General features: G+C 37.7%; 1 protein-coding gene, 1 non-coding gene and 1 pseudogene across 6 annotated transcripts; 1 reads left to right on the top strand and 2 right to left on the bottom strand.

Moving 5' to 3' along the window:
• Positions 1-545: 545 nt before the first annotated feature.
• Positions 546-115,193, bottom strand: TLK2 (tousled like kinase 2). 5 transcript variants are annotated; one of them, XM_072939364.1, is made up of 23 exons: positions 115,104-115,193; positions 103,109-103,341; positions 98,444-98,526; positions 65,541-65,612; positions 64,617-64,686; positions 63,573-63,616; positions 62,753-62,848; positions 53,426-53,593; positions 41,759-41,854; positions 40,236-40,328; positions 36,019-36,129; positions 34,751-34,887; positions 28,421-28,573; positions 24,459-24,525; positions 23,312-23,409; positions 21,614-21,695; positions 17,843-17,934; positions 12,850-12,939; positions 10,222-10,391; positions 8,893-9,031; positions 5,278-5,389; positions 3,704-3,811; positions 546-1,643 (listed from the first exon to the last, which is right to left on the bottom strand). In XM_072939364.1, the coding sequence occupies exons 3-23, from the start codon at positions 98,522-98,524 to the stop codon at positions 1,470-1,472; spliced, it is 2,253 nt and encodes a 750-aa protein (XP_072795465.1). In that variant the 5' UTR covers positions 98,525-98,526; positions 103,109-103,341; positions 115,104-115,193; the 3' UTR covers positions 546-1,469. The 5 variants fall into 5 exon arrangements, with proteins under 5 accessions (XP_072795465.1, XP_072795466.1, XP_031541430.1 ...); XM_072939365.1 differs by lacking the exon at positions 115,104-115,193 and adding an exon at positions 108,199-108,216; XM_031685570.2 differs by lacking the exons at positions 103,109-103,341; positions 115,104-115,193 and adding an exon at positions 100,348-100,696.
• Positions 41,228-41,382, bottom strand: LOC116283780 (U1 spliceosomal RNA; annotated as a pseudogene).
• Positions 83,531-83,637, top strand: LOC116283752 (U6 spliceosomal RNA). The gene has a single exon (XR_004193463.1). It is a non-coding gene; the product is annotated as a U6 spliceosomal RNA (small nuclear RNA).
• Positions 115,194-121,896: the final 6,703 nt, after the last annotated feature.

The following is a 121,896-nucleotide window of genomic DNA, read 5'->3' as shown; positions in this document are numbered from 1 at the left end:
CACATATGTCAGTAACATTCCAAGCTGGCTACCACATGTTCAGGCTCTGGCCTCCGTCCCCCTCGACTGTCGAGCGCTCTGTTGTTTCAAGGGCACGATGGGGCCACCCAGCTCCCACTTCAGCTCCGTCTTCAGTTGATCGTACATCTCAGAAACTACATTTTAAAAAAAATTAGATCCAAGAGCATGTTCGTATTTGAAATACCTATTTCCTTTGACATTATTTTTTAACTTCATTAATGAATCTATTAAAGTGAGTTAGACAAAGTGCGTGTGTGCATAAGTGCACACACAAACACAGCAGCACACACCCACAAAATTTAGGGGCTTGGAGGTTGTTTCCTGCCAAAAGATCTAACAGAGGAAAGCTTATGTGCTGATCAAGTTTTAATATCATGTTAACAAGAAATGTACACCATTTAGCAAGCACACAGAGACTGTGGGTAGGAATTCCTGATCCCTGGAGCATTTGGCTCCCCAGCCCATTTTCTGCCTACCTTTGGAACAGTTTCAATAGTTACTACATTCAGAGAATCCAAGAGGACTGCATGGACAGATGAACCTTTATTTAAAAAAATAGCACTTCAAATAAATTAAAAGGGACAACCGTCAAGTGTTCAAATTGTGAAGAAATAGTCGAAAACCTAGAGAGACTCCAAGCTGCAGTTCTAACCTCATTCTTTGTCCAACGGCAAAAACCCACACATCTCAGTACTCCCACTCAATTTTTTTCCCTACTGAGATGAGGGAAGCAATTGCAAACAGGAGACCAGACGGAGGAGAAAGCTGCATCTGATTGGAATGAACATTGCCACGTACTTGCTAATACGGGTTTCACTTTATGACCAAATGTATCCTTTCAAAAATAAAAAAGGGGGGAGGGAAGCTGCATGTTTTTAAAAATTGAAATTATTTAGGGATAAAACACTAACTCTAGTGCCTTTAACGGGCAATAGCAACTTTTTTCCTCCAAAGTCAAACACCATCCCCAGCTGAGCCTTTGTGCTACGAGCTTTTCAGGAGATGTTACCTAAACTTTATTAAAAGAAAAGAACAAGTTTAAATATAGACACTGGACTAGCCCAGTCTGTATTTTCAAGTCCACATTCTTCATCTGAAGCACTGCATCAGGGACCCCCCTGAGTCTGCATGTTTTCAAGTTCACAGTACATGGAACCAGTTTTTCTTTTTATTTTTTTCCTCACTCAGAGCAGCCACACGCAGTGGCCGTTGATGCCGGAACCTTGGGCGGGGCCTTTTCCTACGAGGCCTGGCCAGAGTTGCCCGAGGTTTCTCCTCAATGAGAATCGATGCTGTCATGCTCTATGGATGGGAAAAAAGCAAGAAAATAAAAGCACCTGGTACAGGTTTCATGAGATCCATTCGGATTCGCTATGTTCCAAACCCGCTGCTAAATGCCATGTGTCCACTCTGTGCGTGTTGAACAGTCCGTGGCCTAGAAGTGGGTCTCAATTCGAAGAGCTGTTATTGGACGCCCCAGAGGTTGATGCAATAGCAGCTCCAGCAGGGCTACTCGTGGAGACCGACTTCCGGATGTGAGGAAGCAAGTAGGGGTCACAGGCCAGCTGCTGGACATCGATGCGGTCCTCCTTTCGGTAGGCTAAGCATCGCCGAATAAACGCCTGAAAGGAAAGTTTCTTGAAGAAGCGTGGAGCAGATAATCCTGGCACCCCAAGAGGGAACCCAGAAGTTCTGGAGTGGCTGCCAGGGCCCAGAGCAATGTCTCCTAAAGAGAAGGGGCTCAGGCCTTTCCCAGAAATCTCCAGGCAGACCAGAGACGAGTAAGGGAGGAGATGTGCTGTCAACGGCCCTTCTCTGTGGCCACTGACTCCTTCCCCAGCGAAAGTGGCTGAGCCATCCCCAAGGAGAACAGGGCATGACCTCTAATATCTCTGCCCCCAAAGTACAAAGACCAGCACAAAAATCTCTCTGCCTGGTTGGTGTGCATGGGCACAGTCTAACTTCACAGTCCTGCATCTACAAGGTCTCGTGTGACCTTCCTGAGGAAGTGGGAATTACAGTGACAGACTGTCAGCACGTGCAGGGGAAGGTGACCAACACTGACCAACACTACAGTGTGTCACAGATTGGCAAGTGCTTTCTCTGTGTATCTCATGCTTCCCTGAAAGATCATGAAGCAAATGATCAGGCACACACCTAAGTAATAAAGGAAAACACGAACAGAACTTGTCTCCCCAAGAGCACTGCAGACGTAAAAACAGACTGTGAGTGGAGTTTGATTCAGAATCCTAAATTACTACCAACACAGAGGTTTCCTCTGTGCTAGGTATGAAGAGTTATGTAGCCTCAGTTTCTACAATTCTTGTCACAAAGGCCCTTACATAGATCTGTCTTTTTCTATTTTTTATCCAGACAGTTCTATTAAGTCAAAGTCTTACAACATAATTACCTTAAATAATTGAATTGGTTTTAAAAACTCTACAAAATAATTATCATCCAAAGTCCATACTTGACATTAAGGTGATGATGATGCCTCGATGTAGGTCCGTCAACATACCACTCTGGTGTGGGATGTTGGTAGTGGGGGAGGGGTGTGTGTGTGTGTGAGAGAGAGTCGGGAGGGGCAGAGAGGGCAGGGAGTATATGGAAATGCTTACTTTCCACTCAGTTTTGCTATGAATCTGAAACTGCTCTGAAAGTCCAGAGTGTGGGTTTTTTGAGCATGAGCCACCAGTCCTCCTTGTTTGGCCAAGAAATAAACCTTTCTGTGTTAAAAAAATAAAAATAAAGGTACACTAAAAAAAAAAAAAAACTAAAACATAAAATGAACTACTGATCTTCTATTTTTAACATGTTTAATTAATAAAACACAAAAGTATAACACCAATTCTGGTTTCTCAAAAGCAAAGACATCTATAGGTAGCTGCTTCATTAAAGCATTTGGAAGATAAAAACAAATTCACAGAAATGAATACAATGATCCTTGGCCTTTAAAAATGAAGCTATCTTAGTGAGACACCTGCAGCTGGTGGGAAATAGGTGTTCTTGGGTAGGATACCAATCAAACTCCTTTTGCCTTAAGTTTTCTCTCTACAGAGCTGCCAGAGTAGGCTTTTAAAACAGCAATCAAATCACACAGTTGCCCTGAGTAAAACCTTCAAGTGCTTTCCATCACGGTTCAGTCTGTCCTGCTGCCTCACCTACCACCCTCCCCCTGCTCTGCCTGCTCTGTGGACCTGCTAAGCTCACACCCACACCTGAGCTTTATTCGCTTCTCTCTAATCAGAATGTTGTTCTTCTGAATCTATACATGGCTCCCCCCTTCTCATCAGTCAAGAGTGTTCAAAAAGTCACTTCATCATTGAGGCCAAAGCTGACCATGCCATCAAAATAGGAGTTCCCATCTGTCCACTCCTCAGTCTGATTTATTTCCTTCAAAACATTTATCACCATCTGAAATGTATTCCTTTTCCGCTATCGTTTATCTCACCTAATAGAATGTAATCTTAAGGGCAGGGACCCTGTCTGTGTAGGTCCCTGCTACATGTTCACAGCTCCTTCTCCACTCCCAGAACAGTGTCTAGTACTTAAGAGGCACTCAATAAATACTTGTTTTGTGTCAGGAGAGAGGAGGAGAAGGTCAGGGGTTGGAGAAATTACTCAGAGAAATAATAGAAAAAGCAAAGCGGTCATTTCTGCTGGGCAATGGGTTAAAACTTACCTTTGCTTCAGGTGTTACTACTGGCTTTGGCGGGAACTGCACTTCAGTAGCTTTGAGAATAGTATTTTCTTGTAGAATGTCTTGCTGGGACTGGTTATGGCCAAAAGGCTATCACATAAAAACAAAAAACAAAGGTAGGTCTCTACTTAAAATTACAGAAAACACAATTGAAAACCCACAGGAAGAGGAAGAAAACATCTCAACAAGAACTGCCAGCAGGAACTTCGGAGACGATCTGCTCTAACTCTCTTATTTCACAAAGGACAGAAAGGCTCAGACTTTAAGTAACTTGCTCACAGTCCTACATCAGGTTAAGGCAGAGCTGGGACCAGAAGCAGCATCTGTTATATCCTGGTTCCTCTGCTAAGCTTTGCTTACAGCAAAGTTAAAGATTCAGAGAAGGAACCGGCAATCTCCTTTGCTCTGAGTGATACCTGTGAGCCTAAGCAATACATATGTGTGCTGCTGGCAGACCCAAGACGCAGATAGAGAGATGGAAAGGAAGTACAAGAAGAAAAAGGATAAGGACAAAGTGGGAAAAAAACAGTCAGGGCTACTCGGTGGCTTCATCTGTGCCACAAACTGCCATTTTCTATAAACTGTTAAAAAAAGTAAGTTCATGCTCATCTCTACAGTGTTTCCACTGAGATCACAATTCTTTCTAGCTAACCTCTACCGCCATTACCAGCAACACTTCCACAATATGAGAGTATAAATAACAATTAACCCCAACTAGTTCTGAACAGTTTCCCCATGCTAGGTAGGTAAGATAAACAAACACCAAGGGAAAGTTAAAGAGGAAGCTGAAATCTGAATTAACATTTTGGTCTGGAGATTGTAATAAAAATATTAGAGAAGTCTAAAGGGGAACACTAAAACATACAAACACACTGACAGCAGGAACAGGAATATAAATATCCAACTGGATCCTAATATATACATTTATAAGATATTATGTTCACAAGGAAAATGCAAATATGAAAATTCACTAGGTGTAGTTTACAACCTAGGGTTTTACTTGTTCAAGTAATATACTGCCTTTATCAGAACTAACAACGAATATTTTGACATCACCTCCCAGTACAGAAATATAAAGCATGCTTTTATTAATAAAAGCTCTAACTAATACAGTGGTTGGGAATAAAGAGCTGCAAATACTTCAAGTTTCAGTTCTTGAGACCCTTAGGAATGGCTCCTGGAAGACTGTATACTTCAATAAACTATTTCATATAATTCCCTATACATATTATCAGAATCAAAACATAGATTGGATCTAGTTGACAAAGGTAAAAAATGAATATTTTCAACAGCCCAGCAGAATTCATTAGGTTCCCTTAAGACTGAGAATTTCTGTTTATGCATACAGCCTTTATAATTAACTCTACTTTCTTCCAACCACAACTTTCAGAATTTCCCCCCTTTTTTAAAAAAACATTTTTACTGAAGTATATAGTCAGTTCAGGATTCCCTTTTGTATAACCTAATAATTAACTCCAAAAGAATAATCCACACACCACCACCGTGTACATGCACCACCCACGACGGAAGCCACCATATCCAACCTTCTTCATTACCTTCCTTCCATAAAGACACTGGTAGAAGATCACACCCACTGACCAGACGTCAACTTTATTTGAGATCTTTGGTGGTTCTTTCCCAACCACAAAACACTCTGGTGGTAAATACCTGGGACAAAGGGAAATAAAAATTCTTAGAGTAATGCCCTATTATTAAGCCTTAAAATATACTTTTCAATTTACTGAAAGAGGTAAATATTCTCCCTATCTCCTACTTCACCCACCTCCGCCTTTTTTCCCAGGGCTGTGCCTAATACAAGTGTCATTCAACAAGTTTTAACAAGGAGGGAGGAGCACAAAAGAAGTGTATTCTTTTATGGCAGCTGCAGCAACAAACATTAAAATATAACTAGAAGTGATGGTTGAAGATGTCGCTAAAATAAACAACTATTTTTTAATACACTTTATTCTTTTAGAGCAGTTTCAGGTTCACAGAAGAATTGAGCAGAAAATACAGCGTTCACACATGGCCCTCCCCACCCACATATATATAATAAACAACTATTTGAAAAGTCTAAATGAACTCAAGACCCAGTACAAATCTCTGAGGGAAGTGGCTGTTCTGCCCTTTTAAGGTAGCCTCTTTTGGAAATCCAGAGTGGAAATAACCACAATATATAATCAATGGTGACATTAAAGTTCAAATTATCGAAGGATATCTCACATTTCCTACTTTAAGGGTGATCAGGGGCTTACTGGAAGAATAACAAATAGTGCATAAAAAGTCAAACAAACTACTAGTTGTTAGCCCAACTCATTCCTCATCTGAATTCCTCCCCTCCCTACCCACCCCCGGCCTCTAAAGAGACTAGCTGGACAGCCAACCACACCAAATTGTATGGTGTGGAAGGTAAGTGCCTCTTGGCATTTAGAAAATCAAAGAAATATGCTTCTATGCATTGCCTGGAGTCTTAGCCATGGCATAGCTGGAAGGCAGAATTCTGAAGATAACAGATCAATTTCTGCAGACTTCATGCTGGCAAAATGAATTCTGCAAAAACTCTTTATTTTAAACCCTGCTGTGCTTCTGATTTAAAAATCTAAATGTATAGCTGGAACGGGATCACAAGAGTTAAGAGGCAAATGTTCAGGTTCAGATGATTTTTTTTTAAATAGAAGTTTAGTTTCACATTCTTGTTTCTTATTTATTATTTTTAACAGTCATTCTTAGAAGATTAAGACCACAGACCTAGATTATTATTTCACAATGAAAGCTTCCAGCCAAAACACACATCAAAGAATGAAAATATAGAGAACTCATGAAGGGAGGGAGGGCAGTGGCAGTAAAAATATAGGAAAAGAATTTATAAAAATACAGCTCTTCCAAATGCCACTAAAACCTCCCTGAACCCTAAGTTTTCATGGTTCTTGATTCTTCAGTATAAATAATTTAAATATGATCTTGGATAAATAACAAATAGAACCTTGATGCTAAAATGGTAATTTTACTGTATTTATGACTTTTGTGGAGGTGGTAGGGAAGAAGTTCTTGTTTGTGGTGAGGCAGAACAGAAATTGTTGAACTTGTCCAAATGCAGAGCAATAATCTAGATAAATATTTAGAATTCAAAAGACATCGTCCCTTAACAGTACCAGCCTGGCATATTACTTTCTAGGTCTCAGACTCCCCATCTGTAAATGACGAAACACACTAAGTCTTCACCCATATAATACTGAAAATAATAAACATTCTAATTCCCTATCAAGGACTTTGGGAGGGAGAGTAGAAGACAGTTCTAAGATACTATATAGTAAATTGTGTTTAAAAACCAAAACATACTTTGTATATTCCATCATGATAAAGTCCTCATGGAGAAAAATTACTCTCAAGGCCTAGTCTATGGGTTACTTACTGAAAAGTAGTATTCAAAGTAGAAGAAGTCTGGAACAACCAAATATAGCAAACAGTCAACTAAGATCTGTTATGTCCTTCCATCCTATTTGTACCTCTCTCAGACATAAGATGGTGATGACATACTGAGGGTGTTGATTATAAACACCAATCTGGAAACTTTTTAAACACAGAAATCCATACAATTTAATTTTCTCAGCAGCTCCCTCTCTACCTTACCCTTCTATTATGAAAAAAATCTTCAAATATAAAGTAGAAAGAGTAGTAAAATGAATCTGCAAATAAACATTACCTATCATCAGTAATAACCAATACATGGCTAATTTTTGCATTCCCCAGATTACTCTGAAGCAACACCCAAACATTATAATTTTTATTTAAATTATAACCACTGAATTTCTACAGCTTAGCAAATATAGCAATAGGCAGCAATGAGAACTAATTAAAACATGAAAAATCTTTACCTTTAAAAAAGAACAAGCTATCAAATGAAAAGCTCAAATCCAAGTTCCAGTGAATTTATACAGCAGAGGTATAGACCTGTTTCCAGAATTTCCAACAGCAGATATTTTTGTATCATTTAGTGACAGGAACACTAAACCCACAATAACCACCCCAGTGAATAAACACTGTAAATGTAGCTTCTATTTTAAGCTGAGAATCTCAAAGTTTTAATTTAGCGACTGATTTTCACTATAGGTACCATCTCCACAAATAATAAGAAGCAACAGAAAGTAGACATTTTGTGTATGTGGTGTTTTTAGCAGGGCCGGATAGATTCTTCAATATACATAACGTAAACATGAGCGGGCTGATGAGAGCAGGGCTGCTCCCGCGTGTTGTGACATCCCCCTCTTCTCTGACTCCTTCACGTCAACAACCTCATTCCCAGGCAGTCACTATTCTGCTAAGAGCCTGGCAGGGCAGGGCCTTCCACTCTCAAATATAAATGATCTGACCAACTGACCCTGAGGTTTAAAGCACGTGTCCCCCTCCCTTAGTGCTACTAGAGGCTTCTCCATGTTCAGAATCATACATTCCAACGTGTGGCTCTGTGTTACCACCCCCGTATAATCACAAAGTCAAATGCCTGAGCTGCAGGTATCCTTTATGGTTCTCACTATCAGAAGTAGTACTAGGTAGAAACAGGACAGGCATAGCACAGGCAGGTAGAGCTAGGTGGGCAGGGCGGCTGGGGGTAGATGAGTGACAACAGATGGGAGGAAATGTGGCTCAAAACCTTTTAGAACATGGCTGCCAGAAATGGGTAAACTTCTTGGCAAATGGCGCTCACTTTTTCCTGTTTAGATTTCAAGGGATGCTGTGGTTATTTTACAACCTGAGCTTCACAACCTAGTTCGTGAGAGTCCATCATCCTCAGGCAATCCCAGACCCCATTAACTCATAAAGAGAGACCTGCATTTGTACTGAGAAGAATTTAGGGCCATTCTTTACATACACATAAACAACTTCATTCTCTACCTAATTGGTAGGGCCAGGTTTATGGAGGAAACCCACAACTCAAACACCTGACCACACATAATCTCTTACAATAGAAAGAAAAACTGAGACAAATTAATGTAAATCCAAAGAGTCAAACTGCTGAAAAGGCAGTAACTATTTGGAGAGGAAAGTCTACTACAGGTTACAGCATTTTTGCCTAAGCAGACAGGATGTAATTTAATTAATAATTACCAGCACGTCAGTATAGCAGAGCCACATCTCCACCAGCCAACCTGACAGATCTCCCAGATACCTACCAATAAGTACCAGCACCTTGTGATGTTAGTTCCATGCCATCCACTGAATTGTAGCTATCATCATCCATGATCTTGGAAAGACCAAAATCTGTGATTTTTATCTCTCCACACGCTGTACCATTTACTAAAAGAATATTACCTAGAAAGATAAAAATCTTCATGAATAAAAAGAGACTTATAAATTAAGAGAAAAATCCAAGGTAATGACAGACAAGAAGGGGAGAACTGAACTCAAACTCTTGCTCGCAGTAGCAAACACCTCAATCTCTGGAATAAAATGATCTGGACTCTGGATGCGAGGGGAGAGTCCTAAGTGTCTGGCTGAAAACTTCCATTTTCCAAGAATCACCTGCTTAATGTGCCAAAACCACCACTATGAGCAGTGGAAAAAAATAATTAACTCGCCAAAGTAAAATATCACTTGTATGGTTGGTCAGAAATAGTTGGAAAGTTTCATCTGAACTTTCAGTAAGAATCTCTAAACCACCCTGTTTAGAACAGTAGTTTCAGGGGGAAAAAAGTCAAAGAAAACATACAAAGGATTCTAAGCTAGTACCACAGTGCCACCTACAGCTCCTGCAGCAGGAAAGGAAAATGTATTGGATTCAGTGGCAGAAAACCCATAATCACACAATGGCCATCTCTTTAATGAATTTTTTAGTCATTTGAATTATACTAGAACATTAAAGAATAGTGAAAAGTGAGATTTAATATGTAGCTATCAGAAGAGGAAAGCAAAGTTAACAAACGTGCCCACCAGGAGGTAAATGGGCATTTTCCTTTAACAAGCTCAGTTGGTTAAAGCTGTCTACATGCAGACTTCTAAAAAACAGCCGAGGAAGAATCACAAATGGAAGTAAGAAGTCTAACTGCTCTCTACTTTGCTGATCACTATCAAAGTGATCGAAAAGATGGAAAACTCTGCTTGGAATTAAATGAAATGGGAGACATATGTGCAAAGTAAGCTGTTAACTTTGGGTCACTTATCAAAGAGACTTGGAGTAGAGGAACTGCTATGTAGTGTGAGTAATGGGAAAGAACAAAACCGAGCTTGCCAGAGCAGTTCTTTCTTAATTGGACTTACATCATGAATTGCCCTGGCTCTAAAGACAAGAGCATTGTTTCTCCAGAGCATTTAATATGACCCACCCTCTTAAACCCAGTGCTGTGTGGCCAGAACTCTCGTATTCCCACACCTACCCAGGGAATTTAGTCAGATGTTATTAGGCCTTCTTCGCTCCCACCAAATCCCCTAACTTTATAAAATTAAAAGTCACTTATAAGACCAAAGAAAAGCTACCAATACTGTCTCCTAGAAGTCAGACATACCTGGTTTGAGGTCATAGTGTATGATGGGAGGTTTTATTTCATTTAAGTACTTTAAAGCATTCACAATCTGCATGATAATGGATCGGGCCTCTTTCTCCGACATTAATTTGTGCTGTTTCAGGTAGAAGTCCAGATCATTTCCCTCACAGTATTCTAATACTGTACAAAACCTAAAGACAAATAAACCAACATTGACCAATAAGAGCAAGTAGATTAAGTCTAACTAAATCAGCCCAGTGAAAACGTCAGGTTAATTAGCTTCTCACTTCTTTCTTTTGCTCCTTAAACTACTCTTCTATTCTTCATTATCAGTTACCTGAGTGGTTTCCAGGAAGAAAACTGCTTACTCTCTTGGTGAAAAGTCTCCACACCTTTCATGTTGGAACCTGCTGTGCTCAAGTTCACCCAGGGCACACCCCTTCTTGAATCCAGACTAAGAATACCGACAAGAACTGTCACATATTTAAGCGAGGTATCTTTTCAGAGGGGTCTCCTTTACTATCCACATGATGCTTCATTTCTAAACAACTACATTATGACCAAGTCACGATTCTCACTGCAAACATTTTATATGATCCTGAGTGTGGCCAGTGAGGAAGAAAATCTAGGGTCTGCTCAGGTCCCAAGGGCTGGCTGCAACTACCTCTCCTGGCAGTTTAGCACGTACTATTCTATAATTTCTCTTTGCTAAACATAAGAGGCATTAAAGAGCTTTTTAAAGTACAGTTTTTGTGATTCTAATAAATGTATTACATAGAATTAGTTGTTTCTTTCACTTATATCAATAAATCATACAGACCCAAATTAAGAACTACATACCATTTGTGGCATTAAGGGTCATGTGTCTATCTTCTAAGGCAGTTATAAGCTGAAGTAAGGCTTCCTGAGAGATGGATACCTTTTAAACTAGTCTAAGTTGTGACAAAGTGGGTAAATCACTCAGGGTCAAGCTGGGAAATAAAAACCACTTGAGAATTTAAAACAGAGAGGCTTTAATTCAGAGAACTGATCACACAGATGATGGAGGAGCTGAGAAGACAAAGCAGCCAGTGAGCACCCCAGAAATCATCTAGAGCAGGAAGTCATTAGCACCCTAGGGGCCAGAGGGAGGAGATGGGACAAACAGAACCAGGGTCACCAGAGGAAACTGGAACCACAGTTGGGGGGAGGGGACCCCACCCACCACCACCACCTGTCTCCCCACTGGCTGAACCCCGATGAACAAGAACTGACACAGTTAAGCACAAGGGCCAACACACTTAAAATGTAGCACAGGGGAAGGGTGAAAAGCAGACCTGAGAGCAAACAGACTCAGGACCAGCACTACAGGGCTCTGGGAAATTTGAGGCCTACAAAAAGTACAGCAATGAAATGTGGACACAGTCCTGTGGGATCCCCAAACTGAATAATAGCTTATGCTTCTTATGAAACACAGCATGTCCTAACACGCTAGCACCCTATTTGAGAAAACAGTCTAAAATTTATAGCTTCTCTGATCTGAGATACTGAAATCTGAGACTCTCAAGCTTAGTGAATTAATTTTTGACCCAAATGCAAGTTGAAAATAAAATCTCACTTTTAATACCTGAACAACTCTCAGAAGACTTTCTGAAACATGGTCTGACTTATTTCTGGTGAAAATTCACCACATATACAATAGGAAGAACAAAGTAAACAACTCAAGAAGAGCACAGAATCAACTCAATTTCTCATATTAATTAAAAGTGTGTATAAAATTCAAAACAGGAGATAATCTTGAGTCATTATCTTTGAAATGACTTGTATTTACACTGGGGGTAGGGGGTATTCTTCCTAGTATTCAAGGAACTTTCTCAAAGCAAAGCAATAAAGCCACCCTGTGGAAACCTGCTCTCTAACTAGGTAATTTTCTGAACCCGACTCCATGCTACACACGACTAGGCTGGATACAAAGGCCGGGTGCCTCCGACTTGAAAGGGGAAATCCCTAAGTGGATGTTTCCAAAGGGAATTATGGTCTCCTTTTGGGGCCATTTCTAAATGTGGGCCGGTTCTCTGAACAGCAATCTCTGAGACACGTGCTGTATGGAACAGGCCAAATCACCCTGGGAGGCAGAAACACCTGTGGGCCAGATCTAGGTATGTTCTCCCATCTTAGCTCAGGCTCCTATAGAGAAAATGTTTCCAAATGCTGAAATATTTCTCAACTCCCTAGATAAACCCAGAGGTGCTAGAGCTTATGTAAACCAAGTAATAAAACAAAACAATGTCTAAGATTATTAAAGATCTCAGATAAGTCACTGGGCTTCTCTAGTCCTCAAATCTCCACCTACAACACAAGAAGGCTAAACTGAGATCCCCCTAAGCCTACGAACCTACATTTTAAGATGCAGCACTGGGCTATGCCATAGTCATTCTCATTGTACGATAAAGTCACATTGCTGGTACTTCTTTAAAAGGCCAGTCAGCGCTCATCAGAGTCTCCAGGGTGAGGTAAGACTCTCTTGATTGGTGCTTGTCAGTGATATGCTGGCACCAATTTGTGCCAGCTTCCGAGAGCTGATAGTTAAAACTCTATTCCTTGAGTCGTCAATATACTGCAAGAAAATAACATTAACTGCTAAGCTAAAATGGTAAAGAAAGCACTTACGAGTCAGTGTCCAGTGAAAAGTAATCATACAGCTTAACTATTCTGGGATGATCCAGTTCTTTGTGAATCCGGTATTCCCTACATGCATGCCTGTAAATAAAACAGAAAATCAACATGGTGTATTTTGGCCGGTCTCTTAGTACTCTTCCAGGATACCCTAAATATTCTCTGACTTCTCCACTATTCTTGCATGTTCATTCCATTCAGGTCCACCTCGTCCTTTCTTCACCCCGTCTTCTCTACCAGTATCTACCAAGCTGTTCAGAAAACAGTAGGTGCTCACCTTTTACCCTTTCAAGTTCGTTCTATGACAATCTCACCTCTTTTATATTTATATCTAAATATCAGAGCTTTAAAATATATACAGACAGCAGTTTTTCTCTCCTCTAAAGCTGATACTTCCTATGTATAAAAGTTTATATTCTGGGGTTACATCAAGGGGATCGATTTTAGCATGTAAACTCATTGGGTAAAAGGACTACCAGTTAGATAAGGCAATTAATGATACTTTATATTTGTTTTTAAACCTTACTCCTTACAAAAATTAATTTAAAGAATTATCAGATTTACTTCCTTCTAAGAAAATGCAAATCTGATTACAAATTTGAAATTATGGAAACCCTAGTTTTCTTAGAACAAGAATTTATAAATATGTATTAACATCTTATTTTGGTACTTTTCCAATGTAAAATTATTTAGGAAGATTAGGAACAAGAAAGCATTATATAATCTGACATATTCATATACTGAATTTTAAAAGAATAGTAGAATGTGTTAATATAATTAAATTACCAATTTTAAAAGTATTTAGTTCTTATTTACAAAGAAAGCAATAGGATATTATATATTATACATATTGTAAATATCATATATATTATTACATATTACTATAAGTAATATAGCACCATTTAGTTTGGGGCATTTAGCTATAAGGAAAGACTCAGAAAAGAGAAACTTTCCACAGTATGGTAAAATAAAACCACACACACACACACACACACACACACACACACGTGACATTTTCTGAAACTGGTGTATTCCAGCATGTCAAAAATACACAGAAAGTACTCAACCAATGAAAAGCTGATGAACAATTAGAGGAAAGAAAAGGAATCTAAAAGTAATTGTTTTTCCCCAATGGAAACTTTGTTTGATTAGGTTTATTTTTCAAGTTGAGATTTTTTGGCCGTTTTTGCTTCTTCTGATGCTTTATTTAATCAGCATCCATACTTCCTTCTGAAAAGAAAAGACTAGCCAGCAGTGAGGCAGAGTACTGTTGGAACACACGTCACACTGGGACCAAGAAACCTTGGCTTCAAGTTTGAGCTCTGTGACAGCACCTCTCTGGCCTGCCCCATCTCTGCAGCGGACTGGAAGTTTTAAAAGTAGCTCCTTGGATACAAATGCATCTGGAGAGAAGCTAAGCAAATGTAACTTCTACCAAACCCCTCATTTCACGAAAGCAACTCCACACCGTCCTTTTTCATATAACAAGATTCCTTATAGCACTTCATTTGCAGCAGCGGACTGGAAGTTTTAAAAGTAGCTCCTTGGATACAAATGCATCTGGAGAGAAGCTAAGCAAATGTAACTTCTACCAAACCCCTCATTTCACGAAAGCAACTCCACACCGTCCTTTTTCATATAACAAGACTCCTTGTAGCACTTCATTTGCTAAAATAAAGGTGATGCTGTTTCTAAAAACACAAGTTTAAAAACCTATGGACTAAATAGATCACTGTTAAGTCATTTCTTACTCAAACACACTATAAATCTATAGCTCCCCACCTTTTAAATTTTTTGATTTTGTGCATTTCAGAGTAGAGAACAATTTCTCCATCAAGGTACAAAAAATAGAGGAAAATAAAGGAGGCAAGAATTATGAATCAAAGGAAGTGTCATTCAAAGTCCTCACCAACTAAGAAAACTTTCTGTGTCAAAGCACTTCCTCAACGTCACATCAGGCTCTAAGGCCATTTATTTCACTTTATTAGTTAAAGCAGAGGCTCTGCCATGTCCTTCATATGTTCAACTTTCAACTTAGCATTCAAAGGATTAATGCACTATACAGAACTTTAATAGAAACAGGAAAAACTTCTTCACTAAAAGTGTTAGTCTTTTGCTCTCTTATACGTGGATATATATTTAGACTTTCAATGATTTTATCCTAGAAAATTAGAAGAGTATTATACAAGTGTACACTAACTACTTCAGACACAGTTACGTCCTTGGATAGCTTTATATGAAATTTTCTCTACTATAAAGTTCTTAATATGTTATTTTGGGGAGTAATCGAGTAATACCTATTAATGCGTTAATAATGCCAAAGTAGAACAATCAGTGTTACTTGTTTGTGAGGGAAGGAGAGGACAGGGGGTAAAGAACAGAACTCAAAAATAAACACTACAACAACTTTTTATTTTCTTTGAATTCTTCCTTTTTTTTTTTTTTTTTTTACCCAAATAAATGTCTTGATTCCAGATGGGGCTGGGAAATCATCCCCACAAAAGGAAAAGCAATCAAAAGACCTTACTATGTAGGGTAATAGTAGAATTTTCATATTTTATGTTACCACAACAGTGAAGCATACTACTTTTCAGTTTAATACTGGATTTTTGAAGCATTGCCTGAAATCTGTTAGGTTCTTAATATAAGCCTCCTTAATTTAAGTAAGTTTAAAGGAATTAATAACATTTTGCTAATTCACTACTATCTGTAGCCTGAAATTCATCAGTATGGTTTCATATCACTTAGCAAGCAAAACCTTTCAAAGAAAGGTGGAAGCGTTTTAAGAATTTTCCCCCAAGGATGAATGGAGGTCACAAAAACTTTGCATACTCCCTCCCCAAGTGTGTCTATCAGCTCAGAGATGGTCCCTGCCCAGAAAACTCCACAGAAGGTGCTCCAGTGTCATAATTCCCACCTCTGGTGAGGATACAAAGACTAGGAAGCACCACTGCAAACCTAAGCTGAACTGGTAAACAGATCAGAAAAATGAGACAATTCCCTTCACTTGCTCTATGACTCCATCTGGTAGACAAATGTGGAACGACACCCAATCCACACCCACCAGGACACAAACAGCTTGCCAAGTGTGTCAAGGAGGCACATGGTCCTGGCTTCAATCCCTCACTGCTTCAAAAGGCTAGGGTGCGGGGGGGCAGGTATAGCTCAAGTAGTAGAGTGCATGCATGCTTAGCATGCATGAAGTCCTGGGTTTAATCCCTAGTTCCTCCTCTATAAATACATAAATAAACCTAATTACCTCCCCCCAAAACAAACAAACAAAAAGGCTAGGGTGAGCAGAACCCTCAAGAGTTCACTTTAAGATCAGCCTAAAAGCTGTATACTGAGACTAGCAAAATACACATAAATATGCAAGGTACATATAAATTTGCAAAAACTCTGCACAGGAATTAGTTTCTCAAGTTTGACCACCGTTGACCTCTGGTAGTCAACTGGTTTAGTGGTCAGCACACAGGGAAGATGCAGAACAGGCTCCAAGGATTGCTGGAGGGCATTTTCAGAGAGATGCATGTACTGTTCCTACACCCTCAGGTACTCTGAGACTCTCAATATAATGGGGACATTTCTCACCATATTTCTAACTAGTCAGAACAACATGTGGTTTCCTTCTCTGACGGGCTCCCTGGCATTCACTGCGGCGTGCCATTCGTCCCTGCATGTCAAGTGCCTGGAATACACTTACAATAATGTAACTGCTCCTCAGAAGCATCTGGACTACAGCTGCCTGTCACATAAGGGACACATGTGAGATGTCATGCATAGAGCACACACCATCCCTTTTCCTACCTCTGCTAAGCCCTATGTCTCTTAACGCCACAGGTATCTTCTCTCGCCCAGTGCTGAGTACCACTGCCAGTCTGCATGGAAGAGGAAGAGTTCTTGGGTCCCCAGTGAACAGGAGGTATAAAGCAAGCGTTGCCTTGCTTCACTCCCCAAGAACAGGTTGATGATGTAGAAATGTTTTATCTTCCCCAGATTTAGACGCTTACTAAAACGCTACTTCAAAGTCCACTGCTTCTTTCCCCTCAAAGTACTGTTTATAAGAAAAAAACAAAACTGCTTTTATAGAAAGGACGCAGACTGCTTTATATCAAAAGGGGCTATCTCCTCCTTTCAGGGGTAGTACATGACTACAGTAGTACGTGTACTTACAACAAAGAAACAATATTAAGCCCAGTGGGGATCCTAATAGCAAATTAAGTCTGCGTGGCCTCCCAAGCAAATGAACCATGAACACCAATGTTCTGATGCTGGTAGGGAGGAGGTGGGGGTAGGTAGTGTCAGGACAGGCAAAGCCTGACATCAGTGGAGCAAAGAAATTCACACCTGCACATGTAATAACTATTCATTCTAAAGAAGTCACCCTCCCACCTGCAACCCCAAGTACAGATGAGGGCTGCCACGAGCACATTCTAAACAGAGGAAAGCACAGTAACTGGGACACTGAAGCCCAAAACTTTGAGACGGGGTCAGTGAGCACAGCACTGAGGAACTGAACAAGTCAAACAGGCACCACTGGGGCACAGCAGGTGCCCCCCAACTATCTCCTCCAAAGTGGAGTGACTGAAGCAGCAAAAAAAAAAAACCCACCCGAAGCTTCCCAAGCTTCCCAGACCACTAAAGAACACTCTCATCTGGTTTCTACAAACAGGCAACAATAATTCCTAAGGCTTTACTTGTTTATTAGAGCTAATTTTAGACACAATGGAAGGGGAGGGTTAAAAGCATCGGCTTTGGGTCAAGAGAAGTCTAGATTTAAATACCAGCTTAGCCATTTCTTAACTGTTACTCAAATTCTGTTAAGTATCAGTTTCCTCATCAGTAAAACAGAAAATGTATTCACTCCTAGGACAGTTATGAGGACTAAATGAAACAACAATAAAGCATGTAAAGCTCTTAACACAATGCTCAAACTACATCTATTATTACTAAATTTCAAAAAATGAGACACTCTAGTATCACTTACTTGTGGTAATTCTCCTTTTTCTCATCTCTCCAGTTTTTATTTAACTGGTGAATTTTCACAGCTACATATCTTTGTTCTGTTAGATCAAATGCCTGTAAAGAAAAGGAATAAATTACATTCTGGATAAATGCTAAACAAGAATTACAGGCAACTGACTTGAAACTTCTATTTGAAAGACTAACATATTCAAAGTCCAAAGTGCATTATTAAGTAACAATAGTGGTGGACAACACAGCACACACTTGTCTCAGAGCTGCAATCATCTTCTTGAAACTTGTGATCAGATAATTCAGAAGTCTCCAGACGCACTGGCACCAAGGGGTTTAGAAAATAAAACCAAGCATACACCACAAACAGAAAGACAGCCCATGCCTTAACAGTCACTCCCAAACAATTCTCTTCCCGGACATCCTATACCCTAGCTGGGACTTTTCTCCCCTAGGTTGATTCTCGCCCCTCAGCTGACACTAGGACTTGACAGGCTTCAGCAGTAAGTCCTGCCACTTTTGAAATGCTAGGGACACAGACTGTCTGCCTCCTTGAGAAACAATCCCCCAAGATACACCTCTCTTTGCTATGTTTGTCTAGAAAATAATCTTTTAATTTGTTATACTATTTATTGAAATAAAAACAGAAACAAAAACAACAATAAAAATACAGCTCTACCTTTAGTCCCACCCCTAAATGCTAGTAAATAAAAAGCAGTTTTTGATCCCAACAATGTCTGAAGTTAGTCACACCAAGTCACTTCTCCAGTACTGTCCAAAGAAAGGGACATGCTTCCAAGGGCCACCACTGCTGGCTACACAGTGCTATCTTACGCAATGAAAAAAGGTAACAGGTTTTTGAGGATGCCTGGTGTAAATCACAATTTGACAAAGTAAGTAGCACTTTAATACAACAGATTTCCCCTGTTCAAAAGAATTCATTAGGGAACTCCTTCAGAATGAATAGATTTTCTTGGGCTTTAAAAGTTCAGATTAAAAACTTACTACTGCAGTTCCAACATTATTATCAACTATCTGCCAGCTTCCACAGATGTACAAACAGATGAAGGCAACAGGCACAGGATAAACAGTCCGTGAACAGTGGTAATTACAGTTCCACAGATCTTTTAAAATGTAAGCTACCTCTAGGAAAGCACAGGATACAAAAGAAGGTTGCTTAAAAAGAAACTTCTAATTTATATTAAATTTAAACCAGTGTTTTTTAAAATAAAAAAACCAAACAATTCAAACAGAACAAACATCTTATTTCATGGAAATGGAAACTTCTGAACTCTATTTTTCTTACAAATTCTGAAGTCCACCTGCATGCATGCGTCATGGCTTTATAGTAGAGAACCATTTCAAACTATTAAAAACCGGATTAAATATCACCTAATTTGTAAGAGCGCTAATGAACTGTAAGTGTCATTTATTCCAATTACCACACCATATTTTTGAATCCAAGACACTATGATCCATCACTCAATTAAGAAGGGCTTCTTGGGAGTGGAGAACAGCAAAACAATAACTACATTAAATGTACACATCACTCTAAGAAGCATCTAGATTTCAGAAATGTTAAAATGTTTGAAGAATATACTAGGAAAAAAGCAGGATGAAGAAATCGCTAACAAGTAACTGGAAAGCACCAAGAACCAATTTTAATGATTTTTAAAAAGGAACAGTCCCACCTCTGGGTATAAAGCCAAAAGAACTGAAAGCAGAGTCTCAGAGATATTTGCAAATGCATGTTCAAAGCAGCATTGTTTACAACAGACAAGAGGAGGAAGCAACCCAAATGTCCACTGGCAGATGAACAGATACAGAAAATGAAGTATATACATACAATGGAAGGTTATTCAGCCTTAAAAAGAAGGAAACTGTCACATGCTTCAACGTGGATGCTTTGAGAATATTAATCTGAGTGAAACAAATTAATCACAAAAGGACAAACAAACACTGTGTGATTCCACTCATATGAGGTATCTAAAAGTAATCAAATTCATAAAAACAGAAACTAGAACAGTGGCTACCAGTGGCTGGGGAGAGAGGAAAAAGGAGTTACTGATTAGTGGGTAGAGCTAGTGGGTTTTGCAAGATGAGAAAGTTGTAGAGAGCTGTTTCAAAACATGAATATACCTAACACTATTGAACTATACACATAAAAGGAGTGAATAATAAATTTTATGTTACGTGTTTTTTAACCACAATTTTTAAAAATTACCAAAAATAAAAAATAAATTAAGCATATGGTTCAAAAATGAAAACAAGGAAGAAAGCAGAAGGAAAGACTGAAAGCAAAAGTTAACAAAGTAGAAAACGTAAAACAGTAGATTTTATCAACAAAAATAAACATTTCAAAAGGAAAGAGAAATAACTAAGGTATGGATATTTTTAAATCAAGATGAAACAGAATGATTTTCCAGAAAAATTGAATTACCAAAACCAAATTAAGAAGGGAAAGAAAATCTGAATAGATCAGTATTTATAGAAGGAACCGAAAAGGTTGTCAAATAGCTTTCCTCTAAAATGACATCTACCCAGGTGATTTTATGATTCAGTTCTAACAAACTTTTAGGAAGCCAACAATTCCTATGTAATGCAGAGCATTCCAGAACACAGGAGAAGAGAATTTCACAACTCATTCTAGGATAACTAAGACACAAAAGCTAGACAATGCTGCTTGCACACAGAAGACAACTATGAGTCAGTCCTGTGTACATAGTCCTTTAGTCTATGTACACAGACTAAAAATATGAGCAAAATACTAGAAAATCAAACCCAGCAGTACACTAAAACTGATTGTTACAGTTCTGGAAATGGATAGTGATGATAGTTTCACAACACTGTGAATGTACTTAATGCCACTGAATTGTACACTTAAAAAATGGTTAATTAAAATGGCCAATGTTTTATATATATTTGTATATATATATATAACCACAATGAAAAATATTGTAAAAAGGGAAAATAGTACAACTAGTTTTTACTGTTATCTGAAATGAAAAACTATTTTACTCAAAAGATCAAAAGATCTCCCACATAAAAATTCATCTGGGCATAACATAAATCGTAACAGCAAAGGCTACACCTTAGGAAAAAGGGAATTACCAGGGCCATGCAGTAAAGAACACTTAACAAACCAATTCACCATTTAAAAGCTAGGTGCTAGAAACATCGACAGAAGTTTAAGGAGGCCATGACTGGTTAACATGTGATGTATCTGCAGTTACATTTAAAACAGGCTGAATTCCTCATTTAGGAAAAATCAACTGGAGGCATAGCAGCCTGTACTTTGCTGGCCCAACTGAAGTACTCTAAGCCAGGACACTCCTTCAGAATGCCAGCACTACTAAATGCTGACTTAGAAAATGAGAACATTTTAAAAATAAAAACCACGTTTTCAAAGAATTAATTTTAACAAATCTATTTTGTTTAAAAGTAACATTCATTTCTAACAAATGAAGATGGGCAGAAAGTACAAAACTAGAATAAAAATCGCCGTAATTCCATTACCCAGACATGAATGTTATTTTCTCTTCCTGTTTTTTTTTTTAATCTATAATTATTTACTTTTCAAACTTGAAAACAGGGTGAAGTATTGTATTTTGCTTAGTTACTTAAGTTTATTGGAAGAAGTTCTCCCAAAGATACAGGTTCTTAAAGTTTTTGAATTTCAACCAATAGCTATCAACCCACAGTTATCACTATTCTTAATGTTCTCCAAGTTGATAATAATCAATAATTTAACCCTCAGTCTCTGTACCCAGTTCCTCATACTTACCTTGTAAACTTCACTGAAACCTCCTCTACCCAAAAGATGTAACAACAAATATCTGTCATTTAGCGTTGGATGATCTTTAAATCTGTGGAAACAGGAATATATAACAGTAACACCCAGAGGTCAAGGACTACACAATTTTCTGTTTGCAAAATCCCAGAAAATCTAACATGTTATACACATGATTACAGCTACTGCCAATAGCTTGGCAATGATCACCAATACAGCAAATTCTGATCATTTTATGTTCTATAGTTTAAGTTCTATAGCTCTGAGACAGCATAAGTACAATGAACAGCATTAGCTGTAGAGTCATGCACCATAGGTGCCAGCCTCAGCATAGCCACAATTAGACTACTGACCTTTGTTGACCTCCCTCCCTTTCTGCCCTGCTATAAACTGTGGGGGGCAAACTATACACTAGAACAGGGATTTTCAAACTGCGCTACTTGGTTCCTCCGAACCATTCAAGAACCACATGCTTCCGCCATTACAGAACTACATAAACTAAAATTCTAAGATTTTTGGCCCTTAAACCGATTTCATTATGAGTCACATGTTCTACGTGTTTTCTCTTTAAGATGTTAAGTCTTTGTGATATACATGTTTTCCCCATATAGGATTCCACCCTGTATCATTTTCTAACAATAAGACAAAGAAATTAGAGATTCTGGCAAAAATAACTTGAAAAATATGTCTGCCTAGTTCCTGATCTTAAACAGCCCCACTAATAATCCTGAAATTACTTTATTTTGATTTTGAGAGAATGGCATGCCTGTGGAGAGAGGTGACATTTCTGCATTGTGGTTAGCTTGGGAGTCAGATCCACGTTTCAACTCTTTGTTTGGTCACACTAGTCCCTGGTCCCTGGTCAAGTTAACTTAATTTGTCTAAGCCAGTTTCCAGATCTATTTATTGAAGATGACCTATCTCATTTGATTATTGTGATGATTAAGTGACAGAACATAAGGACATTTAGCACCCTGCCTGACACATAGTGCTCAGTAATGGGAACTGTTGTTGCCTGCCACTTTACAGAAAGGAAAGTCCATGGCTCATATTAGCCAAAAATACACAAGCTGTAGCTATGTCAAAAAACAAAATCATGTTTCAGAGTCAGAAAAATGTGGGAAAGAACAGATTATGGATAGAAGCCATTTCCCACTTGCAATCTACTTTTCATAGTTTCAACCCCTTAAATGAGTTATAAACAAAGGTGAACATTTATCATTATTTACTGTGCTGAACTTAAAGAGTTTTTCTTGAACATCTCAACATTTGAATGGCCCGTAAAGGTCACTGAGAAACTGTCATCTCAACCCAATGATCTTTCCACAACACCATACTGTCACCCTTCGCTTCACCCTAATAAGGCTCTGTAGGTAAATCTGAACATACACTACAACCAAACCATTTGTGACTACAAAGCATATTGCTTTAGTAACCTCTATTTGTGTAAAACTGCTATACTGTATGCATAGATATATATTTAATATATAAACCTGATATATTTACATATATTTAAACTAACACAAATCATAATTCTGTTCCTAAAACTGTATTACATACTATAGTAGTGCTAAGCATACTATGGAATCATATACCAAATTTACATTAAGCAAAAATATCATTCTAGACCATTCGACTCATGCTAGAAAGTGCTCAGCAATCTCCAACCCAAAATACCCCCAACTTGCTTACTGTGAATTATCTTCATTATGTATCCTTTTTAGTTCCCTGATATGTAGATTTCTAACCCTTTCTAGCCTTTCCAGCTCTGCCTGGATCTCTGCTTCTTCCTAAAATGAAAAGGGAAAAAACCAACTCAGAACACAGGAAATTTTACCTTTTCAGAATCTCATTGCAAAAACAAAAGCAGACACTTCTCTTATGAAAAGCTAAAGGAAGATGTTTTGCACTGAAAAAGATTTTTTTTTAAGAACAGAATTCTAATCATAAAAAAAACCCCACAGCAAAATAATAAATAAAATTCAAACCACACAGAGAAGTATAGCAGCAAAAATGAAAGTCCTCTGCACCCCCCTTTCTCTTCTCCATGCCCATTCCCCAGATATATACACTTAAGTTTCTTGCGTTAGTTTCCAGAAATGTTTGTTTTGTGTTTATACATATAGGCATGCACTTTTTTCTTTTTCAAACAAAAACCAGGTTCTCTATTAGGTTCTTTCTGTTCTGTAAGTGTGGATTACACTTGCTGCCTTAAGTTCTACTGACTTAACAAGATCTGAGAACCTACAGGGGGAGGCGGGAGGGAGACACACACACACACACACCAATAGCAGTTTATTAAATGCTTACTGACCATCTTCAAGATAAGCAGTAAACACCAAAAATGTATAGGCTGCTGAATTAAAGACATGAGCCATCTATATCTAAGATACCCTTGTGAACACTATCAATAACAAATTCTGTAGGTGCCTTTGTGTTACAATATGGCTCTTCTTAGTTCGGGCAAGAGGTAAGAGCTGCTATGTGATTTAAAATATCATAATAAGTTAAATATCAATTTCAGCACCATCTGCTCTTATTTTTACATTTAATTTTTACCAAAAAGATAATCACTTGTGAAGCCTTATGAGGTATACAGAATTATCTACTGGTTACATCATTAGTGGGAAAAGCACTCTCACTGGGTGGCTGCAGTTGACTTGAAAATTGAAAGATCAGAACTCCACTATTAGAAAACTAGGTGTAATAGTGAAAGTACCTATTGAAGATTCTTGCAGATATATGAAGCTATTAATTTGTCCAAGTGACCAAATAGCTTCAACAACAAATGTAGACTAAAAATTGTATTTCTCCAGACAGATTTTCTCATCATACTTACCTTTTTAAGATGACCTAATCTGAGTTTGAAGATTTCTTCTTGTTCATGGTATTCTGCTAAAGTTAACCTGGAAAATAATGACAGAAATTTCAGTAAATTATTTGAAATCATAGTGTGCTTAATGCCAAAGCATGTTATACAGTACACTGAATCTCTTAGTTAAAATGACCAAAAGACAGATTATCCTGCAGTCTTTTGATGAGAGAAAAACTTCTGTGATTTATCAGATGTGATGTGAAGGAAGGAATTCAAAGCCAGAAGTCGAATTTGTAAAAAATGAGAAAAATAAATGAGCTATATTTTTACACTCCTTATGAAACGAGTTTTATCTCATACCTTACTCAGATGAAAATCCATTAGAAGAGACAACCAAAAATTATATGTCTTAAAGTTTTTTTAAAGGGGAAAATAATAAGCCAATGTATTTTATTATTTTTGATAACTCTTAGATCTTGATATTAAGAGAAGAACAACATAGCAGGAAGAGTCCAGCTTCATAGCAGCACTGTTTACAATAGCCAAGACATGGAAACAACCTAAATGTCCATTGACAGATGAATGGATAAAGAAGATGTGATGTATATATACAATGGACTATTACTCAGCCATAAAAAAGAATGAAATAATGCCATTTGCAACAACATGGGTGGACCTAGAGATTATCACATTAAATGAAGTATGCCAGACAAAGACAAATATCATGTATCATTTATATGTGGAATCTAAAAATGTGTGTCTGTGTGTATATATATTATATATGTCTGAATTTTATTTACAAACCAGAAATAGACTCACAGATATAGAAAACAAACTATGGTTACCAAAGGGGAAAGGGGGGACGGAAATAAATTAGGAATTTGGGATTAACAGATACACATTGCTATATATAAAACAGATAAACAAGGATCTACTGTACAGTACAGGGAACTATATTCAATTTCTTGTAATAAGCTATAATGGAAAAGAATCTGAAAAAAATATATATGTATCTAAGTATGTACACATATAACTGAATTGCTTTGCTGTATATCTGAAGCTAACATTGTAAATCACTTCAATAAAAAATAAAATTAAAAAAAAGAAAGAGTCCAGGATTTGGAGTCTGAGGACCAGGGTTCAAAGTACAACTCAGGCCACATGACCTTGGGCAAGCAACTTTAATCTCAGTTTCCTAAAAATGCAGCAAGTAATGATACTTATCTTAAAAAGCTGTTATGACTATTAAAACTAGAATGTGAAGAGAAATAATCTGTAAAATTCTATATAACACAGTTCTCAGTTCTCACAGGACTGACTTGATGGGTCATCACTCACTTCATGTTCCACCTAACCTCAACTGCATCCTCTTATCTCAAAAACGAACATGTAAGAAGTGATATCTTACTCCTCCATCTTAACCCTCTTCACATTCTAGAAGCACACACATGTATTTCAAAGTTTGTTCTAAATAGCAAGAGAAAGAAGGAACAGCTATCCTATCAACCAGGAAGGGCCACAAAATAGAGCCTTTTGAGGTCTGACTAAAAGAAAATTAAAATAACAAGAAAAACACACCCACTAGGGCTGTTTTACCTATCTTTTCATAGTTGCAGAAATATTTACATCCATTACTCCACATCACACAAGTTAAAAAGAAAGAAATGAAAAATCACAGCTAAGAATTCTCTCTGCCTGAAATAGGTTCAATACCAGGAAAGGATAATGTAACTCACTCCAAGACTCCAGAGGACTGCTTCTGGCTTCTAGCCAAAGGAATGAGCCAAGTCACATACTCTAATTAAAGACTGGACTCACAGCCTTCCAGCTTGGATTTTACACAGGACTCCAGATGGCAACTGCTTACTGACACACTACTGGCCTAGACTGAATTCTAATTATTATTCTACAGCAAAAAAACAACTTGTGCCTGCTTTATCACTCCTAAGCCAACAGTCTTATGCAGTAGCATTAAATAATTGTCAAGTAATACTGGAAGGAGAGTGCCTTCACAAAATAAATACAGGAGCCAGGAAAGAGAAAATAATCAAATTAATGTGTACAGCATTTGCCTAAAGAATTCTTCAAATATGGGCTCCTACTTGGACTTTTTGAAAGGAAATATTTTTTCTTAGACTCTAGTTTTAAAATACTCAGAGTGAAGATGTTTTCCAAACTTACTCACTGTGCATACTTTTATCACTATACTTAAAGTAATTATTAGTTTATTCATCTGCTCATTTTCCCTAAAGAAACTGTGAGCTCCTAAGGCTGGGTTGTATCCTTCAGCTCTGTATCCCTAGTGTCCAGAACAGGGCCAAATACATAATAAGCATTTAACAGAGACTTACTAAATGAATGTCAAGGAAAAGGCTCCCCAACACATCAGGTATGTATGGGGTGAGGACTGGTGTTAAGCCATCTCTCTCACTGGAATGAAGAAAGATACATTTCTGGGATGTCATGAACTTTTAATAATGGTGTAATGTAAGTATTATTATACTTGAGGTGGATTAAGGGTTAATTTGCTTTTGTGAACTAATATGAAAACATTAAAGGCAAAAGACATATTAGTCAATAAATTACACAGTATCATTATCCCTTATTTGTGGCTCTCTTTAAATCCCACAATCACATAGGGGTGACCAGTTAGCTCAGATGGTTAGAGCGTGGTACTAATAAATCCCACAATCACAGCTTTACAATATTTCTTTTTCCCTTGAAAAAAAACCAGTGTAGCCACTATAAATATACTGATTACAATACCAATGACTATTTCTATGAAAAAAATATTTTAGATTTCAAACATCCAATTCGGAACCTGACTTCGCGGCTACCATCAATTCTTTAGAGATTTTTTACACTATTATCTGCAGGTCTTTTTTCCCTTTTTAATTTGAAAGCCTCTTGAAGATAGAGGTGATGGCTTAAATATCTTCAGGGTATGCATAAGAGATATTTTTAAATAGGTGAGTAACATACAGGTTTCATGCCAATCCTAACTGTTCAGCAGTCGTGCCTCGTCGGCAAACTATAACCTGTGGGCCATTTAGCTCACAGTCTGTTTCCGTAAATAAAGTTTTACTGGAACACAGCTACACTCATTCACTGATGTACTGTCTATGGCTGCTTTCAAGCTACAACAGTAGAGCTGAGTAGTTGCAACAGAGACCCTCAAGAGTGCAAAGCCTAAAGTATTTACTATTTGGCCCATTAGAAAAAAAGCTTACCAACTCCTGTCCCAGTGGAAGATTCTCTTAGTGGTCAAGGATTCAAAAATCAATTAGAGAAATCTGACACGGGGTTGGGGTGAAAAAGGAAGGCACCTGTGCTCTAAGCATTCTATTCCTCCTATGCATGGTAGCTATGGGGTAACTGCTGACTGGCAGTGAAAAAGATGGCTACACTGCAATTTAAGATACTGGTGTTTTCCTTAGGTCCCCAGACCAGGAAAAAAATACTGGGAATGTTAAGAACTGGCTTACTGGGAAAACATCCTTTTCCTAAAATAGTATCTAACTTACCTTAGGTTACGCCTAAACTTGTGGCTGTTAACTAAGTGCTCTTTAGACCACTAAAGAGCACTTTTCAGTTGTGCATTCTTGAGTCTGAAATGGTAGCCAGGTAATCCCCATAAGATGATACCAATGTATCATAACCTAAAACTGCACATCAGCAATTATATTATTTGAATACCTAATGACATTACTTTTGTTTTAAGAGTGACCAAAGACCATGATATCAACTTAAATGTCATTATTTCTCCCTCTTATCTGAAACTCCCTCAAGAAGATCAGGACTAAGAAAATGAGTTAATTTTATAGGGTTTTTATATGAGTTAAGCAAATCCATTTATGTAACTAAAAAGAAAGCTTAAGCTCCACAAATCTCCATAATTTATCGTTTTTTTCCAGTGCACTCAAAAAGACATTTGTATTTCAGAGGAGAATGTAGAATCTCACAGTTCACATCAGTACAGAACATACGTTTCATTCTCAGCTCCGTTGGTCTTGCTTTTCCTCTGTTTCTGCTCATTGGTTGCTGGAGGGGCCTGTCCCATGGCAGGAGGTTTCCGTTTTGCTAACATTTTTCGTTGTCTTTCTATCTCTTCTCTCTGTGAATTTATCCTTTCCTGTTGCCTAGAGATACAAAAGATGTCGCATAGAGGAAGAAGGTCAAAAGTTCTTTAAGATGGGTATAGAATAAACACAAATATCTTTATATTTGATAGACTGTATATCTGATAGACTTCAGAAAAAATAAGCCCCTTTAAGTAAGGAGAGATTTGATTTTAACTTCAGGTTGGAAGGGCCAAATATATGGTGAAAGAACAATTTTTTGGAATGAGTTCGTGTTTAAGACACCAGTTATGATTATTCTCAGAATAGGAATGTGGGCAGGAAGGAAAAATCTCAAATTTCTACTGTGACCTTATTTTCTAACTCAAAAGGAAAAAAATTGCTGATTCCTTTTTAACAGTTAGAAAACAACTCTCTGGTAATGAACCCATTAAAGTAAAGAACTGTATTTACATAAGAAAAAAGGTATAAGAGACCCCAAGTGTCTTTTTATTTGGAGTAACATTTTCTCAAATTCTACCTAGAAAGATATCAAAATTTGAATAATGCTAAACAAAGTGAAAGAAGGTCTTCATTTATTCTAGTCTAAGTGAACTGCTACCAACCAGTCACTGATACGGTGAAACCTACACTAAGTTTTTTAAGAACAATTATGTACATTTAGAGAAAGTAAAATGAAGCCCTTCAACTAGTAAAAAAACTCCTTAGGAAACAGTACTTAAAATGAATTAATAAAAAACATATATAAAGACTTGCAATATCTAATACCATTGTCATTGGGAATGTATTTCTGAATAAGATACAGAGTATTTTCAAATATGATGCTGCATTTTTCTAGATTAAACTAGTTTATAAACTAGGAGTCAATAAAAATACCCATATAAGTAATCCACTTTCTCTCATGTATACTGTTACCTGACAGACACTAAGGTTTATAGACTTGGTACATAAAAATATACCAAGATTGGAGATTAACCACTTAATAGACTACAATCTTTAAAGCATGTATCACAGTTGACTTGACAGTCAAATGCTAGCTCCCTTCTCCTTCTCTGTCTACCATGCCTTTTCCCCCATCTCCTTTTCTTGATCCAACTTGTACTTTTTTAGAATGATAGAATCTAATTTTTCAAATCTATATTCTCAAATGAAATCTATTCCACCCTCTTCCCTGAACACTATAGTCGACAGTCTCTAGACTTTTTCCAGATTCAGTATATCTTTCTCAGAAGAATGGCAACCAGAAAAAATAAGATGCCCATCATACAATTTATGCTGCCATTATCTATAAGGGCAATTAAGTGTTAGCAAGGTTAACCTAATCAAAACACTGCAAATAAATATCTATTCATCTAATACAATTCTCTTGGCTTTAAGAGGAGCTGACTCACTGATTAGATGTCAGATTAAGAGCAAAGTGGAAATTTTAATTCGAGAGTTGTCTGCTTGTCTGAAAAAAATCTTTTAACTATCATTAGAGACATGCCTTTCCCTCCAAAATATATGTATATAAATAATTCATAGCTTGAAAGAATTCTGGATTGAGGTACAGAATTCTTAGGTAAAATCATAATCTTCCTTCTCACTCAATGAGTGTTCTCAAGGAAAACATTTATCTTCTCTAAATATGAGTTTCCCAATCAAAAAATTGATAAAATATCTTTAGTTTATTTCTACTCTTTCAGGGCCATGATGTCAACGCACTCTGAATTCTATGAAGATAACCATACAATATACAGTTTAACTATAAACTACAGTATGCTAGTGGTGTGCCACAACATTTTGTCTTTGAAGACTAACTGCTTTGGAAGATTGAAATTTTAGCAACTATCCTTATTAAATATAAAATAAAACTGATTTCTTATAGTTTTCAGGGAGAATCCATTCATTTAATTTCCAAATTCACAAAGAAAGGCGCCCCACAACCATCATATATAAACCATAAACACAGGGTGCTCTTGTGCCAAAATGCCTCTGGAGACATCTTTAAACTGTATATTCTGAAAATGAGAGAGCTTGCTTGGACCTGAAAACTGATGCACCAGAGATCAACGTTACATATGATAAGGATTCCTACATTAATCCTGGATGTTCTTGAAACTATTTAGCTATTTATACTTCTAAATAAAAGTCATCTAAAAATAGTCTATCAGTGATACTTCGTTTAGGTTTATTTTGGGAAAACACAGTTATTGACTTAATCATACTTTAACTTCTCTTGGAACAAGAACAATGTCTTATCAACTCTCATATCTCCAACACATATAACAGTGCCTTTTAAACAGCTGACTCTTAAATATTTCTTGCACTGCATCAATTTTAAAGAATGCTCACCCTTCATCACCCATGGAAAGACTTTTTCTACCATCTTTTACAATAGTATTAATGATCTGATACATTTACTTCACTCAAATCTAAGTAACTCTATTTAAAAAGCCATTACCTGTAAAAGCAAACAAGACAATCAGCTGTAGGTACCATTATCAGTTGAACTGCGTCACCCAAAAAGATACATTAAAAGTCCTAACCCCCAGTATCTCAGATTATGACCTTTGCAAATGGGGTCAATGAAGACATAATTTGTTAAAATAAGATCATACTGGAGTAGGGTGGGTGTCCTCATAAGAAAGTGTCCTCATAAGTATGACTGGTGTCCTCATAAGAAAAGAAGACACAGAGACATATGGGGGAACACACTGTGAAGATGCTGCCACAAGCCAGAGAACACCAAAGAAGGGTCCTCCCTAGAGGCTTCAGAGGAAGACAGGTCCTGCCAACACCTTGATTTCAGACTTCTAACTTCCTGAACTGTGAGAGAATAAATTTATGTTGTTTTAAACCACTCAGTTTACAGTATTTAATGACAGTAGCCCTAGGAGATGATTATAGGCACTTTCACTAGCAAAACTGTATTTAAGATTCCAACCATACTACACATAACTAGTAGGAGAGGTATTGAAATATACATATTTTCAGACATTATTTTAGCCAAAAAAATTTTAGTGGTGATCTGCAGATAGTGTCCGAATATCTCAGATAAGAATTTTTAAAGATTCATATGTTCTGTGTCTACTGGGAACTGTGAAATGGTATGTACTACTCAAGGGAGATCTGACATTTATTGAATCAACAAAAAGAGTTGTCACTCATTTTATGGATCATGTGACAAAAAATCAGATGGTTCACAAGAAATCACGTTAAAATGGGATTCTGTAATTCCTTACACATCAGACTAAATACATGGACTAGCATTACAATGCTATAAAGTTTAATTTATTCCCTCTAATCATCCACATCTTAAACGACCACAGTTTTGTATACAGGTCAAATCCCATTACTTTAATGTTGCCTATTTTAATAGAAAGAAAATCTTCATAAAGAATTTTTTTATTGCCTTATCATTGACTATTTGAGGCTTTGAGACTTATTTAAATAAAAAACTGTATACTGAATAACAAGAGACTTTAACGTCACTACTTTCTCAGAACTGTAAAATAAGCTACTTATTCAACAGGTTCAAAATCACCAGGAAAAATGACTAACCTGGCTCAAAAAAATATTACAAATCTAATATGATCTCCCTATTAGATACAAATCTTCTGTTTTAGAGGCTTAAAAAGATCACTCAAAAAAAAGCAAGGAACAAAGCGAGAATAAAAGAACTGTGTTGAAGCTCCTGCTGAGACTACATTTTTGATCATCTGACTAATTTTTTTAATGTCTTGAGGTTTGTCTCTTCCCATAAAACCTAGAACGGCTTCAGCTACCTTACCCACCAAATTATGTCATGGAGTTTCTTATACACAGGTTACTATTATCTGTGAGGATATCAGATACAGTCTTTTACAAGTAAAGAACTTCAATTTCTGCATTAAAATTAAGAAAGGGAATTAATTTGTTAAAGTAAAACTCCATAAAATATTATACCTATAATTAATAGATATCAGCCAGAAACAGCTTCTCAAGAGACGGGATGGATATTCTTCAATTTACATGGCTTAAAACCATGAAAACATGCTGTCCACTAAGAAGAAACAATCCTGGTTATGGGTCTCATTTAGATAGTCCCATTTCTCTGGTCTGATGGCTCTACAGCAAAGTCATCATTTTGTACTTTTACTATATAAGACTTCTAGAACCTTCTGGGCATCAGGCTACTTACAGAAAAAAAGAAAAAAACACTGCTACTATCAGCAAAAACTGTAATCACTTCTTAAAAGTAATTACATTTTACATCTCTATACAAATCCACTAACCTTTTATGCCTAATTAAGTCTGTAGACATTTTAAAAACTGCCATCTGAGGAGTAACCGTTGTCAAGGGCTGGTTGACACAATCACATGTGGGACCCAGTCTGAGCTTAGGTAGCTCTGACCAGCAACCAGGGATACAAGTTTCACTTTCTGTCCCATTCCAGCAAAACTGGGTGGTGTGTCACTTCCAGGGCAATTTGTACATCTTGGTCAGGGTGTTATGCAATAGGCATCATGCTCCCCGTGCAGCAGCCATTTACACTGCCCTGGTGCAATTCTGCTAAGTACCCAGCCACCTATGCTTAGAGCTCAGAATGGACGCAGCTCTGAGCTTCTGGTATGTGACCTAATTCAAAAGACTTTTTTCTTCCAGGGTACCGTATCTCTAACTGATAGCCTCTTATCACACCAAAATATGCATACGTGAGGTATATTTATGAGGCAAAAATACACCTAAACCAAGTTGGAGGTTAAAGGATCACATATAAAGCACTGACCAGAGTTTAGTTTCAACAAAGCATTATTAATAACATCAGTATATGTACTTTTCTTTCAGGCATAAATCTGTTATTATTTATGTTTCACTACTATTCAAAAGTAGTTCCACCCTTTCAAATCAATGCTCAGTAAGTTATTTCAGCAAGGAAAAAAAGGTAGGAAAGGCAGTCTACGGAACCCTTCAAGTCACAATGATCTACAGATCAGTTTGAGAGCCCATGATTAAAAATACAATATGTCACCCCCCAACCCAGTCTCAGATGGAAATGATCTAACAATCAAAATAAATATAGCACATTGTAAATCAACTATACTTCAGTAAAAATTTAAGAATAATAAATAAATAAATAAATAAATAAATAAATAAATAAATAAGAAAAGAAAGAAAGAAAGAAAGAAAGAAAGAAAGAAAGAAAGAAAGAAAGAAAGAAAAAGAAAGAGAAAGAAAGAAAGAAAGAAAGAAAGAAAGAAAGAAAGAAAGAAAGAAAGAAAGAAAGAAAAGGAAAGGAAGAAAGGATGGAAGAAAGGAAGAAAGAAAGAAAGGAAGAAAGGAAGAAAGGAAGAAAGGAAGAAAGGAAGAAAGAAAGAAAGAAAGAAAGAAAGAAAGAAAGAAAGAAAAAAAGAAAGAAAGAAAGAAAGAAAAGAAAGAAAGAAAGAAAGAAAGAAAGAAAGAAAGAAAGAAAGAAAGAAAGAAAGAAAGAAAGAAAGAAAGAAAGAAAGAAAGAAAAGGAAAGGAAGAAAGGATGGAAGAAAGGAAGAAAGGAAGAAAGAAAGACCATAGGGTACTAGAACCTGAAGATACTTCAACTCCTAAGCTAATATTAGCTATTTACATAGTTGAAATTTTAGGATTTTAAATGTCAATTCCCTCCTTGGAGTAAATATTTGAATGTTTCAAACCAAAGTTATAATAAAGTGAAAGAGTGCTCAAGATTCCAAGTTGCTGACAGGCACAGACAGTGGAGCTAGTCTACAGCCTGACCGCTGGCTCAGTCCTTGCCTTCAAAGAGGTGACCATCTCTGATGACTGGATACTGTCCCCTTCAAGAGCATCAGGGACATGCCCTATAAGGTTCTTCCAGTGCTTTATTTTGTTTTATACCTAACTCAGGAAATTCTTCCTTGGGTCTTTGCTTGTTTCATTTTCCTTTGGGCCCAGAATAAATGCTCAGCTGACTCTTCATGAAAATCCATTACATAATGAAAAGGATACTGAGTCAAGCCCCAGATTTTTCTTCCTTAGTTTTGCCGATTTTGAACCTTTTAAGCTTCAAGGTGCAACTTGTTTTCTATCCTCTGTTACTTGTGTCATTTTTTCCTAGGACTTCAACTCATTCCCTATATTTCTTTACACATGTGGTGACAAAAACTGAATGAAAAGATGACTACCAGTACTAAGATTATTAATGATTACAATTACAAAAACTTCTGTAAAAATCCAAACCAACTTTTCAATTCTCAATTTAATCATTACATTTCACTTACTTTATAAGGTTCTGGAAAGCATAACCGTCTGTCCACTGTTCAGTGAACGAGGCCCCATGTCGGACAGTGGTAAAGTGGCCCAGTCTCAAGCGATCTTGCATGCTTTTATCTCTACATGCCATCTTCTCTTGTTTTGACTTAGAAGGACAAATAGAAAATAATTTTATTGTTCTATGAGAACTCAGATACAGCATTATGTTTATTTTTTTCTACTACACTATTCAAAGTTTAGTACAACTGGCTAAATCAACATCGACCTTAGGAAGTAACCTAAAATTTTAAATGAATATTCTGTATTAACACATACTTTATTACTTCTGTTATAAAAATGGAAAAAAGTGGTTTCCTTTCTATAAAATTAATAGATTAAGAGATGAAGCAAAATTCTCCTCAGTATCTTTGACAGCAATGAAATAACTTCCTTCACTTTTATCACTGTTGCCTGTCTTTTTAACAGCATTTCAAATATTTCAGCAAAAGAAACCACTAGTCTGTCTCAAACTTCTAGCTTGTAATGATTTCATTAAAAAGTACTGCCATCTTAAAACCTTCTCTAAGAGATAAGTAAGTACTGGGGAATGTCATTTTTTAAAAAAACTTCCAAGAAACAGTTACTAAGTTGCAACTAATCATTAACTATAATAAAGGAAACATCAGCCAATTAAAGTATTCATATGAAAGTATATGCCAACTTAATTATCACATTATTATATATATGTTACTCCAAACACCATCTCAGAAATGGAAATAAAATGTTTGTAATAGTAACAAGATGTGCACTTTAATTAATAGGATGAATGTAAGAATTTAGGAGAGCAATACCCTGAACATTCTCAACTAGCACAAGCTGCCCTTGTCCAAGCAACATCACACTCAAAGCGACGCACAATCAGAAAACAAACCCAAAATTATCACTCTGAATGCTTGGTTCAATGTCCATGTAAGAAAGAATTCTAATTGTCATATCATTAGACATCTTTTCTTTATTTTTTATTTTTTATTTATTTATTATTGAATTAGTTATTTGGGGGGGGGATAACTAGGTTTATTGATTTTTTAGAGGAGGTACTAGGGCTTGAACCCAGGACCTCATGCATGCTAAGCACGCATTCTACCACTTGAGCTATACCCTCCCCCAAGATGTCTTTTCTTAAGAAGCAAAAGCAATACTCTGAAGTATGTTCATCTAAGGTAAAGAGTAAGAAGCCACAACAATGACACACACTAAGCATCTTGGGATAGAGTTCAGGCCACCATTAGTCACTTACTTTTTCTATAAGGAGTTTCTTGCTCATTGTCACACATCGATTTAATCGTTCTTTGTATTTCTCTAGCATCTTTTGCTGTTCATCAATCTGCCGTCTCAAATCACAGTTGGCCTTCAATGGAAAAAAAAACTTTTTAATTAGCTCTAAGGAAGCCAGATTAATACAAAAGCAGTTTACAGAGTTGGAAAATCATTTCTGTTGTTCAATTAAAAGAAAAACTAAGGTGCCAAGAGGTAAGAGTAACTGTCTTTTTAAAAAAGAAGGTAAATACTTCACTCCTTGATTCTTAATAAACTTATCATTTATTAAAGATGAATTCTGTTACTAGAAGTGGCATGTTTTCCTACTGATCATATTTTACTTCTCCCAAAAGCCAGTTACAGGTGAATTTAGTATACCACATACGCTTAAACTGTCATGAAATAAAAAACATAATGAATGAGATGTTTAAAATTCATACAAAGGGTGATTAAGAACTTACTAAAAAATTACAGAATTAAAAAAAATGTTCTTTATTTTAAAACTGGTCTTTTTTCTGTTCTTGTTTCCAAAGAAAAAGAGACATGGATTTACATAAATATTTCTTACCAGAGAAGCTAGGCACACCCATACCCACATAAGACAGAACTAACAAACAAGTTGAATACAAGGTCTTGGTTCAAGAACACCAGAATGTAAATACACAGTTAATTTAGCTGTGGTCAGAAGGATGGGCTAAATACTTTGAAAAATTCAAGCCTCCTACAATAACAGAGAAGGAAAGAACCACTAACCCAAGGTCAGTTTTGACTTGCAACTCCTGAATTTGTTCTTGCATTAAACAAAAGATATCTACTCTTTTAGCAAATAAATAATATTTTGTAATAACTTGCTTGAATTATGGAAAAAAGCTAGTATTTCCCAATTACATGATACATGTATTCCTGAAACAGTAAAAGCACAAATGGAAGATATTACAGCACACTCAATTTTTGAGACTTTTCAGCTTCATTTCAAAGTGACCAGTGTACAACAGCTTCCACCCCCACATTTCTACTCTCCTCATAAACACAATTTCTATTAGTTCTTCTAATAGAGTCCGAGAGTTCTATGGACGTTACCAAAGGCAAAGTACAAGCATATTTGGATAAATGTGACTAATTCATACTTAAAACTCTGCAAGCCAAAAATTAGTAATGTTTCTGTGAAATTCAATCTACCTTTGGAAGATTAGTATTCCCTTGAAATCTATAATCAATCTCTGGCAGCTTATTTAAAATTTTAGGAACTCTAAATTTGGTTACTAACACTAACAATTTTGTGTTCAGGTTTAAAACAGCACCTGGCTAGCAGCTTCTGATGCAGCATTACCCAATATCTCACTAACATGGAAAAACTCAATGAATGGTCCACGCCTGCCTGAAAAAAGCTATGAAGAGCAGAGGTCATTTCCCCTGTCCCTCCAGATCAGAAACACAGCTCTAGTTCAACTTGAAAAAATGGCAGATGTCCTTTTGTGTCTTCTTTTTTGACATATCCACTCCATTGGCACTGCTTTCCAAAGAAAGACTACAATCTTCAGAAACAAGGGAGTAGTGGTGAGTAAAGGGAACACACTTGCTTCCTGGAAAATGAAAGCAGACTTTTTTTTTTTTAACCCAGAAGAAGAGTACTAAGTTAGGATTAGTTTTTCATATACTCCAGCTTCTCAATCTTATGCAAGTGAGGTGATGAAGGAAGAAGACAAGTCCATGATCCCTTTTCAGTCTAGCAGACTACTCTGGACAAAAATATGCCAATACTGGAGTTGGGTTAGGAGCTTTTTAAACCCACAGTATCTAATTATAAATCTTGGCAAGTCAACCAGCACCCAAATGAGCAAAAGCAGGAGTAAGAGCAATCCCAAGCAAGTATATGTGCTAACAATGAAAGATGGAAGTAGGTACTGAGTCTAAACATGGATCTCCTTACTGAAAGATGGAAAATGCAAACAAACAAACAAATTTAAAAAACAGGCCTAAGGAAAAATATATCTGAATAGGAAAAGGAATATCAGCTTGAGAACAGTGAAAATGATCTCCCTACAGAATTCAAAAGAACATTTTCCATAAGAAAGAACAATTCCATAAAATGCAAAGACATGGTATCCATGAAACAGAAGCCAAATATAAAGAATGTACAGAATGAGATAAGAAAGTGCATTAGGTAAGGGGAAAAATAGGTAAATAAAAATGTAAATAATAAAATTCACAGGAGCTGCAGGAAATACATGGAAGACAAAATTAAAACTTAATGAGACTCAGAAGAGAAGGGTAATCATATTAAACGAGACATAAAATGACAGGAATAAGAGAGATCAGAGATCCAAGCTAGAAACCAAGGAAGAGGCCAACATAAGACAGAAAAAGGCAAAAATTAAGCATAACCATGCATTTCAAGAATAAAAATAGAGCTATGTAGATGTACCCTGCAAATCTTTTTGAAAAACAGGAATAAAGATGGGGGTGGAGGTTGGGGGGTAAGGGTGGTTAATAGTTATCACAGAAAACAGATGACCATGGCCTTCTCTGAAAGATTAAATGCTAGAAAAATTTTAAAGGAGTGAGTGCATGTTATATTAAGAAGGTGAGAAGAGATGGCCAAGAGGTTATCACATAAAACTCTCACACACAGTGCTATCTTTTATACAGGAAGGCAAGAGAAAGAAAACTCAGCTCTATAAGGTCACAAAAAATGTAACAATGATATATCCTTGAAAAATAATTACTTAAAAATATATTCCAGTCAATCAAGAGATAAAGAATACAAAAACTGTGATTAAAAGAACAACACTAACAATGAGCTGTGAAACCATTCAACAAAGCTGTGTAACTAGTTATTGTAAATTTGGTCATAAAGCTGCCTGTAAATGTAAGAATTATCCTTTATAAGGTATTTTAAAACATCATATTTTACTCATAAAGACCAGGCTTACGGTTAGATTTATGCTAAACTCCAAGTTTTACATAGGAGTGAGTCAAGTATACTACTTAACACTATATTTTGATAATTTAAAGAATATAGGTAAAAATTTTTACAGGGGAGATAATAAAAAATACAGTGATATTCTTTATTATTGAACAGAATTCTTTATTCAGTTAAATGGAATTATGGGTGTCATATTTTCTAGTATTCTCTAAATAAATTACATACAGCATATATTGCTGTTACAATAAGAAAACAATAAACATTTTAAAACATTTTTAAATAGGTCAGTTAAGGGGGAGGGTATAGCTCAGTGGTAGAATGTACACTTAGCAAGCATGATGTCCTGGGTTCAAACCCCAGTACTTCTATTAAAATAAATAAATAAACCTAATTACCTTTCCCCAAAAATAAATAAATAAAAATTTAAAAACATTTAAAAATAATAGGTCAGTCAATATGGCAAATCGTATATTAAAAAATTAATTTTAAAATATCATGGTATATTTTCTAGGGGTATGTTTTTAATTCCAGATTAGCTATTTTTAACGTATCTCTGATAAGCACAAAAAACTTCAGATGAATAGGTTATAAAACATACAAAATGCAAAATCAGAGCTAAAAAGTACTTGTGAAATAGTTTTTAAAATTCAAAAATATCAAAAAAAAGTTTCTCTGAAATGGGAAAACAACATTTTATACCTATTCTCACAGTTCCAAATGCGATACAATACTCCACACATATATTTCTCCAGTATACATTTAAATATTAAAATTTCCTAATTAAGATATCCAATTTATACAACACGGAGAATATAGCCAATATTCTGTACTATCTATAAATGGAAAGTGACCCTTAAAAACTATATAAATTTTTTTTTAAATTTTAAATAAAATTAAATTACCAAAAAAAAAAATTTCAAGTTAAAGATGGTGCTTAGAATATAGGTGTGATCCTGGTTCTTACTCAGATTCCTTCAGACTAAAGGAAGATATCCAAATGTGTATTATTTAACTTTGTTATTTGGCTGTAGTAATTATCTCTATGGTATGCACATAATTCAGATATATATAAAATCAATCAGTGTTTATTATAAAGTCTCTTACCACATTTTGGGGGAGTCATTAGGTCTATTTATTTATCTATTATTAGTTTTTTTGTTTGTTTTTGATGGAGGTACTAGGAATTGAACTCAGGACATCGTGTACGCTAAGCATGCGCTCTACCATTTGAGCTATACCCTCCCCTTCTCTTACCAAATTCTAATACTTACTCTTAACAAATCATCTATTCTTCCTTCCTTCTTCTCTAAGTCAGAATTCTTATTGTTTTCTAGTGCAGATATTTTTTCTATTGTGAGGTCAGACTATAAAGAGAAAACAAATTTAGGATTAGTCTCAAAACATTACATGTCATCACATTTTTCTCATTACTTTTCTGTAAAAAAAAAAAAAGCACTTAATAGCACAAATAGCCTGGAATCACATGGCTCAAGAAATTAAATCTGCTTTCGTCATCCCATTCTTTAAGCATTATGTTCTGCTACACCTGTGCTTCAGAACTATGTTAACTGAGGAATCAAAAATATGGATTCTCAAACTACAGTGCACTGAACAATACAGAAACATACTACTCCAGAAATGAAACTAACTCTGAATAGAAGGCCATCAGAGGAGACATGATCCAAATCTCTAAAGAACAAACACGCCACCTAGTGGGAACAAAGAGCAATCAGAAGGGGAGAGATGAATGCTCAACTATCTTAAGTCTGTTTAACTGTTCAAAAGCAATTTAATTCAAATAAAATTAAAATCTACTCCTGAGGATTTGAGACTTAAGAAGTTGAGCTCTAAGTTTAGTTTTAGACTTAAGAAGTTATCCTAGATTGCCAAGCATCCTGTCTCCAAGGCAACACAATATCAACAGGCTTCAAGAAAACCCAATATATTATTTGGCTAGCCCAATACTACAAAATGGAAGACACACCCACTATCCTTTTCAGATACTATCTTTCAATGTTCACAACATCCCCTAAATTAAAGTTTCTGAAGACTGTTTAAGGAGGAATTATATTGGTGCGTCAGACATTAAAAAAGTTTAGCTAGGTCCTGTCAAATGAGTAGGTACAAGGAATAAATTAAGTACTTCTTTATTTCATAAAATTCACTGAAGCCCATCATAAGCACTGTCCCTACAAGCATTTTGTACACACTGTCTGAGATAATAAGAATCAACCATGGTTTTCTGTTTGTTTGTTTGTTTTTACAGGGGAGAGCGCAAACACAGTCCCTCACCACCACAAATTATGCAGTCAAGTTTCCCACATTTGGGGAAATCACAGGGGTCAGCACATCCAGAGTACAATGGATAAGGCTTGCCCTGGGAAAACCACCTCTGTGACCACGCCAACCATGTTTTATAGATTATCTGTACTGAAGAAAACTGAGGCTCAAAAAAGATAAAGTATACGTTGCAAAGCTAGAATTTGAATCTAGGCCTACAGGTCTCCAAAGCAAATGTTCTTTCCTGCACACCATGCTGCAGCATAATATAAGCACTGCTGCTGCAATACACCAGAAAGGTAAAGAAACACCTTAAAAAGCTAAGTTAAGGGCACCTTTAAAAAGACTTTAAATATTCATAATGCACGTTCTGGATATGATACACACAAGTAATGAGGTGAAGTCAGAGAAATTAACGGAAGACAAAGAGAGGACTCAAAGATTTTATATGTAGTTATTAGCAATTATTCCTAAGCAGTTCTCTTCCTCCTCTGTTTATCAATCACTGACCTACCTGGGTCTGTCTGTGCTGGATGGAGATCTGTTTTTGGGAGCTGCAGGAATGCTCTGTGTTGCCAGATCCCGTAGATGAGGGACTGTTTTGCTGAGCCTGTAATAAAGGTGTACCACCAATCAAAAGAAAATTTTGCATCTTTCTCCACAAACATTTGTATGCATGCAAACAATGAACTCTATATAAAACAAACACTTACGGATAAAAGTCAGAAGTCAGGGTCATATAGCCAAAGTGAAAGTAGAAACAATTCAAATGAGAAGTAAGGGCTAGACATGGCGGCTTGGACCATGTTTCTATAACTAGTTTAAACTACCAAATGCTTATAAATGAGTTTTTTAAATGTATAAATTATTAAATATGTAAATGTCCTTTTCACTTATACATTTGACGCTTGAACCAACTATGGGTTAGGAGTGCCGATCACTCCTCGCAATGTAGTAGAAAATCCACACATAACTTTACAAGTGGCCCTCCATATCCATGGTTCTGCATCCAAGGATTCAGCCAATCTTGGATGCTATGATACTGGAGTATGTATTTATTGAAAAAAAATTCACATATAAGTGGACCTGAGCAGTTAGTCCAAACCCACGTTGTTCAAGGGTCAACTGTATTTTAATATGCTTTCGTCTGGAAAGGCTGGTGAAGCATCTAGAGCACAGGGGATGCTTGTGACTCCAGGTAAGGACTATGAACTACTATTCAGAATAGTGTCTTAAATCTGCAAACATTATCATGAACACACAGTGGTCCAAAAATCCAGGCTGATTTCCAATACTGTCACTTGCTGACAGTGACTTTTACACATAAATGATGGGGCATTCCAAGACATTTTTAGATGTATAAAGTTTAGGATTTAATATAATTCAACTATTCAAGAACATGCAATCATTATACAGATGGTCTCTGACTTAACAATGGTTCCACTTGATTTTTCAACTTCACAATGGTGTGAAAGCAATACATATTCAGTAGAAATGGTCTTTCAGATTTTGAATTTTGATCTTTTCCTGGGTTAGCAACAGGCAGTACAGTACTCTCTAGTGATGCTAGGCAGCAGCAGCGATCCACAGCTCCCAGTCAGCCATACAACCTTGAGGGTAACAATCAATACACCTACAGCCATTTTGTAGCCAGACAACCATTCTGTACCCAATCATGTTGGTTTTTACTTTCAGTACAGTATTCAGTAAATCACATGAGATCCAACACTGTATTATAAAACAGGGTTTGCAATAGGTGATTTTGCCAAACTGTACGCTAGTGTTAAGTGTTCTGAGCACATTTAAGGTAGGCTAAGCTACGCTATGATGTTTGGTAGATTAGGTGTATTAAATGCATTTTGACTTATGAATGGTATTTTCAACTTATGATGGGTTTATCAGGACCTACCCCCATTGTAAGTCGAAGAAGATCTGTACTCCAGAAAATTCTTTTAAAAACAAAATTGCACCTAACACAATAAAACCCATCATAGACATAATTAGAAAATATTGAATATTCTGGGGATTAAGGGGTAATGTAAATACAGAACTATTATCTCATCAGAAATTGCAGTGTTTTCACACATGTAATTTTTTTCTGATATTTTCTATATATTCCTTTAATTATTTTCTTATTTATTAACATCAAAACAATGTATTACCACTACCTATCAGGCAATTACTGTCAGCTAAATGCTAACTGTCAAAATCCCATGTAATCCTTACAAAGTAGGACTCTACAAGGTAGTTGTTACTATTTCCATTTATAGATAAAGAAAATGCAAATCAGAAATATTAAGCATCTATGTGAGGTCCTGGAGGTGGGGGAACAAGAATCGAGGGTCATTGGTGTCCACAATAACTGTTCTCAATGACCACAAAAGACTGACTGCCCCACATCAGCAGCCATTACAGGTGCTGTCATGGCCAGGTCACAAGCAAGCTAAGCACTTCATACACTGAAGGCTCCCAACAGCTTTGTAAGGTACAGTATTATCATCTTCATTTTCATTTATTCATTCAACAAGTACTCACTGAGAACTCCCTAAGCCTAAGCATTACATTAGTTGCTAGGAACACAATGGCCAAGAAAAACAGAAGCAAAACCCAGACCCAGTCATTTCTCTGCCTTAATAAAGCTTACAGTCCAAGAGAAGACATATTAAGCACTCAATAAATACCTGTTGAAAGAAACTTAAACAATCATATAATACATGCAAACTTATAATTAGGATACATGCTACAGGAACATATACAACAGAGTACATAACCTAACCTATAGAGAGTTGGGGATGAATTTGTTGAGAAAGTAATATCAGAGTTAAGATGTGAAGGAAATAAGCAGTCAAAGAGGGGAGATGATAGGTCATTCCAGGTTCTCACATTCCATACAAGAACCCTAGGGGAAGACAGAAGACCAAGGTGGGGATCAAGGAAGTAAGACATGAGGAAGCAGTCTCAAAGAGGTTGAACAACGCACACAGCCTGTAAATGGCAGAGCTGTGATCAGAGCCAGGTCTGGGAGAGAATGAAATTGAAAATGTTCTCTACCCTTTGTACAATGTGGCAAGACTAAACTTTTCTTATTGATTAAGGGTCATCATTATAAGCCTCACATATTATACTGCACTATGATACAAGCATTGCCTCCTTCAGTTAACATTAGATTGCTCTTATAATCTTCGCCTTCTAAAACCTGTCTCCAAACAAATATGACTATTTGAGCTGCCTTTATAATAAGAGACAGTATGAATCGCATGACAGACTGAAAGTTTCTTCTATGAACGTTTAGATTTCAGTATATGGGCTTTATTTAAATGCTTTTTTCTTTTAAACATGTGCTCACTTCTAAGTTTTCCCCCAGCAAACCAAGGGTGCTAGAAGGTGACTCAGGGGGATGTTTTGAAATTAAAGCTTTCTGTAAAAATGTATATATAAATAGCCCTATAATAACAAGTAAAAATGCAGAAAGTTAACTGAGCAAGTGGGACACGGGTAAGGAGGTAGCAAATCATTGTGAAAATGAAAACACCACTTTTACAAGGTAAAAGAACTACAAAAATATAAGGACTTACTGTGATAAGTGAATTTATGGTAGAAAAAATGCTCTAATTCTGATTATTCATTCAATATTAATTGTGAACCTCTGTGCCTGGTACTGTGCTAAACACTAGGAACGCAACACTGGGAAACAAAAAGAGCTTAGAGTCTCCCAACACGTCCATGATTATAGAATCATGTCCTCAGGAGATGAGAACAGAAGTCGACGGCCTTGTAAAGAGGGCCACTGTAGTTGTAAATTTAGTCCAACCCCTACTTCGTAAAACATTCTCCCTAGACTTCTTTGTTTGTATTCTTTGTTCCTATTATAAAAGTAACACTGGCTTCTAATTCATGATCATAGGCTGGATCTCCCAGAGATGTTTTAAAATGAAATAACACCAGGAAACGAAGGAGAAAGAGTCAAGAATCAGAAATTTCTAAAAGCTTAGAATTTTAAGAAACATTCAAAAGCAGTTGGGATCAGATTGATAGAGAAAGCAAAATAAAGAAATTCACAGCTGAAAACATTAGCAGTAAAACAGGCTGGGTCTTTTCAAGGAAGCTCCTACAAAGCTCCACACTCAGATTTATGTGTACAGAAAAACCAGGAGGGACCCATGGGACAATTATCAGACATTCAAAATCTATACAACCCAATAGGGTCCCTCTTGATCTCCCCCTTTGCATAATGAGGATCCTGAATACGACTGCTTCTGACCCAAGGGTAACGCACATTAACTGACCTCTTAAATAAGAATGATTTTTTTAATGTAAATATTTAAAAACAAAAAGTAAGTGGATCCAGGGAGAGGGCTCCTGCTGTGAATACTGCGTCTCGAGGAAAAAAAGCAAAGTACAGTACCCCTGCCCTCCACAACTGACATAATGGAGGAAGAAATGGAATATGCCACAAAGAATGAAACTGTTTACCTATCAAAACAAAGCCCTCTTTATTTCCACATCTGTAGAGGGGTTGGTCTTTCTGCCTAGAATTTTCTAGATACTTATAGAGAAATAAAAGCTGCTCCTCACTCCCGAATGGTGAGTTATTTGGGAAGCAATACTATGCTACTGCAGGGAAAAATCCATGCCAACAAACCATGTTAAATCAACCTAACAGTACTGCATTCAACTAAAGCTAAACACACATTTTCAGGAAAACCAACAGCACAAAAGGAAAAGATCCAACATGAGAAAGCGAAACCTGATCTAAGAGAAAACAGACAATTCATATAAAAACAACTTTAAAAATAATGTTCAGAGAAGATCAAAATGAAAATGAAAATGAAAAAGCACCAAAGAACATGAAAAATAAATGACAAAATAAGATTATCAAAGTTTTAAAAACCGGATAAGCTAAATAACAAAATGGACATAGTTACTGAATATAGAAAATCTGGAAGACAATGTCAAGAAAATCTCCCAGAAAAGATTTTAAAAAGTCAAATGAAACACAAAAATTAAGAAACACGAACAGCAAGAGGTTCCAAAACTATCCAAAAGGCTTTCCAGAGGAAAAGAACAAAAGGAAAGAAATAATCAAAGAACAATAAAAAAGTTTCTCCGAGGTAAAAATATAAGTTTTAAGAGTGAAAGGGCCTATGATATGACAACGTAAGAAGATAAATAGTGTATAAACTTCAAGCACAACAATACCATAAGATCATCTCAACAGATGAAGAAAAAGCATCCAATATCCTTTCATAAATACACTCAACAAACTCAGAATAGAAAGGAGCTTTCTCAATCCCCAAAAAGGCCATCTCTAAAAAACATACAGCTAACATAATACTTACTATAAAAGATCACATGCTTTCACCCTAAGATCAGGAACAAGACAAGAGTGTCCACTGGAACCACTTTTACTCAACACTGTAGTAGAGGGTCTAGCAGGGGAATTAGAAGAAAATAAAACAAAAGGCATCCGAATTGGAAAAAAAAGTAAAACTGTCTCTATTCATCAATGACATAGTTTTTTATACAGGAAGTCCTATAAAAAAGCTTCAGAAGTAAAACACAAGCTTAATAAAACTGCAAGATACAATATCAATAAATAAGAATTAATTGTATTTCTATACTCTAGCAATGAGCAATGAAAATAAAATTGAGAAACCTATTTGTAATAGCATCAAAAAATAAATTCTTGTAAATAATTTGAACAAAACAAGGGCAAAATATGCACATTGAAAATTATAAACCTTATTAAAAGAAACTAAAGACACCTAAAAAAAACGGAAAGATATATTCATGGACTAGAAGACAGTATTTTTAAGAGGGCAATACTCCCCAAATTAATCTACGGATCCAGCACAACTGCTATAAATTCTATCTGGTCTGTTTACAGAAACTGAAGAGTTGATCCTAAAACTTACATGAAAATTGAAGGGATCCCACAGTCAAAACAATCTTGAAAAAGAACAAAGTTGGAGGAATCACACTTTCCGATTTGAAAACTTAATTACTACAAAGCTACAGTAATTAAGACAATTGTGGTACTGGCATAAGGACAAGTATATACATCAATGGAGAAGAACTGAGTCCAGAAATAAACTCCTTACATTTACAGTCAACTGATTTTTGACAAGGGTGCCAGGACAACTTAACGGAGAAAGAACAGTTTTTCAAACAAATGGTGCTGGGACAACTAGATATTCAAATGCAAAAGAATAAAGTTGGACCCCTTCCTCACACTATACACAAAAATTAACACAAAGTAGATCACAGACCTAAATATAAAAGCTAAAAGGACACTTAGAACAAAGTACAATAGTAGATTTTCATGACCTTATGTAAGATAAAGCCTTCTTAGTGTAACACTAAAAGCAAAAGCAACAAAAGAAAAAATAGATAAATTGGACTTACTCAAAATTCAAAACTGTTATACTTCAAAAGACACCTTCGGGAAAGTAAAACAACAACCCACAGAAGAAAATTATTTGTAAATCATATATTTGATAAGGGTCTGATATCCACAATACAACCCCTACAACTCAACAATAAAAAGACAAATGCCCAATTAAAAAATGGTCAAAAGACTTATATAGCTATTTCTCCAAAGAATATAAACAAGTGGCCATAATCAAACAAAAAAAAATGCTCAGTATAATTAGTATAAGGAAATGCAAATCAAAATCACAATGAGGTATCATTTCAAATTCACTAGGATGGCTATAAACAAGTTAAGTGTTGACAAGGATGTGGAAAACCCTCATATACTGCTGCTGGGTTCATAAAATGGTGCACCTGTTTTGGAAAACAGTTTGGCAGTTCCTCAAAAACAGCTCCCATATAACCCAGCAATTCCACTCTTCAGTACATATCCCAAAGAAATAAAGTTGTATGCCTATACTAAAACCAGTACATGAATACTCATAGCAATACTATTCATAATAACCAGAAAGTGGAAACAACCCCAATGTCCATCCCTGATGAAAGGGTAAATAAAGCTGTGACCAACTGAGCACCAAAATGAATGACTATATTTACTTATATATCCATGAAAATTCACGAGGCCATAGTAATAATCAAAAAAAAAGAAAGCTATTTGTCACTATTTGATGTAGCTATTACTCCCTACTCTAAAAAATTTTTTTTAATTTATTTATTTTGTTGTGGAGGAGGTAATTAGGTGTTCTGCTTTTTTTTTTTAATTGCCACATAATCCAGCAATCCTACTCCAGGGGATATATCTGGAGAAAACTCTAATTTGAAAAGATACACACACCCCAGTGTTCACAGCAGCACTGTTTACAACAGCCAAGACATGGAAACAATCTAAATGTCCACTGACAGATGACTGGATAAAGAAGTCTAGGTGTATACACACACACACACACACATATACACACACACAATGGAATACTACTCAGCGGTAGAAAAGAATGAAACAATGCCATTTGCAGCAACATGGCTGGAACTATAGATTATCATACTACATGAAGTAAGTCAGACAGAGAAAGACAAATATCATATGATATTACTTATATGTGGAATCTTAAAAAGTGACACAAATTAACTTATTTACAAAACAGAAACAGACTCACAGGCATAGAAAACAAATTTATGGTTACCAAAGGGAAACGGTGAGGGGGAGGAATAAATTAGGAGTTTGGGATTAGCAGATACAAACTAATATACACAAAACAGATATAAAAAAAAAAACCAGTTCTACTGTACAGCACAGGGAACTATATTCAATAGCTTGTAATAATCTACAATGAAGAAGAATATGAAAAAGAATATGTATGTGTACGAATGAATCACTGTGCTCTACATCAGAAACTAACACAACATTGTAAATCAACTATATTCAAATTTAAAAAAAGGATGTAGCTTTCAAGGAAATAACAGATCACGTACTTTTTTTAAAAATCTGGTAGACCCTGACAAGTAGAACTGCCTCATTCAATTAAAACTAATTCAGTGACTAGGACTATTTTTTCTCCTCTCAATGAATCCAATAAAATCACTTGGTTTTTACAATGTCTAATAATGAAACAATCATAATATCGTAAATGTTCACGGAGTATTATCAAGTTTTAGAATAATTTATAAAGCAGAAACAACTCAATTATAGTTAAAATAACAAAATAAATATCACACACTTACAGTGTAATAATAATTAAAAACTGAAATATGAAAAAGGAAGCTGGGTGATCGTTATGAGTATGTTAAACTCAACTCTTACAATGTGGAGTAAATAAATTGAAGTTAAAAGTTGACTATATAAGGGATAAATTATTTGAAGTTAAAATGGTTATCAGTAGAAAATCTGAAACTTAACAGTGGTTATCTGTCTGAAGGATGCAAACGAAAGAATTTTACTCTTCATCACTTCAATTTTTTATGGGCCATGTACATGCACTATTCTTACAATTTAGAAAATTACATATCCATAATTTTAAAAATCAAATTTCCTATGTTAAAATATGTAAAACTATATAACAATATGATTCTAAACATTTAAAGGATCAAACTCATACTCTGCCACTTGTTTTTATTTGTCAATACTTATCTATAGATTTTTCACTGTTAGCATATATATATCTGTCTCACTTATTTTATCTACTGTAGAGCATTCCATTGTATATATATATTTTTTTAATTTAACTAGTCCTTATGTGAAAGATGCTTTTATTAATTCATACAACATATAATTACACTGAGTGTCTATGAGAGCAGATCCTGTTCAGACACTGAAGATAAAGAAGTGAACAAAACAAAGTCCTTGACCTGATGGAGATTACATTCCAATGGAGGGTGGGCAGGGTGGGGCTGGGGAGTCTGACAAAGAAGTCAATTGTAGCAGGCCAGCTGGTGATAAGACTAAGATGAACAAAGTAGGGCACAGGAGCTACATAAGGTGTATATGGTGGGAGAGGGAGGGAGGAGTGATATTTTATACAGTGTAGTCAGGGTAGGCTGCTCTAAATAGGGTAAATTTAAGCAGAGACGAGAAGAGAATTGAGAGACCAAGGTGTGCTGAAATCTAGAGGAAGAATGTTAAGGTAAAGACAACAGCAAGTGCAAAGGCCCAGAGGTGACAGTATAGTATTGAGGAAGGAAGGTAGCCAATGTGGATGCAACCTGGTGAGGAAGGCAGACAGTAGTAAAAGATGTCAACGTGGTGAGAAACAGACCACGCAGGGCCTTATGTGCCATTTTAAAAACTTCTGAGTAGGGGAGTGGCAAAACTAGACTTATGTTTAAATGGGATCACTCTGATCTATTGAGAATAGATTAAAAGAAAACAGAGGCAAAAGCAGAGTCCAGCTAGGCAGCTACCCCCATTATCTCAATAGGAGACAATAGTCCAGATTTAGTGGTAGTAGTAAAGAGGGTTGGAAATGACAGGATTCTGAACATATTTTGGAAGTAAAATCAGTAAGACTTGCTAATGGGATTTGGGATTGGAGTACAGACTAAAGACAAGAATGACTCCAAGGTTTTTAAACAATTAGGAGAGAGTTCACAATAAGTGAGATGTGGAAGAAACAGAGATTTGGAGTTGGGGAACAAAATGAAGAATTTAGTTTTGGACATGTTAAAACTGATATGATAGAGACCATTCCTAGAGGCAACTGACTACTTAGGTCCAGAATTCAGGGCAGGGCTCTGGGTTGGAGATACAAATTTGGAAGTCCTCTGCATATGGGTGACAACTGAAACAAAGAAACTAAATGAGAGAATGAAGATAGACAAGAGATCTGAAGACTGAGCCCTGGGGCACTGCAATGAGTAGAGATCTGGGAAATGAGTAAGAACCAAAGAACAGAAGCCTTGGAGAAGGGAGTGCTTGGAGAAGGGAGCACTCAACTGAATTACTCTGAATAAGTTCTAAGAACTGATGATTGGATTTAGCAACATGTAGGTCATCACAGATATCCTTTTCTAAGTTCCTTTGAAACAATGGTGGAGAGACACTGCTTCCAGATTTTTGCAATTTATGAACAGTACAATTAACATCTGTGTAGTTTTATGGGAATGGAATTTTTGGACCCCAGGATATATAAACGTAACGCTGAGATACACTGTAACAATTTTTAGTTGGTATAAAACTGTGTGTATATCTAAACTATTACCTGCACTGAGAATTACAAATTTATTAATCCTTTGCCAATTTGATAAGTCAAAAAAGTTGTCTTGTTTTATTCTGCATTTCTCTACGGCTGAAGTTAACCATTTTTTCATGTTATTAGTCATTTGTCTTTTTTTCCACTAGTAAACTTTGCCTGTTCATAGTCTTTGCCTTTTATTTTTTTAAAGGAAATTGCTTGTCTTTATCTATTAATTAACAACATTTGTTGTATATTAATGTTAACTCTTTTGCTTTTTTCTTTCTGTATATTTCTATGTTTACATCCTGGTTGGAACTGCAGAGAAGCAAAGAGAAACAGAACTACATCAAAGCTTTGAGGCCTTTGGTTTTTTCCGTGTTTCCTCTTCAGACATGATCATTTTTTCACTCCTTTGCCATCACTCTTTCACATGAGAACAATCTGACCATAGCACCTGCAACTCCTCTGACAGCCTGAGGACTAGCTGACAGGACTGAGCAGGTGGCTGTCTTTCACGTGCACCCTGCCACCAGCCTGCATGCCCATCCCATACCTTTTACGGAAGGCTTGCATTAGGGGAACGAGTTCTTGCTAATTAAAATCCTGTGTACTTGACTGTATGCCTGTCACACAATGAAATACACGCATACACAGCTACACAAAGTCTAAAACAATACTACTGTATTTTCATACAAACTATTCCATACTGCTATCAGGCCCACCCAAAATACTGTACTGGTCAATTCTCCCATTTTATGTTCTATTTCCTTTGCCACCCAAGCATAAAATTATACTGTCTTCACACAAGAAGTTTATCCATTCCTTTGATGTTTAAAAAAAAATCTGTACATTTTTTAAAAGCTGTATTACCCTTTCTTGAGGGAAAGCAATAATAGAGAAGCAAAGCAGAGAGATAATGGGCCAGCATGGTGGCAGTGGAGATGGTGAGAGATGATCCGATTCTGGATATGTAAGTAGAGACAATAAGATCTTCTGATAGATTAGTTGTAGAATGTGAGGGGAAAAAAAAGAGGATAAAGCCATGCATATTAGTTCTCTATTCCTCTATTGCTCAGATGACCCCCAAACTTAGAGAACTGTGAGGAATGGGTGTTATTTTAAGGAAGGAAAGGAGGCAGGGAGAGAGGGACGAGGGATGGAAGGGAGGAAAGGAGGAAGGGAAGGAGGGAAGGAGGGAGGAAGGAACGAAGGGAGTCCAAGTAATGGACAATGGTCTCTACTTAATTATTTTGTTATTTTTATTTCCTTTCCTTTAGACACCACTATTTCACAGCCCTTTTTAAAAATACAATTGCATGTGGGTTAATGACTCAGATCCACAAAGCAAATAAAAAAGAAACAGATTATTACTGGATAAAATGAACCACTAAGAGGGAAAGAAATCTGAATCAATGGTGACTTTTAGCTCTGAATGATGGGGACTTCTCTTGCTTTATACCATCCTTGGCAACAAATAGGTACTTGGTAGGGCACAGAAACCAAGAAACGCAACAACTTTTAAGCCAAACTGCACTAGTCTTGAAAATAAAAAATTAGGTCAAATTTTTATAATGATCAAATTCTTGTTCTTCAAGGAAGAAGACAGACATGAGCTGAAAGGAGCCAACAGGCAGCCAAAAATTCCTGGAAAAAGTAACTGTACCAACACTCTGAAGAGGTGAAAGAAGGCAAGTGTGTAGGTTGCCCAAATACCACCTGGGGGAAATGACTGGTAAGCATGCTACAGAATGCCTGCCCCCACACTAAAATTTTATTGACCTGAATATTGCTTTAAATAAGTGATGGCTGGAGTTCAGAGATTTTATTTTTACTTGTAATGGAATTTGACCAGTATTTTTTTTTCTTTCTGGCAACCTAAGATTGTGTTTTCCTTCCCATGGTACGCTCAGACTGACGGAACAGTCTCTCTCCCCTTGAACCAAGGGTCTGAGAGTCAAAGCACATTACCTTTAGAAGTAACACAGTGTTAGAAATCATCTCTCTACCAAAATAGTTACTCAAACTTCACCACAGAGCCCCAGGGTAACAAGTATTTGCAAGAACTTAGCCTTAGTACTCACTGAAACAAAAGTGAAGCAGAGGCCAGCTCCCCTCTGTGCCAGCTGCTCTGTGTCGAGCCGAGGTTTTGCTAGCATCACTGACATCAGAGTTGGCAGACCAGACTGCTCCTCCGATACTTCCTTTGCAGTACTGCCATCTAAACCATAGAGGGGCTGTTCTACTCGCCGCTGGAAAACATTAAAAAAAACCACACAAATTACAGGAGAAAGAAAATCTGATGCTGCCAAAACATGTGACAGATTAAAATACAGCATTAGATATGAGAAAGATTTAAAAATATATATATAAATATATCTGAAAGCAAATATGGAAAGCATAATAACATTATCACTGGATTGTAACCTATCTATAAAACTGAGTTAATATCTTAAATTCCATAAAATTACATTTTAATGGTTCTATATTTACATAACACTGAATTTGCAAATTACTTTGTACAGTTCAACAAACAACTTCATAATATCCTCATTTCTACAAAGGAAATGTTATTGCTATCCTCCAGGTAAATGAAGATTAAGACATCTCTCCTGTACTTTATAGGTAGAGCTTATTTCACTCTCAATTCTACTCTTACCATACTATATACCTACATGTGAAAATCTAAAGTAAATACAAGTAAAACAAGTTCAATTGTACACTAAAAGAATAATACACTGCAATTATGTAGATTTATTATAAAAATGTAAGGATGGTTCATTATTCTGTCTCCTAGTGTAATTCATTTATGTGGGGGGAGGGAGGAATCAAATTCTTCCCTTTAGATGCCAAAAGAGATTTGCACTTGTTGGGTAACATTAAAAAAAAAAATACTGGAAGTATCCATTTTTAATACTCTTTGTAGTATTTTTTCAGAAATAAATATATAATACTAGAGACATTTTCACTAAAATTAGGAACTAGACAGGGATTAACACATTAAAATCACAATCATTCAACAGTATCATACAAATTTTAGCCAATATCATAAGGAAAAAATAAGAGGAATATAAACACTGGAAAATATTAAAAAGTGTCACTTTTGGATGATATAACTATTCACAAAGGAAACCAAACAAATCAACTGGAAAATAACAAATAAGAGTTCAGTAAGACAGCCAAATATAAAATAAATATACAAAAATCATTAACTTCCCCATGGATCAGCAACAATTGATTATAATCAGAGCATGTAGTAACAGAAGAAAAAGCAGATTCAAAATACCCATAAAAATACTTAGAAGAAAACTTAAGAACCATGCAGATTACACACAAAGAAAAACCATAGCTTCACTGATGAATATAAAATATTACCCAAATTAAACGGCAGTACTATGATCCTGAATTCAAATTTTATACATGTCAAATTTCTCAAAAAGCCAATGCTTAGGGCTTTCTGTTTGTTTTTGTTTTTGTTTTTTTGCAAGAGAGAGTGTTGTGGTGGTGCAGTGATCATCTATGTTCTCTCTTGCTCTCTTTTGGGGGATTGTTTTTCTGGATTTTCACAAGTTAATTCTGAGGTTCACTTGGAAAAATAATCAAAATTAGTCACATAATTTTTGATAAAGAATATCAGAGAAACCTGACTAGCTATTAAAACTTACTACAAAGCAGTATTAATTAAATCAGTATAATACTGGTACAAGAGCAGACAGATTGAGCAGTGGCACAGAAAATTCAGAAACAGACCCATACAATATGGATATATAATTTATTAAAGTGCATTTCAAATTAGTGGGAACTTGTTACAAAGATAATAGGATATTTGCATTGTATTAGAAAAAAAGGAAAAGCAGATTGCCTTCTTATATCATACATAAAAATTACAAGAAAATATAAACAAATGTTTTTATGATTTTCTAGCGGGAAAGGACTTTTTAAACATGACATTAAAAATACAAACCATATAGGAACATCTAAGAATAAGACAAAACCAGCAAGTCATGAAAGAAAAACATTAATAAATTTGACTTCAGTATTTTTTTTACTTTTGAATGGTGAAAGTTAAATGACAAATTACAAACAGGCAAAAAGTATTTACAGTGTAAATGACAATGAGTTAACAATCTTAATAAATAATGTGCTCCTATTCATCAGTAAGAAAAAAACAAATACTATATTAAATAAATAGGCAAAGGAACTGAACAAGCATTAAGAGACATTCAAAAGGCCAATTAAACATATGAAAAACTGTCTAATATCACTAATGAAGAAATGCAAGTTAAAACAAGGTTATTCTTCTCATTGGCAAAGATTATAATGATAAAATTCAGTATTAGAAGGTTATGTAAAACCTGGGACTCTCAAACTGCTGATAACCTACTAACAATTATGTGATGACATTTTGAAGTGAGCATATTTTTTGACTTAAGAGCTATACTTTGGAAATTTTCCAAAGGGAAAAAATGCATACAGTACAAATGTATATACAAGGACATTCATTACAGCATTATTTATAGAATACAAAATGTTTAGAGGCTATTGGTTAAATACACTAATACAATGGAAGTGAGGAACTGTACTGTATGAACATACATATAAACATATATGCCCACTAAACCCTCTAATAACAGTTCTTGTGGAGAGGACTTTGTATCTTACCACTTCTGAATTAAGACTTTCATAATCAGCATGTACCCTTTTATTAGGGAAAATGAACATTCTCATTTTAGAAAATAAAATAAAATAAAAATGATCCTAACAAAAGAATTTATTTTTTTTTAAATCTACCTCCTTAAGACCAATACTCCTACCCCACTGAATAAAATGGTTTAATTCAGGCTCCAGAACACCTGTGATACCCATTCACACTATTCTCACTACTTGGGAGAAAGTATCATTGAAGCTGCAACAGTAAAATAAATCATTGTTATATATTCAATAAATATTTTTCAAGGGCTTAAAGATTTTAAAATATATCTAACACAGCAGGCTAGAATGTTTGTACCAACCTCCCCTAGAAAACAACCATAAAAACAGGACCAAAAAAAAGATACTAAAAGTATAGAAAAGTTGCGGGAAAAAAAGTATAGAAAAGCTGGTAAAATAGTAGAGATCTGTCACAGTAAAATCTAAGGGAAATTAGGAACACAAGAAAGGTAAAAGAAGCACCAAAGTCACATTTGCCCTAAGGGTACCTACAGATTTTGAATTTCCATTTTCAGGGCACCATGTTGTCAAGAGAACAGTCACAGGGCAAATCCATCCAGAGTAGGGGGTTCAGTAAGAAACCCTTCCCACTTTATGCTGCACTTCCAAAGGGCTACAATCTCACAGAAAATGTAATCCAGAAGAAAAATTTCTCCCACTTCAAGGAACTGCAACAAAGATGCCTTAGCTCTGCACCCGGGGAGGGCGGGGGGCAGACACCTTTCTTGAGAAATGTTAACACAATCCGTATCAATATTGCCTGGGTGGTTCAAACAAACAAAATAAGCAAACCAAACAAAAGAAATACAAGCCATGAATTCAGGAGTTTGTAGTAATATAATATTGCACTGGTAGAATCTCTAGGCACTTGAAAGAAACAGACAAACATTCTCCCTGGAGGAACATATCTTCATCCTAGATCTCAAAGAAATTTCACAAATAATTTTTCAAGAACAATGAGCAGCATGCGGTCGAAATAATGAAGCAAAAAAGAAATAGAGCCCTGAGCAATAACTAGGAAAAAGAAGAAACAGCAGAAAAGATTCAAAAAAAACCCAAAAAACTTGAAATACCAGAATTAACAGATACAAACTATAAAACAACTATGTCTGCTAGATTAAAAAAAATAAAAGCAGGCTTGAAAATATCTGTAGGGAACATAAAATAACAAAATTAAGAATTCGATGGGGCAAATTAGATATAACAAAACAGAAAATTTTGGAACTGAAAGGTAAGAAACTATCCAGAATGGAGCATACAGAGACCGAAAGAAAACAGAAAAAAAGAAGAGGCAGAGCGATAAAGGGAGACAATTTAAATTTTACAGGAGGAAGAAAAAGAGAACAGGGCTGAGATAGTATCTGAAGAGACAATGGCAAATAATTATTTAGAAATGGTATAAGACACCAACCCTCAGATACCAAAAGCCCAGCAAATCACAAGCAAGAGAAATAAAAAGATGCATGATAGTAAAACTGCAGCACACCACAGACAAAAATGTTAAAAGCAGCGGGGGAGGGAGAGGAGGGGAGGAGATGCTTTCAAAAGAACTAACAAGTAAATGAAAGCTGTTTTCTTACTAGTAATAATAGGAACCAAAAGATGGTAATAATATATTCATTTGTGTTAAAAGAAAAAAAAAGCCAATCTAAAAATAAAATACACAGCAAAAACCTCTTTCAAGAGCAAAATAGTTACTTCAGCAAATAAAAACCTAGAGAGTTAACCACCAGCAGATACATACTGTACTAAAGCATACTAAAGGACTAGTGAGAGCAGAAGAATGTGACCCTAGAGTAGAAGGTGTAATATGCAAAAAGGAAAGAAGTACAAAGAGAAGGGGTATGTATAGAAACAGATCCAAATGAACACTGACAGTATATAATAATAACAACTTTTTATGAGATTAAAAACGGCAAAATAAAAACATACACCACCACTACCTAATCAGTAGCAGACAAATGAAATCAACATTCTGAGGTTATCATTTATCTGGGAGGAGGGTAAAGATACTATTAACATCAAACTTCAGCACATTAAAGATACCTGTGGTAATTTCTAAGAGAAATACCACACAGGACCTACCTACTAGTGGAGGAGTAAAATATGAAAGTTTTTTTTTCAATCCATGAAAGCAAGAAATTAAAGAAATAGTAACAGGCAGAATAAATAGAAAATATATTAAAAGATGGTATATTTAAACTCAATACAATGATAAGTACATTAAATGTAAACAGGATAAATGTTGAAGTTTAAAAAAAAGATCTTTGAATAAAGAAAAAAATTTCAACTATATATTTATCAGAAACATATAGTGAAAATATAATAACTGAAAACATAATAATGAAAAATGGATAGTATAAAAATGGAAATATTTATACCATACAATGGTGCAGATATGCTAAGAATCAGATAAACTGCATTTAGAGCAAAAAGTCACAAAAAATGAAGAGAATCACTTAATAACACATAAAGCAAAAATATAAATATAGGAAGAAACAAACAACTCCCACAATCATGAGAGTCATGAATATACCTACTCTTAGTAAGTGACAGAACAAACAGACAAAAGTCAGAATACAGAAGATTTAAACACTAGGATTAACAAAATTGACTTAATGACGAAATTATTTTGTCTAGAGATACATACATGGTCACACTATAAGGAAAAGCAAATAATAATCACAAAAATTAGAACTGTGGTTGTTTCTAGGGTGGAGGGAGGTAGCTGTGATCAGGGAAGAGCACACAGATTTCCAAGGTGCTGGAAATATGTTACTCTCTGAGCTAAGCAGTGATTACATGGAGTTAACTGCATAATGACTTCCCGGAAACATTTTTTGTGATGAGCCAGACAGAAATATTTTAGGCTTTTTAGGCAATATGTCGTCTCTGTGGCATATTCCCCTTTCTCTCTATAACTCTTAAAAAAAAATCTGAAAATCATTCTTAACTTGCCAGCTGTTGGCTGTAGTTCACCACCTCCTGCATCAAAAGGCTCATGTTTTACCTACCATTTTCTATTTAACAAAAAAATATAAAAGAATCACTTGGGGGAAAAAAGCTTAAATAATTCTTTATCCATTCTTCTCTTTCAGTGAACAGTCTTGGGCACCCACTGTGTGCCCACATGAAAACTGAACAAGATATTATCTCTTCCATATCAACTGGGGGAAGTAGTTAAAACAGTTACACCTTAGGTAATTAAGTATTGTGAGAGATGGAACCAGCAATAAACAAAAACAAAATTCCTGCTCTCATGGGATTATCATTCTGGTAGGAGAAAATGGGCAACAGATTAACTGTATAGTCAAAAACTAAAATATGTAAGTTATTAAATAAAAATATTATAATTATACCACACACTAGTAACAATGATGATCTACAACAACACACAATATGGATGAATCTCACAAAAGTAATGTTGAATAAAAGAAGCCAGACACAAGAGTATATACTATATTATTTCTTTTATACAAAGTACAAAAACAGAAAAAACTCATCTATGCTGTTAGTAGTCAAGATGGTGGCTATTCCTAACGGCAGGAAGGGGGCTATTACTGTAGTGGGGCATAAGAGGGTTTCTGGAGGATTTCTGGTATAGTTTGTGAAAATTCATTAAGCTGTAGACTTATATGTATACTCTTCCATATTTATAAATATTAATCAATGAAAAATTTAAATACATATCAAAATTTAAATATATTATGTCAGGTGGTAATAACTAAGAATTAAAGCAGGATTAGGAACAGAGTTACAAGGTGTGAGAGACTGCTATTTAAAGAAATTAGACAGAACAGATCTCTCTGATAAGGTCACTTTTGAGTAACAGCCTGATGAAGAGATTGCTAATCATGCTGTCCCTGGAAGAGGGAATAGGGAGTACAAAGGCCCTGAAGCAAAAGAGTGCTTCACAGTGTTCAGGGTACTTCAAGGAGGCCACTGTGGCTGTAACAGCATGAGGGGGAGGGAGAGCAGATGGAGTCAGGTGGATGAGGAGGCAACGATCATGTAGGAGCGTCTAGGCCATGTAAGCCTAGAACGGTTTGGACTAGCCACTGGACAATTCTGAGCAGAGGGGTGCCATGATCTATCTTAATTTTTTCAAAGAATCACTTTGGCTACTTTATTTGAATAGGTGAGACACAGGGAGAAATAGCGAGACTACTCTCAAGATTAATGCAGAGAACTAAAAGAATAGAAAAGTTGTTAGATTTGGGTATTAAAAAAAAATAGAATTTACCCATGGATTAGATAGGGCGTATGAGGTTATCATCTGAAAAAATGGACACAGTAAACTGTCATTCACCAGGACAGAGCAGACTGCAGGAAGAGCAGTTTGTTGTTGCTGTTGTTCTGCTGGTGAAAGGGGAGCAAGAGTTCCTTTGTGGATGTTTTTACGCTGTCCATTTAGTTATACAAGTGGAACTGTCAAGAAGAGTTGGGTAAGTAATTTTCAGGGAGACCAGAGCACAAGTAAAGGCCTGGCAAGTTTATTCATTCTAAAAAGCAGATATGGATAATGATGCAAGTAGCTTGGTAGATTTGGGGTAGGAGCATGTGAAGTTCTCTTCTGATTGCTCCTATCTTCTCAGTAAAATAAAAAAGTAAAGCCATCATCAGTTGAGATAGTAAACAGAAAGGAAGTGTTGCTGGAGGCTTGCAAGAAATGATAAAAATATGTAATACTCACCTAGGAAAGGGACCAAACTATGGAAATATAATAGGACTGGCAGACAACTAGAGGGTTCATGGGGTTAGTGGTCATGAACTTAAAGTGAGATCAGTCAGCAAGGGTATATGTATCTTCCTCTAACCATGCTGAGCTGCTTAGACACAGGCAAGGAAAAGGTGAAAAATTAGATTTAACCAGGGCCAGGTTTTTTTCAGGCAAGTATGACAGAGAGTGGGGAAAGGGAATTAAAGGGTGTACAAAAATCAGTGATTATAACCATGAAGCACAGAATCTAATTAGGGAGGATACAGAGTTCTAAGTGCAATGGAAAAAGAAAACAAGGTTTGGTCCTATTTAAACACCTAAGATATACTTATTTGCATAATACTGATGAGGCCCAGCCACCATTCACAGAGCTGGTAAAACTATCTAGAGACCATGGAATACATCTCTTTTGTCTTCAGATAAGACTTGACTTAAATTGGACACATGATAGATGGGGGGAGGGAGGGAGTCATACTACTAAAAACCAAATGAAAAAAATATATTTTTCAGGAAGAAAACAGTAACAGACAACAAAATTGTACAAATCATATGTGTCCCAAATAGGTAATTCTACAATCTCATTTAACATGTAAAAACTTTAATTGGCTTAAAAGTTAATAAAAATAAAGACATGGGCCTCCTCAAAAGTTATCTAACAAACCTCAACCTAACCAAACACATCTATACATCAAACATTTCTAACATTTTTAAACATAGCAAGGACGACAAAATAATAGCAAAAATCTTGAAGTTGAATACATTTTCCTAAGTCCTTTAATAATTATAACCACCCAATGAATGCATGTTTTTACGAAACAGAGAAGGGCAAGAAGTGTATTTGAAAATACTGTAACCATATAGAACATTAAATCACTTAGGAAAAGAGCAATATTAACCAACTCTGCCAAGGCAGAGAAAAGCAACTTTCCTAAACAGACACTTAGGATGAAAACTCCTGTTCTTCCTTTTCTTTAAGATCCCACAGCAATACCTGAGGCATCAATGGACAGAACATTCTTTTTTTTTTTTAACTTAAAAAAAATTTTTTGTGTGTGGGGGAGGTAATTAGGTTTATTCATTTATTTGTTTATTTTATTTATTTCTTTATTTTTTATGGAGGTACTGGGGATTAAACCCAGGACCTCATGCATGCCAAGCTGTACTCTACCACTGAGCTATATCCCTCGACCCCCCTGCTGCCCTTGAACACTTTTAAGTACAGAGTTCTTATGTGGTATCCACAAATTATCTAAAGGCACTCGAGCAAATTAACACAAAATCTTGCATTAGCTAGCTCAGGGATTCTCAACCTCGGCAATAATGACATTTTGGACTGGATAATTCTTTGTTGTGGGCTCTATCCTGCACACTGTAAGATGTTTACCAGCATCCCTGGCCTCTGCCCACTAAATGCCTCCCACCCACCCCCTAGTAGTAACCAAAAATTATTTCAGCATTGCCAAATGTCCTCTGAGGGGACAAACTATTCCTGGCTGAGAACCACTATTAACACCGTAATATTGTTAAGAGCTTCAGACCTCACTTATAGACAGGAAACAAATCTATCCCAAATTTGTGTAGCATTAGTTTCTCTGCTACATCACTAAGAAAGCCTTAAAAATAATTCAAAAGCCAGGAGCTAACCAATTTTTTTTTAAAGGAATTTAGTTACAGGAACATATAAATCTGACAAGGATAAAAACCTAGTGTCTGAGTTGGAAATCACTTCCTTGACAGAACACTGAGCTGCAGGCCTAGAGGTAATTTATTATACTGGGAGAATAGGGTTAGCTCTTTTAAAATGTAAATTTACTGATACAGATTTGAATCTAAGTTGAATGATTCATAGACAGTCCTATGAATGTTTCTCCTTAATGCCTCATTCCCCTTGGGTAATTAATGGAAGAGAAACTTTGCTTGAGTGTTCCTGGGCTTCTTGTCTCCTAGAACAGGTGTCAAATTTCTCCAGGTGAATGCTTACCGGTAAGGGATTGGATAAGGAATGTTGCGGTGAGGATCGTGCAACTGGTGGAACACTTCTGCCAGGGCTGGTTCCTGGCCCGCTTCCCCCAGCAAACTGGCCAACAGGGAAAAATGGATATGAATAATTCACAACAGTACTATGCTTCAGATAAGGAGAGTAAAAGATTAACACAACAGGTCTTAATTACATATGGCCCCTTTAAGTCAACAAATCTTATTCTAGAGAGAAAATGCCATGTAAGCCAAATTCTACTAAATTTTCAATGAGAATTTAAAGAGGAGCTCCAGCAGAAATATACCAAGGTATAAAGAAAACATGGCTAGAAAGCTGAAAGTACACATGGTTTTGAAAGGACATAAGAGAAGAATGTTTTCCCTTCTTGTCTCAAAATACACGAAGCAAGAATACAGTGGTACAGTGGATGTTAGTGTCTTCTTTAGTAACCACTAACGATGGGTCAGTGAGCTCACTACAGGTTCCACTGGACTAGAGGGAAGAGGACAAAAGAAGAGTCCAAGCCACTCCACTTCAATCTTTGTAAGACACGAAACCTAGTCTGACCAAGAGAAAAATCACCTCATTTGTGAATTTTTATATCATCACAGACAAGACACATCATAAACAAATTTAAATTTAGGAAGCCAGCAGCCATTTCCTCTTATAGAGAGAGATGGGGCACCATTAGATTGATGAAGATGGGGAGGAAGGGGAGGAGAGCACAAAGGCAAAATACTGCTTTCTAAAGCCTTAAATGAAAGGATTTAGGTTTTATAAAATCACTAGTTGTGTTTTTTTTTTTTCAAAAAACTTAACTTACCTCAAAATAATCACTAATTTTATGTCCCCTAGGAGTGCCTTTCCCTGAAAATGAAACCAAAGTAAGTATAGTTTTTCGAATAACACACACAAGTAAACCATCATTCACTAAAATGTACTAAGTATTCAGTAACTGCACATACTATTATCAATTCAAGTGTCAATTTTACTTTTAACATATTAGTCAAAATACCTGTATCCTAAGAACAGAGACCATTTCCTCCAGAAAATAAAAGACTAAGTAAGCAATGAAAGATTTTTTGAGAGCCTGCTTTCATTTAAGATTCACTAATCTTTTATAAGTATGCTAACAAAACTTATGCTACAACTCTGAATCAAAATAAAACTAAACTATAATCCACACCCACAACTAAGAACAAAGAATTCAAAACAAACTCATCAGAACTAAAGGGTTAATTCTATTTCACACAAAAAAAACTTTATGCCTTCTCACTTTGGGAGGATTTTCCCCATAAAAGTAAAAAATGATTTGAAGATTAAAAATTTTAAAAATGAGGAAAAAAAAAGGCTAGGACTTTCTTCGAAGTCCTTCCATTTCATTTATTGTCTCTTTAATTATTAAAAGAAATCTGGCATTATGACCATCATATTTACAGATTTATTCCACTGGGCACTGATGTTCAACTAAATAATTGACATTGAAGAGGACGAAATAAAAGGACAACCATGTAAATGAAAGCATTTCTGCTTGCCTATTATTAACAAATCACTGATCTAATGCAAGACAGTTAAAACTGCAATGTAACCTCTTTTCTGTACAATAAATGCTTAATCTAAATTAAAACCTGTGTCAAGAATACTGTTAACTTACAGCATGGAAAAGCAGAGTCCACAAAGAACTATCACTGTTTTGCCAAGTGTGTATCTAATGGCAAGTCCATAATAAACAGCCTGATATTCCCTTAAGGAATATAAATCTCCTTTGTTAGGAATCCCTGTACACAAACTAATTACTTAGTATGGACTGGAAATTTTCTAAGTACATAAGAATTTAGTATTTTTATTGGTGTGAAATTACTACTACCTTGGCTAGTTTCATATGGTTCAGCTTTTCTTTTCCGGTTTCGCTGGTCATTCTGTTTTTTCTCAGGAGTCTGTTAAATACCATATACATCACAATTAGCATTTTGTTAAATTTTTCACATTATGAAAATCAGACAGTATGTACAAAATATCAAATCTATAAGAAGACTTAACTGGCACGGACAAGCCCTAAACTAGTGTCCTGCTCTAGGGCAGGGTCATGCAAAGTGTACAGGATCTGGAGTCAAACCATCTACACCATTTTTGACAAACTATTCAAAATGTCAGAACTTCAATTTACTCATCTGTAAATCAGGGCTGCTGCAAAGCTTAAATAAGATATTTTATAAAGCACAAATGTAGTACAACCATCTAGCATACGATAGGCTCTCAGACAGTAGCTATTAAAATATTTCTAATTTAAAAGAGCTTAAATTCAATCCCTTTTTTCCAAAAAGGAAAAAAATCTGTATAATCAACTAGCTCTAATTTTTTGAAAGTTTTTGCATCTAAGTGCAAAGTAGGTAGTTACATATCCATGCAGCCAGGCTATTTGCCTTAAAAAACAAATAAATAAATCTTCAAATTTTGTTACCAAAGTCTGCCAGGCCACACTGACCCACTCTGTTGAAGTACTGACAAGTGCTAAAATTCAAATGCGCCTAAGCCAATTCAGCTACAACTACAAATTTCTACCCTTTTTTGATGGCAACTAAGCCAAAATTTTAAAAGATAATGCCCGTACATGATTATCATAATAAAAACCTATTAGGGCCACATCACAACTACAGAAACAGCATGCAACTCAAAGGGGAGTCATTCACACAGACCCTAAAAGTGTCCCAGAGTTATGCACTGCTATTGTTTAACTGAGATGGAAAGCACGGAAATATGAAAAGTCTTGCAATGGATGTGGTTTTCTTACCTCTACCTCTTTATCACTCAAGGACCCCACGCTGCACAAGCTCTGGTTGGAAGACTCACTATTGAGTGGCCCCTAGAAAGGAAAAACAAACAAATAAATAAATAAATAAATAAAAAGAAACTAATTTAAAATGACAGCAAAACTGGGGAAGAAATCTGTTGATTTTGATATCTAAGTCAAGTCAAAGAAGCTAAGAATTAACTGTAACACCTCTGAGCCAACTTGAAAAGAATCCAATCAACCACATGGTACAGGGCGCTCATGTTAAAATTCTCTAGTTACTATTATTTTCATTTCCTTCACAAACTCTGTACTCGTGCAAACCTTCTAGAGTACTTCCACATGTCACAAATTCATTATGTAAAACAAGCAGGGGAAATCAATTCTCTTGGCCTCTTGTATCATGCAGGCAATATCTGAAAGTTGAGATGTTAAGGATGTTCCTTATGAAGGTTGGTCAGAGACCTTAATGAAGGAAACACTTTTCTGAATCATGCATTAAAAAGGCATGGCTGCTGGCTCAAAAAACAGTTAAAGAGGTTGACAGCATGAAGATCTCTGCTCATTTGCTCCTCAGTGAAACTGATGAAAATTATTTTTAAAAACTACCATTCAAAGCCTCTGACTATGGTCCCTAAGGGCAAACAGCAAATGAAGAAACAACTATACAATAAAATCTATAAAAATTCAGTCTGAAAGGTAAAAAGTGGTATTGAATCAACACCATGCCCTCCCTTCCCCTCCCATCTCAGCAAGGCTCCAGACTGCTGCAGCCAAGAACACAAGGCTCCCTCTTTCCCTAGCTCAGTCCACAGGCTTTCTTCCTGGGAGCAGCAGGACTTGAAGTTTCTCATCCTATCCCCAGCCCTCTATTGCTGAGAATAAGTCCCAAGCAAGTATATCAAAGACAGGCATCTCCCTTCTGCCCCACATACCTCTGGAACAGAGGCCCTGCCTTAGGCATGGTACACTGAGAATGCTAGGACCCCAATAGCCCTTTTGCCCAGCTCATGAAATAGTGCTTCCACACCAGGAGAGACAAGTTGCTTTGCGTGCCCCATCCCCACCCTAACCTCTCCAGCACTCAGCTCCTACAGCCTGAATGTCAGTCACAGAGAAGCTCACCACTGTCCTCATCCCCAGCTCCAGAACCCTGGCTTAGATATTTTGCCAAAGAGGAAAAAGCAGGAACACACAGTACCAAATCTTCCCAAAGGACCTGACTTCATTCTTAACAACATGTGGACAAATTTAAGTCTAAGAATATTCAACTGGAGGTTGTGGTAAAAGGCAAATGAAAAGCAATTCATGTACTGAACATACAGTCTAGACTGTGGGTCAGTTACTTTCCAAGAGAGAACCAGGGAATAAGACACTCAAGAGCCACCCTTCGGTCAGAACAAATAGCAAACATTGACCTCAGAAACTTTTCCTTACAAGGAGCCCCAATTTGGATTAGTTTGTAGAGGAATTTATGCCTCAGAGCATCATTGAAAACAAGAGAGCAATCTGGGTAACTACTGGAGTTTAACAGCTGGGTTGGTCAGGAAAAGAGAGTTCTACCAAGTACCAGTCTTCCCAAGGTGCCTGCAGGCAACCCGAAAGCCATGCCTCCCTGAAGAACACCATCAGAGGATTAGCTCTGGGGGCACAGGGTGATAGAACAGACTTCACTAAAATCCAGCCAGTCATTAAACAAATAAACAAGCAAATAACATGGACAAGTCCCCAAAGAACAGGATGAGAAATCAGTACCCAGAGTTACTACAATGTATCATCTAAAATGACCAATTTCCAAAGAAAAATCATGAGGCACGCAAAGAAACATAAGTATGAGCCATACACCACGGGAATAAAGTAGGCGAAAGAAACTGCCTGTGGGAATGATCAAATGTTGAATTTAACAGAAAAGTATTTCAAAATAGCCACTATAAATATGTTCACAGAACCAAAGGAAATAATAAAGAAGTAACGGAAGGTATGAATGACAATGTTGCATCAAAAAGAGAACATCAATACAGATACAGAAAGTTTGTGTGTGTATGTGTGTATGTATGTATGTATGTGTATATACATATATATATATATATATATATATACATACACACACATAATGTATGTATGTGTATATATATATAAAACAAATGGGAATTCTGGAGTTGCAAACTACAATAACCGAAATAAAAGATGCACTAGAGAGGTTCAACAGTAGAATTAAACTGACAAAAGAAATAATTAGCATATTTGAAGATATATCAACAGAGATTATGCAAACTGGGAGAGGAAACTCGAGCTTCAGGGAAATGTGGAAAATGGTTAAGTACATCACGAAGCACATAATTGGGATATCAGGAGAGGAGAACAAGAAAGGAGCAGAAAAAATATTTAAAGAAATAATGGCTGAAACCTTATCAAATTCATTAAAAAAAAAATAAACTTACCAATACAAGAAGCTTAATGAACTTCCACTAGGATAAACACAAAGAGGCCCATAAACAGATATACTGTAGGGAAAATGCTCAAAAGCAAAGGAGAAAATCTTGAAAGCAGAACTATAACTTACAAGTAATCACTTACAAGGGAATTCCAATAGGATTAACAGCTGATTTCTGAGCAAAAACAATGCAGGGCCAAAAGGCAGCAGGATAGAATATTCAAAGTACAGGGAGAAAGGGTCAACCAAGAACCCTACACTGAGCAAACTGTTCTTTTAAAAATAAGGCAAAAGAGAGATTTCTCAGAAAAACAGCAAGGAACTTCCTCAACCTGATAAAAGGGCATCTACAAAAAAACAAAAACAAAAAAAAACCCTGACAACAACAACAAAACAAACAAAAAAAACCCCCAAAACCCTACAACTAACATTATACTTAATGGTTAAAGACTGGATGCTTTCCTCTAAGATGTGGAACAAGACTAGAATGTTTTTTCTCTCCCACATCTATTAAACATTATACTAGAGGTTCTAGCCAGGCAATTTTGCAAGGCATTCAGATTGGAAAGGAAGAAGTAGAACTATGCCAATTCATAGATGACATACTCTTATATATGTAAAACCCCAAAGGATCCACTAAAATACTACTTGAACTAATAAACAAATTTAATAAGATTACAGGATATAAGACCAATATACAAAGATCAATTTTATTTCTATAAATCTGCAATGTAAAATCTGAAAATGGAATAAATAAAATAATTCCAGTCACATTAGCAACAAAAAGAACAAAATACTTAGTAATAAACAAAAGAAGTGTAAAACTTACACTGTGAAAACTACCCAAAAAATTATTGCAAGAAATTAAAGATCTAAGTAAATGGAAAAACACCCATGTTCACAGATTAGAAGACTTGACATTGTTAGGATGGCAGTTCTCTCCTGGCTGATCTATAGATTTAACAGAATCCTTATCAGAATTCCAGCTAACTTCTTTATATAAATTGACAAGCTTATTCTAAAATTCATAGGGAACTATAACGGACCCAAATACACAAAACAATCCTGACGAGGAATGAAGTAGGTGAACCCACATTCCCTGACTTCAAGACTTACTACAAAGCAACAGTAATAAAGACAGTATAATACTGGCATAAAGACAAGTCAATGGAATAGAATTTAGAGTCCACAGATAAATCCATAGTCTATGGTCAAATGATTATTGATAAAGGTGCCAAGATTATTCAATAAGAGAAAGAATAGTCTTAACAAATGGTACTGGGACAACTGGACAGCCATAGGCAAAGCAATGAAGATGAACCCCTACCTCACACCATACAAAAAAATTAACTCAAAATGGTTCAAGGACTTAAATGTAAGTTAAAATTATAAAACTCTTAGATGGAAACATAGAGGTAAATTTTCATGACCTCAAACTAGACACCAAAAGTGCAAACAAAAGAGAAAAATACATAAACTGGACTTATTCAAATTTAAAAACTTTTGTCGTCGAAAGAACAGTATCAACAAAGACAACCCACAAAACAGGAGAAAATATTTGCACATCACATATCTGATAAGGTACTTGCATGCTGTATAAAGAACTCTTGCAATTCAGAAATAAAAAGACAGTTAACTCAATTTAAAAGTGGGCAAAAAGGTCTAAACAGTCACTTCTCCAAAGATGAGATACAAATGACCAAAGAGCACATGAAAAGAATTTCAACATTATTAGCCAATGGGGAAATACAAATCAAAACCAAAATGGGATACAACTTCATACCTACTAAGATGGTCAGAATCAAAATGACAGCAATAAGTACTGGCAAGAATATGGAGAAACTGGAACCCTTGTACACTGCTGGAGGTAACACAAAATGGTGTAGCTGCTTTCAAAAACAGGGAGTTCCTCAAACAATTAAACACAAAGTTACGTATGACCCAGAATACTACTCCTAGGCACATACTGAAAAGCAATAAAAAACATGGACACACAAAAACCTGGACACAGATTTTTATAACAGCATTATTCACAAAAGCCAAAAGGTGGAAATAATCCAAAAGTCCATCAACTGACAAATGGATAAACAAAATCTGGTGTACCCATACAATGAAATGTTATTTGGCCATAAAAAGGAATCAAGTATTGATACATGCTACAATATAAACATTGAAAACATTTTGCTAAGTACAAGAAGCCAGTCACAACAGATCACATATCAAATGATTCCATTCATATGAAAATCCAGAAGAGGAAAATCTAAGACAAACAGAAAGTTAGTAGTTCCTTAGGGCAGGAGTGGGGGTACATGGAGGGAACAGCTAAAGAGTATGGGGTTTCTTCTTGAGATGATAAAAATATTCTAAAATTGACTGTGTTGGTGGTTGTATGTATGTGTGAATATACCAAAAACCAATGAACAGTGTAATTTAAATGGGTGAATTGTATATGAATTGTATCTCAATAAAACTGTTTAAAAAACAAGTTACCAGGCTTAGAGTCAAAAATAATTTATATTCCAATAGGGTGCATTAAGTATTCCTTTCACTGTATCCTTAAGGCACTATTTTTAAACTGTAATCAACACAATATACCAGAGAGCTTCACAGTGAGATGCTTGTGAAACTACAAAGAAAAATAATAAAGTGAAACTATGGAGAATAAAATCAAATCATGTATTCCCAGTGACATAAATCAACAAATGATCTGTTCCTATAATGATAGAGTTTCATGATGTTTTAACTGGGGGGTGGGGAGTGGGAAGCTTTATTTACATTAAGAATTCTATAATTATTGAAACTGAATCTTTCTATGTTCAAATTTTTAAAATATTCTGTTCATAAAATGTTTTTTGTAACTGTTATGAAGCATTTTCCTCCCTGGATAGTAATAAGACCATATACTACATTTTAATTATTTGCTTTACCTGCCAACTACTCCTCACTTTCAAAAGGAAATGGTAGGAGTAGGTTATAGCTCAGTGGTAGAGCACATGCTTAGCATTCACAAGGTCCTGGGTTCAATTCCCAGTACCTCCACTGAACATCAGAAAAGAAATTTAAAAAACAAAAAAGAAATTAAAAAAAAAAAAAAGGAAATGACAAGTGTGATGAATAGAGACAAGAGAGAACTGAAGAATCTATTTTTATTAGCAATTACTAATAATAACATAAACTGTAAAGTGTTTAACAGTGGTGTACATTCTAGTAGTTGAAAGAAATTTGCAAGAGGCACAAAGATCCTTGTGGTTCCTTGAGTATGTGTGTCTAACTAAAAGAAAAAAAGTATTAAGAATTACTGAATTCTCCCTTTCCCTGTCCTTTTCTGATGCACAGCATCTCAAATTATTATAACATCATTAGACTAAATTTAATTAACAGGGATAAATGATATACCTTCCCTGTTCTAAAACAGCTGTCTAATAAGGTAGCTAACCAAATGATTTTAGGCAAACAATCTTATCTTTCAAAAGTATTACTATCGTTAAAAAACAAATAAGGGAGAAAAAAATGAACTAAATTAAAGGATAAAAAGGCATGACTAAATTCCATAGATAAAAAAGCATAACTAAATTCAATGTATGATCCTTGATTTGACCCTGGATATCAAAACAAAGCAAAAACAAAAGACATTACTGGGACAAAGGCAGAAACTGAATATGGACTATATATTAGATAATCAAGTTTCAGTCTATTATGGTCAGTTCCTCAGTTGTAAATTTTCCCATTTGCTGCATCTTTTTTACTAAGGTGCTTTTATAAGTTTTGTATGAGTTTATATTCAGTTTTGGGAGTGTCCTCCACATTTCAGGGGTCAAGGAGCAGTCAGTCCCAAGGGAATTTTAATGGTCACCTATGCCAGTGCCCTACAACATTCATCATATTTATATATTACTTTTCCTGCCCAGGATTTCCACACATTTATATATTAGTTCCAACACATTTATACATTATTTTTCTGCCCAGGATTTCCACACAAGGTTGGAGCTTCCATTTTTTGTGGCAGGCTTTTAACAGCCACAATCCAAAGTTAAGTGGCTTTCTTGTAGTAACCTATAATGAAAAAGAATACAAAAACGAATATATGTATGTATATGTATGACTGAAACATTATGCTGTACACCAGAAACTGACAACATTGTAGACTGACTATGCTTCAATAAAAAAATTATAAATATATAAAAAATAAAATACAGTTAAGTGGCTCACTTCTGTCCTATGTTTTGGAATGGTAGGCAGTTTTACTAATCCTAATTAATAGACAAGTTTGCCCCTTTCCAATTCCCAGCATTATACAGAGCCAGTTCTAGTCTTTAGCCTCAATTACTATTCTCAGGAGTAAATTAAATCGCAAGGCCTAAAAGCTTATGGGTTACCAAAGTCTAACTCCCATTAACCACTGTGACATCTTCATATAGAAACTAGAATAACTGGGATTCAATTTTTCCAATACTGCTGACATTCAGGAATTATATAATTTTCATGTGTTTCATTTAGCCACTTTACTGAATTGTTATTCTTTCTAATCATCTCTCAATTTGTTCCTTTTGATTTCATTATCTACATATAAATCACAGCATTTTAAAATAAATTTATATCCTCATTTCCACAATTTATATCTCTTATTTGTTTCACATTTTACTGCTTTGAATAAAACAACATAATCATCATAAAGAAAGAACACTGTTTTGTTCTTCTTTTTCAAGGTAACTTTCTTGTGCTTTACTATTAAAAACTATAAGAAGACTGCAAAGAGCCAAAACAATCTTGTAAAAGAACAAAGTTGGGGGTCTCTCACTTCCTGATTTCAAAACTTATTACAAAGCTACAATAATCAAAACATATGGCACTGGCATTAAGTTGTAACATATAGACAAATGGAACAGAATTCAGATCCCAGAAATAATCCCTCACATATATGGTCAAATGATTTTCTTTTTTTTTGCTGATCTTCTTTTTCAGTTTTATTGAGATATAATTACAACTCTGCATAAGTTTAACAGGCACATAATGACTTCACATAAAATGATCTGACAAGGGTGCCAAGACCCCTCAAAGATGAACAACAGTCTTTTCAACAAACTGGTGGGAAAATGGATATTCACACACAGAAGAATGAAGCTGGACCCTTACCTTACAAAAATGAATTCAAAATGAATGACACCAAAAGAACAAGCAATAAAACAAACAAAAAAAACAGACTACATCAAAATTTAAAACCTCTGTGCATCAAAGGACACAATCAGTAAGAGTAAAAAGGCAACCCACAAAATGGGAGAAAACATTTGCAAACCATGTATCTTTTTATACAGGGTTAACATCCAGAATATATTTTTTAAATTTCTATAAATCAACAAAAGTTAAACAAACAACCCAATTAAAAATGGGCAAAGGATTGGAATAGACATTTCCCCAAAGAAGGTATACAAATGGCCAACAAGTACATGAGAAGATGCAACATCAGTAATCATGTGAAATGTAAATCAAAATCACAATGAAATGGGGGAGGAGGGTATAGCTCAGTGGCACAGTGTGTGCTTGGCATGCACAAGGTCCTGGGTTCAATCCTCAGTACCTCCACTAAAAATAATAACCAAATAAACCTAATTACCTCCTCCCCAAATAAAAATAAACAGGATAAAAAAGAGAGTTCATGGCAAAATCACAATGAGATACCATACCACTTCACACCCATTAGGATGGCTACTACCAAAAAAACAGAAAATAAGCACTGCTAAGGATGTGGAGAAACTGAAACCTTTGTGTGCTGTTAGCTGGGACTTTAAATGGTGCAGCCACTATGGAAAATAGTATGGCAGTTCTTCAAAAAATTAAGAATAGAATAATCATATGATATAGCAATTCCACTTCTGGGTATATATCCAAAAGAATGGAAAGCAGGGTCTCAAAGAATTATTTGCACACTTATGTTCATGGCAGCATTATTCACAACACCTAAAAGGCAGAAGCAACACAAGTGTCCATTAATATAAATGGAAACAAAATGTGATATATATCCATATAATGGAGTATTAGTCAACCTTCAAAAGGAAGATAATTCTGACACATGCTACAAATAAACCTTGAGGACATTATGCTAAGTGAAATAAGCTAGTGACAAAAAGGTAGATACTGTGTGATTTCACTTAAAGGAGGTATCTATTATTATTTTTTAAAAATCACTTGGAGAGGGATGTAATTAGGTTTATTTACTTATTTGTTTATTTTTAAAAGAGATTCTGGGGATTGAACCCAGGACCTTGTGTATGCTAGGCATGTACTCTACCACTGAGCTATACCCTCCCCAGGAGGCATCTAAAATGGTCAAATTCGTTGAGACAGAAAGTAGAATGGTGGTTTAAGGAACTGGAGAGAGGAGGAATGGGGAGTTCGTGTTTAACGAGTACAGAGGTTCAGTTTTGGAAGATGGAAAGAGTTCTGGAGACTGATTGCACAATGTGAATGTACTTAACAATATTGAACTCTACACTTAAAAATGGTTAAGACAACACATTTTATGTTATGTTTATTTTACCACAATTAAAACTTTTTAAAAAAATAAAACTACATTAATTGTTGTTTTCTAAATTAGAAAGTTGAGATGGCTATTGAGTTTAACCAAATGCTTTTTTTAAAAAGTTACTATTTATTTGCTCTAATAATAATAATAGCCAGCACTTCTGCAGCACTTCTATGGGCTGGGCATTCTATATTGGCACATTTGATTCTCACAAATGATAAAAACCAAACTGATTTTTTTATAAAAGTACAAAAGCAATTCAAAAGCCTTTTCAACAAATGGTACTGAAGCAATTAGGCATCCATAGGCAAAAATATGAACCTCAAGTTAAACCTCATACCTTATTTTTAAAAGTAACTCAAATTAGATCATTAACTTAAATATAAAACAGAAAACCAGAAACCTTTTAGGGAAAAAAAAGGAGGGGGCACAGGGGGAGAAAATCTTCAAAACCCAGGATCAGGTGAAGAGGTCTTCAATATGATACAAAAGCTTGATCTATAAAAGGACAAATTAATGAATGGAACCTCATCAAAATTACTTTCACTCAGCAAAAGACTCTATAAGTAGGATGAAAAGACAAATCATGAACTGGAAGAAAACAGTTGCAAACCACATATCTGACAAAGGACTTAAAATTATGAACCTCAACTTAGAACTAAAAACTCAAGTTTTTCTTTTTTTTAATCCAATTAGAAAACTGGCAAAAGACATGAACAGATATTTCACTGAAGAGGATATAAAGATGGTTAATAAGCATGAGAAAGGATGTTCAACATCATTAGCCATTAGGGAAATACAAATTCAAACCACAGTAAGAGTTCATTACACCTAACAACAGCAACAACACTAAATGTTGGCAAGTATTAAAAGAAAACTGAATCATTCATACATTGCTGTGAGAATTTATATAAAAAGGTATAGCCAATTGGGAAAATTGTTTGACAATTTCTTTTAAAACTAAAAGTGTACTTAACATCTATCATATGATCTAGCAATTATGCTACTGGACATTTGTTCCAGAGAAATAATGTTCATGCAAAAACCTGCACACAAATGTTCATAGTGGCTTTATTCGTAACAGCCAAAAACTGGAAACAAATCAAATATCCTTCAGTGACTGAATGGTTAAACAAACTGTGGTATATCCATGGAATAGAATACTACTCAGCAAAAAGAGGAATGAATACTTATATATGCAACAACTTGGATGAACTTCAAGGTAATTAGGCTAAGTGAAAAAAGCTAATCTTAAATGGTTATATATTGTATGATCTTATGTGTATATATATGAAAAATATATACACTTCTTGAAATGTTGAATTTACAGGGATGAAAAACAGATTAGTGGTTGTCAGAGTTAGGGTTTCAAGGAGAGGGGTGGCGAAGGACACAAAGGAGTAGCAGGAGAGAGTCTGGTGGTGATGAAGCAGTTCTGCATCTTGATTGTGGTGATGGACACAAAAAGCTACACAAGTGATAAAATTGCAAAGTAGTACATGTGTACACACACACACAATGATACAAGTATAATATGAAATCTGAATGAGTTCTGTTAATTTTACGAAGGTCAATTTCCTGGTTTTAATATTGTACTCTAACTACGCAAGATGCTCACATTGGGAGAGGATGGGTGCATGGAACCTCCCTGCTCTTTTTTCTTCTTTCTTTCAATTTCTTTTGAATCTAAAAATATTTTGAAACAAAAAGTTTTTTATGTGTTATTTATTTGCTGTAGTTAAGAAATAAAAATAGTAAACAATACTCAGGTAGCCCTTGCTACACGGGCCAGGTATTTTATATCAGCACAGTCAATCCTCCTAACAAACTATTATGGGCTAACTGTGTCCTCAAATTTATACACTGAAGCCCTAACCCCCAATACCTCAGAATATATTTAGAGACACGGCCTTTGAAGAGGTATTAAGCTAAAATGGGTCATTAGAGTAGACCTTAATCCAATATGACTGATGTCCTTATACAAAGTGGAAATCAGGACACAGAGACACCAGACATGCACAGGCATAGAGAAAAGATCGTATGAGGACACAGTGAGAAGATGGCTATCAAATCAAAAAGAGAAAGCCTCAAAAGAAATCATTCCTGCTGATACCTTGATCTTGAACGTCTAGCCTCCAGAATAGTGAGAAAATAAATTTCTATTGTTTAAGCCACCCAGTCTGTGTTATGGCAGCCCTAGCAAACTAATGACAAACTTCATATGATAGCTATTAGTAGTCTCATTTACAGATGAGGAAACTGTAAGAAAAGTTTAGTAAACTCCCCAAAGTTACACAACTGGGAAGAAGCAGAGCCAAGATCTGGACCAAAGTGACCTGGCTTCAAAATAAGTGCTACTAACCAGCCAGCTATACTCTAGGTACATTAGTACATAGTCATCTATTACATGTATTAATAAAATTTTAAAATATTGAACTTGTCTGACTCAGGATAAACTCCCTGAAACAAAATAAAGGAATTATCTCTGGGAGCCATTTGCTACTATTTTTATTTGAATTTAAACATCTAATATATTCATAAAATGAGATTAGGTTTATTCCTTCATATGTGTCAGGTTTTGCTATCAGAGTTTATTATTCCTATGTTATTATTTAACATGAGAATTACCTATTTCTTGAAAGGTTAGGAGACCACCAATAACTTGGGAGTGTAATTTTTTGCCCTGATTCAAGGAGTAGGAGGAAGAGAAGGAAGAGAAAATAATTTTATAATCTTCCTCGATTTTCCCTTGGTTATAGGAGTCTATTCTGATTTTTACATCTTACTTTTGTCAACATTAATTTCTACTATCTTTGAGTGAAATTTATCTACTTCAGTGAGATTTTCATAGTAATATATTACTAACAGCATCCATTTCCAGTTTCTTCTCTTTGTAGGTCCTCAGTGTCTTTTGTTATATCCCATTTACTTCCCCCAATTTCTTCTTTGTTTCCTAATTTTCCAACTCTGGATTAATTTCTATTCTTCACTCTATTGAAAGTCAGCCCTCTACTTATGATTTGTTTTGTCATGTTTTGTTTTAATAAGAATAAAAGAAAAAAAAGAATTTTTAAACAAAGTGTAAAAATAAGTTAAGACTCCACAATAAAAGTCCCATTTTTTATACTAACATTTAAGCTGTTTACCCTGTCTCCTGCTAATAATGATTTTTTAAAGTAAAACACCAAATGGACTATTTAAAAAATAGAAAAGAGTCAAGTTTATTGTTTAAAAAAAAGAAGGGTTCCCCAAAACAAGACACATATTTAATATATTTAAACGCACTTTTGGGGACGTTTAAAAAATACTTCAGTTACAAGCCTAAAGAAAACCTTGCAGATAAGTTATAAACCCATGAAAACTGAGGTTAAGTTACCAATGTTGACAACTAGCCTTTAGCACATGAATGAAACCTATATAAGCGAAGAAAAATTTGTAGAAGTAGCGGCCAAAGGTTAATCTTTCACTCCTCTAAAAGTTTAAATGTCAACATTTGTTGAGTTTCTAGTCTTAATTTCCTCCTTGAACTAAATTGGCATCTTGAAAGGCATTCAGAACAGCAGACAAATGTTAACCTTGATTAAGTATAAAGAAGGACATCTGACAATAGGGTCAAACTACCTGATGTAGTCAAAAGATATTCCATTAAAGACAAGACTTAGTGAAGAATGAAAACTAAGGGTCTCCATACTTTTTTTTAGTCATTAGTATCACTACCTTTTGCACAATAGCAGAGTCAAATCAGTGGGGTGATTTCAAATGGATGACTTTTTGGGGGGGGGGTAATTAGGTTTACTTACCCTTTTTTTTTAAATGGAGGTACTGGGGATTGAACCCAGGGCCTTGTGCATGCTAAGCAGGTGCTCTACCACTAAGCCATACCACCCCCCTTAACAAACGACTTTGCGTTTTAGCAAGGAAACAAAATATTATTGTACACTGCCAAGAAAATCTTTAACTAATATTAATGATTTTTAGTAGTATTTCAGTCATGCAAAATCCTAACCATATAATTTAATAACATCCATTTCCAGACAAGCAAGCCCAAAAGTTAGAACAACAAGAAATTCTTCAACTGTCTTCTGGAAAACTTGTGTATGGAAGTCTATGTATTCACTCAAGATCTGGCACATACAACCAAAAAGACACATAATAACATGTTGGCAAGGATATGGAGAAAGTTTAACCCTCATACACTGCTGGTAGACATGTTAAATGGTGCACTTTAGAAAATAGTCTGGTAGTTCCTCAAATAGTTAAAATGATGACAGAAAAAAAAAAAAAACATAGAGAGATCCTTAGTTTTACATTAGGTCCAGTCTTTCATGGACTATCTCTTAACCATAAGACCCAGCAATTCCACTCACAGGAATACACTCAATAGAAATGAAAACATGTGCAAACAAATACATGCAGATGAATGTTCATGGCACATTATTCATAATAGCCAAAAAATGGAAACAACATAAATGTCCATCAACAGAAAGAATGAATAAACAAAATGTGGTATATCCATACAAGGGAATATTATGTGGCAATAAAGAGAAATGAAGTTCTGAGACATGAATGAACCTTGAAAACATGATGTTAAGTGAAAGAAGCAAGTCACAAAGGACCACATATTGTATGATTCCATTTATATGAAATGTTCAGAATAGGCAAAACCTGTACACATGAAAAGTAGATTAATGGTTTCCTAGAGCTGAAAGAGGTGAGGCTTTTGAGGGTGACAGCTAAAGATAAGGGATTCGTTTGTTTGTTTTTGAGGTGAGAATGTTCTAAAATTGACTGGGGTAATGGTTTCACAATTCTATAAATACACTTGGAGTCAATGAACTGTGTGCTTTAATAGAGTAAATTGTATGATGTGAAAATTATATCTCAATAAAATTGTTTAAAAAATAATCCAGTGCAATTTTGCTCACTACAGGGAAGTACTTATAACCATGGATACAGAAGAGCATCAAACATAATCCTGCCCTCCAAAGCTTCCTCATCATCTATGGAAAGGATTAGGTTACCGTTTTCTCCTTCTAATTTTCAAATACTTTATCTCATATAATATTTCTTTAAATAAGTGACAAAACACCATTCTACAAATGTGTTTACAGGATGATTGTTTAAAGAATAGCGATCCAAACAAGGTCCATATAACACCTCTATGGTAGATCTCAAAATCATATGCTGAGTGTAAAATAAGTTCAGAACAGTGACAGTATAATTCGATTTTTTTAAACAAAATCACACATAAAAATCAGTACATGGATAAATATGTATGCAAGTGGATAAGTACAGTATTTAAAAAATCTAAATGGATACATACCAAACTTCTCAGAGCAATTACAGTTCTTATTATTATAAAAGTAAGCATGCATTCCTTACATAACTGAAAATTAACCATTTAAAAAACTAACTGTAAGGGAAAGGAGTATGACTTCAATAAACACAGAAGCAACTGTCATGTGGATTACATATCTTACTAGAAAGCTTACAATTTAGCCTTTAGCCTTATTCCTCTTGCTAAAAAAACCTCTCTCCTTTATTGGTTAAAAACTACAAATTCAATATTTACAGATAGAAAAGGAACAAAATCAAATACAAAATATAAAATACAGATACAAAATCCTGGAGCACATTTATAGTAAAGATAACATGGAAGAAATGGTTATAAAATAATCCAGAATTAAAATATCCAAGAGATACATAACCCTCAAAAAAGTGTGATGACCATTAAGTTTAGGTTCTTGGCTTTTACTGTTTTGAGGAGATCATTAATCTGTAAAACAAACCCACTTCCCCCCCTACAGCAAATAATATAACAAAATTCCTACTGCAGAGCACAATATATTGGTATAATGATAGGAGGCAGGGGTCTAAATTCCAGTTCTGCCACTTACTAATTGTGGCACAACTGTTAGCCAATCAACTGCTCTCTCTAAGCCTCAGTTTACTCATCTGTAAAAAGCCAAGCAGACATCACTAATGCCTTTTATGTACCCTCAAGGGCTAGAAATTAAGATAGTAGTTTTGAATTTATATAATCATTCACTCTCCCTCCCACACGCATTTTAGCTGTTTCTACCAGTCTGGCTGGGGGAAAGACAGTTGGGAGATTTTCAACCAGGGCATGGCAACCTCTTCTTCTCACCTTTCAATTCCAAAACTCACACTACTAACCTATCAAGGATGGTAGTACATTTGGTTCAACCCATGTAAATACTCTTAGCTAGGTTACTGTTACTTATGTCCCTTTAGGTCACTGTTTTCCAAGGCACATGGCTCATGGCTCAGAGTTAAACACTGAAATTTAAGTAGATAGTGACATGGATTAAAGTGTACTAAAGCCACTTTAAAACTGGTGTCTCCACATTATCAGCTGTGAGAGTATTAAATTATATTGCTAACTTTTTTCTTCTGAGTGATTTACTTTTGAAATAAAGAATAGATTCAAACTTAGCACTATAAAAATTAATCTCACTTACTTGCATTTCCTTAATGGGGAAAAGTGGTCCAGGTGACCAATAGAAAAATGACTGAAAATAGCCGGTACCAACAGTTTAAAGTCAAATCGGTATGGGACTGAATCACTGAACCACTGTATGAAACTAGGCAAATCACTTAAGCTCTATTAGCTCTGGTCTTCTCCATCTGTGATTAAAAAAAAAAAAAAAAAGGAAAAACCACCCACCTTAGAGGTATTACAAGGATTAAATAAAGTAATACTATATATTGGGGATGTGGGTAAAATAGTGCCTGAAATAAAGGTGGTGCTCAGTGGGAGTATGGGAGGATATGCATGAACCATCCTTAACATGAAACTTTAACCAATCAAGCCAACCAGTTTTAACCACTTTATAAACTTCCAAGCATACTACAATTAAATAGTTTGCCCCACATAGAGGCCAGATTATTCAACAAGTTACAGTATTTACTTAAAGATCTAACTGAAACATAAAGGCTTTAAATTGTTCATCTAAATCAAAAATGCTAAACCAAAGCTGAGAACTCAGCACCCTGAATCTATCTCTCCCTTCAATCTCCACTAGATGATAAACTCCATGAGGGAAGGGATAATCTTTTTATTCACTACTATATATTATATTATAACCCTAGCACAGTATCTACTACATAATAGGCGTTTAATGAAGGTGTGCTCATAAACAAATGAATGTTCTTTAATCTTTTGTACCTCAGTGTCCTCATTAATGAAATAGAAATACAAGGCAACTTCTGCTACAAGGAACTCTAAGAAATATTCTCATTTGTCTGTTCTTGGGAAATGTTTTTATATTTATACTATTTTGATGCTGTTACAAATTTTATTACTTTTTAAATCTCAACTGCCAATTATACACTGCAAACATACAGAAATACAATAAATTTTCTTAGATTGAACTTGTATCCTAGATAAACTGAAGCTCTAGAAGTTTTTTATAGATTACTTAGAATGTCCTATATGCATAATCATGTCATCTATAAGACATTTAAAAAAATAAACATAGTTTTACTTTTCCTTTGCAAAATATAAGCTTATTCCTTTTATTTGCCTTAATGCACCTGGCTAGGACCTTCAGAACATGCTGAACAGAAGTTATGAGAACAAATATCCTTGACTTGCTCTGAACATTAGGTTAAAGCAGTCAGTATTTCACCATTTAAGTATGAGGTTCAATGTAGGTTTAACAGACGCCTTTCATCAGCTTGAGGAAGTTTCCTTCTATTCCTAGTTAGCTGAGAGCTTTTATCACAAATTAGTGCTGAACTATGTTCAAATGCCTTTTATGTATCTATTACAAGTTCACTTAGCTTTTCTCCTTTATTTTAATTTGGTGAGTTACATTGACTTTTAATGTTAAATCTACCTTGCAATTAATTGGGATTAAGCCTAATTGGTCGTGATATATTATTATATTTATATAGAGAGAGCTAGATTCAATTTGCTAATATTCTGTTAATAGGTTTTGCACATATATCCATGAGGGATATTGAGCCATAGTTTTCTTTTTTCATAATATCTTTGCCTGGTTTGGTATCAAGGTAATGCTGGGCTCATACGTGTTTTCTGAAGATTGTGAAAATTTTGTTATTATTCCTTCCTTAAATGTTTGATAGACTTCACCAATAAAGCCATGTGGGCCTGAACTTTTCTTCATGGAAACACTTTTAATTACAAACCCAATTTCTTTAATAAATACAGGGTTATTCAAATTTGGTTTCTATTTCATTTATTTCAACTCCTTATTTCTCTGCTATTTAGTTTGGTCTTCTAACTTCTTAAGACGGAAGCTTGGGTCATTGATTTTAGACCTTTCTTTTGAAGTGATAAGTTTCCTTCTAAAGCACTGCTTTAGCTGCCTACAACAAATTTTGACAGACTGTTTCATTTTCACTCAGTTCAAAATATTTTCCAATTTCCCTTCTGAATTCCTCTTTGATCTAAAGTTTACTTAGAAGTATGTTATTTAACTAGCAAATATTTGGAGATTTTCCAGGTATCTTTTTGATTTCTTATTTAATTCTGTTGTAGTCAGAGTACTTTCTATATGATTTCAATCCTTTTAAATTTGTTGAAACGTGTTTCATAGTCCAAGATATAGTCTATAGTCTATTTTGGTAAATGTTCCATGTGCACTTGCAAAGAATTTGGGCATAGTGTTCTATAAATGCCAATTAGATACAGTCCATTTATAGTATTGTTCAAGTCTTTTATATATCCTTGCTGATTTTTTTGCCTACCTGTTCTATCAGTTATTGAGAGAAAATATTGCAATTTCCAACTGTAACTGTGGATTCATCTATTGCTCCTTCCAACTGTCAGTTTTTGTTTCACTGTTATTTGATGCATAAACATTAAGGACTACTGAGTCTTCTCAATGAATCGATTCTTTTTTCATTATAAAATGCCCTTCATTATCCCTTGTCATAGTTTCCTTGTTCCTAAGTCTCCTTTGTTTAACACAAATATAATAACTATAACCTTTTTATATACCTAGTGTTTATACAGTATCTTTTCCCATCCTTTAAAACACAGATACAGTGCTTGCTTCAGCAGCACATATACTAAAATTGGAACGATACAGAAAAACTCAGCATGGCCCCTGTGCAAGGATGACACACAAATTTGTGAGGTGTCCCATATTTAAAAGATAAAAATAAAAATAAAATACAAAGATACAAGTTAAAAATAAAGTGGGCTTCTTGTAGATACCACATAGTTGGATCATATAACAGTGAGACCACTTACAATTTATTTATCATATACTTGGGCTTAAATCTACTATGTTGCTATTTTTTTCCCCTAGCTTTTGTTTCCTTTCCTCTTCTTCCTTCTTTAGGACTGAGGTGCATTTTTTTAAGTATTTCATTTCATCTTCAGTAAGGGAGCATTAGCTATTATTTTTGTTATTTTCTTAATGGTATGCATATTTAACTTGTCATAGTTTACCTCCAAGTAATCTGAATATTATCTGAAATCAATAACATAGACCAGATCTTAGAATTTCATTGGGATCAAAGGTTTGTTAGTAAAAGCAGGATCTCATTATAGCAAGTATCACTATAAAAAGTTCTATACAGGTAGCCTACAACAAAAATTTTCTTTTAAATTTCTATTTCAGAAATAAATAAGAATTTGGAGAACTAGTTAAAATAAGTTACCTACAACAAATAATTCTGTTCAACAGATCCTCAGGCTCTACTCCAGAATATGTAACAATTCTTTAAAAATTTTCCTTATTGAGTGCTATTAGGTAAGACCTTTTAGCTTTGCTCCAGTGTCTAGCATGACATACAGGTTCACCTGACCTTTCCCCACATGAAATATTTTAAAATCATCTCTAGAGAAATCCTTCAAAACAAGCCACCAAATTATAATATAGTATTAAAAAATAAAAGGCATTATATGCCATCAATTATCTCTAAATAAATTAAATCTTTTAACTTTCTAATTCACTATAGAGAGCTCCTGTTTCTTTCTCCAGGACCTACAGAGTTGTGACTTTCAATAATATGTATAATTACAAATTAATTCCATTATCTCAAAATATGAAAGTCTATGATGGTGAGAGTTTATCTGTAATAGTACTTGTAGCAGAACTTAATAAATGTCTTCGTCTAAACCTCAAAATATATACTATTGACACAAAATTCAAAAGGGCCTTGAAAGTTATCTGGTATAGAGATTTATTCTTAGATCCCCAATAAGTCCTAAAGATAATAATGGGGGTCCTGAACTATTTTTCACCACACAGCCCATTTAAAATGCCAAATTGTGGAAGGAAGGGGTGTACAGCTGAGTGGTAGAGTGTGTACCTAAACATGCAGAAAGCCCTGGGCTCAATCCCCAGAACCTCCATAAAAAATAAATAAATAAAATTGAAATGTACTTTCAAAAAATTAAATAAAATGCCAAATTGACTTCACTTTCGGTAAAATTTTACCAACTCAGTATAAATGAAAGGATTTCAACTCTACGTAGTAAAACTCACCTCATACCTCTCTAAAGCTCTAATTATAAAATTGGAGAGATAAGGTATTGCTTAATAAATTCAGTTTAATAGAAAACAGGGCTTGTAAAACATGGCCTCCCAGGGAGTGAAGGGAGAAATAAAAGACTGGGATAAGTTTTAGTCCACTCTCCTATACAATAACTTTCCATACAACATCTCTAATAATTACTTACATGCTCCTGCTCAAGTACTTCCTGTCAAAGAGAAATACCATACAAAGCAACGTGTTCTAATTTGAAACAACTGCCAGACAACAGTTTTTAACCCTATTCTCAATCATAGAACTTCTTAAGAATGCAATGAAAACCATGGGCCTGTCCCTCTGAAAAAGACACATCCATAAACATGTATATATAAATTTTTACCTATCATTTTACAAGGCTCAAGAACCCTGACATCTGTTTGTGGACTCCCTTAATTATGGGGAAACAGATGTTCTCTTTCACTGATGAAGGAATATAGTTATATTCCTCTTCTCTATGAAGAGGAATGTGGATATAAGTACCAAAATTACAAATGCTCATATTCTTTGACCCAGCAATTCCACTTCAAGGGATTTACCAAGTAAACATACATAAACACATTGAAATGACATTATGTACAAGGATATTCACTATAGCATTGCTTATGTCAATAAAGATGGACTGTTGTCCATCTAAGTGTCCACAGATAGGAAATTGGTTAAATTATGATTAAGCTGTACGATGGAATATTAGGCAGTCTTGAAAAAAGAAAGGATAAGGAAGCTCTATATGTACTAATTTAATTAGCTCTGTATGTAACAATTTCTAAAGTATTTTAAACACAAAAAGCAAAACACAATAATGCACATAATATACTTGTCTCTATTTTTTAAAAATGGATTGAGTGAATATACATATGTATTTGCACAGGCACACACAATATATACGTCATATGATATATACATATGAGATACATACATACACACACACACACATATTAAATACAAGAAACTTTTAATAGCTGTCTCCAGGGAAGGAAACCAGATGGATACAGGAAAGGCATAGAAGAAATGTCTCACTGTGTATCTCTGAAATCTTTTGAATTTTGTACTATGTGACTATATCACCAAATCAAAATTCTTAAAAACAAACAAACAAAATAAAACTCTGTCTTCGACCCTAAGCACTTTTGCTAAGTTTCAAAACCCAGCTTTTCTACACTATCTTTCTGTGACTTGTTCATAGTAATATTTTATCAGAATTCTTCTTACATTGTTTAACTACGAAAAGGTCTCATCTTTCCACATACAATCTGACATCAGAGCAAGTTAATTACACTCTCTTCTTTTAGGCTTATAATTCCTTCACGTCTCCATTTTTTTTAAATGCAGGGAGTGAATATACATATATATCTGTGCATCCTTCTTTTAAGTTCATAAGACTTTCACATCTCCATAACTACTCTCAGTTGCATGCCACAGTCACACAGGTCCATGACTCCCTGATTATAAGTGCCTCAAGAGTATACAGTGCATTCAGTTGATTTTTTTTTTTAATCTTCTGGAACACCTATACACAGTATAGAATCAATAGAAGTTAGCTGAACTCAACTGCTGAAAAATCTGGGAACTTAAATTTCAGTATAGCTATTATGTCTCTTTTCCTTCAACTTATCCAGATTATCACACAGGCAAATCAAACACCTTTTCGTAAGAAGTTGATGGAATATTTTGTGCCTTGATTCCAACTAGTTAATTGTTAATATAATGGAGACTGGATAAGTTAGTTTCGGTTTGATGCTAGTAGCTTCTGCCAAATCTGAATTTTAAATCTGGCTACTAAAGTTAATTAACATAACAATATATCCTTAACTAGATAGAGGTACCATCTCCTGATTATCAGCTGGCCCTTCAGATTACATTTTAATTCCACAATTAATCCTAAATATTCCTCTGGAGTCAGGCAAAATAGGAATTAAATTAACACCAACTCTGGCACAGTTTGTTATAAAGTCACATAATTACTCTTTATAGAAAGAAGCAAATTTATCAGTCATACGGTCACATCCATTACAGCAGATACCATCACCATGTTATCTTTATTAACAATCTTCATAGGACTTAATATTTGAGGCAATACTGGTTAAAATAAAATTCTAAAACAGCAAATTTGGAAAGCCACTTGCTGTTATCATGCTACAATTAAACTACGCTTTGGTTAAAAAAAAAAAAAAGGCTATTCTATGTAACTCACCAAACTACATAATGGCTTAGTTCTTCAACTTCCTAGACCAATAATACTATCTGTAAAAATAACTGCAATTTGAGTTTTGTTACTAGTTCTTCTGCAGATACTAACAAAATTTGTAAGACTTCTAAGGCTTTTGCTGAATATGGACTAAAAGAAAAAGAATCATCGTTTTCTGGCTGCACTTTGTCAATGATAAGGATGAGGAGGGGTCAAGCTCCAACAAGAGTCAATTTTAATACGATCCACTTCTATGTATACACAAAAAGAACTGAAAGCAGGGGCTCAAACAGCTATATGTACACCCATGTTCATAGAAGCATTACTCACAGAAGCCAAAACGCAGAAGCAACCCAAGTGTCCAGTGACACATACATGGATAAATAAAATGTGGTACATATATTGGAAAAGTATTTAGCCTTTAAAAAGAAGGAAATTCTGACGCATACTACAACATGGATGAACCTTGAGAATATTATGCTAAGCGAATTAGCCAGTTGCAAAAAGACAAATACTGTATGAGTCCACTAATATGAGTTTTCTAAAGTGTCAAATTCACGGAAACAGAAGAGTAAAGTGGTGGTTGCCAGGGACTGAGAGGAGGTGTAATCGAGAAGTTATTGTTTAATGAGTATACTTTCATTTTTGCAAGATGAAAAAGTTCTTGAGGGGGATGGTGGGGATGGTTGTACAAAAAAGTGAATGTACTATACACTCAAAAATGGTTAGAATAAATTTTATGTTATGTATACTTACCACAATTAAAAAAAGAGTAAAGTTTGATAACCAACCTCTTCTTTTATCTCCCTCATTGAGTTGGGATTAGGAAACAGACATCATTCTTTTCTAAAGAATATTTTAAGAAAAATACCCCACCTCTATTTTTCTGGCTTCTGTCTTTAGAGTATATTTAACGGGCAGAACAAGGTGCTTTTCTTGTTCCTTTGGTATTGCCACCCAAATTTCCAGAAGTCTATATATGCATAATGAAGAAGTTTGTAAGGGAAGAATTTTGGCAAGATTTTGTTCTAGCCTTTGTGTCTTACAGTTTTGTATTTTAACCATAATTCGTTCCTTGATAGTATTCATGCCTAAATGGAATTTTTTAGTTTTGTTTTCCCCTATCTCAAATATGGCTCCCTCTTTTGGTATAGATCATCAAAAATAATTTTCTTTTTTTTAACTTTTTTTTATCGAGTTACAGTCATTTTTCAATGTTGTGCCAAATTCTAGTATACAGCACAATAAAAATAATTTTCTTAAACTAGAAGTACCCAGAACTGAACTGACTTCCAAGTCATACAGTTAGTTATTCAACTTCTTAGGAGGTACTAGGGCCAAAGCTAGATTCTTCCTATTTCAGTACACTTTGCAGCATATGAGTTAAAAAAAAAAGGGGGGGGGGTAAGTTAAAAGACTAAGATGTAACTATAATGAAATTCTTTTCTTAGCTCTATATCCCAAATAGCCCAGGAAATTACCAACTGAGTTTCTAAAACTATTAAAAACAATTAAAATTCTCTCTTACTGTGAGCAGTTGACCGTGAACATTATTCAGCACAAGGTTCATCTGTGAAGGGAATGGCACCTCTTATATCTGATGGTTAATGTAGTATAACTATGTTCTATTATTAAACAGTAAAGATAAGATTCTACTAAACTAGTGTAGGAGGAGTGGGAAGAAGCAAAGAGCCTGATTCATCATGAGAATCTTAGAAAATAGGCAAAACTAATCAACCAAATAAGAGCTTTTACTAAAACTCCAGATTCCTCAGACTGCTCTAATCTGCAAAGGAGTGTTCCTTGGTAGAAAGCAAGAACAGTCTAAATTATGAAACAAGATTCCTCAGGAAAGTCAGGGAGGTGGGGAGCTGACCAGTGGGCAAGCAAGTGCTAGGACAAATGACTCCACAACAGAAGCTCTGTGGCCCCACACTAAGCCAAAAGCTACCCTCAAATGAACCAAAAAGAACAAAAAGATGGGAAGGTAAACCTTCTACATGCCAGGCCAAAGTTACCAAATACTCCAGGAATCATTTTTTTTTAATGTGCCTAAAATCTAATAAAGGGATAACTGGGGCTAGAAAAGAACAGTCTCTTTCTAGATTAGGGAAACAGGGCAACTGGACTGTAAAAAGTCAAAGAGAACAGTCTAAGAAGTGCTTAAACATGACTAATACACAAGGAAGCAGATTCTAAGCTAATCCATCTCATTACACACTACATACAGTAGTAGTTAGAATCACGTGAAACCTACCATCAAGAGGCACCTAGCAATTTGACACCCAAAGTAGAGAGGAAGAACAAGACAGACCAAGCCAAATCATCCCTAGACTCCAGTGTGAAATACGAAATCACTGATAATATAACCATATTTGTTTTCTCCTTTCCTTTTTTAAAAATAAAGTTTTAAGAAACACTTCAATTTAATCTTTATTTAACTAAAAGTAAACAGAAAATAAAAAAATAACATAAATGACTAATAGGCATAATGACAATGACAACACTGATCACATGTAAGAAGGAAGAAATCAGATGAAAAGTGAAAACTCACAAGAGGAAAAACCACTCTGACACAAGAGTTCATCCACACTTTATAAGTGCTAAATAATTTTACATTACTGACTGTGATAAAGAAAAATAAGGTATTACCGCACCAAAATCCATGAGAAGACAAGAATTCAGGAAGGTAACATCACTCAAAAAAATATGGTTTCTATTTGAGGGCATTTGCTGATTCTAAAAATTCTAAAGAGGCTTTTAAACTGAGTTAGCTGTACTTGAGGAGGCCTAAGTGTGTGGAGAGAGAAGAAAGTCAAAGCCCAAGACCTGCCCAGTGAGGGGATTCTGGGAAACCCATCCTATACTTCAAACAAGCACAGGGACAGCCTCTCAAGATAACAGCCACCTAGAAATAAACCAGCCCTCATGAAAACTCAAAGGATAGGATTATGCAGATCAGACAAATTTAAAGAGAAAATAAAGAAGTGGAAGGTATCAGAAGAAATAAAGAAGTGGAAGGAAATTTCAGGGCAAACTATCCCATATTCAGCCCTGGGAAATAAAGACCAGCAATACAGAAAACAGGGTAAGAGCAGAGAAAATACATCAAGAAGGTCTAACATGTGTTTAAAGGAAGTGCAAGGAGGAGAAGACAGAGAGTAAAAGGCAGATGCAATATACGAGGAGACAATGGCTGAAAATATTCCAGAACTGATAAAAAAAAATTAGCAAGCCACAGATTCAAGAAGTCCAATAAATTCCAAGCAGAGTAAAAGTAATTCAACCATTCACAAATATCTGCATATAGATGTTTCTAGCAGTTTTATTCCTAACTACTAAAACTTAGAAGCTACCAAGACGTTCGTTAGCAGTGAGTGAACAAATACACTGTGGTACATCCAGACAATGGAATATTATTCAGTGCTTTTAAAAAAAGGAGAGCTAATAAGCCATGAAAAAGACATGGAGAAAACTTAAATGAATATTACTAAGTAAAAGAAGTCAATCTGAAAAGGCTATATACTGTATGATTCCAACTATATGACATTCCAGGAAAGACAAAACTATGGAGACAGTAAAAAATTTAGTAGTTTCCTAGGCTTAGGGGAAGGAGGGATGAATAGCTGGAGCAAAGAGGATTTTATGGCAGTAAAACTATTCTGTATGATAATATAATAGATATATATCACTATACATTTGACCAAACCCATAAAATGTATAACACCAAGAGTGAGCCCTAATGTAAACTATGGGCTTGGGTGATTATGTCAATGTAGGTTCATCAATTATAATAAATATACCACTCTGTTGGGGTATGTTGATAATGAAAGAAGCTATGCATGGGGGGGGGTGCAACAGGTATATGAAAAATCTCTGTACCTTCTAGTCAATTTTGCTGTGAGCCTTAAACTGCTCTAAAAACTAAAATTTTTGCTAAGTGTATATAGGTCCCCCCAGAATATTCAGATGTAAACAAAGCTCAGGAAAATAATAAAGTAATCCAACTTAGACATAGCTCTCATCCCCACATCATAGTTCAGAAGATCAAAGACAAAGAGAAAATCTCAAAAATGGGCAAAGAAAATGTAGATTACCTTCAACAGAATGGCAATGAGACTAAAAACAAAAAGGTATAATGGAAGTCAGTGGACAACAGTAGACAATGTACTGAAAAAAAATAACAGCCAACCTAGAATTTTAAACCTAGCAAAAACACCACCATTCAAGAATAAAACCAAAAACAGACATTTTAAAGCAGATAAAATGGAGAGACAATCACTGGTAGACCCACAATAGAGGAATTTCAAAGGATGTATTTCAGGTGAAAAAAAAGTATTCCAGATAGAAAGTCAAAGATGTGAAAAGGAATGAAGAAAAAAAAAGTGGTAAACATGTAGGTTAGGCTAAATGAACATAACTATATAAAACAGATTCAATAATAATCTGTGGACTCTTAAAATTAAATATACATACAAACAGTAGATACATGACATTTTTTCATTTATCAAAACCCACAGACAGCACTAATTACAATAGCCAAGACATGGAAACAACCTAAATGTCCACTGATGGATGAGTGGACAAAGAAGATGTAGTATATATATACAACGGACTATTACTCAGCCATAAAAAAAAAGAATGAAATAATGCCATTTGCAGCAACATGGATGGACCCGGAGATTACCATATTAAGTGAAGTAAGTCAGAGAAAGACAAATTATCATATGATGTCACTTTTATGTGGAATCTTAAAAAAAATGCAAATTTTATTTACAAACCAGAATCAGACTCAAGCACACAGAAAACAAATTATTCTTACCAGGAGGGAAGGAATAGGGGAGAGACAGATTAGGAGTTTAGGATTAACAGATATACATTACTATAAATAAAATAGATAACAAGGACCTACTATATAACACAGGGGACTATATTCAATTTCTTGTAATGAGCTGTAATGGAAAAGAATTTGAAAAAATATGTATGTATATGTATAACTGAATTGCTTTGCTGAACACTTGTTCATAAAACTATACTTCAATAAAAAATAAAAATTTAAGAAAAAAGAAAAAAAACCCCACAGAACTATACAACAGAAAGAATAACCCTAATGTTAAACTATGGACTTTAGTTAATAATAATGTATCAATACTGGTTCATCAATTGTAATTGTATACACCACACTAATGCAAGACGTTAATAATAGGAGAAACTGGGGAGATGGGGTGGGAGTAAATGAGAACTCTCTGTACTAACGCTCAATCTTCTGTAAATCTAAAACTGCTGTAAAAAAATTAATTCTATTGATTAAATATACATACATAATAATTAAAGATAAAACAATAGCATGTGAGGTGGGAGAAGAGTAATGGAGTTAAATCTTCAAGGCCCTTATATTGACAAAAAGGAGGGCAAAGGTACTGATTAACACTAATCTTTGATAAGTTAAAAATACATGTTTTAATTTCTGTAGTAACCAATAAAAAGTGCATAACTTACAAACTAGAAGGGGTGAAATGCAATGTTAATAATAATATAACTGACAAAAATTTGAAGGTAGGGGATAAAAGTTATGAGAATATTTATTTCTTTATCTTTCACAATGGAGAATTAATAAATGAAAAAAATTATTTCAAAAGAAGGTAAAAGCATCAGAATGATATAAGAAACACAAGGAAGATTTAAGCCCAAATATACATCCCTGCATTAAATACAACCTTCCAATTAAAAGACAAGAGTTTTCAGACTAGATTAAAACAAGAAACTAGAACAGACCATGCCCATATGAGCAACAACTCTACTTTCATCTTCTTAATACTCCTTTCCAATTCAACAGAGATTTATTCAGTGTATACAATATGTTGAGCATTTGAATAGTCAGAAATAAAGGCATCATCCATGTTCTCAAGGAGACAAAAAGGGGAAACAAATGTGTTATAATAAAAGTAGGTTATCAGGTGCTAATAATGCAACTAGATTGGTGAGGCTATGTGGAAAAGCTATACAGAAGAGGTATCTGGATTGTGCTTCGAAGAGTAAGCTGAAAGTTCATTTGACAAATAAAAAGGAATGGTAGAGGAGACAGCATAAGCCTGAGTACTAACATGACAGGTTATGAGAGCAGTCATGGTTTGAGGTAGCAGAGCACAGCAGTGGGGAGGGGAAGCAGACAACTGGCCGTGAAGCTGAAAAGTTAGGATAGGGAGTTTTAACTTTACCCAGGAGACAATGTGGAGCCTTTAAAGCAACAAAGTAATACAACAATATTGGTATTTTTAGAACTGTAACTGGTGGCAGTTTACAAAAAGATGAATGGGGTAGAAGAGACTGGCTATTACAGTTACAAATGAGGAAGGTCTGGATTAAGGCAGCAGCAGTGGGACAGATAAATTCTAGAGAAAGAAGAGAAATGAGTTAATACCTGACTACATGTGAAATGAGGGTAGACTTAAATAAACACTGAAGTACAGATGGTTCCCAACTTATAATGGTTTCACTTATGATTTTTCAACTTTATGATGGTGCGAAAGTGATACGTTCAGTGGAAACTATACTTCAAATTTTGATCTTTTCCAGGGCTAGTAATTAATATGTGGTACAATCCTCTCTCATGATGCTGGGGCGGCAGTCAGTCTCCTGATCACAAGAGTAACCAACCAATATACTTAGAACCATTCTGTCCCTATACAATCATTCTGCTTTTCACGCTCAGTATAGTGTTCAATAAATGACATGAGATACTCAATACTTTATTTTAAAATAGGCTTTGTGTTAGATGATTCTGCCCAACAGTAGGTTAATGTAAGTGTCCTGAGCACGTTTAAGGTAGGCTAAACTAAGCTATGATGTTTCATAGGTTAGATATGTCAAATGCATTTTCATCTTCCAATATCTCAACTTACAATGGTTTATCAGGACATAACCCCATTCTAAGTCAAGAAAGAACTGTAAATGAAACAGGAAAACAACAGAAAAGCAAACATAATAATAAATTTAGCAACAGTTCCTTAAAATCCACCAATATAATCACTGACTATTTTTCAACATTTATGCTTACTGAGCATCTATGTTCTAAATATAAACACCTAAACACATTTTTTAAAATTACTTGCATTGATATGTACAATAGCTAACACCAGACATCCATAACTCACAGCTTCTAACTGATACAATTCACTAAATGACCAAGAGAAAAGTATTAGTTGGTTAAAGATCCTTTCAGAGGTCAAATGTGATCATTTAAAATGATCATGTGCCAGGCTCACAAATTCATAAAAGGTCAGAAAAGAGATCTCTTTTTAAAAAGAAGACATCAAAAATTTACTAAGTAGTAATACTTTGAACTACATGGTCTTGCTTCAGGCTCTTATAAAGTGAAGGTTCTTACTGTACCAAAACAGACACTCCCACTTTTCATGCCTTCTCATTTTGCTATGCCTTTCAATACCATCAACATACTGCATAATCCTTTTTCTTCAATACAACTGAAACCCATAATGTTAATCAAAAAAGTAAGTTATAATAAGGAATCTTAAAAAAATAACACCTTAAACATTTTCCTTAAACTTAAAACATATAAACATTTATTCTGTTGCCAACATTTTGATACAGGCCTTTTGAGTTACAGATCCACTGACTGTAGTTTCACACTGTCTTACACAAACCACACCCACAATGCATTATCTACAATTTCCAGTTTCGATTTCTTTAAAAATGAAGCAAGAACTTTAAAGATCCTTGCCAAAGACCTAAATGAAGAATTCTTCTAAATCAAAAAAAAATTTAATAAATTTCTATAGATATCTCCTTATTGACTCACTTCATATGCAGTCTTTCCAACACAGTTTACTTAGTTTTCACAGAATCAATAATTCTTTCATTTTACAATCAATCATACGTCACTGGCTAACAAAATTCTGTATTAAATTATAAAAAATTATGTAATTATAATACAAGTGCAAGTTGTCATGAAGTGATCTAAGTCTACAAATCAACTGGTGGGAGCAATGCAGTGGGCATTAGTCAGTATGTCTTATAAAAAGACAAAGAATGTTTATTAAGACTAGTACCCCTGTTATGAAAGATCTGAATTATTCACTTATTTCTTTTATTGTACTTGGGACAGTACCTGGCACAGAAAGTACTATATAAGTATTTGCTATTATATTAGCATTAAAATTCAACTAGGTAGATAACTGTGCATCCAAGGGTGGAATTCCACCTACTTTACAGTCTCTAGAATCACAAACGACCTATATTTAAATTACCAAAAGGGAATAGAACATGAAATATAAACTGCATTAAGTTCTCATTGAAAACATGAATACAAGGTACAGTTAGTTTCACACTACTGGAGTACTAGTACTTAAAGGAAGAGATCTGAAAAAAAGGATAGCTCACATATTAGGTCAACAAGAAATGAAGAAGGAGATTCAAAATCTAATTAACCTATCACCTCAAAAAATGCTAAGAGGATGGTTACAGGTCCTCCTGAAAAGTACCAGTTAGACCAGAAGAGGAAAGTCCTCCTTCTGTAGCTTCTCAGTAGCACATTAGGCTACTTTCCTCTATTATCAACTCACTAATGACAGAAAACATCAACCTCTTAAACAAAAACCACATGGTGTATCCCAAAGTGCAAAACAAGTGTTTTTGGCTTACCAGTTATTATAAGTTAAATATGCTAGAAAGAAAATTAATGTATATAAATGTAATATACAAAAAACTTTTAAATTTACAAGTAACCTAAATATAAGTAAAGAGCAACTTGAATACTGTAAGTATAAATTTAGTGGCTTGGTCATTTTCTTTTAGCATAAGTTTTGTGATGCATATCTAGTTTGCAGGTGCAACATACTTGAGGCAACATGACAGAAGATCTATAATAACCACAAAGTTCAGAGACTGCAGCTACTTAAAACATGAAACACTTTTGTCCACTAGGAAAGAATCCACAGTGGCACTGACTTTCTTCCTTCTATGGACATCAAAAAGTACTGAAAGTGTTATGAATAGCTAGGAGAAACTCAAGAGACAGCCCATGAGGCTGAAGCAGTCCCACTAGATGGCACTATCACAGGAAAGTCACTCTGCTCTCCCACCTGGAGCAAGAGCTGAAAGTGCTCTTGATCTTTGCAAAACTGAAAGCTGTCATCAACACAGTGACATCGTCACTGCGATATTATGGTTCATAATGAGGAATTCAAAGCTGGAAGGAATTTATCCAAACACACCTTTTCTCCCAGTACCATGGCCTCCTCCCCACTCTTCTTTCAAAACAGTGTATCTGAGAGATACCATGTCTTGAGGGCAAAAGAAGTCCTACAAAATGGAGATTTTGTTTTCTTCTTCCTAACTACAGGAAGAAAGCTACAGGATAATTTACTTGCTTTTTTTCTCCTTTAAGTTTCTTTGCTATGGGAAAAAATACTGTCCTGCTAATCCTTGAATAACATATTTATTGTAATCAATATACCTACCATGACTGGAAATATCAAAATAACATAAAATTAATGGCATAAAAACATTTGAATGTAAATGAACTTCTTTCTATACATATAAAGGTAGAACTGCCTATTAGACAGATAGATTGTGTTTTCTGACACCTTAGTTACATGATTTTCAGTTGGGCCTGGGCAGCAAAATTCACAATGTCACTCATTTCCATAACTTATGCTCTACTCCATCAAAAGTATACTTGGATATAGCTATCATGAACCTAGAAACAGAAGGAAAGAGAAGCATCCTAACAACGAAGCCCAATGAGGTTAAATCACATACAATTTGAATACAAACTTACTTTTACTCAGTAGGTGACCATTTGAACACAAATTTGGATAGAGCCTTTTGTTGAATTCCCAAGTTAAAAGACACAACAAAGGTCACTGTTAGGTAATCAACTGAAACAGAGATCAATTTAATACTCAAATAAACTGCTCATTTACAGTTGAAGCTACTTCACCTAGAGCAGAAAATTTACATTTATACATGTAACTCAATATATAACAACAGTCAGGAGTAATGGCCACTCCAAAGTGCCACGGAAGTCCATTACTGAATCAAAGAGACTGAAGAAACCAAGAACCATGAAATGTGTAATAAATCCTGTTCCCACAGTACCTTATCCCAGTTCTAACATATTCTCACCACAGTATCGTCTGTCTGCCGCACTCACTCTCTCCACAGTGGGGGGTTGGAAGCACTGTACTGAGGTGTCATCCCCAACACCCTGCATAATGCCTAGTATGCAGTAGGAACTCAATGTTTGTTGAATGAACAAAAGCTATCAAGTTACTCTAGCTCACCAAAATTATGAGAGTCATCAAAGTAGCCAGTTCTCTCAACTAAACCTTGACAAATATCTCTTTTAAAAAGCTACTGACTAAAGCATCCTAGTAAGATCTACGGCACCATGAGAAATAAGATTTCTTGAAAAGTACAGGAAGAAATATATCACATGACGTCAAAGATCAAAAATTCTCAAGCCTCAAGCCCAAGTAAGGCAACATCTTGAAGCTTTCAGATAAAATATCATAAATATAATTTACATATTGTACTAAAATCATAAATATGTGTATTATACTAAAACCATCCTGTCAGAGCAGAGGGGTGAGGTAACAGGTACACAGGGATGCATAGGAAGCCATAACACTGCTTAACGCTTGCCCAGTAATGGGGGCTTGATCTTATTTTATGCTTCTGGAACAAAAATAAAGAGTGAATAAAAAGGAAAAATAGGAGGAGAGAGAAAGCAGTCTGGGGGTGCAACCAGGAGGAATCTGCTGAATTGCAGATTTGGAGAACTGACAGACTTCACAGAGGCAGATTTTTCAAAACTCTACATGTAACTATCCAAAAAGTCCAACGTAATGAAGCTAAGCCAATACCTTTTCACTAACAGTTTTTATCTGTGTGACTGAGGAGTTCTGACAAAAAGTGGCATAGACCCTAGATACACAGCCTGTTAGTGTCCTTTCAATAGGCCCATGGGAAACCTCTCTCGTATCAGAAGAGAAAAAGAAGTATATACTCTCATACAGAACATCTTCAAATGTACTGCTAAATGACTGGAATGACTGGTAGGATTTAAAAGTTCACTGGTACCATGAACCAAATCTTCTCCCCACTGATATCTACATTGAAGGTACCAGTACAGTCTCGTATTGCTCTTGCGTTTTTAAATGTGTTTCAATTAGACTATGAGTAGTGTTCATTATTATCATTTTACTCACCTTACTAACACCAACTCCAGTAAACCTGGCCTCTAATAATTCCTGCCGTCGGGGGTCCAGGCTATGCAATTCTTCCATCATTTCTACGGAAAAAGAAAAAGCAGGCTGTGAGACCATAAAAGTTAGAAAAAGAGGAACTGATTTTTAGATATAGCAAAACTCGCAGTAATTATTTCATTAAATGGTCACATACAGGTAAACCTCAAGTAAATACAGCATACAAGTAATACGCTACAATGAATTGCATCAAAAAGTAATATATTTAAAGTTATAAAGTGGCTCAAAAGTCCTCTTCTAAGGGTCACTTATTCTTCTCTAGTTCTGATTTAACAGCAAAAAACCTCAAACCTTTCATATAATCTCTGTAGAAGATGAGCAAGGACTAGCTTACAAAAAGGAAAACTTCTTCTATAAACGTTTAAATCTAGGTAAGTACTTTCAGATATTTCTTTCCCAAACAGTCCTTAAATTAAAAATATGAATCATTAATAATAACTTCAAAATAAAACAGCATGAATCAGAAGCTACAAATAACTTCAAATAACGCTATTATATACCTTCCTTCTCTGGAGAGCACACAGCAGCTCATGAAAAAAGGAATTAATTATTTCAAACTTAATAGAGAACCCATGGTAAAACCATCAACCTGCATTGACTCAGGAAATTAGTATAGCTCCATAACCATCCCTGTACAAAATCTTTTCCTGCCACTCCCTGGAGCAGTAGGTTTCTCCAGACATCTGCTTTTAGCACTCCTTCCAAGCAGGGAGGGGCAGAAGGACACCATTTTTAAACTCCTTCCATGACCAATTAATGCACAGGCTACTCTCAGCAAATAACGTCCATCGTTTGCAAGAAATCAACTCTTGCAAAACCCATTGGAAACCTCTCTAATATCAAGTGTAAAAGGAACATATATTATATATTAGAACCCCTTTGAACACATTATTAAATAGTTATTGGAATGACTGGCAAGATTTAAAAGTTCGCTGAAAACGTGAATTAAATCTTCTCCTCTGCAATCTAACAACTCCACAATTTCCAGAAACAACCCCTACTAAGTCCTCCAGTTTCATTTCCCTTCCTGGACTGAGAGCCTGGGGCAAAGGGGAATGAAAGGGTGGCAAATTAAAGTTTCACCCACACATACAAGTGCAGGTTAGAGAGGGAATCAGGAAATTCTCAGAAAGGTGGAAAGGCATCTTAAAAAAGAAAAAACAAATTTTTTTAAGGACGGGGGGGAGATTGAGGGAGTGTTTCTCCTCAGTGGCCTTCCTAGCGTCTCGCCCAGCCCTAATCGAGGCCGGAATGGCAGAGGTTGCAGCCTCCCTCAAGCCCCAGGGTCTCTCAGCACATTTCCTAAACCTCCATCCCCAGGCCTGGCCCGGAAAATGACGCCCCAGCGGTTATTCCATTTAATGTCAACTCATGTTAAGGAAAGATCCACTCTGTCTCATTCCAGCGGAGGCCTTGGGCTGGGATCCTCCCTGTAGCCCACAGCCGGGAAGCAGGACCGATGGGGCCTGGTCCCGGCGCCCCTCGCCTCCCGCCGGCTCCAAACTTTCCCCAACTCCAGGCCCACCTGTCACGGAGGGAGGGCGGGCCAGCTCTCGGGGGCGCCCGGGAGGCTGCCGGGGCCTCCAGCTGCCGAGCCGCCCCCCTCTCTCCGCCGGCCGCCGGCCCCACTCCCAGGCCGGGGCCGCCTGGGCCTCCCCCATCTTCGGCCCGGCCCCTCGGCGACCCGCAGCCCTCGGGAAGCCCCTCCCGCCTCAGTGCCGAAAAGCTGCGTCCCGGCACCGGCCCCCGGGTGGGCCCGGGCTGCAGCCTCCTCAGCCGAGGGGGTCGCCCGGACGGTTAATGCCTCAGGCCCGGCGCCCTCCCCCGCCCGGGGCTCAGCCTCTCACCTGCCGCTGCCGCTGCCGCTGCCGCTGCCGCTCCACGCTCCTCCCGGGAGGGGCCCCGACCCGACCCGGCTGCGGAACGCTCTGCTCTCCCCCTGGGCAGGCCCGGGGCGGAGCCGGGGCCTCTCCTGAGCGCCGCAACCCCCCGCCCGGGCAGCCGCCGCCGGCGCCGGGCTCCACGAGAGGGCGGGCGGGGGAGGGGGACCTCGGAGGCCGCAGATCCCCGGGCTCGCGTACAGAGCCAGGCGCCCGACGCGGGCCCGGGCCCGGGCGGCCGCGGGGGGCGCGGGACCGGCCTCCTGGCGCCGGACAAAGGCCAAGGGAGGCGCAGAAGGGCCCAGGCCGGGCCAGGAGGTGGGGGCCTGCTCGGCTAGGGGCCACTCGGGTGCGGCGTGGAGGGCGGGGGGATCGGAACCGCTGGTGCCCAGGACCCGCCTCCGGCCCCTTAATCCGGATCGGTTCGGTCCGGATTAGTAGTGATCGGTGTAAACACACTAGTGAAACCGCGTGTTTCCTCGCGAGATTTGCACGGCTGGGAGGCAGGGGGGGGTCCTGGGGGGGTGGGGGAAGCGCCGACAGTGGGGGAGGAGGGGGAGGGGACGAGGAAGGTGGGGGGGTCCCCGCTGCCCCGGCGCCCCGCCTCCTCCAATCAGCGGCCGGGCTGGCGGGCAGGGGTTAACCAGGGGACCCCGCGCCGGCGGAGGAGGCCGCCGCCTCGCCGGGCGGGCGAGGGCGGGCGGACGGGCGGCGCCTGCGGACCGGCCGCCCCGAGACTGGCCCGGGCCAGAGTCCCGGTGCCCCCGCTGCCGTCTTCGTAAAACCAGCCCCCGCCCCGCAGGACCGGCCCCAGCCGAGGAGATTGGGCCGGCGCCCTGGGTCGTGGACCGGGGCCTCACCGCCTGGGCTGATCGCTTCCCTGATCCGTCTCGCCGAACCCTGCACCCGCCTAATCCCTCGTCTCCACGAGTTTGGGTGAGAAGTGGGGTTTCTCTGCCCAGGATGGATTTTAGAGGAAGAAAGCCCGTGAGCCGGAGGACCCCGCCCGAACTTCGCCGGAGACGCCCAGTTAGTGAGTTCGCGGTGCCCACCCGTGTTGACTGGCTCTCACGCCACGCCACTTTCCAAACCCACGTCCCGCTCCCAAAATCAACACTTGCCGCCATGGAAAGCGGACAGCGCTTCACCTCTACGTACCTGGTTGGCAGGGCGTCTCCAGAGACAAGAGATGCCCTGAGATCAAGGCTGAGCCCCCACCCCCACCGGGATGCTGCCCTCCGGAAGGGGGGGCACTGCCCCAAAGGAACTCTCCGGTGCACCCAGAGGGAGGTTCCATTTCAACCTCTGATTAAAAACAAGGCCCTCTTGGGTACTTAGGGGGCTCTTAAGGATAGGTGCTAGAATGGAGAGAACAGGCCTGCCCCTCACAGTGTCTACTGAGGAATAGGAAATATAAAAGAGTGCAGTAGCCCCTGCAGCTAGGAAGACTTCCTGCACTGGAAAAAGCTCCCATTCTCAACACCCAGCACCAGAGAGAAAAATCACATTCCCCACCAACTTCTGTGAACCATGAGCCAAGACACTGACTTCAACGCAAATACCCAACTTTTAAATTTTCCTCTGATGCTTCCTCGATCAGATGTCTGAAGATGACTTAAGGACTACAAGCGAATCACAAGGGAAACATTCAGACATTGAACAACAGCCTTGAACTTTTCCAGGGGATAGACTTCTAGTGGAGTTTCTTTTTTTTTCTTCCTTATTCTTAATTCTTACTTTGTTAATGGAACACAGGCCTGCTGAAAGGGCAAAGGATGGCAATTTACTTTCTGTTAGTTGTCCGGCCTTCCATACCCTTGGGCAAATACAAGCACTGTGGAAAAACTCCATTCAACCTAGAGTCCCCTTGCTTCAGATCCCTGCCAGGTTGGGACGTGCACACACAAATTTCCAAACATAATAGTGTTTGAAGGGGAAGGGAGAGCAAGTTCCAGGCAAAAGGTAGGAAAAAAGGGCAGGATGGAAGACTATCAAGAGAGCAGGAGAACCAAGAGGTAGATAGTGTACATATGACTTGCCTTTCACTATGACACACACAAAAAGCAAATGAGGCAAGCTCTGTCACAGTGTATGATCAAGAAAGTAGTTCTTTAAGATAACAGTGGAATGTCTCAAATGAGGGGAAAAGAGATTAAGAGAGAGAACACTGGGCAAACTTAGAGCTGAGTTCCAGTCCAGCCCTTCCACAGACAAGCTGCATGGACCAGTTACCTGAACTTTTCAAGCTTCACCATCCTCATCTGTAAAGGAGTTTGTACTAGAGGATTCCCTAAGAATTTTCCAGTTCTAAAAGACTATGATTCCTGTTTTTGAAATCATTTTTTAAAAAATAAAAGTAATCTTGAAATTCAGAAAAAGATGAGATTTTTAGTTTCTCTTTGCCTAGTGCATTTCTCTCTGTCAAAGAACTTACACTGTCATAGGTCTGTTCACAGCCCTACTCCAGATTTAACACTCATCCCAATAGGAATTGCTCCTAGGAATTTAATAAATTTGCTTACCACAAAGATGGGGTGCTTCTATTTATTATAAGCATCATATAAGTAAAAATATCAAATATCAACAGGGAAAAGAACAGTAGCTGGATAATTTCAAAATAAATTCTGTTGTTGTCTGATGGTTCTTCTTACAATGTGATTTAACCTTGGGTTCATGAACCAACTTGTTTAAAGTGTATTTGATCCCAGGGCAACTTTGTGAGGCTCACCTTGTCATGGGCTGGCAAATGGTGACATTCCCCACGCAAAGTCCCAATTACTGTCAGCTTCCGAAGGCTCAAACGTGGATTTATCTAGAAGATGTGCACGTTGATTGTGTGGTCCTTCCTGCCTTCAGAGTTGTGTAAGACAAGTCCTCCAGGTTCATGTTCATAGTCACAGAGGACCATGGAGCTTGGCTGGACATACCTCAGGCTAGTTCTGGTGTTCCCCAACGTGTGCTCTGCAGGTTTAAAGCATAAAAAACATGCTTTAAAGGGAGTGGATATAATTGGTCCTTGGGAAACTCTGGGTTAGTTAAGTGAAATCCTTTATTTCAGTAATACCTAAAGCCTAAAGTGTATAATATGCACGTGACAGTCTCCAGGAGGGGTATTCAGTATTTTCCTATTTGGTTTGGGAACCAACACTCTGGTTTTTTGTTGGTTGGCTGGTCAGTGGTTTCAGGTACTTCAGGGAGAGGTGTTCTGAGAAAGACACTGGGGAGATGTAAAGTAGTTTAGCTCCCTTTTGCCCTTTCACCTGTACCACACTAATGATTGTCTAGCATCTTCTTGAATGTTTCATAATATCCCCTGTCTTCAGTAAAAAGATGGTGGCATTTACTACTGAGTAGGTTGACAGTGGTTGGGGACCTTAACTCGTAACTTTTCTAAAAGGAGCCTGCAGTGTGGTGGCTAAGAGGACAAACTTCATCAAGGGCCTTGGTTGTCATCTTGGCCCTGCCTCTGCCAGCTGTGTAGCCTTAAGCAAGATATTTAACTTCTCTAAGCCTCAGTTTCTTTATCCATAAAGTGGTGTTAAAACCTCACAGGACTATTGGAGAAAAAAAAAAAGATAACATCATGCCTGACAGAGTAATCCCTCAACAAATGGTCCCCAGACTTCAAATTTCTGCCAAGGATGTATGCATTTGTCATTAGATTGATTTGGCACCACACAGTTTAACCTCGGAAACCAGGCTGTCAATGTACTGAGTTGTTTATGGGGCTATTTGCCGTGTAACAGAAAGAGGACTTGATGTCTCTTTAAAGAAAACATTACATTTGTTAGGGGGAGAGTAGAGAAAATGTAAGTCATCTGGTCTGTTTATGTTCTTCCCCACCCTTGAGAACTGAGGGTTTCTAATGGTGTGAAGAAATAAGGAATTCTGTGAAGGCAACATTTCCACTATAAGTTCTGCTAGGTAAGGCAATATAGAACGTCCAGGCACTGGTGGTTGGACAGAACTAGGTTTTAATCCTGTCTCTTCACCTCTCAGGTTCCTCATCTGAAAACTGTGGCCAGCATGCCTAATTCCATGAGTGACTTTAATTAAATTGAAAACGTGATGGGAAATGCCTTGCAACTGTGCCTGACGTACAGTAGGTATCTAGTCAATGTTGTTTCCTCCCTTCTTCCCCATTCCTAACAAAATGGGAAAGCACCTGGTTGCCATGAAAGTATAGACTAAAAAATTTCAGATCTCAGTGTTCGTAAGATTCTCTGCCAATCACCCTCTGGTTTTTCATACCCTCTTTCTGCCCAACTTGCTTCAGAAACTTTTCCTGGGAAAGTCTCCTTGACACAGTATCAAGTCATGCATTCTTCCCCACAGCCCACTTATGCGAGAACAATCTTCTTATTTTCCTGGAGAGCACCTCCCTTCTCTAATTTCCTCTTTCAATTCCCTCCCCAAGTGTTATTTTTTTAATAGTTGTCTTTTCCTTGCATTATGTTCCTTCTTCTCAGCAGCTGAAATGTAAAATAGACAAATAGATGGGCAAAGAGAATAAATGCCACTTAAATGGAACAAGCCCCCTCCCCTGACTATTGAATCCTCCATACTGATCTTCCTCCGACCGAAAATGTCAGGATAGAAAACAACAGTAAACACACTGCATCTGTGGAAACTGGCAAAGTATATTCTGTAGATCTTAGTTCTTCCAATGACCTGTCATATTAGGCTTAAATAATCAACCTTGAGGGAAAGGGGGCCCGGGTCCGGGCCCTGTGCCCAGAGGAGAAAAGGGGATCACTGGGCTAGTGGTAGGAGGTTGGGGATGGTTGGCCCAGAAAGGCGAGTCAGAAGATGGGCATGGTTTTGTATAGCCTGAGTTAACAATGAATTTTATTTTTAAATGGTTGAAAGAAAATCAGAAGAAGATAGTATTTCATGACACATGAAAATCATACAAAATTCTAATTTTGGTGTCCATAAATACAGTTTCTTTAGAACACAGCCATACTGATTCCTTTACTTATTATCTGAGGCTGATTTTTCACTACATTGTCAGGACTGAGTAGTTGTGACAGGCCAGCAATGCCTAAAATGTTTACTATCTGGCCCTTTATAGAAAAAGTTTGTCAATCCCTGCTCTAGGCCAGGGCTTCTCATTGGACTGAGCATACAGATCCCTTGAGCATCTTGGGGGAATGGGGAGGCCTGAGAGTCTGCATTTCTGTGGGCCCCCGGGTGATGCTGTTGCTGCTGGTCTGCGCACCACACGGGGTATTGAGGCTCTGAAGAGCTTGTCTGTTACATTAGTAGCGAATGCTCTTTGTGAATGCTTTCTAAGTACAGTGAGCAAATTTCTAAAAATATGAAAAATTGGAGTGTAACCCGTGATAATAACCTCAATCGAATTTTCCACATTTCACTCCATTGTTGCATCATGTGATAGCCTGAATAGACATGGAAATGGATTTGCCAGCAACCTCGCAAAGGCCACAGAGATTGTCGCCCCAACACTCTTATGATGTGGTGCTTCCTTATATTTGCCTTAAAGTTGTCAGTCCAACTACAGAAGGGCTTCAGTGTCCTGGTATCCCAGAATTTGGAAAGGTCTGAGTTCACTGATTTATCCAAAATGGTCTTGATTTTTCCAACTTCAGGCAAGTCCTCTCTCAGCTCTTTCTTCAGCGACCAGTGCTTCTCAGGGTGATAAACGCCTGGAGAAGCAGCCTGGATTCAAATCCCAGCCCTTCTATATAAACGTTCTAAGACCCAAGGATATATGATTCTGGAGCCTCAGTTTCCTCATCTGTGTAATGTATGTAAAGCACTTGGCTGGATTCATGGCAGGTGTTTCTAACCTGAAGCATCATAAAACTTACATCCAAAACCTGCTCCTTGCAGCTGACTGATTTTAACAAATATCAATTCCATTCTTTCATTCCATACATTAAAACCCTGCAATTATCCTCTCTTACACTACTACCCCCAGTGCCTCCACTCCAGGCTCACTGGCCTGCTCCAAACTCAGGGCCTTTGCACTTACTATCTCTCTACCAGGAACACTTGCCACCAGATACCTAGCAGGTGCGGACACATGTTATTACATTGCATGAAGTATGTCCTATCTTCTGCATATGTGTGATAACTGTATAGAGCTGGCAAGTAGCTGCCTTTCTGTGATAGAGTGAGAAGAACCTCCAGGCTCTTTCAAGAGAACCATGCTAGGCTTTTGAGCAGAAGAAAGTGAGAAGGACAGTGCGAAAAGAAAGAGCATCTCATCATAAGAAAAGCCCATTTTTTTCTATTTCTTTCATTTTGTATCTATATGAGATGATGGCTGTTCACTAAACTTATTGTGATAATCATTTCATGATGTAAGTCAGATTAGGATGGTGTACACCTTAAACATACAGTGCTGTGTATCAATCATATCTCAATAAAACTGGAAGGAAAAAGCAAAATAAAAATAGATAAAAAGAAAAGGCAGAGCCCCAAAGCAAATCCTTGCTCTCATGTGTATGCTGGTGAGAAAAATGGACAATAAACACATAATTATACATCAGAGGTGACAGGTACTATGGAGAAATAGGAAGCCGGGCATACACATAGTGCTAGACCCCAGTGGTGGCGGGGATGCTACTTTATAAAGGGAGGGTAGCTGCTCTCTGATTATGTGGCATCTGAGCAGGTACCTAAATGAAATGAAGGTGCAAACCTTGTCACTGTTGTGGGGAAGAGCCTACCAGGCAGAGAATAGTGAGTGAAAACGGCCTGGGGCCAGAACTGACATGTTTGCAGGGGGCCGGCTTGCCAGGCACAGCTGCAGGGTCTTCCTAGGCCTGCGGGGTTTGCACGATAGGGTGAGAAAAGTGCCTGCCACCGAGCAGAGCTGAGCACACAGGCAGACCAGAGTTTCACCAGGGCTTCGGCATAACAAGGTGCTTTGTGCTGTAGTGAGTTTCAATGTCTTGAGCCTGTATTTAATGCCTAATCCCAAAGGGTAAGGATTATAACAAAAAGCACTTATTGAGCATTTATGGGGCAGGAACTGGAATAAGAGCATGTTCATTATCACATTTAATCCCTTCAACCTGGAGGACGGCTGACCAGGCAGATGAAGAGGAGGAGGGAGCACAGTGGTGTCACAGCTCGTGGGCCGCTGAGGGAATTCTCTGAGAGGTGGTCTGGCTCCAGGGCCACTGCCCTTTGCCCTGCTGGGCTGGGTCAGAGGCACCGAGGACTCAATTCTGCCCCTCCTGGTCCTCTCCAGTTCCACCTGCTCCTTTAGTTTGGTCAATTAACTCTAACATTCTGTCATCTCGTTCTGGTTTCTTGCTTCATTACCCCGTATTTATTGTGTTCCACAACTTTCCTACCTGGCAGTTAGTTTCTGCTTCCTCTGAAGGCTTAGACATGGGCAGTTGGTTAGTTACTTAGGTCAGACTCTTACCAAACTCATCACCACCCAGAATCTGGTTCTCAGTTCTTCAGGCTCCCCTTACCCTAGTTAATCCAATTCAGGAAGAACATCATCAAAATACCGAGAACGGAATTCAACCCTGGATGCCAATTTGTCCATTTTAAAAGGGGAATGTGACTGCCAAGCAGCAACACTGGTCAGCAGACTCCTCACAGGAAAGCTACTCAGGGAGGCGAATCACAACGGGAAGACTCCTCAGTGAGCAAGGAGAAAGGGGATAATCTTAATGGTTCCACTGTGTGCAGCTGTACTCAGCTGCTGTTCCCAATTCCTCGAAATAGGGCACTATCTTCCAAAAGGACAGGACCAGGACATTGGGTCTGTCTCTGTCTTGGAAAGACACCAAAGGCCTGCTTTAAAAAGCTCCCCTCTCTCGGACTCACCTCTTCTGAAACCACATGGTATAGGATGACATTTTCTTAGAAATCTGGACCCCCCATTTTTAGTCAGTGCTGCTGCTTTGCAGGTGGCGGCTCTCCTCCATCACTGTGGAGCCTTCCAAGTTTTGATCTCCATTTTTGCAGGTATCCTGGCAGGGGCTCAGGTTTGAGACTGAGCCTGTTTTCCCTAAAACAAGTTTTAGGCAAGTTTTCCTTAAAACAGTTGCAACAGGGAACGAGAGGACAGTACAGCTGGCCCTGCACATGATCTACAGCCTCGACTGCCTATCTACGCAGCATCCGTTATCACTGGGAGGGTGGGTCCATTTGATCCAAGCACCACTGCCCCCCAAAATACAATCTCAATGTGAAGCTATCCACAGACTCTGGCTGTTGTTTCCCTGGTCTCCCTGTGCTCTCTCCTAAGTCCAGATTTAGCTGCAGAGTAAATGTGATTCTGTGAAAGACACAGAGTCACAAGTCCTGGCTTCAGAACTCAGCTCTGCCAGGCATGCTTGGTGAGGCTCAGCCAAGTGTCCTTCCCCAGCCAGAGCCCCAGCTGCTGCGCCTGTAAAATGGGGCTGCTCATATGGCTTGCCCCTCAGAGCTGATGCGAGGATGGTATGAGGTGACCGAGATTCAGGATTCATGTGGTGTCTGGCATGAAGACACTCCAATGATGCTTGTTTAAAATAATTAAATGGGCACTGATGATGAGAGAAAGCAATTTATCATTAGTCTTCTCAAAAGGCTTGCTTTCTTCAGAGGTTTTAACTTTAGTTTGGCATACCAAGTTCTTTTGTTTGTTAAGAATGTTTTTTTGTCTTCCTATTGTAACAAAATATCTGGAAGCCAAAATAGATACTGTGTGTAGGGGTGGGGAACGGACTTTGTTGGTCACTGTTTTAGCCACCCAGACAGTTTCAGCCCCAGTTTTCTTAAATGGTAGCAGGACAAGATTTCACTTTTGCTCTTTGAATCACCAGCATTGATGGTGCAAGCACACAGTAACAGGTTCCCCAGCCTGATTACATAATTAGCATCTTATTGATCAGCTGATGGTTCCACGCCTGTATCAGAGCAGGAGGTATCCTGATAGGCTCTTTTCTCCTCTCACAGGAACACAAGACTCACCTAAGTTACCAAGTCCTTCTGCCCTGGGGCGCCCCTTACACATACCCCACAATGACAACCTAGGAGCTGGACAGAACGATCTGTGGGCTGTGGGGCTGTACTGGGAGGCCTTTGGTGGTCACACTGCCCAGAGGCCGGTATCACAACTGGCACTGATTCAGCCTTTGCATGTTCTCACCTGCCCCGTTCAGCTAGAACAGGTGAGAGCTGGTCCTGCACCCTTGTGGGCCCTACATCTCCTGCCCTCCCCTCGCCCTGCTCTCCACGGGATTGGACACCCAGGATATAGGCCTGGGTTGGATGCTCCAGCCCCTGGTGACTCATCTTCTCCACTGTAAAAGTACGAAAATTGTGCATGTTATGTTAACAGATTCTTGGAGGTGCCCCTGTTGTCCACAGGAGGAGTTTCCATCTTATAACTGGGAAAACAGAGGTGGGGTATGAGGCAGAGAGCCTGACCTAAGAGCAAAGCTGATCCTGGGTCCAGTCCAAGCTCTACTCTGCTGGGCTCTGTGAATTGAGCTAATTACTTCATTTTCCAACCCTCACCTTCCTCATCTGTAAAACGGGGATACATGCCCACCTTAGAGGGAAGAGTTAGCTCCCTAAGGCATCAAGCACAATCCTTAGCCACACAGGCACCTAGCAACTAGGGTTTCCTGGAATTATGACTTCTCTTGCTCATTTGATTTTTTAAAAAATGTACCGTTCTAACTGTGCTGACTAATTTGGATTTATCACACTTAAAATTGACTTCTTAGCGTTTTCAGGAAGTCCCCAAACTAGAGCTGAGTCCACCCCAAGCTGACCGAAGCATGGCTACCAGGGGCCATAGCAGCACTGGCCACAGAAGGGGAATTCGGGGTCACTCTAACCCCACTCCTTGGGGCAGCAATGTTCCCCCATAAAGGCCAGATAGTTAATATTTTAGGCTTTGCAGGCCATACTGTCTCTGTTGTGAGGACTCAGCTCCGCCAGCATGGCCAGAGAGTAGCCACGGCTGATATGTAAGTAAAGATGTTGGCCATGTTCCAGTTAAACTTTATTTAAATAGGCAGAGTAGTTTGCCAGCCCCTGCAAGATCCTCAAATTTTAGGTCACAGAAGAATCATCTGGGGAGGCGTCTTTCAATCCAGATTGCTGGGCCCCAGCCCCAGTGTTTCTGAATCTGTGTATCTTGGCTGGGGCCTACATTACATTTCTAACAACTTCGCAGGTGACAGGTGACACTGCTGCTGCAGGTCTGGGGACCACTTTGAGAACCACTGAAGCCTTTCCCTCTCCCTTCTCTGTACACCTAAAACACTTATTCCTACTGCAAAGACAGCATTTGTGATGTTCTATTACAGTTAGTGGTTTGTGTGTGGGTCTCTGGGATCCTTTCCTCATCACCCTCCTATCCCAGGGCCTGACAGCAGCGAGTACTCATCAATCATCACTGAACTCAAGGGGGCCACAGCCACAGAAGCCCTGGGTCTGGCCCTGCTCCTCAGTAGACATTTCTCTCTGGAGTTCTGTGCAACCCGGGCCCAGCCCTGCCATGGAAAAGAGGGAAAAGGACTTTGCCCTGCTGCCTGTCCAGAAACAGACCAGCAGAGTCGTCATTCTCCGCTCAGACTAGACCTTGAACCTGGACTGTTTTCTAAGGAAATAAAATCAGGGTTGGGGGTTTGGTTTGTTTAACTTTGTTATTTTTTTGCTTCTAAATGGACTATTTAACTTTGTGATGTGTGGGGGAGGCAGGGTTTACATCCAGATAGCTGACTACAGAGGAAAACCACTATTTCTGAGTTATAGAGGCTAAGAAGGCATTTAAAATGACCTGCCGTCAGGGCTTCTCACATTGGACAGAATTCAGCTTGGTCCTGATAAATAGGAGTAATATTTGGGACCTTCCCCCATTCTACGTGACATGAGCCACAACTCCTGGGTCCACCTCCCACTTCTGGAACTTATTGCCTACCTCCTGGTCTGATCCTGAGCACGCTGCCAAGTAGAGCCAGGTGTGGACCCACGTGTGTTTCCCCACCTCTCTTCCCGGGTGGGCACTGAGGAGGCCCCAGCAGGAGCTTGCCAGAGACAGGAAGACACTTAGTCCTGGGCTGGCCGCAGGCTGCAGGTGTAACAATGACCTCCCTCTTCCTAATTCCCAGGCCTGTCTGATGGAGACTTACACTGGAATTTCTTTGATCTGTGAAGTTTCAAGACCATCCATACCTAACCTCCCGTGTCTCTCTCTCTCTCTCCTTTCCAAACTAATAGACAAAACGAAGAGAAAGGACTCCTTCTCCTCCCCATCTTGATGAGCTCTGTGAACACTGCTCAAGGTCCACGCATTTGCTGCTCATCCTGACCGTGGTGTGGAAAGCTATGAGCTATGATCCAGCAACCTGGAGCACAGGAAGTTAGCATGGCAAAGGAGCAGGACTGACCCGAGTGGCTTAGAACTCCTTCTGATATTCCCTGTCCCTGCCACCTCATTACCCCTGCCTGCCAATCAGTTTTGCATCAATAAACTTTATGTTCTGGGCTTTGCCAGATGAATGAAAGGAGAGCAGCTAAAGACTGATCTCTGACCTTGGCACGTAAACAGCCTACAGATTGGACTTGACAGTTAATAAAGGAAAGGCCCAGCAATTCTCTGATGCCTTTTTGCCTTAATTAGATTGAGCATTCATAAGCTTTGGGGAAATTTTCAATTTGAAGAGAAAGACCCCACAAGACAGGAATTCACAGCTCTACTCATTCATCCGTTCAGACTGTCAGCCCCTCAGTCAACAGTCATGACATTGGTGATGGCCTATTACCTGTGCTCGGCACTGTGCTAACCACTTTCAGGCACAGTGGCTGCAACAATTCCAAAAGAGCACACGTGCTCTCCTGGAAGACAGCGTCCAGCTCAGCAGTCAGGAGCACATGCTTCAGTTCAGACAAATTTGAGCTTGCGTCCCGATTCTGCTGGGTGACCTCTGGCAAGTTATTTAACCTGTCTGCCCTCAGTTTCCTCTTGGGGTTAATAATACCAACAGCCAAGGGTTGTCATCAAGACTAAGTGAGACCATCTGCGTAAAGCTTTCAGCACAGCGCCTGGCTGAAAAACACGCCAGACGTGGACGTCCCAGCACAGCACGTGTGGCTCGCCGGGCTGGTTCTCAGGGGCTGAGAGGCTCGTTCCCTTTCCCTGATGCTCTGCCAGCCACTGGGGAGCTGATGGTGATACCGTGGTCTCTTCCTTCAACCATCTTAGAAACCTACTGGTGACAAAGCTCTTAAGTTTCTTCATCTATGAAACGGGTAGTGGTGATAATCCCCCTGTAAGGATCAGGAGAGAGCAATAGCATAGAAGCCTGCAAACGCACTTTGCCGAAGGAAAGGACTGTGGAGATGTAAGATGCTGGTAGCAGCCTCTGGCTTGTCATCAGATGCCACTGCAGCCCTGCAGGCTGTCTTTAATAATAGATATTTTAAAATTCCTGAACCCACTTCATGCTATATTTGCTCACACATGGAGGTTTATTCAGTGTTAATCACATTAATGTGCTGTTTCATTTCACGCTGTGCGATGCCAGCTTCAGTGAGAGCCGGGAGACAGCAGAATTTACTCTCAAAGGGATCTCGTACTGTTTGCCCAATCGTCGTCAAGGCATCTCAGAGCCCCAGCGACCTCCGGGCCACCCTCTTGCTCCCCCAGGGGTGCCCTCAAGCCTTAAGCAGTCTACCTTTCAAGTATCTCTCTGTATCTCTTGGTTTTTACCCTCAATTAGAAACCTCTTAGGCAAGAGTCCAACTTTCACTAGCCATCTTTAATCCTTAAACCACCAAACACATGCTATTCAGTAAAAGCTCCCCATCAAGTGTCATGAGGACCCTGAGTTAACAGGAGTTTGCAGGGTCCTTTGAGAGCCCCCAATTCAATAGCCTCATGTTATAGATGGAAAAACCAAGTAGCAGAGGTGTAAGGACTTAAAGCTCTCCTCTGCTGGCTCCTTCCCTAAGCCGATGAATAATCTCCATTCAGATCTTAAACACAAAACAACAAATTTGCCAGTTTTTTCTTGGCTCTGTGCCCCAATCTGCTTGAAACAACCACTTGCCCTCCTGACTCTTATCAGCCAAGAGCCTCAGATGCTACCTCATGAAGAAAAAGGAGGCCATCAGACTTGGATGCCCCAACCCATGACTCCACGGCCCAGTGCAGCACCACAGCGCAGTGTCCCCTCCAAGCCCAGGGCCACCCACAGGCCTTCCCAAGGACTCTGTCCCGCACCTCTCACCCCTTTCTTACTTCATCAACCTCTCCCTTTCCATGGGAACATTCCTGTCAACATATACACTTGCTCTCATTTAAAAAATTTTTGTATACGACCCTCCCTCGACCTCATGTTTACCTCCAGCTACTTTACCATTTCCCTCCTTGAAAACTTTGCTGTTTCCATTTCCTCATCACCTGCCCTTCATTCTAATTTTTTCCCCATTTTGGGGGGGAAAATTTGAGCCTACAGAAAAGTTGAAGAAGTATTAAAATACCCTCCACCTAGATTTTCCAGTTAGCATTTTGCTACATATGCTCTCTCTCTCATACATACCTATATACAACAGCAATATACTTTATATATACAGAATAGATATTTTTATGTTTTATATATATAAATATATGCACGTACGTATGTTTAGTCTGTTGTTGTTGAAACCCTGGAAAGTTTCAGGCGTCCTGCTCCTTCACCCCTAAATACCTAAGAACCAGGCTTCTCTCTTCCATAAACACAGAGCACCATCACACCAAGAAGTTAAATGCTGATACAATAATCTGAAGTCCATTTTGAGATTTCCTCATTTGCCCCTCAAAGGTCCTGCATAGATACTTTTTAATCCCGGTTTCAGTCAAGGAAGAGACCCACTCCAATTTAACTTCCAGATCCAGCAGTCTACCCAGTGTGTCCAAGTGCAGGGTGACTTCATTACCAAATCTAAGGGGTCCTTCTCCGGCCTCAGCAGGGGCTCACCCTGGGCAGTCTCCTCTGGGCTTCTGGGTCACCACACGTCCAGTGTCCTCCCTCCTTCCCCTCTACAAGTCCTCTGAATGTTGAGGGACCCCAGGCCTTTGTGCTGGGCCCCTCCTCTCCAGCTCCCAGGAGGTGGTCTCACCGGGGGGCCCTGGCTTTAACACCATCTGCATGCCGCTGCTGCCCACATTTCCAGCACCCAAGGCTGTCTATCCCAGACTCCCCAACTCCAGACTGATGTACCCACTGCGTTCTTCTCAGTATCTCCCCTGTGACGTGCCCTCAACAACCCCAAACTTACGTCCAAAAGGAGGTCTTGACGTCTTCCCTTCTCTCCCGTCTCAGTAACAGCATTACCCTCACTTACCATCTGTCCTGAGTCCACCCTTCTCTCACCAGCCCCCACCCCACCCCCAACCACTGGGTCCCATCTGGATTCCCGCTCCCTCCATCCTCCCTGCCTCCTCGGACTTCTGGTCCATAATGGGCGGCCTGCATAGCGCAGAGCCTCCAAACTGTTCATTACCCTTGCCCCACCCCCACAGCCCATTTTCCAGCAGAGCTCATGTTTTAAAATTGTAATTCAGGTCGGGCCACTCCCTCTCTTAAAACTCTCCAACAGCTTCTCATTGTAATGAGAAAACATTCCAACTCAGCAGGGTTTATGAGGCCTTGGAGGTCTAGCCCTGGCTCTCTCCAGGCTCCTCACCATTCTTTCTAGTGACCAGACCCTGGCTTCCCTTTAGCTCCTCGAAGCGGGGGCTTTCCCACCTGAGGGCTTTTGTTCGTCCTGGCTCTCGCCTCTCCCTGGGTCTCAATGGCTGCCCTCTCCTCCGCCGGCATGGCGGCACACCGCCCCGGGCTCCTACCGCCCTCTCCGGGCAACCTCCTGGGAAGGGCTCTGATTGGCTTAGCCGCTGTCACATGCACACTCTTGTCCAATCATCTGTGGCCAGAGAACATGGGCAGAAACATGGCTGCCAGGCACCGCACTGGTTCCCTTTCTAATTGGAGGCTTGGGAAGGCGTACCAGTTACACACTTTTATGCTCTATGATTATCTCTCCGAATAATCTGCTGGGGAAACTTTCTTAAATGTCCATGTAATTATTCTGTTTTTCTCTTTTCAGTTTCTGCGCTGGCCCTCTGCTGCCCGCAAGATAAAGCCCCAACTCCTCAGCATGGCATTTGTGGTCTCCAAGCTGTCTGGGAGGAATTGACGAAGACATTTCTGATTCTCCCGAGACACTCAGAGAACTGTCCCTAGCACCATTCTTCCAGAACAACCAGGATCCTGTCCGTTTGCTGCTCTTCCCCCGTAAATGAGTCTGTGAAATTCATTCCTTTGGCCAGACACCATCATTCCCATCCCTATCCAGCTTGTAAAACTCTTCACCTTCCAAGACCCTGCCCGAGGGTCACCTACTCTGTGCCATCCTCCCGACAAGTACTGCCTTTCTGTGCTCCAGGAAAATGCAATGTATAGAAATCATATCCATAAGGATAAATGTAAAAATGCTGTTTTGTTTCTCAATGCTAGAGATGCCACCATTCCAAACTCCTCACCCACTTCTACTTGTCCCAGTTAGATGCATATAGAAATGCTAGAGACTTGACACAATTGTCTCCACAAATATGTTTCCCTGAGACAGAGTGAGTTGGGCAGAGGGGGAAGATAGAGTGAGGGGTTCACCCACATCTACCTCCATCAACTCTGCCCCTCCATCTGGGAGGCTGATGCCTCCTAAAGGCCTGGTCACACTGTGACTTGCATGGGCCCTGGCCACTTTTGATTTCATGGTCATGGGCTTTTTCCTCCATTAAAGAAAAAAAAACAAATACAATCTAGGCTGCCTTCATGATCACTTTTTTATCCTGCTTTTAAAATAAATCAAAATTAAAACATTTTCAAGGGCCCCTCAAGTGTTGAGGGCTCAAGTCACTGCACCACAAAGGAGAATGTGCCCTGTGCCTCGTTGAGAAGCTGACCTTGACCAAAGGCAACAACCTGAAACTCACTGAAAGCCCAAAGATTTCATCTTCCTTCACTGCTCTTTGAGACCTTAGAGAAGAAATGCAGATTAGTGCTTCCTGCTACAGTCTTATCAAGATTCACTCAATAACACATTATTACTCTCTCCAGGCAAGAAGTTGCCAAGAGACATGCCATCTATATAGCTGCTAAATGCACAACAAACATATGATGAAGTATGTCTTACACAAATGAGTCTTGTAAATACAGAGTAGCCCCCAGAGATTGCCATTCAAAGCTGTTCTCTGCGAGGAGTCAGGATTGACTTATGGGTGCTGTTAGGGCTGCAGGATTATTTTGTTTATACACAATGGATAGTTAAGAAAACTGAGAATCAGAGGACTCTGGTAGGGGTCAAGATGATGCAAAGAACAAACAGGATTTTAACCCCTGTCTTTGCTCTCAGCAGTTAGTTTGCACAGACTGAGTTTGAGGTGCCTGAGGGCCTTCTAGGGGAGAGAGACATTGGGAAGTATTTAGATAAACTAGTTCAAGGCTCAAGTGAGATCCTTAGCTCGTGACATAGATTTGGGAATTATCCAAGTGTGGGTGGCACTTAAACATTCAAAGTGAATCAGCTCTTTCCCTCTGTTGCAAACTCTTCGTACTGTGAGGCTCTGGCTTCCCTCGAACTCATTCTGCACCTTGAAACCGCCCTGAGTGGGCCTCCTCCTTCGGGGAGCTGGGCAGATTTGCTCCCTTGTGGGCTCTCACTCCCTACTCTTCGCCACTTGTGCATGGCTCCTGAGAAACCCTTAGGGGGCACCTTCCACAGGCCCTGGGCTACTGGCTTGGGCTTCCACTTCTAGCCCCACTTCTTGCTTGATAAGATGCCAGAACTTGACTTTTCCTCACTTTGATGCTTGATCTCTCCATGGACCCAGCACCTGGGTGGCATTTTTTGTACTCACCCACCCAGTGTGTATTTATTGAGCACCAAATAATAGCCAGACACCATTTTAGATACTGAGGATACAACTGTGAACAAAGTAGACAGAGTCTTTTGAACCCAAGAAGCTTATAGTCTAGAGGCAGAAGGCAGACAAAAAACAAGTGAGACTAGTTCCATATGTCATAAAGAAGATAAAGCCGCATAATAAGGAGTCAGTGGGGGTGTAGGAGGGCTCTGAGGGGCGGTGGTGACACTGGTCAAGGGCATCAGCAGGAAAGGGGTCTCAGAGTGGGGAGCCTTGAATGAGGACAAGGCAAGCCACGAGGAAATTGGGTATGTGAAGGGCCCTTCCAGCAAGAGCCATGAGTCATCAGGGGTCCAGGCTTGGCACATCGGGAAGGCCCATCTTCCAGACAGGAGAGGGAGAGGGGCTTAGAAAGACAGGAAGAGCCCAGGCTGGTAGTGGGTCCTGCCCTGGGTGAGAAGGCCCAAGCCAGGGCAGTCAAGGATCAGCTGAGATGGGAAGAGATAAGTAAGTCAAGAGAGTGCTTTTCTAAGGAAGGAGAAAGAGGGAGGAAGGAGCGAGAAAGCCAGCAGCAGGACTGGCTGCACAATTTGTGGGGCCCCTTGTTAAAAAATTGTTAAGAATTTCAAGATGGGGACAGCAGAACATTGAAGCTGGCATGGTCCCTTCTGAGGGCCAGGCCCAATGCCACTCAACATGACACAGCCCACGACACTGGCCCCAGCCCGGCAGAGACTCTGGGAAGATGAGGTGTGGAATCTGGATCCTTTCTTCACCCCAGGCTGAGCTGAGCCTCACAGGCAGGACACCCACACACAGGGTAAAGGTGGTAGATTAAAATTTTATATTTTGATAAGAAATGTTGCAAATTGTACAATGTTGCAAAACCAACAGAATTTATGTAGCTGATTTCATGGGCTTTTGACAGCGATAATACGCTTCTGAGAGTTGCAGTGTTCTCTTTTCCCTTGGGAGGCTTGGGGTTGGGGTGGGACCAGAGCCTCTCTCAGTCCTCCTCAGGGTTAACCTCTGAGCAGGTGTGATGTGTCCCTGGGCAGGCACAGTTGGAGTCAAGCATGTTTAAACCCCTATATTATGTCAAATATCATTTATATCAAACCACCCCTCCTTAATCTTAGGCTAATTACGTTACGATTAACACTAGATGTGTGACCTTGGTAAACCATTTATTCTCCCTGAACTTCAGATTTCCTCATCTGTAAAAAGGAGATAATTATACTTCACAGGGGTGCTGTAAGGATTAAACATATGAAAAGCTTTTTAAAATACCTTATTAAGGTCTAAACAAATGCCAGGTAGCGTTACTACAGGTCTGCTCAGCAGGTACTTCATTGGTGCGGGTGGGAGACTCAAGGCAGACAGGGCTTGACAGAAGCCTCTCTTGGTGCCCCCAACTCCTAGGCTCTGGTGTATTCTTAAGAACTTCTGATCTTCAGTTTCTCAAGCAGCTTCCTTTCCTGGGGAGATCCCCTTGGCTTGTCCGTTATGTCTCAGATCACAGATCAATAACTGGTTGTGTACCAGACTCTTGTGTTTTGGGCTGACTTCATAATTTTGATAGTCGCTAAAGGAACCGAGAAGAATCTGAATCCTGAACCTGAGGGTCTGAAGGAAAAAGTCATCATCCTTAACTCATGAATTTGAGTGTGTTTGTGTAATAACTCTTATTAAAATGTGCTAAAGGCAGATACATTTATTACAAGAATGAGCAGTGAATGGTCCCATAAGCTTCTGTTTGTGATGCAGTGTTGCCCAGGCTTTGGGGTGGAGAGCACGGGAGTCTACCGTGGTCCTAGGGCTTTGCAGCGGCTGCTCCTTCTGCCTTGAAGGCTCTGCCCCTAGACAACCCATGACAGGATTCACTTCCTCCAGGTCTTCTCTGCTGCCCCCTATCCCAATCTCAGAATCTCAGAGGGCCCCTCCCTGCTCCCCTCTAATGGTGCTCTGTGGATGCGTTTTGGTAATTCTGCTTGGTTTGTAAACCCATTCTGGCACTGTTCACTCCTAAATGTGCGTGCATGTGTACACACACACGCGCATATTACAGAGACAAGTGGACCAAGGAGCAGGGAAGGTCCCTGGACAGACTGGGGAGTGCTGGTGAGTACACACTTCCCCCTCCTCCCCTGAGGCCCCTTCCCTCTACATTGCTGCCTGGGGGTCCATGAGACACTCTGTGTCCTTCCACGATTAGTTTTCTTGTTGAAGCCAGGTTGAGCTGCTGCTAATTGCCCTGTACACCACAGCCTTCAGGAGTTAAATAAAACTTTGTGTCAGTGCGTGCCTGTTGGAGGTAGGGGAAGAGCAGGAAGCAGCTCCTTAGCCATTCAGTCCTCATGTACTGTGCACAACCATGGGCCAGGAGCTTGCTACTCTGCTAAATGTTGAGAATACAAAGTTCCTCCAAGGAATTCATCATTTAGTGAGCTCCACTGAGCGTCAGCCTTAATCATGTAATAAACGTTGAGTAATGGGAAGCAAGGCCGAGGAGGGCGAGGGGGGCTCCGTGGCAGCACGGCATGGGAGGGCTTTCTCCAGTCCTCTCCTCCCCCGGAGGTGTTTCTCTAACATGCTATTGCTGATAAAGCTTTACAGTATGGCTCCTTCTAAGGATATTTTAAGTTTTAATGGAGAAATTCAAACTCAGATACAGGAAGGCAGGGAATCAATGATTAAACGCAACTTGGGGCTTACCTCAAGGTGACGATGACAAGTTGAACCCCTGGTCAAGTCTCCTATGTCTTGGGGTCCCCCCAGTGGAGCATGGAATCTAACTGTGGCTGTGTGTCCTGTAACTTGGTCATGAAGTGCACTTCACTGACTATAGTCAAGAGACAACTGGTTAAATGCTGGAAAGGGTGTGGAGAAAAGGGAACCCTCCTACACTGTTGGTGGGAATATAGTTTGGTGCAGCTACTATGGGAAACAGTATAGAGATTCCTCAAAAAACTAAAAATGAGTTACCATATAACCCAACAATCCTACTCCTGGGCATACATCTAGAGGGAATTATAACTCGAAAAGATAAACACACCCCAATGTTCATAGCAGCACTATTTACAATACCCAAGACATGGAAACAACCTAAATGTCCATCGACAGGTGACTGGACAAAGAAATTGTGGTATGTTTCTACAATGGAATACTACTCAGCCACAAAAATTAAATAATGCCATTTACAGCAACATGGATGGACCTGGAAATTGTCATTCTAAGTGAAGTAAGCCAGAAAGAGAAAGAAAAATACCATACTACTTACATGTGGAATCTGAAAAAAGACATAAAAGAACTTATTTATGAAACAGAAACAGACTCAAAGACATAGAAAACAAACATGGTTACCAGGAGGGTGGAGATGGGGGTGGTGGGGAAGAGGGTGGAAAGGGATAAATTAAGAGTTTGGGATTTGCAGATATTAACTACTATATATAAAATAGATTTAAAAAATTTCTTCTGTATAGCACAGGGAACTATTTTCAAAATCTTGTAGTAACCTATAATGAAAAAGAATATATGTATATGTATGACTAAAACATTATGCTGTATGCCAGAAATCAATACAACATTGTAAACTGACTTCAGTTTAAAAAAAAAAGTTAAAAAAAAGAGACGATGTCCAATCTTGAACACAGAAATTCATTGGAATAAACTGAGGTGGCCGTGATGTACCATTTCAGTGTTTTTACTTGCAAAATTCACCAGCACTCCTTCCACCTCTCAACCCAGGTTCCCAAATCACCCTGCATATGAAATTAAGAAGCACATAAAAATGTGCAACGCATCGATGCAGCCCAGCTCTGAAAATAGCAGCTGCAGCCACAAACCAAAGAACAGGCCTTTTGTGAATAGAGTGAAAGAAGCTGTTTGTCCTGAGCTCATCTTTCAAGCCACAGATAGAAGTCCCCACTACTACTAAAGTGATGTCTTTAAGCAAAGAGAGGAATCACTTAGAGAAAAGCAGAATGTCTTAGTACATTAGATTTTCCTTTTCCTACTAAGTTTCCAAGGCCCTAATTTCCCAGCCAGAGCCCAAGAGAGTATGAACTCACGTGAAGGCAGGTAGAAGACCCATTGCAAAGCATAAGTTTGAAGCATTCACAGAGGCCAGGCTCAAGATGAAGCACACAAAATCCAGAGGTGAATCACTTCCGAGCTGTAAGAACCCATGCTTTCCAGGTGAGAGTTACACTGTGACCCTGGCCACCGCCTTCAGGAACACGGCTCCTCTCCAATAGCTCCAGTGCACGTGTCTCAAATTAAACTGCCTCTTATTTTTCAAACAACATTGAATTTATCTCCTCAGCCAAATTAACACCACTTAGGAAGATCAGTCAGTTTCAGAAACAGTTCTCTATTAGACTCCAATCTAAACCACACAACTTCCTGAGCAGTTTCACATGTGGAACTACCTTCCCAGCCAGCACAGCACTCTTCTTGCATTAAGAGTATAAAGATACCATTTGGAGTCAGACTGATAGTCCAGGTAATCTTTGTTTTATGAGCAGCGCCGAGGTCATACTTTAATCTACCTGGACCATGTTTAATTGCCCATAATTACTGACTTCAAGGCTGAAAAAATTATCCAAGTCCTTAAC

This window comes from Vicugna pacos, chromosome 16 (genome assembly GCF_048564905.1).
Source record: "Vicugna pacos chromosome 16, VicPac4, whole genome shotgun sequence".
Classification (NCBI taxonomy): Eukaryota; Metazoa; Chordata; class Mammalia; order Artiodactyla; family Camelidae; genus Vicugna; species Vicugna pacos.
The sequence above is the reverse complement of the archived record's forward strand: the minus strand, read 5'-3'. Positions and strand labels throughout refer to the sequence as shown.

Excerpts from the sequence above, each read along its gene's own strand:
- TLK2 (XM_072939363.1), bottom strand. The coding sequence starts at position 100,161 with ATGGGGGAGGCCCAGGCGGCCCCGGCCTGGGAGTGGGGCCGGCGGCCG. Across the intron at positions 53,594-63,572 it reads AAATTAGTGATTATTTTGAG|CGGCGAGTAGAACAGCCCCT; the intron begins GTAAGTTAAGTT and ends AATGTTTTCCAG. Across the intron at positions 40,329-41,758 it reads TCCAGCACAGACAGACCCAG|TCTGACCTCACAATAGAAAA; the intron begins GTAGGTCAGTGA and ends TTCTCTTTATAG.